Source organism: Populus alba, chromosome 3, assembly GCF_005239225.2.
Source record: "Populus alba chromosome 3, ASM523922v2, whole genome shotgun sequence".
NCBI lineage: Eukaryota > Viridiplantae > Streptophyta > Magnoliopsida > Malpighiales > Salicaceae > Populus > Populus alba.
The window spans coordinates 11,823,616-11,929,921 of record NC_133286.1 but is presented as its reverse complement, the minus strand read 5'-3'; the positions used below and the strand labels follow the sequence as shown (position 1 = coordinate 11,929,921).

Below are 106,306 nucleotides of genomic sequence, written 5' to 3'. Positions count from 1 at the left end.
TTATTGCGTTCCATGAGAAATTTCATCAATGTTCGTCTTTTATGGTCTACCCCACTAGAGCAAACAATGCCATTATAGGAGCCTAGCTAGTCCATCCTATGATTCTTTAAATTTGTAAACTGTAATTGTCATCTGATCTTGAACTAGACAAGCAATATCATTTCCAATCTGAAAAATACGAGGGATACTATTTTCAGAAAAAATAATCTCGATCTACATATATAGTTATGGTTGTTTTTCAAAGTGGTTTTTATTTATATTAAAATAATATATTTTTTATTTTTAAAAATCATTTTTGATATCAACGTATCAAAAATAATCTAAAAACATTAAAAAATATTAATTTTTAAAAAATAAAAATAAAATTTTATAAAATATTTATAAAATACAAAAACAAACAGGAATGGAGGGAACATGGATGGATGGCATTGAGCTTTGTCTCTTTTTAAAAATTGCTCAAAGATAAAATGAGATGAGAAACAAAAATGACAAAGTAAAAATGAAAATAGAAAACATAAAGCTAGGGTTCTATACCAAGCATAAAAAGGGAATAGAAAAATGTTTTGCCTCCAATGATTTTATTGAATAAAAATGGTGTCTATTTATACCAGATTATTTGGATTATATTATAACAATATTTACATAATTTAATTTTAAATTTTGCATGCGGTCAAGTTGACTTGTTGAACTAGATCAAAACCAAGTTTAATAACATTTCTAAAAAGAATTTATACTTGCGCTTATCTAAATGCAAAATACAAACCTTCAATGGACGGCCACACATTCTCAAACATGCAAGAACATGGTTATTAACATTTGTTTTGGATTTTTCTTCATTCGTGAAATACAGATTCCAGACAGTTTGTCCTAAACAATCGGGGGTTCGGTTGCTTTGCATACAAGAAAGAATGGAGGATTGTGACTCGTGAGTTCCTATCCAAGCTAGCAAACAGCTGACAGGCGAAATATGTTGCTGTAATTACTCTCACATCTCCATGTATGGACCATTATAGATGCAATGAATGCCGGTCCTAGGAAATTTATCAAATTTATATGTGAAGAAAATAATTATCAATTAAAAAAAATTATAATCTCATATTATAAAGAGTTACTCGTGTGCGAGACTCGGAGACGTGGCATCAACATTGACAGGCAGTCTTCTCCAATCAGAGTAAAATCCATAAAAGAAATTTTCTTATTATTTAACTGGTCACTGACAAAGAACAGGCTCGAACCTACCCAGAAAGGAAGAAAGCAAATCACAGTTCACGAGCCTCTGCGACTGTTTAGGCGTAGTCTTCAGAAACTGGGGCAGCGACATAAGACCCAATGAAAATACCGCCGTAAACAAGCCCAGCCAACCCACCTCCGACGAGTGGCCCCAGCCAGTAGATCCAGTTCTGTGAGAAGTCACCACTAACCACAGCTGGGCCAAACGAGCGAGCTGGGTTCATCGAACCACCACAGAACGGGCCAGCAGCAAGAATGTTAGCACCGACAATGAACCCTATAACAATGGGTGCTATAATTCCAAGGGAGCCCTTTTTGGGGTCTGCGGCTGAGTCATAGACAGTATAGACAAGTGCAAAGGTTATGACAATCTCCATCACCACTCCTTCGATAGCACTCATCCCTGAAGCAACTCCATGGGTTGGGATGCCCTATGAAGTCCATTAAAACAATTTTGAGCTTTGATACAATCAAAGATGATTAACTGGAGATTTATTAGAATTGCATGAACAGTTCAAAATACTGGTAAACGCAGATGGATTTCCTTGCATAAAGGGACATATATATCCATCAGCTGTGGCAGGGACTTTAAGTGGAGAAATGATTTAGTTTTCTCTTTTATAATTTAAATGATTAGTTCAGGATTTCTCTCTTGCTTTGCGTAAATGATAAAACGATCTGCCTTAATTATTGGATAAGCAGTGATTAGTCAAGCCGGAAATTAACTAATCCACTCGAAGAGAACTAAAAACAGAAGCAGCTGAAAAATTTGAAATCTTACCACCACAGTTTTGCCAAGTAAGATCTTACCAACATATTCTGTCATCCCGATGCTAATTAATTTCCCAAGTAACATCGCTTGTCAACTGAAAAAGTTCCGTTAGCAATGAAGGGGATTTTTACTGGTAATTTATTTATTCTCTTAGGGTTCAAGGTTTCAAACGGTTAATTACCACTAATTAACTAAAAACTAAGGTCAATATCTTTTTTCTTTTTTTATGCATATGGCTTTTCAGGATTGCATGTTATATAATTCTGGTGTTAATTTTACCTCAGTGCTAGTAACGACCTTGAGGAGGAGGCATGCGACGACGGAGCCGAGGCATTGAGCAATCCAGTATCTTAGCCGGCGCCGACCGTGGGACCCATATGAATGGAAGAGCCCTAAAAGAATGGAAGCCGACCAACCGCCTTTTATTTGATTAGTAATAACTAATATGTCATCACTAATTATGAGCGCAAGACAACTAATTTACTTGTTATTTTGTGTGTGTGTTAGGAAAGGAAACAAAAAGCATGTTTTGATGGGATATCAATATTAGGGCGTTTTATCATATATAAAATAATTAGCTTTGTTCAAAGAGTTGGTGTGTTTTCTTAAAAAAAATATATGGTACATGGTTGATAATTCCATCATGATTGTGATGGATAACTCTATTTCTAGAGCTAGCAATGTCATCCAAGTTAATGAGTTGTTTGGCATAATTTCTGATTTTGTTTGTAGATGTTTTTTAAAATGTTTTAAATTGCTTTATTTTAGTAATTTATGATTATGTTTTATATATTATGAGTCTTTGTGATCATGATGACTAATTACAACTTTTATTTAATTTTATTATTTTAGTAAGTGAAAATGAGGATATTGAAATTAAAATTATAGACCACTTCGTTATTAAAATTATTATATCATATTAAACTTGATAATAAGTTTATGATTCATTTAAAAAAAAAATACTATAGCACGTGACTTATTTTAATTTTATATATTAACTTTATATTAGTTATTTATTAATAAAAACTCTAGAACTCATGAGTTTTTCACTGTTGGAATCCACAATATATATAATTGTTTATTTGATTTTTTTTCTCCAGTTGTGTCCTTCTATGCCCAAATTCGTGGCTAATTTATATTGTTAATGAGAGACAAGATTATAACAAATGACATTTACTTGTAAAACAAGAAGGATACGGGTGGTTTTTTCAAAAAGGGATAAAAAGTAAACTTTGGCCCAGTTATTTTTTAAATGATAACTTCTCGGTTTCTAAATATTTTAAAAACTCAATTGTGGAACAAATTTAATTTTTTTTTTAATTTCTATTTTAAGATAGGAGAGAAACAAATCACTAGATTTTGATACTAAAAAAAAATATCAATTGAACAACAATTCAGATTATCAAAATAGTTAATATTAGTATTTATAAGTTTTATTTGTTCGTAAAGAGTTTCAATAATGTGTTTTTTTACCTTTAGTTTTCTTGAAAAAATAGATATGATCTTGAAAAAGTTTTTGATTTTAAGTTAATTTTTTATTTGTTTATCTTTTTTAGATTATTTAAAGATATAAATAAGTTCATTTAAGTTTTCAGGATGTTTTTCCAAGTGTTTTGAGATCAAAATTATGGTTTAAATAAATTGTTATGATGTTGAACACTCATAGCTCAAGTTTCCGGCAATTAAAATCTAGGCAGAATAGGTGAAACGTCACCTGCTATAGCCCCAAGCTTGCATGCATGGATCTTTTTTTTTTTTTTTTCATTTTGATTCTTCACTACTAGATCTTTATTAAGTTTTCTTGTTTAATTTTTTTTTAATTTTATTTTTTTAATATTTTTCTGATTTTTTTATTGTAAAATATAAATTGTTTCTATTTGATATTTATATATTTATCACAACATCAAATAAACACCCTGATATTTAATTAAGTTTTTATTTTGCAAGCATCTTTTTTATTATATAATCAAATAAAAAATTATATAAAAAAATTTATTCAACTCAATTTAGTTCATGATTTAGATAATATGTTTGATTGGTTAATCAATTTGCTAAAAATCAAGTTTCATAGTTTGTTACATAAAAAAAATTAATTTATTTAATTAAATACATATATCAACTTTTAAATTACAAGATTTTTTCATAAAAAAATGTTGGCATATTCATTTTTTTGTGTGGTAAAAAAACCATTATCCACCAAGAGCGAATCACAGGTTAGATAGCTGGTATTTACAAAGAATCGGGGAGCATAATAGAATCCTTTTGATTTATAGCCGTCTGACAGATAAACTTAGGAGAACCATTCAAGATAATTAATGGCGATAATGCACAATTTTCAAGGCATCAATCCGTCAATATATATAATGAGAAAGACCAGCATCAAGAACAGATCGAGTTTTCGTCGGCAATTATTTATTGATCATGATGTGGACGAGTTTCATCATACGTGTATGAAGCAATAGGGTTTGAGGATAGCATTAAAATAAATCGCGGTTGGTATTTGCAGTTCCACCAAGAAAAGAAAAGAAAAGCTCAGCAAAAGCACCTCCTCAGCTTGGAAGCAGTACTGGCGTGGCTGGTGTAAAAGCCAGCCATCGGCATCGCTATTTGCCTGCCATACTGCTTTCTGCGACGTGTAAGCGTTTAATGGAAGTTCTGTTCATGCATACAGCTTAAACAAATTCCCACTTCTTCTTCAACTCTTTCGAGAAACAAATTTGTTGTAGAGCTTTAACCTGTTTTCTCTTCTAACAAGCAGCCTGTTCTGTAGCCTTTCGGGGCTGGATCGATGATCAACTCACTACATGTTTTCTAGGAGGCTAGAAAGGATTATATATATATATATATATATATATTTCCTGCTCATGTTTGATTTATTTTTTAGAGGAGAGAAAGATTTAAAGGAAGAAGGTTAAATTGTTAACCTGCGTGTCTGGGAGAGTAAATAAATAGTTTTTTAATGGAGAAAAACTGTGAATTTTGTGTCTCCCCCTCTTTTTTTCTTTTGTTTTCATCATTTCTTTCCCATTTTGCTCTCATCTCAGATCTTTAACCACAAATATATATTATTTAATAATTTTCATGATTACATTTTATTTAAAATTTGACTTATTCAATTGAAACCCATTATTAGAGGATTATGGGAAAAAAAATCATGTGAATTTCATGCTATTACTTAATACTTTTTTGCTGCTTGAAAGCGAATGAAGTATCAGATTTGGGACTTTTATAAGGTTAATTTAGATAATATTTTACTTTTATTGTTACGTATGAGTGTAGATATGATTATTTTTTAAAATACTTTTCATACTGAAATGTATCAAAATAATATTTTTTTTTAATTTTTTCAAAAATTATTTTTAAAACTAGTGTATTAAAACGATCCAAAATATAAAAAATTAAAATTTTTAATAAAAATAAAATAATATTTTTTAAAATACAGGTATAACCATGTTTCCAAACACTTATTAAAAATAATTCAACTGCTATATATATGTTACATGGATACGGTCTATTTTTGCCTTACTCCAACCCTTATAAGTAAGGTACAAGCGAATAAATTATACAAAATTTTCATAAGAACATTTATGGCAAATACAGTTTTTATACTCGCATGATCATGAAATTTTAAAAGCCTAGGAAATTAATATCAAGATAAATCCAATAGAAAAAAGCTTAGAAATAATTAAACATGTATCTGATCTTGAAAGGCATGTGCACCGAGGAAAGAAAAGTGAAAGGGATGATGTGCATCATAAACTACTTTGTGCACCCCTTTCCATATAACGTGCGTTTTTCTTCCTCCCATTTCTATATATATATATATATATATATATATATATATATATATATATATATATATATTCTCGAAGCAGTCTCATAAATCCAGCAAAACCTCTTCGGGACAAATTTAAAACATCGAAGTAACAAGAAAAAATAATTTATCATGGACGTCTAGATACAAATCCCAAATTAAGATGAAAAAAATAAATTTTTGTAACTCAATAAATTATTTTACAGTAAATTCAACATATAAGGGTTTAAGCCTAAAACTTATTTTGTTTAAATCTTCTTCATTCTAAAAATCTAGGCGTTTTTTCGTTGAATTTTAACTTTTTATATTCTTATTAAATAAATTAAAAGAAAAGTTTTTTTTCTTTTTTATATAAGAAAGAATTTTTAGCAGGTTTTAGGTTTCTTTAAAATATGATGACGTCTAATTAATGATTTTTTGAAATTAATTTTTTATAATTCATAATTTATTTAAATTATATTAATGTTTTATATTAAAAACTTAAATTAGATATTAAATTTCTAAAAACAAATTGACCCCAAAACAAATAGATTTCACTTTTAATATGACTTCAAATATATTTTTTAAATAAATTTTTCAATAATAATAAGTACTTGTCATCTCTCGTGGTCAAACACATATGAATATTGAGTTATTAAGCTAGTTGTATGTCTGGGATGATTTTCAAAATTTATTTTAATTAAATTTCTTGTTAATCGGAATAAGTATTTTTAAAAATTAAAATGATTTAAATTATAGAGAAAAAAGGTGCTCCTTCTTTAAAGCCTTGCCTTTTTTTTTTAATCCATAGGATGTAGATCATTTGTCTACGATTTGTCGTCGCCTAGTTCAAGCTCCGGTCATCTCTCGTGGTCAAACAATCAAGTTCCAACATATTTGAACCCCCAAAACTCTATTTTTCATTCATTTTCATCTAAAATTCAGGGTTCAAGTTAACACTTAGCATAAATTGTAAACAATCCCCAAATTAATCCTTAAAATTAACACTTATTTTGTTTTTGGAATTATTTTTTGCTTGATTAATTTTTTTTAGATTTTTTAAAATTTTTGATATGATAATATTAAAAAATATATATATTTAATGTATTTTTATTAAAAAAATAGTTTTAATAACCAATAAAGTCGCATTACCGACCATTTAGTTATTCAAAAAGCTAATGTGTTGCTATCACAATCACATGCCACCCAACAACACATTTGAATTGCTTTAATTAGTTGTTTAAAATCCCGAAAAACCACGAAATATAAAAAGCCAAACCAATAATATTTTTTTAAAAAAAAAGGGATAAATTTTTGGTTTGGAGGAAACAAAAAACTTTGAAACGTGTCACAGATTTTTCTTGCTGGAATTGGATGCACATGGCTGAGCAATGATACTCCTCACACACCCATTAAAGAGCCTGCGGAAACAAATTATATTAAACACCACCAGCTTGTTAAGGCCCAATATCAAAAAGTCCTTATCTTCACGCTTTTCAAATTTCAATCAAAACCAGAGCATTTATGCAATGATAGCCGTTGTAATCCACATGATAGATATTGAGAGTCCAAAGCAATGCACTCATCATCATTATCTTCATGGCCCCTTTCAAAACCCTAAATTTGGACTATTTTGGATAGCAAATGGACTGTAAGTTGGCATTTGGTATGAAGGTAAAAAAAAAAAAAAAAAAGGGGTGAATTGTGGCAGAAATAATTATTTCAAGAGCATGAGCAAGTTTAAAGGGTATAAAAATTGATGTTCAAGAATGTTTGGTGTATTATAAATTAAAGGGTTAAATGTTAATGAAAATAAAAAGGAAATAATTTAATTATTAGGAATGATTGATGATAAAAAAAAATAAATACTGTCTTGTATTTAAAGGAAAAGAAAAGTGATCAGAAAGACAAAAAAAAAAAATTTGCTTGGTGCATGGAGGGTAAAATTTACCATTCAAAGCCATTAATTTGAGATACAATGTCTCTACTAATTAATCCTCGACAAAACTTGTTTAACTTGTATAAGGATAAAATTAACTCCCATTGTATAACATAGTTTTTAGTTACTATAATGGGACAAAAAGGACAAAAATAGTTCATATAAAAATATATTTGATTAAAAAATAAAGATACAAAAATAAATTTATCTCCAATATAATTTTGAAGTGAATCTTTATACTTTCAAAATAGAGGTATAAAGAAGACATGTTTTCAGAAATAATAATTTTTTATTTTTTAGGCAGTATAAAGAAGATATGCCGAGTTTAAGCAGCATATGAGGTATATCCTGCTGCAAAACATTGGCTTCCCTGATGGCTTTAGAAGCATCTCATTGTGAGCTTCCTGGCGATCAAGATTGTGTCAAGGGAGGTGCGATTGTTAGGCTGTGATAATTTTTTTTTCTTCTCCTTTTTATCTCTTTTTCTTCGAGAAAAAAATGATTTTTTTTTCAATTTTACCCTTTAATATTACGTATTTATATATATATAATTGAGCTTCATAATTTTATTTAATTTTCTTTATTCATGTTTGTCCTAGGCTCACGACCAGGTTATGGATTTGATATGCTAACTCATGTGGATTTAGATAAATTTTTACTTGCTTTTTTTTTCAACATTTAATTTGATAAGAAATAAGCTTTGAATTATTTTATTTTATTTTCTATGGGATTTTCAAGTTATCATGGAGACCTTCATGGAACATTAGGAGGATAAGAACAAAAAATATATATACTTAACAACCAAAATTAACCTTAAATAAAATAAAACTTTTTATTTTAGTCGTATTCATAACTCTTTTATGATCAATCATTTTATATATTTTTCAATTATTTTATTAAACTCGAACATTATTTTTACATTTTTCAATTAAAAAACACTATAACACTGAAAAACACATCCATGATACTAGCTTTGTTTTTTATATCATAAGTGAACTTAGAATTTTACTAGCCGGTACCCATTAATAACCTGCTACGGGACAAGGCCAGAACAATCCTCCATCCCTAGTCAAATCACATCCCAGAAAGATTCGTACTTACTATATCTGTAATAATAAATTAGGTCATCACAGATGACTTTTTGTTTATTTGATTTGACATGTACATTTTGGTGTGATCATTTCATAATGATTTGAGGAGAGGCACATTCGCTGCTCCCTCCATCTGCAATGATCATTGGAATGTGAAGATGGAGCTCTTAATGATGAGTGATTCTGCATCTTCTTAGATTGTGCGCAGTGTCCATGATTGGCTCCCCCCACCCCGATTCATGCATTTTTTGATACATCACATGTAAGAACTCTTGGACTATATGCGATTTCCATAAATTAACGCCATTAAAATACTTTGATTGAAGAATAATAGTTAACATGGGATCTGAGAGAACGTGCTGACCATTTTTATTTTATTTTTTTCCCATTTTCTTATTGCTGTATTCTTCTATTATCCATCCTGTCGTTTGAATTCAGTGTCTGGTTTTTGGACGTGGCTATATGACAGAAACTCAAGAATTTCCCTTCATTTTTATCCTCTCCAGGTTTCGATTTGATGGTTTGATTGATTTTCACTAACTTAGTTGGTAATAATTTTTTTTTAAAAAAACAAACCTGGTGGGTAATTAATGTTTATTGAGGAGCCAGTAAGATTTTTATGAAATTATAAGCGGGCCCATTCGGTAGAGGAGGACATATGAGAAAAACCTGAAGATGGTGCGGGTAAATTCAGTGAAGGAGAATGGGCATGCTGTCCTATATATATAAACTGCTGGCTGCAAAAAGAGGAAGGAAGACGACATCGACCAACATAAGTCATCAAGAGAGAAGGAATTCATATATCTACCCTCTCACGTAATCTCTCTAGCTCCTTAATTTCCTCAATCACCTTCAAATTTTCTTTTTAAATCCTTGGCAGCATGGATCCATCTTCATCGAAAAGCAAAAGGAAGCAACCACAACAAGTACAGCAGGAACCGGGTACTGGATTAAGGTTTCTTGGTGTTAGGAGAAGGCCATGGGGAAGATATGCAGCAGAGATAAGAGACCCTTCAACAAAAGAAAGGCACTGGCTAGGCACCTTTGACACTGCCGAGGAAGCTGCCTTGGCCTACGACAGAGCCGCTCGCTCCATGCGCGGTGCTCGTGCTCGCACAAACTTTGTTTACTCTGACATGCCTGCTGGTTCATCCGTTACCTCCATTATCTCCCCTGATGACCAGCAATCTCTACAGCAGCAGCAACAGCAGCAACTCCAACAAAATAGTGACCATAATAACAACCTGTCCTCATTATTCTTCAATGGCCGGCCTCCCTCACATGATCTTCAGCCGGACTCGACTCCCATTTTCAACCAGGATTTTACCTCTCAATGCCATTTGTCAGACGGGTTTTCTTCAATGACTTCTGGTGGAGATTCTTGGTGCTGCTCCAGCACCAGAACTGATAATCAACAGCTACAACATGTTAATGATTACAATGTGCTTCCTCATGAGTTTCCTTCTGATATATCTCACGACTCGGGTTATAGTACGGGTCAGTGTGGTTTGACCGATTCATCATCTTCAAGTCTGATGGGTTTTGAGGACCAGACAGCAATGACTACAGGATTTGACTCAGTCGGGGGTGGTAGTGGTTCTTATTTCTGGTTTGATTCTGGCGAATACGTTCACAGTCCACTTTTTAGCAGGATGCCGCCAGTTTCAGATATGGCACCAGATCGTTTTGATTTGAGCTCCTCTGATTATTTCTTCTAACTAGCATCGAGCTGATTTGGCTTGCTTTCTTGATCCTGCTCACTGGTTACTGATAAGAAAGAGTCAAAGCAGTTGAATCTTTCACTCTCACTATTTCGGTTTCTGGCTTCTGGGTTTTGCAGGTGCATTGGCTTCTTCTTCTCATGGTTTGGCATGACATGGATCCTTTCTTGATCGATCAATGCCAGAGACTTGGCAATGAAGAAAGGATCGATAGCGACAGCACGAAGATTGTTTCTCCATTAATCCTGAAACAAAGAAACAATCAATTATCGGGTCTAGGAGTTCCTATATGGTGTGTATATGTAAGGATTAAAGAAATCACTTTGCGTTGCAGATTAAAAATTAAGGACTGCTTGTGGTCCAGAAATCAGTGATGAAGTAGGGCTTGGATTTAATGTGTTTCTCGTATTTTAATTAAATTTTGGAGTTGAGTTAATCCGTCCCAGGACCCTTTGTTTTTCGTTTCGGCATTAAAAAATCCACTGCCACGAAACTGTAGCATTTCCTCTCTTTTTTTTCAATATACAGAGAATTTTAAAGGCTGGCCATTTGAGATTTTTTTTTTTTTTTAAATTGCTTTAAAAGTAATTGCAATAACTAAACTTCATATTTACGAAATGCAGAATAGCTTTTTCTCGATTCGAACTGGCTAAATAATGGAAACATTTTTATAAAACTCAACATGAATATGGGTATGAAAAATAAGCTTTCTGCAATCCATTTGGGCCTAAAAAAGTTTGCCCTCTTTGGTCCTGGGCTTTTTATAGCCCGGCTGCTGTATTCAGGCCTTGTGCCGTTTTTCCACTAGTCTTGCGGCCCAATATACTATTCAATTATTTAATACGAGTTTGATTTTATAATACTCCAAGACAAATATTTTTCAATTCAGTCCAATTTCTAAACCCTAATGAAAAATATATTCCCAATTCAAAATGTGATCATATTGAACATGTCAATTCTTAGGTTTTGATTATAATCATATTCAACCCATCTATAAATTGTAAAATTAAAAACAAGTGTTGATGTTCTTGTCATGAGAGAATATGAGACATAACATTTGGCACGACCATGTTTCATTTTTTATTATGTTCCATCCTCTCTGTTGCTTTTTCTAAGCAGATATTTTGGAACAAAATGTTCCTTGATTTGCAGACACAAAAGTGGTTGTGTTTGCACCCTTCTGCTTCTTCTTGTTTTTTCAAGACTTGTAAGATAATCTTTACATGTAAAGAATGGCAAGAGTAATGAGTCAAATCTCTTACCCTAGTATAGCTCATCAATTGGCGATAATAATTAGGTGAAGCTCAAATAAAATCATGACAATCGAATTCAATAGAGCAATAATTGAATGGGGAATTTCTTCTATTAGGCTTTTGAAATTCTTATAGTTAATGGGTTGAAATAAAAAAAAAAGGAGTTTTTGAAAAAAGAAAATTGCGCATATAGAAGAGAAAAAAAATTATTATAGCAATAATTGAATTAAAAAACTCTCTTTTCTCTCATTCATAGTCTTAAGACGTCACACACCCAAAGACAATAACTAAACCATAAACAATATCTCACTAGTCAATAATCATATTCCAATCAAACTAAAAGCATCATTAAATAAACTTGATCCAATAACCATGACTTTACCTTCTTTTTGAAACAACATCTCCCCTCAAAATCAAACCTTGTTCTAGATTTTTTCTAAGACCAAGACCCATAAAAAAAGATTGAGAAACACCTATAAAAAACCTAAAATATACTTCAACAACAACCCCTACATGAAACTCCCCTCTCACCTAAGAATTTTATAATTGTTTCTATAATTTTTGATACTGTCTTTTTTAGATGTCATCATCTCATATAATTTATTTTATGTTTGCATATGATTTGGATGCTTTTCCATTGTTTTCTATAGTCGAGTCAGTTATAGCAATTTTATAACTAATCAGAACAATTATCAAATGTCAACTTTAAAATCCTAAACATTATTTTTTAGCCTTTTTGGCATGTATTTAGATTTGATGAGTATGAGATTTGATATATTTTAAACAAACTTTAATATGTCATTATGAATAATATTTGGTTATGTTATTGATAGGGTGATTAGATTGATGGTTTAGGGTTCAAAATAGTTTCAAAGTATTATAATTTTATTCATATTTGTCTTATATACATATATTATAATAAAAATCCTAAGAATTTGGATTCGTATGCTTAGGGTCCCACTAATAATACCCTTTTAAATTACTTTTTTGATCATTCATTCAATTTCTTTTAAAGAATAGAGTCACCTATAATGACAATATTATTTTCAAAATTATATATATAAATATCTCAATCATTGTTTTAGGTCATTATAGTCCTTTACTAGGCAAACTCTTATCATAAAAGTACATTAGGGTTCTTACTTTAGGTATGATGCATAAGATGATTGTTATATTCTCTATTACATAACCAACCCTTTATCTATAACATATGAATACTAGTTAGGATTTCTAGTTATAGACTATCCACGAGAGTTTGGTGGTTTCATAAGCATTACCTGAATCATAAAGCACTAAGGCACTACTACTTCACCTCCTAACCTAAAACAATATGTGTATGAAAGAAAATGTTATATTGTATATACATGGGTACAACTCCATATAAGATTTCAAATATTTGTTAAAAAACTTATCAACATTAGTTTTATACATATCAATCAGTCATGTACAAATATAAGGATATATATTAAAGTTTTTTAAAAAAGTATATATAGGTGCTTATTGGCTTGTTTTTATGGGGCTTGGTCTTAGGGAAAATATAGAAAAAATGTTTGATTTTAGAGAAATATTTGGTTTTGGATATAAAAAGAGACAGAATCGTGATTGCTAGACTGAGTTTATTTAGTGATGCTACTGGTTCGATTAGGGTTTGGTTATTAATTGGTGAGCTGTAGCTTGTGGTAGACTTAGAGGTGATGATGGTGTTGGGATGTCTTAGGGTTGTTGTCAGCTAGGATTGTGAATGGAGGAGACGAGAGATAAGGGTCGCCAAGTTTTTTTTAATACTTTTTTACCTAATTTCTTTCTCTTCCCATATCTTTTCTCCCACTATATTGTTCACTTCTTTGTTTATATTATCCCTAAAATTCCTTTATTCTTCCCTAAATTCTTTATTCTTGTACCTTCAAAAACATTCAACTCCCTTTCTCTTATGTTGTTTTTGTTTTTTTAACTATTATTATTTATATTTTACTTTTTTGACTTGTTTAAAGATGGGGTTTTCAATGTTCAAATTGATTATCATCCTTTTCTCAATTATAATGTGCTCACTAATAAAAATTCCCATCCCCATCAGTATTGGTTTTTTTGATTGATTAATTAAAAAAAAAAAGTTTAAGCCAGAGTTTTTTTATTTTAAAAAGATTTTTCCATAAAAACAAAAGGGTAAAAAATTATGAATCACTAGAGGTTGGCCAAATCACATCTAAAATGTGTTTTTGAGAATTTTTAGATTTTTTTGAATTTCTAAAAAGACATCAACATATGAGTCAAAATCAAGTTATAACAGCCATAACATGACACAATTTACTTGTGAGGTTCAAAAGCAAGTCAGATGACTAGTAAAAAAATGGTGTGGGTTTAAACATAAATTTTTTAAGATGACATAATTTTTTAAATAATATTGAGATGGCGATCTATTGGATCAATTCAGGTTTCTCAGCTAGCTAAATATCAGACATTTATTTGAGATCACGATAAATCTACAAATATCAAACTAAAACAAATTGTGTTACCAATTAAAAGTCAATAAAATATTAAAGGTTGAAATTGAGGGGAAAAAAACATCAATAAGAAAAATCAATAAAGATACAATTGGGAAGGATAAAATTGGGAAAAAGATTAATTAAGAAAAAAATTAAAGGAAAAAAAGTTTACGCGCATAAGCTTAGGGCAGTCAACGTGTTTGGTCTTGCTTAATCTTTTTCTCTTTCTTATAGGGGGACATGTTGCCTTGTATTCCAGATCCTGACCACCGCAAGTGGAAAACAAATAAAAATTATACAAAATGGTGAAGAAAAAAAAAGTAGAAATAAAAAAAAACAAGGAGCAAATTGAAAAAAATAACATATCATAAATTGGGATTAAATGATGAAATTAAAAATAAATAAGATTTTTTACAAAATAATTAATAATAAAAATTAAAAGTTGAAAGAATATGAATCAAAGCTGAAATATCAATAACTACGAGGACAACTCTAAATTTTTAAATGGCCAATGTGATTTTCAAGGGGAGAAGAGAGGAAAAAAAATAGGAAAAGAAAGCTCCATCAATGACAATTTATCCTGCAACCATGTGTTGCCCTACAAAGAAAAAGATATTGCGATGATTCCAAAGATATGGCAGCAAAGCCTTTTTAGCCACTTAGAGGCATCATAAGAGTCGTTAGAAGGTTGCGAGCGTATCTCACCCATTATAGGTTGCAAATATTTCATGTTTATTAAAATACCAAATTGCCCTTAACCAACTTGATAATAACAAAAAAAAAAAAGGTTGAAAAGACACAAAAAAAAAAGCTTATTGACATAAGCTTTGAAAATTTTGCTTTTAAGAGCAATCGAATCATTTTACAATGCTTAAAAAAGTGAAAAGATAAAAAAGCCCCTAGATGCTAGTTTTAAAATTTTTGCTTCTAAGGGTAAATTATTAATAAAATTTTCTTTTAAAAATGAAAAAAAGATAATTTTATCCCTAGTCAATTTGGTAGTTACCAATAGACGTTATGAAAAGACCAAAATACCCCAACACTAAGACCTTCAATTCATTTAGAATGAAATATGGTAATTACACTATTGTAGTGAATAATGAAATATGTATAGGTGTACAATGAATTTTCCTTCAGATTTAGCCTTTTTTTAATGATAAAAGTTCACATTGCTTATCCTAAAACAAGAAAAAAGAAAAAGGCTATTATGATTTGTCTAATATGATTTTTCACAACTGTATGAAATTGAATAAGCAATAATAATGATAAAATAGAGTGTTGAATCCATAAAATAGAGGTGATTATTTTTTGTTTGGTTTGATTTTGAGTTAAAATATCACCCGATCATTTTTTTTAAAAAAAATAGGACCGAACTAGAAACTAGTTCAAACCAACTTGTTTTAGTTTGATTCATGGTTATGTTAAACTAATAAAACCTATATGTCATGGTTATGTTAAACTAGTAAAACCTATATGTCATAACCTGTTTTTTACCCCTAATTTTTCTATATATATCTTCAGTCAAAATTTAACTTTTGGTATTTTTTATCATGATGATGAAAAAGACTAGGCTTGAGTGGAGATTTGATTGTGCTAGACTAGGCTGACATTACATCACTTAAAATAGTAATATAAAAGATCCGACTGTTAAATCATACTTAAAATTTTCCAAGTGATTTTGCAGGTAGTTTTTTTTGCAGGGAGTCATTATGTTGCTCATCAAACCATTGAATTTCTTAAAATTAGACCTAAATGTTGTTGTTTAGGTTTTTTATTTTTATTTTTCTTAGTTATTTTTTCATTTTATTGTTTTAACTTGCATTTTAATTTAATTTCCCTTATGCTTTCATGTTTTTAGGATTTTCCTTCTAGAATAAGATTTTCTAGCCTATTTAAAAGTCTTGTAAATCTCTAAAGAGTAAGACTTCATTAACCTTATTTTCAGATAAATAAATTACAAATTTAGGGTTCACATTTACAATTTTTTTTGCTTATCAGATTTTATGTGTTTTTGGTGCTGTTCTTGTCCTTATAGTTTTCGTCTGCATCACTCGCCCTGTTTTACCTCATTACAATAGTTATTTATAGGCCTTGATCATGCTAACTTGCCTTGTGGATTGTGGAGAATGATATTGCATATACATGGTGAGTGAAGTTTCAGGTACCTTATAGTAAGTGAAGTAATGATAAAGAGTGGTCTCATGGTGAGTGGAGAAAAATAAATGTCTTTGGTGGAGAGGTTGGTGCTCGTCATTGGTTTGCGATGCTTATTATGTCATTGGTAAAGATAAGGGTGAAGTTAGGATAATGTTTTAAGGGGGAACTAATATAACAAGATATTTGTTTTTTCTAATCTATCATACATGAACTGCAAACATAAAAACATTGCATGATTTAGTTTCATACAAAGAAAAATGTAAAATGATACAAAATTTACTACATATAAGATAAGTAATGTAAAAACTTACCACGAACATAGAATAACCTTTATACGGGCTAAGAGCAACACCAAATTGAATTAAAGCTATAAAATTAACTTCTTCTTCATAATGGATTCACCACTTTAATTTTGTTGGTCTTCGTACCTATCAAATATGTTAGACAAAGTTTATTAGAAACATTAGCTAGAACAAAACATTATTTTTGTTTGGTAAATTTTTTGAAATAAAGTACAATAAAAATAAAATAATAAATAAAGTTTCTTACATGTTTATTTTAATTATGTTCATTATTTTTTCATAGAATAGAAATCATTGAGAATCTTTCAACAATGTCTTTTTTTACATAAACAATAAAATAATCTACAAGAAAATCATCATTCATTCGATAGTGAAATCTTGTTTTAACAATCTTCATTGTTGAAAAAGCTCGTTCAATAATTGTCGTCAAAACAAGAAGAGTCAAAATAAGTCAAATCAATCTATTAATTAATGGATAAATTGTTGATTTTCCAGTTTTTACCAATCCTTGGCAAATCAACAATCAATGATGAATTTTTTAACTTTAGATGATTGGGCATATCAAGCTCATAATGTTACAATTGGAATCTTAACTAATTTTTTTCTTGGATGGAAAAATCTTCAGGATAAGACTTATCAACAAGCAACATATATCTTCAACATTGAATAATATATATGTATTGTTTTATCCAAAGTTGCGCCAAACATAAAAAGCTCGGTTGACTACTCACTAAATCTATTATTTAGCTCTTGTAATTATTGATTAATGGTAGCTGTAAATATATCTACTTGGTAGTGTTGCTAAACTATTGTTGATTTTTTTTTTTTTCGGTGAGATTATCCCACATTAAAAAAAAAAAAAAAAGCTTTCATGTTAGGAACTTCAATGTCTTGATGCTTATAAAATGATGAAACTTCTTCTAAAAGAGTTTCTTAATTATCATCTCTTAACTTTTGAATCAATGTCTTTATGGTAGACACCAAATGCATAACATTTAAAATACTTGAGATTTTTGTTGCAAGTCTTAACAAGGCATATCAATAATTCCCATAACATTCTTCATTATATGTAAGATGAATGCAAAATCAAATGCCATTAACAACTTAACTACAAAAGCTGTATCGCCATGTTGACAATAAGTAAATCCACATAAAGTAATTTTCTCAAGAACCAAGCAAGTTACCCTATATAATTTTATCAAATTGGAAATTGATTTGAAATGTGAACTCTATCTACTATCTCTTGGTCGCTGCAAACCACTTGCTTAATTAGCTCATTTACTCGTTTCAATCTCACCAATAGCAATTAAATGTTAAATTTGAGCTACTTGAAAAGCCTCCAATTCATTATTATGTTTGCAAAAGGCACTAATAATATTGATAATAAAAATCAAATTTTGAAAAAAAAAGTATAAACATCATATACTTCTCTACCTGCAGCAATTAGAGCCAATTGTAATTGATGGACTAAGCAATGTACATAATATGTATAAGAGCAATATTTAATGAATAAAGCTTGCAATCTATTCCACTCACCACATATTTTACTGGCACCGTTAAATCCTTGACCTCTAATAATTTGAATATGAAGATTATAATGAGATAAAATAAAGGAAATATTTTCCTTAAGATTTAAAATAATTGTATCTTTAACATGCATTATATCTAAAAAATATTATCGTATAAATTCATTTCTATCAACAAACCTAATAACAATAGTTATTTGCTCTCTTATAAACTTATTTAGAGTTTCATCAACAATCAAATAAAATTTTGCATCACCAGTCTCACAATGAATTGAAGGTTGAACATTTCTACCAAAGACACGTAAAATTTCATTTTGAATTTGATATGATGTGTATTTAGCATTTTATGGAGCATTATCCAAAATAAAAGCATCTACTTGTTCATCGTATAATTCTAAAAGTTCCATCATTTTAAGAAAATTGCCTCAATTTTTTTTTTGGTTGTTCATCATGTCCTCTAAATGTACATGTTTAAAGTGTGAGTCAACAAATAATATCTATCGAGGCTTTAAATTTGTTGAAAAGTTTGCCTCCCAATCACCTTCTCCATATGACATAAATGATTTTTCAAATTCTCTAAGCATCTAATAGCAAATCTACAAGCTGAATTTGAATATTTTCCCATATGAGTAAAAAAAGGCACATTATTCCCTATCATTAGCTTTCTTTCAACAATTAAAAACCCTAGATCATGAGTGGAATCTCTAGACAACACTAACTTTAAAATGGCAAGTTAGTGGTGTAATTATAGTTTTTAGATTCAGTTCGGTTTAAGGTTTGGGTTTTGAATTTTGACTGGATCACTGGGTTTTTTAGGTTAATTTTTTTTTTTTAAAATCGAAATGACGTCATTATAGTAAAAAAAAAAAAAAGTCTACGGGTTGCAATTGGGTTTTTGATTGGGTCTTGCCAGATCAACCTGCCAGGACATATCAAATTTTTTTTCTCCTATTTTTTTTAAACCTGGCCTAGTTTTATCCTGGGGCGAATCGTCAGACCGGGCCGGGTTTCAAAAGTATGAGTTTAACACTAAAACTATAATTGTTATAAGAACTCACGTGTAGTTTTGTCTTCCAGGGCTGGGCTGGTTTATGTTTATAGAACCCCCAGACAGACACCCAGTAAAGAAGTATTCTTATCCAACGGCCCAGCATGATAAACCCAAAATCTCCCAACTCCTAACTAAGAGCCATAGACTCCTATGACCCTACCTAACCCTCTATCTCTCTCTTCTTCCACGTGTTCCTCCTCTCCAGTACAACTAGTACTCCGAAATCCACACTCAACCGATTCTAATCATTCCACCTGTTACCCTTTCTTTCTCACAGCCCTAATCACCACCGTTAAACCAAGATACCGCTCACAAATCCAACGGTATGCCGATCTCACAATTTTACTGCGCACTTTAATTTCACCCTTCAGTTATCATCATACGTATGTAAACTATCCACGTGTCCAATGCCCCACGTTTTCAAATTCCATCACCATCACTCATTTCTTGTGTGTGTCTCTCTCTGACATCAAACGAGTAAAAAAGCATATGTTTTCATTTCCTCATGTCAGAAAACTCAAAAAATAAAAAAAATATCACTCACTCTCTTTCTCTCACTCAGACCTATCGTCTTTCAATTAACCGGAACCCTAACTCGATCCACCGGCAAATTAGAGATCCCGGTGAGTTATAAAGTCTCCGGCAACTATTAATTTTCTGTTTCTCTTACTTTACTTAAGTTTAATTAGGTTTTTGAAGAGTGGAAGAGGAAGTTAATTATTTTTCTTGGAGGTCTTGTTGGAAAATAGATGAGCGTACGATTGGGGAAGAGTTAACGGCAAGGATTTCGTCTCCGAATGGAGGGAGGTAGCGTCTCTAGACTTACTTATTCTGGTACTGTTCATTTCCTACTTTTTTTTACTAGTAATAATACAAGCAGATAAGGTTAGAGACTATTTTTTTCTTTAATTTAGTTGCTAATAGTTTTGAAAGCTTGAAAGACCAAGTCTTTTTGTTTTTGGCTTATGAATAATTGGTAATTAGTGCAAAGAAGTTGTTAACATATACTGTTAAAGTAATTAAAGGCTTGAACTAGGGTTTTGTGGAATTCAGTTGCATTCATAAGTTCAGCTGGATTGATTTAGAGAAGAAAAGAAGTTTCTTTTAGATGTTGACGTGGAGTGGAGATTTAACTTGTTTTAAATTCGTAAGATTTTTTTTAGGGCTTAATTGGTGCAGCCTGTTATGAAAGTTCAGGTGACATGCGCGCGCGCACACACATATATAACAAAAAAAAGGAGCAGCAGTTACCCCAAATTACAACACCTATAATACAACTGGCATGGCTATCGGCTAGACAAGTAGAAGATAAAATTTTTTCTTGAAGTTTATTCGAATCTAATATAAATCAAATTTTTTATGCTTACTGAGTCATATAAGTCAAAAATTTTCCATGAAAATCTGCCCAAGTTTTTATTTCTAAGCAAGAAAATTGCGTCTTTGAAGAATGGGAAAAAAAAAATCCATCTTTGTTGTTTTTTAATGTAAGAACATTTTCTCTCGAAAGTATCTTGTCTCTGTAAATTCCAAATTTATATGTATTTAAACTTGGAGATCTGTTTTATTAATAAAGTAAATATGGTCACCCTGTGCTCTTTTGTTTTTTTTCCTGTTGAAGGGTGATGGTGATATGATATTGAATGGCATGTTTCTGATATTGTTTTCACTTGTAATTTATTTTTTTTCAGTTTCATGGGATTCAGGTGGTAAGAACACCTAGTATGACAGAAGGCAAAAAACCCCCTCTGTTTCCTAGTGATTTAAGCTGTTAAAATAGTACTTTCATCGTCCATATGCTCATCTTACAAGATACTGTGAACTATAATGCTTCTTCCTAGGCCACTTGCATCAACTATCTACTTCTATTGTATAACCATGACAATGCATTGGCTGTAAGGTGCCACACAGGATATCTATGAGGCATGCTAGAGGAATCACTCCACATAAGTAGCGCAATTAATGGAAAGGTTGGAGAAATAGAATGGTGATGTTGTAGTGGCGGGTGTTGTTATTTCACACTTTCTGCTAAAAGGTTGTAGAGCAACATGCCATGTTGGGTTAACTTAAGTCATAACTATTAATTATAAAAATTCTGAGCTTGTGTGTCCTGCTTTTAAACCCTGTAAGATGACATTTTGAATTTGTTCTCCTTTGATTGTTGTATTTCTTGTTGTGTTGATATACAGCACGGTGTTTTTCTAATGTGGATATGTGGCCTTTGTACATCTGTAACTGCAATTGACTGGTTTCTTCTCTGTCTCATTGTTCTAGGGATACACCCATGGATTATGATGACAATGATTTTCAAAGCCACAATCTTCATTTAGCGGGTGAAGGAAGCAACAAATTTCCTCCTGTTTTACAGCCATATGCTTTGCCCAAATTTGATTTTGATGACAGTCTTCATGGATCGTTAAGGTTTGATAGTTTGGTTGAGACTGAGGTTTTTCTTGGCATTGAAAATAACGAGGACAACCAGTGGATTGAAGATTACTCTCGTGGTACCAGTGGGATACGGTTTAGTTCAAGTGCGGCAGAGTCTTGCTCTATATCAAGGTGCAACAATGTTTGGTCTGAAGCTACTTCCTCAGAATCTGTGGAAATGTTATTAAAATCTGTTGGCCAGGAAGATAATACTCCTGTACAAACTAATTCTAGGGAATCAGATGCCTGTGATGAACTGGGTTGCATACTAAAGCACATGGAGCCCAGCTTGAAACAGGAAAACAATACACCACCTAAAGTGGAAGTTACAGCAAATTTACAGGTTAAATTTCTGCCAGGTGAGAATGTGGAAGATTTTTCTGTGTTAGATAATGATGCCGGAGGGCAGCAGCCTCTTGATGGTAGTTCTCAGGATCTTAAAGGTGACGTATCTGCTGATAGTGGTTTGGGACCTTCAGTTGACCCATCTGCCATTAGTATAGAGGCCAGACAACCTGTTATCGAAGAGAGTTTGTCAATTGATGGTGATTTTAATAATGTTAATCACAGGGGAGATGATGATTTGGTGAATGGATCTTTGGATGACAGGCTTCAAAAAGGTCCTGCTTCAGGGATGCAGGATGGTGCCTCTGTGCAAATAATTGCTACAGGAAATGATGAGTCAAATATAAAAGATGGTCCAGATAATGTAAATGACACTAATGATGATAGTAAAGTTGTTCTGAAAACTGACACTGCTGAGAATCAGAAAAGGAAACCCATATTAAGTCGAGAGGGCCAAATGGAGGATGAGAATCCTCACTCAAGCGCAGTGGAATCTATGGAAGAAGTGAACATCATTGAAATTAACTCGATTAATTTGGGGGAACCTTCTTGCATAATAGCAAAGGAGCATTCTTGCCTGCCAGAAGACCTAGTGACTTGTGATCAGTCCAAAGTGGATACAGTTGGGGGATCACTGATGGCTGTTGAAGATAATATGATTTTTGAGAGGCGTGAAATTGAGGACTCAAATGGTTCTCAATTGGATAACAAGAACTTAGCTAGCAAGTGTGAGGGATCTCATCTATCTGTTGAAGGCATTGAGCCTTGTGAAGTGAAAGTTGGTGGAACAAGCATTAGCGATATAGGTGGTTTTTCTAGTTTGGCAGCAGGGTGTTCTTCAACTGAAGTTGTTGGAGAAACACATGCTGAGGGCCATGTTTCATCCTCCATGCTTGCTGAATCATTGCAAATATGTGGGGGAAATATGGTTCCTGCTGATGGAAAGGACACCATAGAGCTTCCTTCTAGTAATGCTAGCCCTGAAAACGACTTGATAGCTTCAAGATTACAGTCAGATGCTGCTTCTGACAACAAATCAGGTATATGGTGAAATATTATCCATGGAATATTACATTAAGCCTACAGAATTTATTTATTGCTAAAATCTTTGCTTCTCTTTCTGTTGCATTATCAGACGGCTGCAGAAATGCCAACATGGTAACCTGTGAAGCAATGGATGATGTTTCAGCACCTTCTGGAGATGTCACTAGCACGGATGCAGTTATTGGTCACAAAGATGTCAAAATGTCACCTTTAAGCGGGATAAGTTCAAGTCCATTAGATAAAGAGAAAGAAATTGCAGACAAAATTTCTGTGGAGGCGAGTTTATCTGATCTGAAGACCTCTTCTCAAGTGATAGCTGGATTAGATCCTGTTTCTGTATCTGAAGAAGATGCTTCTTCTGGTGCTGGTAGACAGATGTTATGTGAGTCAGCTGAACAATCTCCATTAATGGTGGATGCTAGTAAAACAGAAGGACCTCAATCAGAAGTAAGTAACAAAGTCAGCATGAATTGCACAAAGGTTATGGAAGTGTGTCCAGTTCTTGGTGACTCAACTGCAAACAAAGGAAATGATGCTGAAGTGCCAGAAAAAGAAAATGATGAAAAGGGATCATCCAAAGTTTTAGGTGAGCAATTGTAATTTAGATAATATGCATGTGAGAATTAAAGTATTTGGTTCTGTTTTATTCTTACCTTGCTGCACTCCCCAAATTGTTTGTGAGGATATGCAAATTCTGATCGTATAGTTTGCTATATCATTTGGATATTTCTGAAGCTAGATGCCATCCACCAATTTTCTGTATTTCTACCTTTATGACCCCATGCTTTTAAACAAAAAAATATCGTATATGGCGGTCTAATTATTTCTGAAGACACTCTGTTTCCGTGAATGGTTATCAATAACTGGTACCTAGAAGTGTTATTTATACTTTGTTTCCTTCCCCCTTTTCTCGTGGTCTTGATATAGATATCCTGATTTGATTAATCCAACTATCTTATTCTGATAAGAACTCCTATGATTATGGCCATCCTTGCTGTAATATTTTTTTTTATTATGCAGAACCAACCTTAAATAATAGTGAGATGCTGGGACCTATCTCCTCAGAAAGGGAAGAGTGTCAGGTGGATACTAGTCTGAAAGGCCAGAAAGAAAATGAAGCTGCCATGATGTGTAGAGATAAAAGTGATGGGAAGATAGCTGTCCCGAGCACAAATGGTTGGCTGTTTATTTATTTCTTGTTATTTTAGTAATTTTTCATTCCTGCTTGCCAGCCTTTGTATTTTATTTAATGGAAAAAAATCATGGATGTCCCAGTATTTTTATACCTTTCAAACTTCGTTTTACCTGTTTTGCTAGATTGTGGAAGTTGTGCTGATGTTGGCAAGCCAACCAGTGGATCCCCTGTTGTCATCAGAGCCGCTGGGGAATTTCAGAGTGAAGGGGACAAAGATGGAGTCAAATGCTCACTGGAGCAGACTTCTGTTGTTGATAGCAATGCCGGCAAAGCTTTGTCCTGTTCTCAGGATCCGAAACAAAATGATGCATCCAAAGATGAGAGGAGCTTCACTTTTGAGGTCAGTCCACTAGCGAATATGCCTCTGAAATCATCTGACAATAAATGGCAGCCATTTTTCAACATACCAGCCACTAAAGTGTCACCGGTAAACTTTCAACATGCACATTCTTTACTACCTTCCCATTATAATCTGACATTAAATCAACATTACCTTTTATGATCCTTATCAATTTGTTCTTTCTTTCTTTTCCTTTTTTTTTTGGCTCCTTTTGAAGATTGTGAATGCTTCTCCATCGGCATCTGGTGTAGTCCAGATAGATCCCAAGATTGCTCAAGACCCTTCTCATGGAAGTCCAAAGGTGTCTGATGTTGCCACTGTGCGTACTGGTTCTAAAGGTACTTCTGAGCGTAAAACAAGACGATCATCTGGTAAGGCCTCGGGAAAGGAAAGTGCCAGAAAAGGAAATCCCACTAAGGAAACTGCTTCTGTGAGACTAGAGAAAGGGGAAAAAATGAGCAATGTCACCCCGGGCCCTTCTGGGATATCACAACATGTGCAATCGAATGAGATGCAGGGCTATGGTCATGTGGATTCCAGTACTATGAAACCATTTGTTCTTGCATCATCCTCATCAAACCTTCCAGATTTGAATTCTTCTGTTTCTCCATCTTTGATGTTTCAACAACCCTTCACAGACTTGCAACAAGTGCAATTGCGTGCCCAGATCTTTGTTTATGGTGCTTTGATGTATGTCTTGCTATTTTTTTCTTATAATATTGTTAGTACCAATTTTCTGTCGTATGTATGGTCAGAGGTGGAAAAATTAATTTAACGGATGTGATTAAGGTGCTTCTGGATGTCTTGGGTGGCATTCATCAACTCCCAGCTCCTCCCATACCATAAGTGAGGAAAGAAATAGGAATAAAAAGTGAAATGAAAATACATTTACTGAACTGATTTTCATTTGTTTATTGGATGTAATGGGTGGCTTTTGAATTTACAGGATTCTTCTGCATGTTACAAAAAACTTCCTGTTTGATGATTATGATTTACCTAAATCTCACTTTAATTTTGTTTGAAATAATTCTTACAGTCAAGGAACAGCTCCAGATGAAGCATATATGATATCAGCATTTGGAGGATCTGGTTAGTGGCACTTTCCCTTGTTTTGCTGTACTTCTTGACTCTAAAAGAGAAAACACGTTTACCTTGACAATGTTCTTGTAGATGGTGGTAAAAGCATCTGGGAGAATGCTTTACGCTTGTCTATAGAACGGCTTCATGGTCAAAAACCTCATCTCACTACTCTGGAGACCCCTTTGCTGTCACGTCCTGGTATCCCTCTGATTTCAAGCTGTTTAATCTTGCTTTAGATTTGGTTGAGTTCTAAGCGTGGCAGAAATGAGATATGTAGGTGCCAGAGCTCCTGATCAAGCAATTAAACAGAGTAATGTTCAAAGTAAAGTAATCTCTTCACCAATTGGTCGAACCAGCATGGGCACTCCTACGATTGTGAACCCCATGGTGCCCCTTTCTTCACCGCTCTGGAGTGTACCTAATCCCTCCAGTGACACATTTCAATCAAGCAGCATGCCAAGGGGTCCATTTATGGATCATCAGCGGGCTCTTTCTCCTTTGCATCTTCATCAAACTCCACAGATAAGAAATTTTGCTGGTAACCCGTGGATATCTCAATCACCCTTTTGTGGTCCCTGGGTTACTTCTCCGCAGACACTTGCACTTGATACAAGTGGTCGTTTTTCTCCACAATTGCCTATTACAGAACCAGTTCAATTGACACCTGTGAAAGACTTAGCCAAGCCAATTACCTCTGGTGCAAAACATGTTTCCCCTGGTCCTGTGGTTCAGAGTGGGACTTCTGCCAGTGTTTTCACTGGGAATTTTCCTGTTCCAGATGCAAAAAAGGTTACAGCATCATCCAGTCAACCTCTTACTGATCCAAAGCCTAGAAAAAGAAAAAAGGCTTCAGTTTCTGAGAGTCCTAGCCAGAATATTTTGCATATTCACCCCCAAACAGAATCAGTTCCTGGTCCTGTTACGAGTTATCCATCAACTTCTATAGCCATGACAACCCCTATTGTCTTTGTTTCTAAATCTCCTACAGAGAAATTTGTTTCTTCTGTATCTCCAACTCCTACTGATATTAGAAAAGGGGATCAAAATGCAGAACAAAGGAATATTTTGTCAGAGGAGACCCTTGATAAAGTAAAGGCTGCAAGGGTGCAGGCAGAGGACGCCGCTAATCTTGCTGCTGCTGCTGTTACTCAAAGACAGGAAATATGGAATCAGTTAGATAAGCATAGAAATTCTGGGTTATCACCAGATGTTGAAACCAAACTAGCTTCTGCAGCTGTTGCAATAGCAGCAGCAGCTGCTGTTGCGAAAGCAGCAGCTGCAGCTGCCAATGTTGCATCTAATGCTGCACTGCAAGCAAAACTGATGGCTGATGAAGCAGTAGTTTCTGGTGGTTACACCAATCCCAGTCAAGACAATGCAATTTCTGTTTCTGAAGGCATGGAGAGTTTGGGGAGGACTACTCCTGATTTTGTCCTGAAGGGTGATGATGGGACAAACAGTTCCAGTTCAATCCTTGTTGCTGCAAGGGAGGCTGCTAGACGAAGAGTTGAAGCAGCTTCTGCTGCTGCAATAAGAGCTGAGAATATGGATGCTATTGTTAAGGCTGCTGAGCTGGCTGCAGAAGCTGTGTCCCAAGCTGGGAAGATAGTTTCTATGGGCGATCCTCTGTCACTGAATGAGCTAGTAGCTGCAGGTCCAGAGGGCTATTGGGAAGTGGCCCAAATAAACAATGAGCTGGGCTCTAAATCAAATGATATAGGTAGAAAAACTATCAACATAAATACTGTTGGAGAAGGACCAGACACTTCTCCTGTGCTGGGTAAGAAAGAGACACAGGTCAATAACTATGGGAAACCACCTGTTCCAACAGAGGGGTCCACTGTGGACCATGCAAGATTGGTAGATGCTTTCTCAAATTCTGGTGCAGCCACTTTGAAGGATGCTAAAGGACGAAAGGGCTACAAGGTGTCTGAATCTGAGGATGGTTCGAGATCTTTGGGAACTACAGTAGACTATAATTGTATCAAGGAAGGGTCCCATGTAGAGGTTTGAAATTGCCATCTTTCCTTGAGTTCTATTAGTAGAAGTGTAAAGCTTTAATTTATACAGCTTGTTTATGTTTTCACCTTTCCTTTGTAGTCTATTGTTGAGCCTGTTCTGATATTGATGTTTGCTTGTGTTAGATGGTTTTGTGTTCCTTGTTATGTTTCTTTGAGGTTTGTTTGCCTTGGGTCTTTGTTAACATGCCGTATTGTTTGCTTTCCCAGGTTTTCAAAGATGGGAATGGATATAAAGCAGCCTGGTTCTCAGCCAAAGTGATGGATTTAAAAGATGGGAAAGCATATGTGAGTTATACTGACCTTTCATCAGCTGAAGGTGAGTCAATTGTTTTTATTATCAATCTATGGATTAGGAATTGGTAGATTGTTGATGCTTCTGAATCCAGAAAACTTGGTGAAGCTTAGTGCTCATTTTCCATTTGCTGCATGTGCCTTTTGGCTTATGTATGATAGCTTGAAGAATGAAAGATGTGGCCTGTATGTATGTGTTGCCACAACTTCTGATGGGTGCACAGTTGCCTTAATATTTTTGGCCATGGAGCTAATTTTGTGAATGTTCTTACCTCTGGTTATTTTAATGTGTAAAGATCTGTATGAAACTATGATGAACATACCAGGAGTTATAGGACAACTGAAATGGGGGTTAATTTGATGCACAAGATAGGATCTATAGTAGTGTCGTGTTCAACAGTGTCAAGCAGGTGTTGTTAATCCCCTGTGCATGCTTAACCAAGTGATCTGAGAGAATTTTCTTGTTGAATTCTATTGTTGGCTTCCTGCTCATCACAGCCACTGGAAAGTAACTTGTTGGAAGAAGAGAATAATTGAAGCATTGGTATTTTTGCACCCATGCATTGATGTCAATTTATCAAACTTTATTTTTTTGAATATGTCCTGCAGGCTCAGAGAAGCTAAAGGAGTGGGTGGCACTTAAAGGTGAAGGAAATGAAGCACCAAAAATACGAATTGCTCGCCCTGTAACTGCCATGCCATTTGAAGGAACAAGGAAGAGACGGCGAGCTGCCATGGTGGACTATATTTGGTCTGTTGGTGACAAAGTAGATGCATGGATACAAGATAGGTATGTTTATATGCATGGATACAAGAGGGTGGTACTGACATTTGACAGGAAATTTCAAAACACATATATAAAGCCAAATATGTTTGATGTAGAAAAGATGAACAAAATCACCAAATAAAAAAAGTTGATGTAGAATAGAAATCAAAATCTCCAACAAGGGAGACTCAATCTTGCAGGGATTTAATCAAGAAAGACTCAATCTTGGAGAAAATTCAACTCTTTTTTGAATCAATAATAATTCATAAAAAATGAATGTCTGCAGCACCCAATAAAAATAGGAAACATAAAGAAACTAGAATGTTAGAATTAAACTTAACTTTTTCTAAAAGTAGACTAAAAAAATCTACTGCATGGGCCTGTGTGAATGTTTCTGATACAAAATTGCAGGAGAAAAACATAGAGAATATCTCACAACTGGATGCAATTCTGATTGGTGAATAACTAAGTTTTAGCCCTATGCATGTCCAGGTGCTATTGTATCATGCAATTAATCTCTTCAATCAATTTTAATTAAAATTTTTATGTATGTTTTCCTTATGCTAAACTTCTATTTTTTTATGTATTATAAATAGCAAAAACTGAAAGACATTTTAGCTTGAAACATCTCCCTCAGTGGGAAAAAAGAAAAAAGAAAAAAAAAACGCTTTTCAGCAAGATTATATTAGGATAGCAAGTTCTCCTGTTAACTTTGGAAGAGAATATCAGTGTATAAAAGGTGGAGTCCATGCCATGTCTTATGTAAGGGTTGTGAATGACGAATCATCATTCCCTCTGTTAACTTAACTGAAAGCTTCACTTCTATTCTCATGGTCTTCCCTCTATTGTCCTCTAATGAATATATTTCCCATCTTTTGTGCTGTGAGGGCATACTGGTGTTGTTCTGATGATTGTGCCATTTTTCAGTCCGCCCATATAGTTTATACTGTTGCAACTGTGGTTTGGCTCTTTTTAGATCATGCTACTCGTATTTTCTGTTTTGATATGTGAGATATTCTTCAGCTTTCTCTATTTTATTTTTCAGCTGGTGGGAAGGAGTGGTCACTGAAAGGAGCAAGAAAGATGAAACCATGCTAACAGTCAATTTTCCAGGTATGGACGATTGGTGGTGTAGTTGAATGAATAAACCACATGTTTGTATGCTTTCTGCTATTGGATGTAGAGTTAGCATTTCACATGAATCTGTGTCACTCTGCTTCCAGTTCAAGGAGAAACATCAGTGGTTAAAGCATGGCATCTACGCCCTTCTCTCCTTTGGGAAGATGAGAAATGGGTTGAATGGTCTGGTTCAAGAGTAGGCACTCACTCTACCAATGGGGTACATTCATTTGATATCTCACTGAGTATTGACCTGAAGATTTTCATTTCTTGCTTGCACTGACACAAATTTGATGTTTCAGGGTGATACACCACAAGAAAAACGACCAAGGGTGCGGGGCCCTGTGGTGGATGCCAAAGGGAAGGATAAGTTGCCGAAAGGTTTGGATTCTGTGGAAACTGATAAACCTGCTGAACCTACTTTACTGGATTTAGCTGCTCATGAAAAATCGTTCAATATTGGGAAGAGTATGAAAGATGGGAATAGACCGGATGCACTCAGAATTGCACGGACTGGGTTGCAGAAGGAAGGATCAAGAGTGATCTTTGGTGTACCGAAGCCTGGGAAAAAAAGAAAGTTTATGGAAGTGAGCAAGCATTATGTTGCAGATCGGAGCAGCAAAAACAATGAAGTAAATGATCCAGATAAGTTTGCTAAATATTTGATGCCTCAGGGATCTGGATCCCGTGGATGGAAGAATACTTTAAAAACTGAATCACTTGAAAAACGAACAGCTGCATTAAAGCCCAAGGTTCTCAAGTCAGGAAAGCCACAGAATGTTTCTGGTAGAACAATTGCACAGAAGGACAACTCATTGACTACTGCAGTTTCTGCTTCTGATGGTGCTGCTACAGATCATGTTGCAAAGAACAAGCCTTCTACAAGCCATGTTGAAAATATGTCCGAAAAACATGCCTTGACTGACTTTCAGCCCTTATCTATCTCTGTGGGAGGAGCAGAGGGTCAAATATTTTCATCCTCTTCTCTTTCTTCAGATACACTTTCCTCTAAGAAAATGTCCACAACCACAACAAATGCTAAACCTCCACGGGGAAGTAAAGGAAAACTTGCTCCTGCTGATGGAAAGTTTGGCAGAATTGAGGAGGACAAAGTTCTCATTGGCAGTTCTTCAAAATCAACCTCTGATGTTGCTGAGCCCCGGAGGTCTAACCGCAGAATTCAGCCTACGTCAAGAGTAAGTTTTAGAGCTCTTACTTCATATCCTATGTCTTTATTCTCCTCCCTGGACCTGCATCTGCGAGGGTAGTACTGGGTAATGGCCTTCATTGATTTTGAACCATTTGATGTAGTAGTATGCACCTCAGTTTGTTGCATCAAATCAATTTTCATGTGGTTGTTAACATTCTCCCATCCATACAAAGCAACCTGGTTTCTTCCTCACCCCCTTTCCCTGGGGCCAATAGCCATGTGGAAAATGTAGCTTCCTTTTGACAATCCCATGTTGATAAGAGGATTTCTACTCACCCTTGCATATTATAGCAAGTCCACAATGTCCAGAGGCTCTTGGTGCATCTCCTTCTGGAAGATGTGTTTCTCTACTTTGTATTTGTTCAGTGAACACTTTACAGTCCTAAAAAGAGGTGTAACAAATTAAAATTGAGGAGTTGTGGATAGAATTCAAAGATGTTCTTTATCTCATTACAAATTTCCCTTGAGTTGTGCTTATTGCTGGTGGAAGTGGAACCATGTGCTTATTCCAGTTAGTTTTATAAATGGTCCTTGAATGGTGAATTTCAAGATGAGAAATTTGAAGAAAGTTCTTTAAGATTGTTGGGTTTCATCTATTGCCATTTTCTTAGGATATTCTCTGTAACAGTTCCACGTGGTATCAGTCATGGCTTTTCAACATGGAGAACTTTTCTGCTCTTATTATCCTTTTTGCGGCACTTGTTTCTCAAGTAGATTAACGTCTTAATGCCTTTGAATTCATGTACTGACAGGCTTATTTATCAATCTTCTTGTTCACAGCTATTAGAAGGGCTACAAAGCTCCTTGATGGTCACAAAAATTCCATCTGTATCACATGACAGAAGTCAGAAAAATAGGACTGCTGCTAGAGGTAACATCTCCTTGCAGAATTCACTGGGTATTTTAGGCTTCTATGTGCATTTGTACGTGATTGAAAAATCATAAATTGTTGCAGGGAATAACCATGGTTGAGAGAACTCTTGCAATGATGAGATCCAGTGCAAAGAAGCTCAATGGTCGCCGGACAACACACCAAGAGTAGTTGTTGTGTATATTTATAATAGAGGAGTTAGCTAGGAATGGAAATTCTGCTTCCTTGGGTATAATGACATGTAGTTGGTAGGTGTTCATATTAATTCTAGTTTATTTGCAATGATGATTTGATCTCCTAGCATTTGCCTTAAGGGTTGTATATGGAAAATCTCCATGTAGTTTGGCTTGAAATTGCGGGAAACTTTACTAATCAATCTCATGTATACCTTTTGAATTCCCTTTTTAGGTGATCAGTGTTTTGTGGGGATGGTCATTTTCACAATCAATAAGCTTTAGTTTCCTGTATGGAATTTACTATTAAATTTTAGTGAGGGAGACTGATTGAACTGCTAGGGGTCCCTAGTAACTAGTTGACTCTATTACATCGATCGATGGCGACTTAAGCTGCCACATTCCTTGTAAAAGATCATGGTTATCGACCTCATACATCCATCCATCCATCCATCCATGCATTAAGTGGATTCTACTCCTATTGATTCTCCAACTTCGGGAAATTTTCCTTAAAGCTCTTTAACTTCCAAGAGCTGGTGATTACTTGCAGATCTATTGTATGATCTCATCTCCATAACCTGTTTCTCGGTGTAAGTAAGCTTTGCTTGTAAACTTGCAGAATCAATGATATGCTGCGAGTCTATAGGTTAACATTCTGCAGGAAGGCATCAAAACCTTGGTGTAGAAAGTCTTGTGAGAGATGGGTTCACTATATAGGAATTTACTAGATCAACTTTTTTATTGGTATGTTTGCTTTCTCTTCAAGTGGTCACATGGGTTTTAACTTCTTCCTTGAAACATAACTAATCGTAGACCCACCCATTTAACGGGTGGTTAGTTGTGATATGGTATTTATTTTAAAATGTCTCTGAAGTAATTTACTAATATATTATTAATTTCACAATCAAACTTACTGAATGCATGTTGTGTATTTGTATTTCTTTCTTGATTTTTACAAGGTGAGAAATTAATTGATTGCACCGGCAGCAAAAATAAAATTATTGCAATAACATCGCTCCTTGTAGATTTTCCATTTTTTTTTATGGCAACTGTGTAATGTGCACTTGAAACAGAGGCGGCCTGTGTGGATAAAAATCAACAATCGGATGGCAAAAGAGTGCCATGTTATTGCAATAAAAAAAATACTTGCAAGTCCTTGAGCTTTTCCTTTCGCATTGCAAAAATACTGCAGTGGCAAACAATTTCACAGCATCCCGCTGCCAGTTTCATCTAAAACGGGTGTGGAGAAACTAAGAACATGATGACACAATAAAGTCAGACTTGGTTGATGCAACCAAACAAGTTCCATTGACTTCGACATGCCTACAAACAGGTTTCCCTAGCAAAACTATCTATGAACAATTGCAGCTCATTGAAGTTCCCTGTCTCCTGTACATAAACCCAGTTCATTCGCTGATCCAATCACCGTTACTGAACAGAAAAGGAAAGCAGATACTAAATTCAAGAAGGCTTAAATTATGATGCCGCAATGATTTTTTTTTTTGTGCCAGCATGAAATAGTGACATGCTCGGAAGATGAAATGTAGGAGGCATAAATTTGTGCCTGCTATTAACCAGGAGTTGCCTTCATTTGTACCTTTAGTCAGGAAAATTTTCAATGTCCTTGTTCTCTCTTGAAAGATATTGGTTCTTCTATGCTTCTCTTCTTCAATCTCTGGAGGCTTTTGTCACCTTGATTCTCCCCAACATACTTGGAATCAACATTTTCCTTCAAGTTCATATGAATTCTATCTGACAGTAGATCTTCGCCCTTTCTGTTTTCATCATCCGTAAATGGCTTCTCACAGATACAAGATGGATATTCATGAAAGTCACCTCGTCCAGGCCTCACCTCATCGGGTTCTCCCATAAATCCTCTCTGGCTTGCTTTCACCTTTTTGGCAAATGTATCCCAGTCCATCCGATCCCTTGCCTTGAACAATGCACTGAGCTTCTTTGCATTTGGTCTGATGGTCCTCTTATGCCCAGCATATCTCCTAGGATCCATTATATAAGAGAAACAAAAATTAGTGCAGAGAAAAGGTATGTTAAAACGAGAATAGTGAATTATATAAGAGTAACTTCTACAAAAAATAATGTAATAAATGAAATGGCATGGATTATTACAAGCAAGATTTTTCACATTTTGGAATTGGATTTCTATCATGTTGGGGAATAATAATTATGGAAGGAATAATTAATAATGCACGAATCATAAAAGGTGCATCATATAGTAAACAACTATTAGTAAATGTTTAAGCATCCCTTAAATTACTCGGGTATATAATGTCTAGAATCTTTTATTCTTTTATTTTTATTATTTTTGCAAAACATCCCTAGAACCACTCATTATACAAGGTCTGGAATGCCTTATATCACCATACATTTGATTATAATGACAATAAAAATCAGGTATTCACAAAAACAAATCTTCATGAGAAAATATTATACTATGATCCAAAAATTCAAGCTCATTCAACACATCACTCTCATGATAGACAATGTAGAAAATAGAGGCACTAATATTTTCTCAAAATTAACTTTCTTGACAATTCAAATTTAAATCACTAATTCCTTCCTCATCGTCATATCAAATTGAAAACCACAAACTAATTTTAAGCTTGAGCATATTCAAGAAAAATGAATAAATACAAGGACTAGTATTCTCACCTTCGACCAGCAAGAATCTTGGCCATGTTCCCGTTGTTATTTGTGACAAAGACATCACTCTCATCACAGACAATGTAGTCAATGGCTGCCATGCGAGAGGAAAATGGAAAAAAAGATTTCAGCTCTTTGATTGCAAGCATCTCCTTCGTATAGAAGTTTGGGAAGAGTTCTCTAAGGGGTCTCAAAGTCTCTTCCCCACCGTATATTTCTCCAGATGCAACATAGAGGTATGTGTCGTTAGCAAAACCAAGGGCACGCAGCATTAATCCCACTTCATGAGGAGTGAGTGGACATTTTCCTCTCTCACGCTCTCCATCAGGGCTTAAATCCTAAAACATTGCAAGCATATATCTGGGGTAAATAAAACAAATAAAGAATCATCTGAATCCATCTTAAAAAAGGCAGTCCTCATTTCTCCAGGTAATTACAAGAGCATGACTCAATGGGTTGAGAATCTTTATATAAATACAAAATTGGAGGTTACAAACGAATAGCATTCTTTTCTTACAGGTAATGTTGCCCATCTTTTTCTTATTTCACCAAGCTCAAATCTCTCCTTTTCACCCCCACCAAAGTAACACCCAGAAAACGCAAGCATGTCAGGTTCAAACCTGTAATTTTAAACAGTTGGGCCATGAACATATAAATCCAAATATACACAGAGCTCACCACCTGTCTATAAAGTGTCAACATGTAAAGACCTATGCTCATAAAACTCAAACATATGGATATGATAGTAATGCAGCTGAAATCCTTGCTAGAAAGCTAGAAAAAAGAGAGTGAGATGCAGAAAGCAGTTCTTCTATACAAGTGGTCTGTTCATGCTCCTTTAGCATTCATTAGTTGCATAGAAAATTTGATAAGCATCTCTACCACAGCCTAGAATAAAATACACACAATAAAATCCAAGTGTTTTCTTTCCTATTATCTTCTCACACGTGCACACGCACATGTGTGCGTGTGACGAGGGTGAGAAGGGGGTGTCATGTATCAAATAGTTGTGCATTACATGAAAGTTAGTAAATGGTCTAGAATCTAGAGGAGACTCTAGCCAAGATAGGATCCCAAAATCATAATTTTTAGCACCTGTCCCCCACAGCTGCCTTGACCGTTAATTGGGGAAGAGATAGACATATTATGCAACCATGTTATTGACATTAAAGCAGCAGAATAGTCTATTTTCCCTCAGATTAGACATGTCAATTAAATTTTGAAGTAAAGGATACAAACCTCAAATGAATTGCAATATAACGTTTTGCCATCTTTTGCATTTTTTTCACGAGTCTCTCTCCAATTTCTTGTATGGGTTTTGTAAATCTTAAAGCATGATAATTAGCCCGGCAGCGCAACTTTTGCAGCTCTTCGTCAAGGTTACTTGCAAGCCTATAGTCAAACTTCGTCAACTGCACAGCCTGCAAAAATTCATATCCTATTGCCTCACTAGAACATATCAATAAAATACTTCACGCCACACTAGAACATATCAATAAAATACTTCACACCACGAAGAAAGAGACCTGGATTTCCAAAACTTTAAAGAGAAACACAAGGGCATGTAAAGGCGGTGATAACTAACTGGAAACTATCATATTAAAAAGAATAATTACAAACTGCGGAGAGTGCCTTACACGTCTCCTTAATAATATTGGCAGAACTTGATCCAGATAATACTCAGGAGGGGATTTTCTTGGGACACGCATGGTATATGGGGGTTTTTCCATTGACCTCATGACTTTGTCAGGAACTCTTTTCACAATGGTGACATCTTTTGCAAGGTAAGAAATGAACCAATCAACGTCAAAAATGTTGACAAAGTCACTGCATACAAAGGGACATATTTGATTAGGCAACGGGTGTAAAGTTTAATATAAAGAACGCAAATATGAGAAAGAAAGAAATGATCTTCCAGATTAAATACGAGGCAAATAGAATAACAAATCCCAACTTACCTATCATCCTTCCAATAGGAGTGATGATCTAGCTCAGGCACAACTAATGTAGCATTAAGAATCCGTGCAACAACCACAGCATCTGTTATCTAAGCATTGTCATTTTCAAAAACACAACACATTAACATTCGGGCAAGAAAAATATATAACCCTATTTGATAAAACACTCTGAACCAAAAGATAACCCTCACTTACTCCTGTTCTTTGTTGGTTCAACCCTCCGCTTGCAGCAATAAGCAAATAGCCATTTGATGCCCGCTCACGTACGGCAGCTACACATAGACTTAGCTTTGTTAGAAAGTTTGAACTCAAGTAGAATGTCTCAGTATCTTGTTCAGACTTGAAAGGAAATAACAGAACTAATAAAATCTACTCTAACAACCACTGATTCTGTGATTCAATCCAGACAGAGCGAAATTGAACTTGTATTGTTACCAGAAGCAAACATTCCAGTAAAAGCAACTTAAAAAGAAATTTTGAACATACGAGGAAAATTACGCCCTCTTTCGCTACATCCATAGAAGAGATTCGAGTATTTTGATTTCCAAATATCAATTGCTTCACGTCGCCTTCCCTCCTGCAACACCATCCATTGCCACTTTACATTAACCCAATCTCTAAAAACATTCACACTTCCTATTTTCACTAAAAAATTCTACTTTTTTTTATATAAAAAAAAACAACATTGCAATTCAGAAAATAAGAAAATGGGGAAACTTGTGATTAATTAATACAGTACCAGCCTAGAGTAGAAGAGGCTGCGCTTGACTAATCGTTGAGAGTACCACTCAAGATCAGAAGCTACGTGTCCAGTGAAGAGAGAAACCAATCCCAAACCAAACAGCATCAAACCGCAAACAAGTGACCACGGTACCTTCCTCCGGTGCTGCTGGGTCGCCGAAGATCTCCACCACCGCCAGTCATTGTAAATATTTTGATTATATTGATAATGTTTTCCGTTTGATTGGTTAGAAAGCGCCAGGTTCGGTTTTTCCGATAACAAGCTAAGCCTCCAAGCCTTGTTGGCCACTCCCATTCACTCCTATTTCCGGTTCCGCCCCTGTTTTCATCCTTTAATTTACTCAATTTTCCGCCGCCGCCGCCGCCATGCTGCTGATCATGAAAAATGAGAGCAGAAGAGGCAGGGTATAACAGTCAAACAATAAAGCGAATTGTGTAGAGATAATGGAAATCCTAAAAAATGAGGTTTGTTCAAAGATCAGACTAATAGACTACTGCTAATGTTTATGGATTTCTTTTTCAATTTTTCGAAATGTGGAACACTGTAGAAGAGCTTTTCTTCTTTGGCTCCAGAGAGATAGAGAGGGCCTGTCTGTGTTGGAAAGTGAAGCTTCGTGATTTTAGGTTTTCAAAATGGAGAGATTAATTAATTAATTGTAGTATTTGTTTCTTTCAATGAAAAAGCAAAAACAGGAAAGTGAAAGAAAGCGGCTTTTTAAAGAAGGGAGAAACTAACAGAATACTCCGTTAACGAGAAAAGAACGTTAGTTAGATTAGATGGTTATATTTAACGGGGTTGAGGGGTATAAGTGGAACTATGCCATAAATAAGCGGTTGCTCTTGTTATAAACCATCACATAACATGCCATGCTATAGATATGATAGATAGATAAATAATACACTAGTTGCAGTTCATACTTCATAGATTTACTTTTATTATTATTGTTACCCGTAGATTCATTATTATTTCACTTCAACCCTAAAATACTCAGTTTTACCATTATAGTTTTGGAGATTCTCAATTTCACCCTTCATTTTTTAATAACCGATCAAATATAATGACGGGCCCACTTTTATATTTATTTACTTGTTTAGGTTCTTAAATATTTCTATGATGTATTATCACATATTTGGGAATTTGAGATGACAAACTAATAAAAAAACTGAGGTATTCTAGCTACCTATAAAAAATTTAGAAAAATATGGGAGCAAAAGTGGGAAAATTTAAGCTTTTAGCAGTAAAGGTAAGATATTGGCTAATCTGCAGATATAAACCTGAAGTTTACCTTTTATTTCTGTATCTGTGTATAACTAGGGTATTTGAAAATACGTTAGTAATTGCTTGTAGATTTTGAAACACAATACCAAACGAGAGCTAGATGTCTACCATATTATCATGTAGATTTTCTTAAACATAAAAAAAAATGTTGAAGTGTTGGGAAACTCTTTGTAATTATTATTAAATCTAGCTTAGTGAGTGAACCTTAAATAAGAATATATTAGATTATTTTTTTTATATTTGGTTCCTATAATTTTAGGTATTTATGTTGAATTGGCAGAAAACTCTTTGTAATTATTATTAATTTTTTATATTTGGTTCCTATAAATAATTTTTTACAAGAAAATATTATTAAATCTAGTTTAGTGAATTAAATTTTATTTTCTTATATTCCAGTCTCTATAAGTAGAGAGGAGTGGGAAGTTGACAAAAGAGTATAAGAGATAAAGCTTAGGAATAATCACATTCTAATCACATAAAAAAAAATCAATATTGATGTCGATGGATTTATGAGAAGAGAATTTGATGAAAATAGTTTTGTTCTTTAACCATGCAAGAAAAAAGTAGAATGGAATCTAGGAAGGGTTTTTTTTTATTATTTGGTTTAATTTTGAGTTTTTAGACTAATTAAATGGTGTTTTGGGATTGTAAATGGTATTATTTAGGTTTCTACAATGTTTTTGATGTTTTTAAGCAAAAATATGTTGAGATTGGATTTTAAAGGTCTAAATGCTTGAACTATGGTTTTTCAATCATCTTGTTCCAATGAAGGACATGTCGTCTATATGTTTAAAAACACCTTGAGCTAATTTTTTTGGCCTATATGTGCGTTGGCTTTTTTCTTTGAGGTAAGGCACACGGGCTAGTCCTTCTAGTCCCAAGCATCCTAACCTTTTTGATAAAATTCCTTTAATTTTTTTTAATTATTGAATAAAACTATCTTAAAATTAAATTATTAAAATAATATTTCATAAACTATCCGATTATGCTATATTTTTCAAATAAGACTAGAGTTTTTTTTTATGATAATACTAGTAGGATCTTCTAAACAAAATTACTCACAAATATTCAATAAGAATAAAATATTTATTTTATTATTATTAGTTTTTTATATAATTTCATTAAAATTAATTATTTTTTTTTTTTGTGAGATTACATATTATCGAGTCATGATTTTGTTTTTGTTCTTTAATTGAAATTTTCTTTTCAGATAGTGATATATATTTATTTTAAAAACAAAGCTTCTAATTAAAAAATAATTTCTTTTAAAAAATTAGAAATACATCAATTAAGAAATGAAGTTTTGGTTAAAGAGATACATTTTTTTTCTCTCCTTAATTCAAATCATTGGAAATTTTTATGAGTTTTTATTTTAACTAACTTTAGTTTTTATTCAAAAAACCATACTACTAATAAAAAAAGTTTTTCGTTAAAAGAAAAGGAATGCATGAATAAATAAATGAATTTTTGGCTGAAAATTACATTTTCTTTCCTCTATAATTTTAAATTTTTTGAATTATTTTAATTATCTCGTAATTAAATAAAAATATATTCCTAAATGTATCCTGCAGCAACATTACATGGCCAGTCAAATATCTATGACAAATCAATTAGTTATTGATTAAAAGTAAAGATTTATAAAAATTATAAACTCATACGTGACTTTAGATAGATGACACTAAATAGGTGGTTTGTGTTGTAATGGGGATCGACTCAATTTTTTCTTAGCTTAAAAAAAAGATACTAAGGCTGTAATACCCTGAAAAATTGAATGACATGGGACAACATTATCCTTTCATGAATAATTATAGGTGATAATGGTTGAGGGGCAATTAAGACATTTCATATAATTTGGTAAATATATAAGTATGGGGAAAATAGTAATAGTATATAATATAATATAATTAATTAGGTTCCTATTATGCTCTTTTTATTTTTAGAATATTATAAGTAATTATGGGTATATCAGTAATTACATAATAATTTAGAGTATAAAAAGAAAATAAAACCCTAGAGTAATTTGTATCTATTTTTATTAGACAATCAAAACCTATATCAATAAAAAGATGAAACAAGGAGATTCGATTTAGGGCCAAAATCTTGTTTTCTTTTATTAGTTTAAGATGTGTATTTTATATCTTTACTTTTTAGTTAAGTTCTTGCGTGTACATTAGCGTTATTAAAAAAGGTTTAGTAATTATAATTTTTATTGTATTTGATTTTTTTAATCAATTTTAAAGAGTGTATATTATATTAATGGAGTCTTAGATTAATAGGAATTCATGAAAGTGATTTTATATGTTTTTTTTATGTTAATTTAAAATAATAGTGAAATTAAAAAAATTGAAAATGATGATGAATTAATAACTTCATGCCATTGTAATCTAGCATTCCGATGAGTGTTTTGATTAAAATTTGGTACCTAGTTATAGTATTCCATAATTTCTTCAATTTAATGGGTTATTTTATAAATAAGAGGTGTGGATTAGGAGTTATTATTATTGAAAATAGACCACTTGAATATGTAATTTCTAAATTTATAAGAGCTTCAATTTTTTTAAGTATACTCTTAGTTAACTGAAGAGTGCAATTCACCTCAAATGTTTTATAGCCCTAAAAAAATTGTTTTTTTTTTAATATATCACTAAAGAGTTTTAGTGTGTTTTTAAGAATTTTCATGAATTTATGATAAATTATTAATAGTTATCCAAATTTAATAATTAATTATTAGAATTTGTATTGGAGAGTGAATAACTTTTATAGTTCAGCTTTAAATTTTTTAATATAATAGAATTAATTGATTTTTATATAGATTTTGAATACGTGAATGTTTTATAAAGAACTTGATTTCTATATAAATTAGTTTATTTACTTATCAAACGATTTTCTAAAACTATATGCAATTAATAATCTTTGACACCTCCATTTTAATCATGCTCATAATACTTCTTTGCTTGAAATAAAATATTTCTTAGCCTTTTTGGATTAAATTTCTATAAAGTTTTTATTTTTTTAATATAATAATTGCCATATATTTTACATAATTAGTTTTGGTATTTAATTATTAAAAATAGATACCATATAAGTAAAATAGGGTGACTATGATAACATGGTTCTAGTATTGGGTAATTTTTTTACAGGAATTTCAAGGTCATTTAAACTAGTTATATATTTAAACTTTGATTCAACTATGAATTAGAAATAGACTCATATATTGCATTGGATTCTTGGCGAAAATATAATTTAAGGTGATTGTTATTTTTAGGTTGTTAGGAGTGTTTGGTTGTCTCTAAGATTAATATTGGATTTGCATATTAAGGAAATGTTCATATCTTTGATTAGTTATTTTGAGTTAGAAAAATATATATTTATGTGCTCAATAAGTTTTTTTTATTAAAATCTTTTTTTTATATATAAATTATATGGATCAAGCATGATAAATAATTTACAAATAATATTAAGTGTTTTGTGAAAGTATGTTTATGATTGCAAAAGTGTTTTGAATATATTTTGTTTTTGTGAACTTATTTGTGGATTGAATATGAATATGAATTTGGTTGACTACACTTTAAACCCCATCTTATGGGTTATACATTGACACTTATAGACATATTTATTTAGAATTTGATGTCTAGTCATAGGAAAAAATATGATCCATTATTAATGTGGTTAGAGTAATTGTAGTCTTTTGATTCTAAATTTGACTTTGAATATGAATGTGCAATTCATATGTGTTTAAAATGATTGATTTGAATTATTTAAGTTTGTGAATGATTTATAAATGTGCTTTTAGATTTTTGAATTTTTAAAAGTACTAATATTTTGATATAATAAATGAATTGATTGTAAGTTATAAGTATTAGTAAGTTGTGGCATACTTGGTCCAACTATGAAGATGAGTTTTTATTCACTTAGTTTATGGCACTAACCCTCTATTTATTTATTTCAGATGGTTTGGAAGAGATTTAGAATGCTAAATGGTTGTTTTTAAAGCTTATAGTTGTTTTATAAAATTCAATATTTCAATAATTATATCAATTTATGACATTAGCCTTGTAATACATTTGGTTTTATTTGACTTTAAATATAAGTTATTTGATATGAGATGATTTATATTTGGTTTAGTTAATTTATTATTCAAGGTATTTTTTTTTCTTTTAATAAAGTATTATTTTGAATATAATTTATTAATTGAGATTTAGATGCCTTGCATGCCCATGAGGCATACCATTGTCACGTAAAAAGAGTATTTTCATGATTTATTTTTGGATTGGAGTGTGATAAAAGCGATGCAAATATTTATAAAAAAACAAAAAAATAATAACAAAATAAAATGAAACTCAGGTTATTAACTCGATTATATTTAATAAACTGGATTAATTTAATAATACAAATAAAAAATATATAACAACAATAAATAAAATAAAATAACTAACAACAAAAGAAAAAAAAGGTCAAAAAACCCTTAACTGAATCCATTTGGATTATCACGTAAAAAATATGACTTAGTAGTGACACCAGTATAACATTGAAAATAAATAGAATAAAATCATGAGTCTTTATCAAACAACCGAAAGAATAAAATTAAAAAAAAAAACTAAAAAAAAAAAAAAAACACTCAAGCCCAACAAGCTATCAATAAATATCGTTTTTAAACTTTTCGAGAAGAAAAACAAGAAGCCTGGGGATAATATCGTAGGGCAAACATGAGCAGGAAAGGACGACAAACAGCAAACACAAACCAGGCATGATCGGTATATATATATCCAAGCCGTCGTTCTTCGTCTAGTCGATTGGTGGTGGAGAAGATCGTTTTGTTTGGATCCCCGTGCGGAAGATGACCAGTGCCTTGTTGTTTTCAGTCCACACCATCCACATCCCTGCTGCTCAGGAAGAAGGTGGTCCTCCGTTTTCTGTTCTTCTCTTGTTTACTGTCTCCGGCCGATTTCTCTTTTTCCCCGCTCTTTTTGAGCATTGCATTGGTTGGGGTTGTATAATGAAGGTTTTTTTTTATTTTTTTTAATCAAAAAGGGAAAATGGCTGGTACAAGAATTAAATTCCTTGTGTAGAAAAAGATAAATATCTATTCGATACGTGAGCATGCTATGGCCCACTGGTATTGAAAACTGCAACGACATTTTCTGAATTGCTGCCCCAATCTCAGAATCCCTGACAAGTGACAAGAAATAAGAAAAAAAATTATTGGTGGATTTACAACTTTGGTTGTTATTTTGGGTTTAAATTCAAAGTAACGGCTATGGAATACTATTCAGGATTTCAGAGAAATTAACTTTATATTTTATCTGATAGGATTTTTATAAATTTATTCAAATTATTTTTTAATCATAATAACTTCTAATTTTAATACAAAATATTTGCTATATAATTTAACTAAAAATTCAATTTACTTAAAAAAATAAGATTTTTAACGTTTAACCTATGATTCCAACTTCATTGCATATCTTATTGACAGTAATTTTTTGGAGTCAACTGAAACAAATATATTTTTAACTAAAATCATTTTAACTTTGTTTTTTTTATATATATAAATTATTTATGAAAAATAACTTTAAAATTATAAATATAATTAAAATGTTAAATTTATAAAATAATATATATATCAATTTGTCAACCTGGTGATCTAGGATATGAACTCCACTAACTTGAATTACTTTTTTATTTTATAATAAAAAAATATAAAAATTAATTTACTATCAATTAAATACCGAATAATAAAATTAAATAAAAATCTAACACTAAACAATGGAATTTGAAAAAAAAAAACAAAAAAGACCAAAAAAACCTGTTTGACTCTTTAATTAATATTTAGTTTGTTCGTCAAACTTATAACTTAAGTTATGAGTTTCGATCAATCAGTTTTATTTTATGATAAAAATTCAAAAATTATTTTATCACTAATGATAAAATTCAATAAAAACATGCCACTAATGGATAGAATTGAAAAAAGAAAGCCAAATAATATTAAAAAAAAAAGCTAAAAAATCTCAACCCAACTTTTTAATTACTATTTAGTCAACTTGTAATCCGGGTCATAGAGTCCACTAATTCATTTATTTTATTTTATTATATAATAAAATACATAAAAAAATAATTTATCATCAATTCAATATTAAAAAATAAAACTGAATAAAAAATATAAGCTAAATAATAAAACTAGAAAAAAAAAAAACCACACAAAACTACATGGGAGATTTGTTTTTCAACCCCCAGCAATATTTATAGTTTTAGCCCAAAAAATAGAAAAATATTTTTCCTATTTTGGCCCCTTTTAATTTCATTATTTATATAAAAAAATAAAACCGAATTTTATGGTTTTCGTGAGAGAGTGATTGCAGCCGTGTATATGGTAAACGGAAACATCTTGACGAAGGTGGTCCACGAAACCAACGACTTGAAAAGGCTGTCTTCGAGTACTTGGAATATCGAAAAAGAAAGGGGAAGTGCCATTGGGGAGATGCATGTTACTTAGAACATTAACGCCGTTAAGTTAGCGGTACTCGTCGGGACAGTGAGTCAACGGTAAGTTATTTGCCATCAATCAATTAGCACAATCTTGTTGAGGTTGATCCCTTTTATTAATGTTTTCAAGAAATAAATCCTTTTATTTAAAGATAAAATAACATGTCTTAATTTTTGTTGAAGGGTTTGGAAGAAGCTGGGCATGGACCCCGTGCGGACGTGGGAAGATTACCTGCAGATGCTAATTAAGACAAGCTTGTAATAGAAATTGATTGATCGCAAAAATATATAATTGGAAAACATTTAACTAAATTATAGAAAACGATGTATTATTACTTCTATTTATTATTGGTTTTGATAGCTTTTAAGTTCAATCATTCAATGTGTTCAGTAACCCCAAAGTTGCCGTGCCTTTTTTTTATTTCACCGGCATGCTAAAATTTTGAGGCGGGCTTGAGAAAAGTCATGGAAGATTGTGTTTATTAAAAAAGAGACGACAATTACTGTTATATTCTATTATTATTATTATTATTATTATTAACAGAATGGTATAGAATTCAAATCCAACATTAATGATTTTTTTAAACTCAGCCTTGTACTATTCCAGCCGACTTAGATTTTAATCATGTCAAAATTCTAATCAATTTAATTATTATATGATCCAAATTAGATTTTGAATTGTCAAAATTTTAAATTAACCCGTAAAATTATGTCAATCACTATCATAGAAACAACAATCATCTAAAAGTGACAAAAAATTATGATGTATACTATTAAATATGAAACTCTTAAAATAATTTCCATTCAATTTACTGATTTTTTTTTTGTATTTAGGAAAATAATGTAGTATGAAGGAAAACAAATGTTGTATATATATATATATGCGTGTGAATTTATGTAATATAAATTAGTTATACATATAATGTAAATATTATGAATACAAATATACTATTAAATATGAAACTCTTAAAATAATTTCCGTCCAAGATACTAATCTTTCTGTATTAATCAACAATTATTGTCGACTAATATTTTCGGTGATCAGTACAAGCAAATAGAATCTCCGATTAAATTCAAAGTTGAACATTCACTCATTAACAATTTTTTTAAATCTTGATTTTTTTAAATTCTCATCCACCATAACTATTAAGAATTGAGAAGATTGTAAGGAAAGATTAATAATATTAATATAATGTGTGCATCAAAACGAGGGGACGGGCGAAAAATCTTAAATAATGAAGTAATCAAAGGAAATCAAAGTAGATAAAGATGCAGTTTCGTAAATTGAGCAGTGTTTTTTTTTAAAAAAAAATTAATATGAGTATTTTGATAAATTTATGTATACCTCAATTAATCTCATGAATCCTAAAATAAATAACCATAAAAACTTTCAATAACTTTAAAGTTTGTAAAATTCAAAACTAATAACCTCTAAAAAATAAAATCATTACAGAGAAAGTGTTTTAGAGTTTGTTAATGTGGGCATGAGAAATTATTAAATTTGTGTTTTTTTTAAATTTTTTAAATAATTTTAATGTATTAATATTAAAAATAAAAAAAAAATATTTTAATATATTTTTAAGAATAAAATATTATTTTAAAAAATATTCTCCATTATAAATAAAATGAGAAGAGCTCAAGAGCAGCTTGAAGATATTGGAGAAGAAAAGGAGAGCAGAGGGGGTACTCGGTCAAGCTAGAAAATTCATGATTACGACTAGTTGATCTAACTTTATGTTTTAATTAGTAGCGTCTTGATTTGTTGGAGGTTAGCACGTAGGCTTGTTGAATTTTCCAATTTGATTTTTTCTTTTCTTTTCGTCCACAAGCGCCAGGCCGAAAGAGGAAGGATTTAATGCACCTCGAGTGATCGGATTTAAGATGGGCCTGAGTCTCAGAGTTTGATAATAACAGAGACAAAAAAAAATATAAAGTTTTTGTTTTCCGGTGAACAGATTGACAGGGGTCTCTCTGGCACCCAACAGCCTATTCAATTCATGCTATGGCTACAGTTTCTTTTGTCTAATTCACACTGCTAACTGAAATAATTGAACTCTATTCTTTCTCCAATAATTAACTCAATTTAATATCTTAAAAAATAAATGTACTAATAAGAGCTATTTAAATTTAAAATTTATATATATTCAAATTATATTTTGTTTTTAATTTTTGTTAATTAGAATGAGATGATAAATTTTAAATTCATGACTACTTGATTATTAAAACTCCGAGATTATATTGAAAAATCATATTATTCAATAATTTAAATTATTAGATAAAGATCTAATATATTATAGTGTATTATTGATATAATTCTTTCTTTTACACAAATGGTTTTAAAATTGGATAGTTCTCAAGGAGTGTGGAATAATAGCAAAGGGTTTAAAATCTACATAGCAGGTCTTAAATTCAAGTTAGGGTATACATCTTTTATAAGAATTTAGGATAGTCAGGGTTTTACTCGCTCACCTGGACCCACAAAAAACACCAAAAAGAAAAAAACCCTTAAAAATTGGACAGTTTCAGTCTACAATTTACTTGATTTTTATCTAGTGAAATTATATAATTCTGTCTAGCATTCATACCATTGTTCAATTGATTGATTGAAGGTGTCTAACTAGTTCTAACATTCTGCCAGGACTGGGCTCGAACATTAACTCATGGTTGTTTTTTCTACCTACCGATGTATCACCGAAGAAAATGACGACAAACAAATAATGGTAAATTGGAAAATGATGAAAAACAAATAATGGTAAATTGGACCATTGACAAGCAAACTGGGTTAGTTGTCAAGATTTCTCAGGACCTGGCGCCATCCTATTAAACATTCCTCCCCTGGCTCGCCGGCTCTCCCCTCTCTCCTCCCTGAAAGAAAGGGAAGATGGAGTTCAAAGCCCATAGGCCTGTTTACCACTTGGGCCACGTTGCAAGTTTTAAGGGACTGAAAATACTGTCGAGATTTTGAAGATGTTGTTAAAGAAAATGTAATATAGGCCGATGACACCAAGAATTTTGACCTTGACAGAGTTCCGGTGAACTGATATTCGAATCCAAATTCAGGCTAACTACCGGTTCTCTCCTTCTGATCAATGATGCCAAGAGATAGCAAGAGACGGTTTCAGAAAAATCAATTTCCATTATTCCTTTGATCATAAGTTGAGTTTTTCTACCCATAACAAATCAAATCTCCAGACCTTTGTAACTTAAAAATACAAAAAAAAAAAATATAAAAAACTACTAGCAATTTCTTTCTATAAAAAATACTAGCAATTCCTTTGATCATATGTTTTTTTTGTTGAATGGCCTTTTATAGGTGGGTGTTAACAATCATCGTCTTTATGAGTATATTAATTCTTGCAAATCTATTGAGGAATTTATATAAAATGAAACTACACACGTACTTATAGAGAGAGAGAGAGAGAGAGAGAGAGAGAGAGAGACAAAAACTTCCCATCTATATCCTGATCATGTTTGTGTTTGTTCCTCCGATTTTTATTGTTATTGCTCAAAATGAATATTTGAAAAGTACATAAAATGAGCTATCTTCACCAATACCAATAATTGGATATACTTTCATTTTTAGCTTTCGCACATATGTAGTGATTATCAATAACTTCGTAGAAATGGTTCAAGAAATAAACCAATTAAAAAGAAGGGTTATTGGTGTAGCTTAACTGATTAAGTTCTAGATTTACTCTATAAAAATCACCAGTTCGAGTTCCACAAACCTCGGGATCATTAAAGACTTATATAGTCATTAATTTCAGGATCCGTGAAATTAGTCAAGATACATGCAAATTAATCCGGACATCTATGTTAATTAAAAAAAAATTTATTAGGATGGACCCCCTGATAATTATAGTGACAAAGAAATACATTACTCATGATGAAATTGCACTTCTAGTTGTGTCCACTAGACAACCCAATTGCGCTTTTAAAGCGAAACCAAACAAGACTTCTTTAACCATTCATTTTAAACTTATTTTTGCACAACTGAATCAAGCAGCCATAATTTCCCCTCTCTACATGATATTTCGCAATAATTATGGAAAAATTAAAACACGAGAGAAATAGGGTTTATATATATATATATATATAACTCAATTAAAAAATATATAAAAAAACAAATCAATTTAACTCGGGCTGACCTATTAAACCTATAATCTAGATCATAAATCGGGATAATTTTATAAAATATATATATATATATAAAGTTTCTTTGCTAATAAATTCAATATTGAAGGTTCTAATTGAGAAAAAATAAATAAATTCATAAGACCAGAAGAACTTCACATAAAACAAATTGAAAAAGAAATTATGAAGTCCAATTCTCAAATAACATGATATTAAAAAAAAAAACTAAATAAAAAAATATTAAATTATTAGAGGGTAAAATTGAAAACATGTATTCAATTAAAAAGGAACAAAAAAAAAATAAACAAAGTCAACGCGAGTCAACTTGTTAAATTTATGAATTGGATTATGAAATCGAGATAACTCTATAAAAAGCAAATAAAAAAAATTATGAAGCCCGATCCCGACTAACCCAATATTTAAAAATAAAATAAAACAATCAATTAGAAAAAGTAGCTCAAAGAAATAATTCAAGTCAACTCGAGTTAACCTGTTAAACCTATAATCTAGGTTATAAGATTAAAATAAATTTATAAAAAGAAAATAGAAAAAACTATGAAACTCTACTTCCAACAAATCCAATGGTAAAGATTGAAATTAAAAGAAACAAATCTAATGGTAAAGATTGAAATTAAAAGAAAAAAAAACTTAATCTATAAGGCCAATATATAACTAAAAAAAAAAATACTACGAAACTTTCTTAGCTAACAATTTCTCAAAACAACATATAGTATTGAACAATGAAAACAAAAAATAAAATTAGTGAAAGATAAAATTAAAATAAAATAAACATTATTTTTTAGTAAATAATGTTTTGTGGACATGTATCCTTTAGAGAGAGAAAGAGTGTTAAGCCGGTCAAACATATATATGGTATGATATGGGGTAAAAAAACAAGCGATTATCATGCGATACAAGTTAATACACATGAGAAGGAAATGACTTCAAATTTAATTTGTTCAACAAACAGAAAACCACAAACTAAACTCAGACCAATCAAATTATTACAATTATTCTTATCCTCAATTAAAAATACATTAAAATGCCAAATCTCAGTCTCTGATAATTAATTAATAAAAAAGCTTAAATTAAAATAAATAGATAATCAGCAAAATATAGACAGTGGCTTGCACCCACACCCACCAAAGTCAGGATCTCTTGTGAAAAAGGAACACAAGGCCACGGCAGGATCTTCCCACCTTTCCTCTCTTTTTATGCAAAAATGATTTACTGCTCTCAAATCCAAACTCCCTTCCGATCCCCTGCGATAAAAGAGGTCCGAATCCCAATACAACTAGCAGTACCCCACAGATTAAAACAGCCAACCGCTATGATTCAGTTTTTCAGTTATTACAGTTTCCTAATCTCCTTCTCCTTCCTCTGCCTTTCCCGCCCTTCATTTCCCGCCAGAATCAAACCAGACCCCTCATCGACTGTCACAACCGTCGATTCCTATAACGCCACCACGTGGCATGATTTCACTCGCTTCCTTGACGTCGGGAAGGGCAGTCAAGCCAGTGGCATGTCGGAGCTGAAGAAATACTTCAACCGTTTCGGTTACCTCCCGATTCCCGACACGAACAGTTTCACCGATACCTTCGACACGCAATTCGAATCGGCTGTTCTTGCATATCAAACAAATCTAGGATTGCCTGAAACAGGTAAACTGGACTTTGATACCATATCAATGATCGTGTTGCCCAGATGTGGTGTTAGTGACACAAAGACACACGACACAAGGTTTCAGGCGAGAAAACGTTTTGCATATTTTTATGGGAAGCCACGGTGGACGCGTCAGGCACCAGTGATACTAACCTATGCGTTTTCGCAGAATAATATGATTGATTACATAAGTATAAAAGACACAAGGAAAGTTTTCAAGCGTGCCTTTTCAAGGTGGGCACAGGTGATTCCAGTGAGTTTTAAGGAAATTGAAGAATATCCATCAGCAGATATCCGAATTGGGTTTTATCATAGGGATCATGGCGATGGAAAACCGTTTGATGGGGTTCTGGGTATTTTGGCTCATGCATATTCACCGGAGAATGGGAGGTTTCATCTCGATGCAAGTGAAACGTGGGCCCTTGATTTTGAGAAAATTAAGTCAAGGGTGGCGGTTGATTTGGAATCAGTTGCCACGCATGAGATTGGGCATGTGCTTGGATTGGCTCACTCTTCGGTTAAGGAAGCTGTGATGTATCCGAGTTTGAGTCCTAGGACTAAGAAAGTGGACCTAAAGATTGACGATGTAGATGGTGTTCAAGCTCTTTATGGGTCAAATCCTAATTTCAAGTTTAGCTCCTTGTTGGTGTCGGATAATTCGTTTAACAAGGGAATTGGTCTCGGAAATTCTAGATCATCAAAGTGGACAATTTCTTTAGTGGTGGGTGTTTTGACACTGTTTCTATGTACATAATAACACCAATGTTGTAAAAAATTAGTAAAACTTAGTCAAATTCGTTCAAACTCGCAAAACTACCAATAAAAATGATCTGTACTTTAATATTTTTATTATTTTAAATTTATATCTCACAAAACTTGTGTATTTTGATAATCAAGGGCTTGATTTTGACTATAATTATTATAATTTTTTTAATGACACGAGTTATTTATGGATTTCATTTCCGTAAAATTAAAATACATATTCATTACTTTGTTTTAGCTAGCAAATATATAGAATAAAAGTTGTAAATTGACATGCCTAACCCTTGAAGTAATTAATGTTAAATGGTCTATTAAAATTTGAAGAGACTCATTTATTGTAAATAACAAAGTAAGTGGGTTGATTTGTCCAAGAAGTAAAGGAATCAATATGAATAAAATGAAAGTGTTTGGATTTTTCTATTATTTATTTTATTTTTATTGTGTTATATTGTTAATTACTACTTGATTGAAATTATTAATATTTAATTAATTAAAATATTTTACTGATGATTTTACTAACAATTTTACAATTCGAGTTTATATTATATATTCTATGTCATGTCAAAAAAATATTTTTGACAATTTTTAATGACACCTCTTTTTTTTTAGTGTCATTTTCAGGAATTTTATTTTTATTTTTATTTTCAGTTTCAGGTGCAGCAAAATCACACATGTATTATTCAAATGAAGAAAAATAAATTCCTGTTTTTTTTTTTTTTTTTTTTTTGTACCTCTTACAGATTTTTTTACGAGATAAATATTCGTGTGAAACCGATTCTATCTCCTCTCTTGTTACAATTTATTTTTTGACGAGTCTTACGGCTAAAGATGATACATGTTCGCCCAAGAAAATGAAAGTGTCCAGTGAGGAGCAAAATACTTTTCTTCCTGTGTAGAGAAGCTTGTTCCGGTCCAGCTATGGGTAACTTTGTACGGGGCTTTAAGTGTGAAGACAGGGAAGGAAGACAACCTTCAAAAGGAAACGGCAAGCCAGAAATCCAGTTCATGTAAGACACGCGCTTACTGTCCAATTCCCTTCCAAAGAATATACCTCAACTCAAAACAGGTAACTATCCAAGGCATTACTTTGCATCCAATCCAATCTTCACGAATGAAGGCTTCCAGACCGGGGAAAGAAACTTGCGAAAGCTTCTTTGATGTTGTTTGGTAGTGTGGTTAAGATTGTTTTTTAAATAACTTTTCGTGTTAAAATATATGTTAATGATTTTTTTTATTTTTTAAAAATTATTTTTAACATCAGGATATCAAAATGATTTGAAAATATAAAAAATATATTAATTTGAAGTGAATAAAAAAATAAAAAAAAATTAAATTTTTTTAAAAATGTTTTTTGAAACGCAGAAATAAATAAGTTCAAATCATAAATTTAAAAGGTTTGTGAAGGAACCAAAATTTTACCTTTTTTTATCTGTGCAATATTATGATGTAAAATATTTTTTAATTTTTAATATCACAACATTAACCATAAAAAAATATATTTTTAATGTTTTTCAAATTAAATACATTTTAAAATTATATCAAAATGCATATTCAAACACAAAATCAATTAAACAAACGAAGCCGAAGAAGTGTATCCATGGAAAGCGTGCCGGTAATGATGGCACAATCTCATGTTAAAATTATATTTTTACTTAAACTTAATTAGCTTCAAATTATTTCAGATAACCACATATAAATAATAATAGATTTTATATATTATTAAAGTTTGCCTAGAGCACAATAAATTGTGGGGGTCATTAATTGTTTTCGGATAAGCTCTAATATCCGCACAGTATTATTAGGACTTGAATTTCCAGTCGATTAGTCCTGTCTCTGTACCAGAAGGAATGACGTACAAAATCTAGCACACATGGAATTATATAAAAAAAGAAATTGTATCTCAGACCACAAATAAAACATTTGAAAAGATTAACATGTAACTCATAGAAGAGACTTGTCCCTTTAATTTTTTTGAACTGGAGAAGCGAAAAAAGAAAAGGTAGAGATTTTGCTATCATCCACTTTTTCAGCCTTGGCAGTTCCTTTTGCAGATATTCCATATAAATCTTCTCTCTCGGCTTGGTGTAAAGCACATAATGTTTATAATGATGGATGAAGCTGTGAAAACTTCAGATTAGAGCGAGCATTCCACGAGCTACGTCTTTAGCTGTGGCGATTGAGTTTGAATGTGAGATTTTTTTTCTCTAGGTTTGGTGTTTTTCATAACCCAAGTTCTTCGTCAAAACATGGAATTTCTAACACTTAAGTTTGTCGACAATTTAAAAGGAAAAAATAATATAAAATATGGAAAAAAAAAAAAAACATGTAAAGAAGAGCAGGAGTGTTAATGGCTTTTGCGTTCCTAGCTTGACTTCCTCATTTTACCCACAATTAAAGTATTTATAGACGTTGATCATATTACCGGAAAGTGGTGTTGCAGTATATATCTAGATGTGGGGAGAGGTTAGTGCTTCCATTAGTTGTGTGGTGCTTGTTGTGTCACTAATGGATAATTATGAGGAATAATATATTAAGGTGCGTGCCTTATATACTGCATGAGAGAGAGGGAAAGAGAGTGCGTGAGAGAGAAGGCATGCTTGAGAGAGAACGTGTAGGGAGAAAGAGAGAAGAAAAGGAGAGAGGTTGGTTGCCTAGCCGTTTATACCATGCCTGGCCAAATTATAAGGAGATTTGGCTGTTGAGACCCTATGCTTAACAATAAAACTCCAAAAATAGGGAGATATATTTTGTTGGGAAAATTTAGAAAAAGGAAAAAAGAGAACCGTTGGAGATAAGGGAGGTAAGAATGGCTAGGAAAGGACAATAGACGCTCACTCTATGATGCGCGAAGGACAGGGAAAGAAGACCGGTAGAGAAGCATTCATGAAGGTTGGCTAGACACAAAAACAAGATAAACACAAACAACAGAAATCCATTTGGAACTACAAAACCACGAAAACTCCCAAACAACAATAGCCCATGAAAGAGAGCTAATTCCAAACTAGTTTTGTCGCATTGCCAAAGGTTTAGAAGGAAGAAGGCGAGATGCCCTTTCTCTTTCTCTTTCAATGTTAATTGTAACTAATCATGTTAGAGAAATTAGTGCAAATTATAAAGGGCCGGAGAGACAAAAAAAATTTGTTGGCATCCTCCACCATATATATACGGTGGCCACTTGAGTTTTTTAATTTGTTTGGAGATCATCGGTGAAGAACCAATAAAGGGAGAATAATTAAAGAACGTCGTTCCATTTGGGTGCTTTTCTCTGCTTGGAGGGGACATTCGTTTTGCTGGGAGGATAGATAGATATTTCAAAATGGTTTGGAACAAGAAGAAACAGACTCTCGAGGATTTGGTGATTATAGTAGGGCTGATAACGGTGCAATTTGTCTACGCAGGGAACTCGGTTTTGTTGAGCTATCTCATGTCTCTTGGCATTAACCCTCTAACCATTGTTATCTTCTCAACTTTTGCTACCTTCCTTATACTCTCTCCCATTGCTGTTCATTTTGAAAGGTCTCTCTCCCTCTCTAATTAAGTCTCATCTCTCTCTCTATATATATATATTTATGGGAAGTAAATTATGTTCATGTTGCAGGAGCAAATGGCCAAAGGAATTCAGATTGAAGTTGATGATTCAGCTGGTTTTAATTTCTTTTGGAGGGTAAGGCAAAAATTAAAAATCTTTAAGATGATTTTTGATATTTCAATGTCAATAACTGCAATACTTACGAGCAATGAATGTCAAAGTTAGAGAGCTAGCTATATGCATATATATATATATATATATATATATATATATATATATATATATATATATATATATATATATTGCCTGCAAAATCCAGTTTTGTAATTAGTACTTTATTTTGTCAGTAATGCTCTCTTCAAGGAAATCAAAGCTGGTAGGTCTTGTAATCAATAATTAGCAAACTGTTGTTTTCTTTGAACAAAACCAAGCTCTAAGATGATGAAGGTGCAAATAAATCCTCAAGAGAACTCCAAAGTTACCATTAGTTATTGTTCTCTTGTACAGGAAAATCACAATACAGCAGCACCAGTTTAGGTTCTGTTTGGGGTGTAATTTTCTCGAAGGGCTCTCTGATGGCTCTCCAATATCAATTGAGGAGAAATGTGTCCATTTGTAAAGCAAGTCATATAGTGATTCATTATTATGTGTGGCATAAGCAAGTCCTTATTTCTATTTTAATCGACATATAGTCGATAGGCACGTCTACACGCTGCAAGCCTGTGGTGCTACAGCATCTGCACAGGACATGTTGGATGCCCCTGTCACCAGCAGATTTGTTGACATGCATGAAGATCAACATATCCACTCATGCGTCACTCATTACCAACTAGTACATTAAACATCATTTTGGGGTCTACCACTTCGGATGATGTTAGAGATATTGATCTTTCGAGAGCTATGGGTGCCTGAATCCTAGCATGTTTTTTCTTTTTAGTTTCTGTAAGTTTCATGTTGGACATTCTATTGTCATTTTGTCCATGGATGTATCTATTAATGTTTGTAGAGGTTTTTACTTTTTTTGAGCGAGGAGAGAGCAGACCGAGAAACAAACTAAGGAGAAAAGCCTGGACACTGATTCATTGAGCATGGCACTCAAATGGTTTTCTTTCTTTCCTATTTCATTTTCAGGGTTACTCTGTTTCAGTCCTTATTCCTTAAGGGGATTAAGTTGACTTCACCAGCAATGGCAACAGCCATGCCGAACCTTGCTCCAGGGCTTATTTTCATTATTGCTTGGACATTAAGGTATCATTTCCAAATTTCTTTTGTAGCATTTCAAAATGTAAATTTCCTTTCAACAAAACATAATAGCCCGCAGAAATTTAGTTTCACTCCAATCTAGTTGAGTAATGACAGTTACTTTGTCTAGTGATTGTTTATCTGATTACTAGCTAAAACAAATAGAGAAAATAACAAATATATATATTAAGCATCTGGTGCCCCTTCCTCTCAATTCGTTTCTGCTATTCTCTAGTGATTGTTTATCTGATCACTAGCTACGTGCAGGTTAGAGAAAGTTAAGCTATGTTGCGTATACAGCAAAGTCAAGATCGTAGGCACCATTTTGTGTGTTGTAGGTGCCCTCATGATGAGTCTAATGAGCAGCACTGAATCAGCAAGAGGGTCGAAGTCCTCGGAAAGTACTCCCCCGGGAGATATGAGCTTCGACAAACAAAAGATTAACGGTTGCTTATACCTCATAGCGGCGGTTTTTGTTCTATCAAGCAATGTTGTATTGCAGGTAATGTTTTAGATCAACAGTGAAGGAATTAATTATGCACAAAGTATTTCTCTGCATTATTTTAATCTCCCAATTGAGTTTGCAATGTGTTCCGTACAGGCTACAACTTTGGGTGATTTTCCTGCTCCTATATCCCTGTGCGCCATAACATCATTGATTGGAGTAATTATAACTGCGATTGTAGAATTGGTTCTAAACCACAGAGTGGACGTTGGCTGGCCCCTGATGAGACTCGGGACCCTCATTTGCTATTCTATACTGGTAATCTCACATCATTTTCCCTCTTCTAACATGTCAAGATTATTTGTTAAATTTTCTCACAAGAATGGAAATTTCCGTTTCATTAATTAGAGCCACTTTCTTCTACTTTAATTTGCTTGTGCTTCTTGAAACCATTAATGAGTAATGGAGGAGTTAAATCATTTCAATAATTCCCTTTAATTTTATGTTGTCTCTTCAACACTTTCTGCAGTCTATCAATCTTTTTTACAAGCTTCTAATCATTTGGATGCACAGGGAGGTGCTGTTGGTGGAGCATGTGTGAGCTTCAATGGATGGGCAATGAAGAAGAGGGGTCCAGTTCATGTGGCCGTGTTTAACCCCATTGGAACAGTTATCTCAGTTGTTTTTTCTGTTATTACCTTAGGCGACAGATTTAACCTTGCAAGGTAAGCTAGCGAGAATCACAAAGTAATTATATCTGACAAGAGCACACATAACTTCGTCACCTTTCAGTATCCTGATTTTTATTTTTCTCATTTGCAGCCTTGCTGGTATGTTCCTCATGTTCATCGGTCTATACTTGGTGCTATGGGCTAAAGGCAAAGAAGGTTTCCGTGATGGTGATCACCTGGAAAGTGAGTTTGATCCACAGAAGCGTCTCCTGGCTTAATAATTAGCGTCAATATTCAGATAGTTTGCCCTAATTTGTTCAGTCAGCAAACCCTGTATTGGAAAGAGCTGGTGCACAGAGGAAACGCTAGCTTTATTGTATTGACAGGTTCACTTTAAAAACCTCCTGTGTGTAAATATTGTTTAAGATACTCACCCCTTCTGGGACCATAGAATGATCAGACTACATGTGTTTCTTGAAAGCTCGAACATATTTTGGGCTATGTGAAGAAACCTGAGAGATTCTTGGAAAAATGTTTCCGTGGCTAATATAATTGTACTTGTATAAAGCGGTTTGATTTTGTTGTAGCCAAGCAATGTTGGAACCAAATTTTTGTAGTTACCATGATCTAGTTTCTGCAAAATATAAAAAATGCATATTAACTTAAATTAAAAAAAAATAATTTTCAGTATTTGTTGAAATAAAATAAATTTAAGGAAGTAGAGTGAGGCAAAGATCAATTATCTGTACTTAAAACAATTTATTAATTGCTCTTTATTGATAGTAGTGTGCTTGCAATACTGTTTCTTATAATTACTCAATTTTTTATTCTTGTCAGCACAACCGAGAATTAACAGCGAACCCAAGATTTATACGTTACTCTTTGTAAAAAAGAAGTAGAGGGATTTTATATGGACGATTTCTGATAGTTAAATTAACGTTACTTTTACTTAAAATAAACCTACATATCTTTACAATGGTATAGTTAAATTGACATTACTCTGTTTTAGAAGAACACAAATGAATGAAAATCCTCCATATGAATGAAAATTGTTTGATTAAAATAAAATACAAAGTTAACACATGAATTTGAGAGTAAAAACAAAAAAATATATATATCAAACAAGGTAGCTTTTATCCTTAAATCTTCCCTAGTGAAAAACTATTGGATTCACTTGGCTAACCAATGAATATGAAGTTTTGAACTATTCAATCTTTTATGCAAACCCAAATAATAGAAATCACACAATTCATTTTCTTACAATTTTAATTCCCACAGTTGTGTTTATTTTAGCCCCAAACACATAATGGTTTTAGAGAGTATTTTGAAAAATTTAACCTTTTTTTAATTCTTATAGAAGTGGCGTTTTACACTCACATAGATAACTCTTATTAAAAGTATTCTGCAATACTCCTACTTGAATTTCTGAGGCTATAAGAATCATTAAAAGCTTAGTTTATCTTAGTTTTTGCTATAGATAACACTTTTCTTCATAGGAATAAGTAAAATTGAAACTACTAGACTAAAACATGATTTAGTTGTCCCTTTAAACCCAGATCTTGAGATCTCTAGTCAACTAGGTTAGGTTTTCATCATTGCAATTCTTTGAATATATGCTTTAACCCTATTCTTCTTGATGATTTATCGACTTGTTATCTTGTTAAGTCTTTTGTAAACGAATTTGCAATGTTATCATTTAACTTTACATATTCAATAAAGATAATCTAATTTAAAAGGAATTGTCTTACAATGTTGTGTCTTCAATGTATATGTCGAGACTTGCTATTATATATACTATTTTTTGTCTTACCAATTGCAGGTCAGCTATCACATTGCATATAACTAGCACAAGTTCTGGCCAGCTTGGAACATCCTCTAAAAAGTTCTGAAGCCACCCTGCCTCTTCATTAGCTTTGTCTAAAGCTATAAACTCATACTTTATAGCAGATCTCGCTATATAAGTTTGTTTAAAAGATTTACAAGAGACTGTAGCTTCTTTAATAGTATAGATAAACATACTTGTTGGTTTTGAGTCTTTTGTATCAAATATCCAGTTACCATCGCTATACCTTTCAAGTATAACTGAATACATTGTGTAGTGTAGTCCATATGTTAAGGTGTATCTCAAATATTTGAGAACCCTTATAATGGTCTTACAATGATCCTTACTAGGATTACTTGTTTAAATACTCATTTTGTTAACTGCATATGTTATGTCTGGTTTAGGGCAGTTCATAAAAAAAATATAAAACTTTCAATGATTCGTGAAAGTTCTATTTAAGATATTACATCACTAATATTTTTGGATAGATATAGATTTACATCAATCAGTGTCTTGGCTATATTGTTCTTATTCTTATCAAATTTATCAAGAATCTTCTCAATGTAATGACATTGAAATAATATTAAGTCATCATGTGCTTTAAAAATTTTCATTCTTACAATCACATCCGCTTCACTCATATCTTTCAAGTTAAATTTATTGGTCAATATTTTCTTGGTGATCTTAAAAATATTTGTATTACTGCCATGTATCAACATATCGTCTACATATAGATAAATTATGACACGTTGTATTTGTGGTTTTCATATAAACACATTTATCACATTCAATGATTTTAAAATCATTTGACAGCATTACGTTGTCAAATTTCTCATGTTATAATCTTGGTGCTTGTTTCAAACCATATAAAGATTTAAAAAACTACACACCTTTCTTTCATGTCGTAAAACCTCAAATCCTTCAGGTTGTTTAATATAGATTTATTCATCTAAGTACCCATTTAGAAAAGCAATTTTAACATCCATTGGTGTGTCTCAAGATTGTTAAGGACAACTATAACAATTAAAACATGAATAAATGTTATTCTTGTAATTGGTGAATGTGTATCAAAGTATTCAAAATCTTCCTTTTGCATATACTTTTTACTATGAGTCTGGTTTTAATTTATCAATAAATTCATCAACCTTCATCTTCCTTTTGAATATCCATTTGTATCCTAATGGTTTATTCCCAAAAGGAAGATCTATTGATTCTCACGTATGATTTTGCATGATGGATTCTATCTCATTATTTTTTGCCTTTTTCTAAAATGGTGCTTTCGGAGTTAATATTGCTTTTTTTAAAGCTTTGAGGTTGGTTTTATAACAAATAAGTTAGAAATTAAAGACCAAAAGTTTTAGATATTTTAGCCTTATGCTTTTTTCTAAATTCCTCTTCCTTTTCAATATCCTAAGGGTCACTGCCAATAAACTCATTTGCTCTCTTAATAGTCTTTTCTTCTTGTGTTTTCTTGCAAGGAAACACATTCTTAAAAAATAATGCATTCCTAGAATCAATAATTATACTAATTTGGATATTAAGAATATTTGACTTATGCATAAAAAAATGGTAAGTGGTACTGTTAGTAGCATATCCTATGAATATACAATCAATAGTTTTAGGTTCTGTTTTGACATTTTTCGGTGGAGGAACCATAACTTTAGTTAGACACCTTTATACTTTTATGTATTTATAGAATAGTGTTTGACCCTTTTATAATTCATAAGGTGTCTTGTCCAAATTTTTATGAGATATTTTATTCAGAATATAATTTGCTAATAAAAAAAACCTCCTCCACAAGTTCTAGGATAATTTTAAACTTATCAACATGGCATTCATCATTTTTTTTAATGTTTGGTTCTTATGTTTAGCAATGTCATTCTATTGTGGTGAATAATGAGTTATTGTTTGATGGATTATACTATGCTCAGTACAGAATTCATCTAAAGGTGAATTATATTTTCCACCTCTATTGCTTCTTATCACCTTGATCTTTTTATTAAGTTAATTAAATTTAGTTTATTCAATTCAGTCAAGTGAGTCGTGTGTTTTTCTTTTTTTAAAAAAATACACTTCCAACAGCTGAATATAATTTTTTACTTCAAAAAATTAGTCTAGTCCTGAAAAACCCAATTCTAGTAACAATTAAAATTGAAAGTTGAACTTTCATTGAAACACACACACACACACATATATATATATATATATATATAACTAGTTTATTAACTATAAATCATGAGAAGCGTATGTGTTAGGCCGTCGACCTAAATCTTGCTCAAGAAAATGTTGGTGTGACAACTTAGCCTCATAACCAATTTTGTATGTATCATCTCATCTCCCTTGCACATATTATTAATTTTAACTTGGTAATTAGTACCGTGGTTGAAATAATATTTTTTTATTTAAAATTAATTTTATATATTTTAAATTGTTTTGATGTATTAATGTTCAAAATAATTTTAATTTTTTTAAAAAAATTTATTTTAATATAGTTTTAAATAAAAAAACCATCTTAAACCTTATACATTAATATAATCGCCACCTCTTAGCAACGAAAGACGTTTTCCACCGAGAAATCAAGAAAACATAAACAAAATAAGGGTTTGTTTGTTTCTGCGTTTTAAAAGTACTTTTGAAAAAATCTGAAATTTTTTTATTTTTTATTAACTTTAAATTAATATGTTTTTAATGTTTTTAAATTATTTTAATATGCTGATATTAAAAATAATTTTTAAAAAATAAAAAAAATATTATTAATATATATTTTAATACAAAAAATTATTTAAAAAATAATTATATTCATAACTACAATGACAAACAATCTCTAAATGGTCAGGTTATCCTTTCATTGTTATTTCATATCATCGTGGCAAGTGAAACCAGAAATTCAGGGACGTACCAGTCAATGTATACGCCATATGGTACAGACCACAGGGTACGGTTCACACCTGGTATTCTTGATTTGGCATTGCCCAAATATCGAGGCCTGAGGGTATGGACTTTTCTTCTCCTTTTTTTTGACAGAAAAATGAAAACGTGAAAGATACCGACTTCTGGCAAAGAGTTTTTATACGCTGCTGCATTCGTACTAAATAACACTGGTTATGCTTATTTATTACCAAATGTACCATTCATAGGCTGCTCTGCTTATAAGCGGACCTTTCCTATTATTTTGGCTGCCGCTACTAAACCATTTTAACATCACGCGCCCTATCAGTTTTGTTTGTTGGCCGAGAGCTCTCGTTGCGGTTTGGAGATAGAAAAAAATTAAATGTAAGAAAATAATATCAAAATTGTTAAACTTGTAGCAGTATTATAAATCTCAGGTATAATGGTTTAAATTTTAGAAATTTCAATTTGATTATTTTGTTAATATAAGTTTTAAATTAAATATTAAGAAAATTTTCTCGTTGTTACCATGTTTATTGGATAAATCTAAAGAAAAAAATCAATTTAATATTAAAAAAAAAAAAATTATATATTAAAAACATAATTAGATTAAAAAAAAAAAAAGATAACCAAAACCCCAAAGAAATTAAGAAACTCGTATTAAAAGATTGAAGTTGACAAATTTTGATTTATTATCAACCCAATATTGATGATAAAGTTAAATAAAAAACTTTATATTAAGTGATAGAATTAAAAAATAAATAAAAAGAGGGAAAAAAATGTAACTATATGATAAAAAAAACTAACTTATCATCAACTCAATATTAAAAAATAAAATTAAATAAAACCTTATATTAAAAACAAAAAAAAAAAAAAATAAAAATCTCAAATAACCAATAAAAAAGTCATGGGCTTTTTAAAAAAACCCCAAACATGTGGGGCCTAAAGGAAGCTTGCAAGCCTAGATATCATCCATTTTTTTAAAAAAAAAAAAATAGTAGATGATATATCATTTACCTTATACTCGGTTTGTTTTTGTGTTTTTAAAAAATTTTAATTTTTTTTTTACTTTAATATATTATTTTTTGATGTTTTTAAATTATTTTGGTGTGTTAATGTTAAAAATAATTTTAAAAAATAAAAAAAATATTATTTTAATACCTTTATAAATAAAAAATAATTTACAAAATAATAATAATTATACTTTCAAACATCCTCTAAAACATGCTCGTTAACCACATACCCACAAGCACATATTTGTTAACCACATGGTTAAAATAATACATTAACATGCAATCACCCGTCTGTTGAATGAAAATTATTTTGCTCTAAATATGAAACGAACCCATGATCTCTTTTTAAGCCACGTGTAATGACCAACAAGCTACAATGACCAAATAGTTAAAATAATACACTAACATGTTTGACTGTTCATGTAAACAGTAAAATCCGAACTCTTTTAATGTAGTTGTTTTGATAATGTCAAAGGGAGGGGAAGGTAAGAGAAAATGGTATTTCTTTAGTTTTGTGTCTTAATCACGAGAAGGAAAAAAGAAAATAGTTCTATGGGTCACATAAGGTGGTTGGTCAATCTCCCATTTTAGACCGGAGATGATGGCTTGTGGCTAAACGTGGGACACACCAACGGCGGGCAATGGCTGGTTTTTTTACGCTTTCATGTGGTCAAGACTCGTTGGCCTAATTGGTTATTGTCCAAGTTAACATGGAAGGTACATTGTTTTTTATTTCCCCTCGTTGAAAAAAAAAATCAATATTTTAGGATTTCCATTGAGTGTTTTCTAAACATACACTAGCTTTTATTTCTGTTGGATTTTACTATAAATGGAAGAAAAATAATTTTAATTAAAAAACTAATTAAATCTATTCTTAATGAATTTATATATATATATATATATATATATATATAAAGCATGTTTTGAAGAGTAGTTGCGCTTGCTTTTTAAAGTATTTTTCACTTATAAATACATTAAAATAATATATTTTTTTAAAATTATTATTGACATCAACACATTCAAAATAATTAAAAAGCATTAACAAAATATTAACTTAAAAAAATTAAATTTTTTTTAAAAATATTTTTAAAATATAAATATTATTCGCTCCAAAGCAAAAGATTCTCTTTTCCTTGTTTCTACCGAAACATGAACACCTTTTATCCTTTCTCCTTTACTCACAAGAGAGAAAAAAAAAAAAAAGTAATGCTAGAAATAATGATATTTCTTCATTCATTCGTGTTATTACCTGACGTGGCATGTTTATTGTAAAAATGTTTTTAAGATCATAATAGGATAGGTTTTCACTTTCTTTTTTTCATTAAAAGGTTTGTTAAGTCCGTAATTATATAATGAAGGCACCTTTCTCTTACTAATTTATTTACGCCTATCATTTATTGCCACTTCATTTAGTAAGAAAATCTAGTTATTTCTAGCATTACTCAACGAATATATATATATAAAAAATATTTTAAAAACAAATATTATTATTATAATAATAGAAGCGGAAATTGAGGGGAGAAAAAAGCGCCTTAGTTGTCACTTGTAGCATGTAGATTGGAACTGCATTTAATTTAAAGAAACAGAAAAAAAAAAAAAAAAAAAAAAAAAAAAGAAACTAGCGACAAACATCAAATACACCGCAAACTTGTGTCACGCGAAGAAGACGAGAGTGGATAAAGTATACAGCATAAAAAGCACCTGCCGGCATGCGAGACCTCTTACTGTTACAGTTGGCACAAATACCACCCTCACAAAGTGGCGGAATCTTATGGATTTTCTCATTTAAATTACGACGTAGTTATTACTTATTAGTGCATTTAAATACTTTTAACTAATTTTTTTCCTTATTAAAAATTAATAAATACACTAACAAGAGGTGCAGCTTAAGCTCATTTCTTTTGTGAGATGTTAATTTTCTAATATAAAATAAAAGGCATTTACTCGAAAATGAGAAAATAGAAAGAAAAAAAAGATGGCACGTGGTTTGATCACCAGTGGCCCACCTCGGAGGCTCGTAGCTAACAATAAACGAACCAGTTCTTGTTTCTTTGTACGGATGAGCCACGTATTTATTCAGTTCAGCTGCTTCAATCTCGCTCATTATTACCACGCTTAATAGTTGAGTCTGAAATGATGCCAATCTAATAATAAAAAAACAATTAAAAGGAAGTAGAAGCATTCTAGGTTACTGTCCGTGATATTTTAAAAGTCGGATACAAAATAAAAAAAAAAATTTTAAAAAATTATTAAGATAATGATGCATTAAATATGATTTCATTTGTGAAATTTATGACTAGAATGATGAACTTTTTTTTTTTTGAACTCCTAAAATTAAGCACTCGCAAAATATTTGATTTTTTATTTTAAACCATAATAACTAAAAAAAATTAAAATAAATCATAAAAATTAGTTTAAAAAATAAAAAACAACCTAAAATGCAATAATCAAATTGAGCTGCTTGGCTTTTCTATTTTTATTTTTTAAGTATTATTAACTCTTTTTAATAATCAAATTGTACGGTACTATAGTATTATCAAACACTCTTGAAAATTAAAAGAAAAAAAACTTAAAAACTAAGAAACTATGTTATTAATCTGAAATTATAAGGAGAAAAAAAAGGGACCATGAAGATATTGAAAAAATAAAATAAAATGAGATGGCCAAATAAAAAGAATGAACCACGCTCTTGTTAGGTCTGTTCCCTTTACCACTTGACTGTAACATTTCTTTATATACAATGCATGTTAAGAATACATTACACGGCGTGATACAGTAAAAGAAAGAAAAAATAAACAGTGTGATAGCAGGTGAAAAGATCAAAACTGGGGAGGCAAGAACAGTGAAGCTGCATAAACTTTCACAAATGATTTAAATGTATTTAGGTAATTATATTAGTATTAATTCCAGACACAGACATGGCATTGATGGATAGCTCCTGTCCATAGATTATGAAATTGTTGAGTCCACTCAATTCATTCATGATGAAAACAAGAGATGGGTCATGAAATGCAGCTTACATTTTCTTTTTGGAGGGGGGAAAGGGCACAGCTTTGGGAGACTTTTCAAACGAGGCAAGCAGGTCATGCATATTATATTCCAAGAACAGTGCCAGTGCTTCGTATCATAAAAATAAGATTCTTGCACACTCCATAAATCAAGTCACGGAGCTTGGCATGGTAAAGTTCAGCGATGGGACCAAACAAAATCCGCTTCATGTTTTCAAATTGCAACGAACCCATGTTACAGAATCAATTTAAACTTGGTGGAGAAATAAAAAGATGGGAGGTGGTGTGGAAGCAATTGAGTGTCACTGCTTCCCTTGAAAATATGTAGAGAAAAATAAAGTTATTAAAGACTAAAAAGAAGGCTCGTACACCATAATTGTCTAACTGGCATTATATTCTATATATATATATATATATATATATATATATATGGAATTCTACAAAGTGGTAAAATGAAGAGTTTACCACCTGAATGGGCAAGGTTTGCATGTTACTGGTCCCTCTTTCTCCATTCATGATCACAATTTTTATTTTTTATTTTTTTTAGCTATTCTAAAATACCATCTACGTTATTATTACTATATTGTTGTTGTTGTTGTTATACAAGTTTACAACTGTTTTTTTTTTTTTTTTTGATTCTCAAAATTATAATTTTTGGGTTGTGTGTGTCTTTTGGTGGAGGAATGCTTGTCACCTACTCCTTTTAAGTTCCCCCAATTCTGTATGCTTCTCTTATTGCCTTCTACGAAACATTATAGAAAGAGGTTAGAGAGAGAGGGGGGTGAAAAAAGCTTTGATCTGTGCTTGCTAACTGCTTCAATGGAGAGGCATAAATGCAAGCTCTGTGTTAGAACTTTTCCAAATGGAAGAGCTTTGGGTGGTCACATGAAGGCCCACTTGGCAGCAACTCGGCAGCAACTCGGCGGGCTTGATCGTAATGAGTCATTTTCATCCTCGTATTCTTCTTCCTCTGGTGAAGAAGAAGTAAAAGAAGAGCAAGAAATCGTCAAGAACAGAGAGATGGTTGAAGAGAAGTCTCTGGCTTATGGATTGAGAGAGAATCCCAAGAAAAGTTTCAGGCTTGCAGATCCTGAGTTCTCCTTTACTGTTGATGCTGGGTCTGTTGTCGTGCAAGATAGGGAGAGTGAGACCGAGTCAAGAAACCCAACTCGAAGACGATCCAAGAGGATCCGTAAATCGTGTGGCTTTGGAGATAATCAGAAGCAGGATATTGATGTCGACAAAGTAGCAGACTTGAAGAACCCGAGTTGGGTCGAGTCATCATCACCAGCTGAGCCAGAACCGGTGAGTTCTGTTTCTGATACCTCCCCTGAAGAAGATGTTGCTAGGTGCCTTATGATGCTGTCAAGAGACGTTTGGATGAGAAATATTGAAGAGGAGTATGAAGAACAAGGCGGTAAAGATGGGGAAAGGTCAGGTGAGATGTTGGAGGAAGCAGAGGAGATCAAAGTCAGCAAGATTCGCGGGAAGTTCAGGTGTGAGAAATGCATGAAGCTGTTTCGATCTTCAAGGGCATTGTCTGGTCATAAGAGGATTTGCTCGTTAAATGCAACAGAAGTAAGAAGATTTGCTGGCAGTGCTGATGCCAATGACAGAATTTTTGAGTGCCCATATTGTTTCAAGGTGTTTGGGTCTGGACAAGCACTAGGTGGACACAAAAGATCACATCTTATAGGCTCTTCAACTAGTACTAGTGGTGTTGTCGAAGCATCTACTAAACTTGAGAACAATTTGATAGATCTTAACTTGCCTGCTCCAGTGGAAGATGATGAGTTTAGTGTGGTCTCTGATGCATGATCCATTGACACTCAATTAGCACGACGAAGAAGTTCATTGTGGGATCTGAGGTTATAATGCCTTGTCTTTTGCAATCCAATCAAGTGGGTTGGTTATTTGTAGTTATTATAGACATATTACTTTTATCTTCTTTCATTGGTAGATCAATGCTTATTTGATCTTTGGGAATTCTTGATTCCCTGCAGCCGACTACTGTTTATTTCTTTGAGTTCTCCGCAAGTGCCTTGTCATTGATTTGATAGTTTGATTAGGTAAATAGGGATTAATGTGGCGTAGTGGTAGCTTCTCCATTACCATTATAATTGTGCTGAAAATTCATTTCTTTTTGAATTCTAATTACCAACTCAATTAATGCTAAAATCCATTGCTTCAACTTTCCACAACTTACTCTTTTTCTTATTGGTTTGGTGAGTGATTTGTTCAAAAGTTCTCGTGTGTGTGGCCGCAAAAATTAAAGTGTTTGTTGTCCAGTGTGTACGAAGTGTTTTAGTGAAGCAAGCTGCTCTACACCAGCAGTGGTGTACTCTGTACAAGACGAGTACACCGCATATATTACTTGTTCCAATTCACTTCATGTGTCTCCCATTTCATTGATAAAAGCATGTTTCTTTATGTTTGCTTGTGGACCTGGAACATGGTGATCTCTGCAAAGCACCAGAAACTCTGAAAGGGTTACGGTTCTGCTAACATGCCCTATTATCTAGTTTCCAGCTGTTCCTGTAAACTGTCTACTCCCTTGCATTGATAATTGTTATTGTTTTTATTATAGTTTTATTTCATATTTATTATAGTTTTTTTCCTGTCTTATGATGATGGGCTTTGTCTAGTCGGGAAATGGTTGGTGCTTCCCCTTCTCTTTTGTAAGAGTTTGTGATTTAGCTTTGAAGTATAAAATCAATGATTTGAAACAGTTAATATGAAAGAACATAAACAACCTCTCTGCGGTATGGAGTGATTTTCCCTGGGATGGGATGTCTTTTAACGCGACTGGGGAGAAAGATCCAAATCGCTTCATTTTCTGAACATAAAAATACTGCTACTATCTGCCTTGAAATGAACAATATATATATATATATATAGAGAGAGAGAGAGAGAGAGAGAGAGAGAGAGAGAGAGAGAAGGTGCCATTGCAATCCTGTTCTTATCGAAGAAACGGTCAGATTTATTATATATGTGAAATGCTTTTTATGAATGGAATTGACTATAGGGACAATTTAATTAAAGGAAAGAATGGTCTTTACCCTTAGGTTCCTTTCTTGGATGCATGTGATTTCTTGTTTCATAAGAATTCTGATTAAAATTACGGACAAAAACCTTTACGTATCTACGAGTCTACGGCGAATCTGGAAATGTAATAATTTTTTTTATTAAAATATTTTTTATTTTAAAATATATTTTTATATTAAAATAATCTAAAAAACATTAAAAATATTATTTATTTTTTCGAAAACAACGCCATTTCTAACTGTCTCTGCGACTGCGACCGCGACCCTGAGGACCCCCTGCCCTTCCGCCACCCTCTTTTTCTTTCTTAATTTGTTGTTTTTGCTTAGACCAGAAAAAAATGAAGGAAAGGAAATAAAAATTGAAGCTTAGGTGAGGGGGTGGGGGGGACCGTTGCTTCCTTCACAATCTTACTGTGTTCAGTTGTTCAGCCTTGATGTCTTGTCAAAAAGAAATCATTTCTTTCTTCTTTTTTTTCTTTGGATTTGATATATCTTTGATTAATTTTGTACAGTGTGTAATAACACGTTTTTTTTATATATATATATTACATTTAAGCATATTCATAAACATTTTTTAATCTTTCCATGTAGCATGGTTGGACCGAATCACCATATTTTTCTAAAAACTATATAATATCAAGGACATCCTCAAGCTGGGAAAACGCTCTCTCTTTCAAATTATCTATATCTTATCATTGTATAATAATAATAATATTTAATAAAAAGTGTACCTTAATTAGCCAGACTCTAAATTTGCTTTTTAAAAGTTACATGTTTGTGTCTAATAAATTTCAGGGTTACTGGAAGCTTACATGATTGTTAGTTTCAGGGCTCATAAAATTAGTCAAGATACGTATAAACTTGTTCGAACATTCATATTAATAAAAAAAATAAAAAAAAAACTATTTAACACTGAAATACATATTTAATTAGTTTAGAGGGTCATTACATATTCCCTGATATGTCTATGCATTTTATGGTGTAAAAGCCAAGATTATTGCAGAATTCTTGAAATAATATCCACCTCGCTCACGCTTTCAATGCTTAGAGGCTATATCACTACTCACTAGTAGTACTAGCAAAACAATACGCAAGTGTTATTTGTTGATGCTCCACAAGTTTCTCATCTTTTATCCATAGCTATGGTAACCGGCGGCTGTTTAACCTGAAATCCTGGTTAAGTTTAAAGAAAAAGAAATTTAGGGTTATGGTCGGCTTAGGAAAATTCAGGCGACCTGTGTAACCCGCCGCAGCCGACAAAGACCTTTTTTAATAAATAAAAAAATAATTTTCAAATACATATTTGTTAAGAGATGAACAAATTCTTTTTTGTGATTATTTACAAATATCAAGACTAACATCTTTATCTAAATCATAGATAAGGATTAAAAACAAATTACTGTAGAAGACAAAAGGTAGATGTTGCCTCACGCTGTCACGCATGGAGGGCAATCTTTTCACTTGCTCAACTCAATTTTCGGTGTGCAAACTTATCACTATTTTTTTATTAATTACTAACTCGTATTAAAAATTACTTTTAAACACTAAAAAAAAATTATTTTTTAATGTGAAATTAAAAGTCCATTAATATATATATATTCTATATTTATAAGAAGAAAGTTGTGTTTTTTTAATATGGAATAATAATTTTTTAATTTAAATACTTCAATTTTAAATGAAAATATAACATCTTTCTAATATGATATAAAAAAATATTTTGAAAAAATAGTTTAAATTTTATTGTTTATAATATATATAACTTAAATTCATGTGAATTGTTTCTTAGTTTTTTTGTATAAAATATCAAAATCACAAATATATTTTTAATTGACTCGGGTTAACTTGCATGATCCACGGGACCCGGTGTAGCTCGATTAAAACTTATTTTTTTTACTAAATAAAAAATTAATTTTCAAATACTTATTTATTAAAAGGTGAAACAAATTCTTTTGGGTGATTATTTGCAAATACCAAGACCAACATATTTATCTACATCAATGGACAAGGGTTTGAAAACAAATTACTACAGAAGGTAAGCGTTGCCTTGTACATGGGGTGGAAATTTAGATGTTTTTTTTTTTTTACTCGGCTCAACCTTCTATATGTAAACCTACCACTTTTTTATATTTGTTATTAATTCATATCAAAATTTACTTTTAAACATTAAAAAAAAATATTTTTTTAATGTGAAATTAAAAATTTATTAGTATACATATTATATGTTCATAAAAAGAAAATTGTGTTTTTTCAATGTGAGATAATATCTTTTTTTATTTAAATATTTCAATTTAAAATGAAAAAATAGTATCTTTTCAATGTAATATAAAAAATTATTTTGAAATAATCTTTTAAACTTCATTGTTTAAAATATATATAACTTATACTTATATGAATTGTTTCTTAATTTTTTTATATAAAATATTAAAATTTTAAATATTTTTTAATTAAATCAGATCAACTTCTATAACTTGAAACCAGCCCTGACCAGGATTAATAAAAATACTTTTATCAAACGTGACTCTTCCCCCTTTCCCCCTATGACAAGCTTGTGACTTTAAGCAGGTCGACCCCGCATTTATTCCAATTTTTAGCATTTTTTGATTTTAGAGGATGCTTTTATATAATTGCACCATCTTTATCATGCTCATGGTAAAAGCAGGAGATCGAATATAAAAATCTTTATCAAAATATCACGAATCCTGAAGAGAAGGCATGCTTCTAATCTCTTCAATGATTAATCATACGAGAAATTGTTACTTTTGGAACACCAAACCATCATTTTTGCCTCTCTTTTTTACTCTTAAAACAGGCACCACCTGGATGAAACTAATATATGAATGATCTAACTTAGAGTATAGATGAAGATGGAAGAAGGAAAGGCAATCTAAAGGCTTGATCTCATTCCTGTAAATTTATTCATCATAATTTCCCTTCACTCTATTTGTTTTAAGATTTTAAAAAATAAATTGTGCATCAATTTAAATATATATTAAAAAAAAACACTAAACAAATGGGAATAAAAAAGACTGGGGGTGGCTAATATGATGGTCACTGAAAACTTACATAGTCATTAATTTCATGACCTGTAAAATTAATCAAAGTATATGTAAATTAACCTGAATAACCCGTTTAATAATTAAAAAAAAAAAAATGGTGGGTGGCCTGAAAAAATCCTGGCCGTTGAAAGAAAAGAAAAGGAAATGGGGAGCTCTACCATTACAATTTACAGGGTCGAATAAGGATAGGAAAGTAAATTGACATTACAGATTTGGTCAGCATGAGTTGTGCCACGCTTTATGAAAATGGGACCAGAAATGAAATACCTGAACTGGATACGAAGAAGATGAGGTGGCAGGCATTATGGTCAACCCTTTCGTACATCCTTTACTCGGATAAATTCCGGCGGGCCCCTCTGTCCCACCGATTAAATTGCAATTTTTCTAAAAGGATAAATGTATAGTTTATTTCAAAAATAAAAATAGAAATGCATAGTTTTAATAGCGGCTAGGTTTGCCTACAACCTAATTGATTTAAGGCTTGAATAAGTTTGGGTTTAAGCAAAATAGAGAAAGCAATTTACCTGATTAAAAACCTGAACGGACTTGTGATGTGAACGAATTGGGTAAATTCTAGTAAAAATTTTGTTGATTTTTTCTTATTTTTTCATTAAAATAATATTTTTTGCTTTTTAAAAAAAAATTAAAACTAAATCATTTTAATTTTTTTAAAAAAATTTGAGTTAACTTTTTTTAATCCATCTTGTTCTAGATCAATTCTAAATTAATTTTTAAAATTATAATTAAATATTTATTTTTCTATTTATTTTTTCTTTTCCTTGCAAAATAGATCTTGATTACACTTATTTTTTAGAGACTAGGCAAGCTATTTTTTTTTTCAAGTCAACTTTAAAAATATCATTTCAAATGAATACTTTCTTTTTTTTAACATTGAGTCAAGATTTTTGAACCAAATTACATATTTTTAAGCTAGATTTATATTACTTTAAAATATTCAAGAGACAAATTGTTATAAATGTTCTTGTAAGGCTTGGATTTTATTTTTTTTAAGTAAACGAACTGAGCTTCTCCTTTCGAATTTTATTTAAGAGATGTAAATATAATGAGTATTTTTTATGAGATTGTATATCAATTAATATTATATTAATTGAGTATATATTTACTGTGTGGATACAATAGTTATTAAATCATGCTCAGGGTTGATTTGGTTAAAAAGTAGGATTCTAATTTACATAGCTTGATATAGGTTAACTTGTAAAATTAAAAAAAAATATGTTTGAGGTTTTAATATTCTACTTATAAATTTTTTGAAATAATACACATGAATATAGACTATAAAAAATATAAAGTATAATATAGTTTTTTCACGTTGAAAAATTAAGAAATAATTTGTATGAATGTAGCTATATAAAAAAAAAAGTGCAGTATAGTTGTTCCACATCAAAAACTTAAGAAAACAATCCATGTAAATATAGGTTATATATAGTTCTTTCACAATAAGAAATTAAAAAACAATTCATGTGGATATAAACTATATATAAAAAATAAAGTGCAATATAGTTATCGTACATCAAAAAATTAAGAAACAATTAATATGGAAGTAGCTATATATAGTTATTTTACATAAAAAAATTAAGAAACAATACATGTAAATATAAATAAAATAAAAAAAAATACAAGTAGATGTAGACTATCAAAAAGGAAATGTGAAGTTTAATATAGCTATTCCATATTAAAAAAGTCAGGAAATATAATTGACATGAAAATATATTATATATAGTAATTTTATATTGAAAAGTTAAGAAAAAAATTCATATGGATATAAATTATAAAATATACATGTCATGCTAAGTATTCATAAGTTAATTTTATATTTTTATTTACCCCTAGTCATTTAAATTACAAATCTAAATTTTTATTATTTAAAATCTAGAATTTAAATCCGACCAGCTCGTATTTCCATAACAATGGTGGATGCTTGGTGCAGAATTAGATGGCCTACTCTTGTTTTTACAGCTGGATTGATGAAAAAAAAATAGAAAAAGGAATCCTCTTTCACATGCCCATTTTGGCCATTTCCTAACAATTCAATTCTTGATTCGCTTTGTTTGAGCAGTGGTGGGAAGCAAAAATTACACGAAACTAATCGTGCAGCAGATCAGGAGCTGCCAAGTAGAGGTCGCCATAAAATATTTATTGCCAAATCCACTATCCTTCAAAATATTTTATTTTATTTCATATTCATGATTTTACAGTAGACTTTGTTTTAAAAAATCATTTCTAAAAAACACATGATACCTTAAACTTAAAATTATCAAATTGACACAAATATCATACGTTGACAAGAAGTCACTAGTTATATGATCCACTCTCTGTCATGGATCAGATTTTTCTCTCCTAAAAAATAAATATTCGAGCCTTTTCAAAGTGTTTTTATAATATAAAAACATTAAAAAAAATTGAAAATACTTATGTATATATTTAATAAAATAAATTGAGAATTATATGGGTTAATAAATAAACAAAAATTTATTAATGATAAATAAAGATGAAAATTAAAAAAATTAAAAGTCAGATATACACCAAGATATTTGGTTTCACAACTTGTATTTTTGATACGATTGTATTTAATGATTTTGTTAAAAAAACTAATTTTTTATTTAATTAAATGATAATAAAATGGACACAAATTGTAACAGCCTCGACTTGTAAACCCAATATATATATATATATATATATATATATATTATTTTCCTAAAATTTCAGCAGAGTTTTTTTTGTATTCTTTAGATATTAAGTTATCGACTCAATCATTTCTCAACATGTAACATCAATCACAATATTTCATCTTATCATTTGGACTTCCAAAACTCGAACATATTTCAATATCTTAAATCTATTTTCTATAGAATACTATGATAAAAGCTAATAAATTCATAACATGCATTGTCTCTTTACCCCATTTTTTTTTTTAAGTATTTGTGCTCAAAATATATATACAATCGGCCATAATTCAACTTAATAATAATAACATTATAAATTATATCATACACAAGATAATAAAGTTAAACATTATAAGTTTTAGATGTGGAAGTATATTACAACAAAATATTAGTTCTTCCAATTATATTAATCACATAACAAAATTATTTATCCAAGCATCTACTTTTCAGATCAAGGGTGCGATGTATCTAAAAGCATAATCACATAAAACATGATTAAAAAATTGCACCTTTCAATAAGTAATTGATCAAGGACTAATTATTTATATACATTAAAGTGACTTTCACATATCATCGAATAAATTATCTTTTTTTTTTAATTTCTAATTTCATAGATTCTCTTCTAGACATATAGATAAATCTACTAAAATAAAAATATCAAGAGTATCTCCCACAAACCAGCATATTTAATTTCAAAGTTTTACAATTAATCTATTTTACATCGAGTGATTATCCCATTACTTCGTAAATTGATTTCTTAATATGGTCATTCAAACTAGGCATAAATTCCAGTAATCATGAAATAATCCTCAAGACTTGCCCATTCATCAGGGTATTATTTCCAGTAATTGAGAAATAATTTTCCAAGACTTGCCCATTCACTAGGATATTATTTCCAGTAACCAGCACTAGACTTTACAATCTATAAAATTCCTTCTACAATAAAAAAAAAATGAATGAATTAATTATTTAAAAGTGTTGAACACCTACATGGTATTGGTGTGCGTGAAGAGGTCCCTTGTTACTGGTTAGGTCCCACAACCTCCTTTGTACCAACACAAATTACTACGTTATTTTTATTTATTGGTAATGGTAAAATTTCTAATACCAATTATATATTTGTTGAATATACTCAACACTCTTAATTAAGTTTAACTAAAACATTTATTTACAAAAGTTATTATTCAATTTAACTTATCAACATCAATTATCTTCAATAAGGCAAGATCCCTCAATAATATTATCAAAACTCAATTTTTTTTTTTTTCTGATTTTCTTCTTTTAATCGAAATCAACCTATGAAAGTAAGTAGAGATTTTTTTTTTTCTTTTCTCTTTGAAAAATTCTTACTCCTTTCATAATAATAACACTTATAAACCTATTTCTTTCCACATTTTCCAAACAATTGTGTTAAAACCTCAAATCCCCTAATTATTTTCTCTTTTGGTTGAAAGTTCAATAAAAAAAGGAAGGAAATAATTTTTGTTTCTTTTATTTAAAATTAAACACTTACCCAATCTTAATGCATGCATTCTAATATGGTTCAATCATAATTTGCATCTAATCTATAACATAATCCCACAATTTCACATAATTTCAATTTTACATAATCCTTCATCAAACATAAAATTAGAGGAATAAATTGTTTTGAGCTTGTTATTTACCTCATTTTGATAAGGATTTAAGGAAATAATGCAAGAAAAATCAATTTTTCTTCTCCTCACTCTTCAAACCTTAACTTCAATTTCTTTTTCCAAAGCACTTACAACCTTAAAATCACCCCCTCTTGATATTTAATTAATTTAATCACTCTAATTGCTCACTTTAATTGGTGAAATTAACTATAATTTATGTAGACAAATCACACAATTTATCCCCCTCTCTTGGTTTCACACTCTTGGCTAAAAGAGAGAAAAATTAGAGTATTTATAGTATAGGTTTTATCTATTTACATATTGGCCCTCATTACTTTTTATTTATATTTTTGTCACTTAATTCCTCTTTTTACTTAATTACACCACAACACCTTACCGTTTATTCAATTGTGTCCATTTACAATGCCTGGAATCCTTTTATTTAATCTATTTGATATTTTATTTGTTCATATTATAATTTATCAGGTTTTCACATAAATAAAATTGATTAAATAAAATAAAAGGTAAAAAAATATTATGCAATGTTACACATATTAAAAATATTATTTGAACATAAATATCGTGAACATGCAGCCTTTTTCAAGATTTTTTTTTTATACAAAAAATATAAAGTGTAAATAAAAAGCTTATGAGTACATCTAATTAAATAAATCGATAATAATTTGTGTCAATAAATGAAAAAAAAACATTAACAATAATTAAATATGTATTTAGAAAAATAGAGAGAGAAATGTAAATTAAGATATTTGATTCAATAACATTGGTCATTTATCCAATTGTGCTTGATAACTATGTTTATTAAAATTAACTTTTTATTTAATAAAATGATAGTGAAAATAAACACACACATAAAATTGATTAATTAAAATTAAAGGGGAAAATATCTCGCAATATTGTACTTATCAAAAAAATACTATAAAAAATAATTTTTAATTATATATAATATAAAAAAAATTACAGATGAATTAGAATAATCTCATCAAAAATTAAAATACGTGCAAAATAAATAAATAAACCATTATTAAAAAGGCTAAATACAAAAAATAAAAAAATAAAAAGAATGGATATTATTTGAAATATAATTAAAAAAAATTATTAAAAAAGCATATAAAAAGCAAGATTTTTTTTTAAAGGAAAAATTACAAAAAGAAAGAAATAACTAAAGAAATATGCTAGACATTGCTAGGCATGATAAGCGGGGTCAATGCCTGTACCATAAAAGGAAGGTCTCGCACATGGGTCTTTTTTTTAATGTAATTGGGGTGGACAACTTGTCATACACCCTAATATTTTTCGAGAAAAAAATATCTCAGACGACCTATCGTCTAGGATTCCGTAGATTCCAACCATTATGGTAACTGGAAAAACATGGTATATTGTTTTGACCCCAAAGCCAATTTTTAATCTATTTTTGACCCAACACTTAGAAAAGAGGATGCACACACCTTTACAAACCCATAAATCAAAATCAACCCGAAATAAAAAAAATCTTCTCAAGCTTAGATTTGGTTTTTTAGGTCATTTCAAGGTTAAAAACACATAAATGGAATTCCCTTCACCAGATAGACTCATTTAAAATTAGCATCGGCCATTTTGGTAGCTAAAATTAGTGAAAGCACTGATTTTCTCTCTCTATTACTAGATTTTGACGACCTCCCTCTCTCCTTTGTCAAACTAGAGACTAAAAAATAACAAAAATGAGCTTTTTTACCAAATCAAATTGAAAAAATATTGAGGGACTAAATATATATCTGTTGCAAAGTTCGAGGACTAAAGTAAACATTTTGTGTGAACTTTGAAACCATCACCCATTTATGGTGTATTTTCTATTTTGGTCCCCTATCTTTTACTTTTGTTTTTTTTTCCCCAACAAATTTGATTTAATTGTCTTGAATTTGACCAAAAAGGGATGAAATCGTGCAAAAAAAATTGAGGATAAAATTAAAAAAATATATATAAAAATTTAAACAATATGTCGATTGTAAAATATGAGAGAGTGAACAATGTCATGTGTGCATAATGCGTTAGCCCACATGTTTTAGATTGTAGGTAATAATTTATAGACGACATTAATAATAATGTTAGCAAAATCTGTTGTTGATTCCTTAAATTATTTTTTTGAGAAATGATACAGTTTGATAAAAATCTTAGGAGAATGACATATGTTGGGAAAATATTTGGGAAATAGCAGACTTTCAACACAACCATATTTCTAAATATTGATTTTGTACACAACTATTATTTTGAATAACGGTTGTTTAGTCATATTTCAATTAACCTCAACAAAAATCAACTCAAAATTCTATGAAGATCTAATGAATAAAATATAAGATTCAAGATCCAATATCTAAGAAAAAAAAAAGGAGATAAGGTGATGTGGCAGGAAAGATGATTAGCCCTGAACAAAACCCTTAACCAATTACAACCTCATTTGATGGTCTTTCATGTTGTGATTAAAATCGTCTCATCGAGATTCTTTTTATGCTACTAGATGTGTTTAAAATAGAGTCCCAATAACCCATTTTTTCTTTCTCTTTTTTCTTTTATCTATCTCTCTCATGCCATATCAACTTCTCTCTTAAGCAATTGGATCTTAAATTTCATATCTTGGCTATTAGATTTTTGTAAACTTTTAGGTTGACTTTTGTATATTTTAATTAATTTAAAGAGGACATGAGTTTTGAAACAACCGTTATTCCTAACCTTTATCAAGGTTATAATTTGAAAACTTTGAGGACCAAAGTGAACTTTTCATCACAAGTTTGAAACAACCACCCTTATTTGATGTCCTTTTCACTTTAGTCCTCTATCTATGAATCTTACCATTCCTCGATAAACTTACTTTAATTGGCAATCAAATCAAACCTATAAGGGTGTCATTGGAAAAAAAGTATAGAGACAAACATAAAACAAAACACTGTAGCAATCTATAGAGACTTTTATCTATGCGAACAATAACGTTATGAAAATCATTCACGAGTTGAGATTTACCATCTCATGTAAGTTTAAGGAAAAAATACTTAGGCTAAACTCTTATCATCGAACTAAACCCACTGACATAAAAATCTACCATTTTTTGGCCAAAACTAGTGTCAACTAAAACCCTTTCCATCACCGAAATTCATCTATTTTCTCTCTCCTATCTCAAACTAAAAACCAAAAAATAAGAAAAATAAAGTTTGGCACTAAAATTGATTTTTAAAAAAAATTAAAAGGGACATCAAGTTTATAATTTGAAAAGTTTGAGGACCAAAGTGAACTTTTTTTCATAAGTTTGAACACAACTACCCATTTTTCCACCTTTTTCACTTTGATCATTTGTCTTTGAATCTTGCCATTTCTCAATAAATTTGCTTTAGGTGGAAATTGATTTAGGTTAATAAAGCTCTAATTAAAAAAAAAGTTCAAGGATAGAAAAAAACAAATCATTATATCAATTTATAATGATTTGTTACTGTGTGAACAATGACATGGTGAGAAGCAATTTCACCATGTCTTTTAAATTATAGTCAATAACTAGATTGATGATCCGTGTTATGTTGTGAGTTGATTAAGAATTTTTGAACACACTAAAAGGATACTTAGACGATGATAATATTTTCAAATAAGCAAGAAAAACCTAATACTCGAGTCATTAACTCAACTAGATCCAAAGATCGGGTAGTTTAATAATATGATTTAAACTGTAAGCAACAATTATAGATAAAGTGTAAGAAAAAATATTTGTCAATAATCAACTAAAAAAAGATCGTTGAAAACTCACTATCACTCGATTGTGGACATCACTCATCATAAAAAGAGCTTGCTAGGAGGGTTCAAACTTGATTATAGAATTCTGGACAACGAAATAAAAAGAAGTCATATAACTCATCAAAACAACGTTTCGGAAAAGCAAATCGAACAAAACAAAATGAAGGGAGCCTTCGTCTATATTCAATAAATCAATTCTATTTAATTCAAGAATAAAATTTATTTACAAAATAAATTTAACAAAAAATAACATATAAAATGCATGAGCTAACCCAATTAAATAAAAAAGTGATGAAACCAAGGTCATAAAAAGCATGAGAAAAAAAAACATAGCTCAATCTTCAATAAAATAAAATAAAATATTGAAGGATAAAATCAAACAAATATTGGTTTTAAAAATGTTAAAAATAACCAATGCAATCCTAGGCAAACCTCGCGAAGCTGGGTTAATTTTCAAAGCTTGCAACCCGTGAAATCTTAGACATAAGATTAAGTAAGAAGATCAAATCCAAACCAATTAAATGTTGAAGAATTAAATTAGGTAAAAAAATACCAAATTTGAAAATTAGCAAAGCAAGAAAAAAAACAACAATAAAAAAAATGAGGATGAAATGTATTAGAAAAAAAAAATTATGGAGGGTGGAATCGAAAAAAAAATGCAACTCTAAAAATTTATCTTATATTACAAAAAATAGCATAAAAAAAAAGATCAGATTTGATATAAAAAAAGTTTAATGAGGATGAAATAAAAAAAAACATATAATTCAAGGAATTATTTCAAAAAAATCATGATCAATTAAACAAGGACTGAATATAAAAGATATAGAAGTTTAGGGGCTTCCTTGATAAATCAAGCGGCAGGGTACAAATATTGAGGAAGAGAGAGGAAAGAAAAAAAAAAAAAAATAACCGCTGGAAACAACCTAAAGCTTATTCATGCACGTACCACATGTCTATTGAGAAGAGATAAAGATGAAGCTAAAACCACTTTGAAATGACTTTTTTGGTTGTTGGAACTTGAAACAAGCTGTATGTATCATTTAAAGATGACAGAGTGGCTAACACATGCTTAATATGTTCCAATGATTGTTATATATATATTTTTATTTTTTAAAAGATCAAACTGCCCTGCTCCACTCAAAAAAAAACAAAAAAACTAATTATGAAATAACCAAAATTCCCTTATAGGCTTAAGAAAAGAAGCCTTTGTTGTTATTTTTTTTTTTTATCAAATTACAAGAGTAATTTGATAATTTCACTGTATATAATATAACAAAAGAATAAAAACACCCCTATATGGAAAGCAAACATATTTTCTATTCTAAGAGCATCAATGTAATTCAACCTATGCCAAAAAAAAATGATATTTTTTTGTCTTGTCTCTAATCAATTTCAAAATGCTAAAATGGTTTTATTACAAAGACGACCCGCCCCATGCATTAGCTTACACCTCTTTTTTTTTTAAGGATAAGATGGTAAATATATTATTTCCGTCAACAATGCAATGTGTTTAGGTGAATAATAAATTCACCATCCCTTTTATTTTTATTCTTAATTTTAATTTATTAACTTGCATTCAACTAAAAGCACACATCCATATATATATTGCTGATGCTGAATACTTTACGTGGATTAGAAATGCAAACATTCCAATCCATTTTAGAGGCTGTTTGGAAGTTTTAAATGGTGTTTTCTAAATTTTTTTTTTTTTATGTTTTGAATTATTTTGAAATATTGATATTAAAAATAAATAAAATATTTTTTAAAATAATTTTAAAAATAAAAATTGCTATCTTACACACAAACACACCCTTCAGGAACGTGCTATTTGTTTCCATCCACCGGTCATTAGCTCATAAGGGATTCAAATGTGCGCACACACACATACACGCGGTAAAATTAAAGCACCACGACCCCACCTACGCTAATTTTTGTTCTTTTTCTTTATTTTTGCAAATAAAAAAAAGAAAAACGTAAATAATAACGAATTAAAATAAAAGGGAAAAGGAAAAGAAAGGAAAAACAAAACAAAGACGAAGCTCCTCTTGCTGGGTATGTGGTGCCAAATCGAGCGCTTTCCCTTTCTGGCTCTCGATTCTCTCTTCAAATCCCTAATTCGATCTGTAAGTTAACTTCTATCCTTTTCCTTTCTCCTAATCCGATGCGTGCAATTCAGTCCCCAAATTCCTGATTTTTTTTATTATTATCATTTGATCTTAAGTTATGCCTCTCTAATTACAGAGAGATCTCCTAACTTCTGGATCTCTCTGTTTTTTTTCCTTTTAGATCGTTTTATTTTTTGGATCTCGAGGTTTTCATTGCATCACAGCTCATTTAGGGAAAACTGGAGGGTTCAATTGGTCTGTAAATTTTTTGTAGATCGTTAGAGTTAGATCATCGGTTTTTTAGATGGCTACGAATCCTCCATTTAATGTGATGGAGGATCAGACGGATGAGGATTTCTTTGATAATTTAGTTGATGATGATGATTTTAGACCCACTAATTCGGATTCAGCCCCTAAGTTCACTGAGGGAAGCGATTCCGATGAGGCGAAAGCCTTTGCCAATCTCAGTATTGAGGATGCAAAAGGTGGATTCGAAGGGAAGGGTGAAATCAATTCGGGTGATGATGCTGCAGGATTGGATGATGTGAAGGCGGAAGAGAGTAATGCGTTGGAGTCGGTGAATCCGCTGGGCTTGTCTGATGGGTTGGTCGAGTCTAATAATGATGGGATTGGATCTGCGGTTGTGCCTGAGGCTATAGTTAGTCAAAGTAGTGAATCCATGAAATCAGGGGTTAAGGAAGTGGGCTGGGGTTCATTTTATGCAGATTCTGCAGAGAATGGGTTTGGTTCATCCGCTGATTTCTTTAATGATTTTGGAGGCATTTCAGAGGATTTTCCTGTGAAAACAGTTGAAAGTGTTGGTAATTTAAAGAACACGGATGGTGGAGGATTGGATGATTCGGTCTGTTACCAGAAATATCAAGATGGTGCACACGTTTATGCAGGATTGGTGGAGAATGTGAATGAGCAGGACTTGAATAGCAGTCAGCATTGGGAAAACATGTACCCTGGATGGAAGTATGACGCAAACACTGGACAATGGTATCAAGTGGATGCTTTTGATGCTACGGCAAGTGTGCAAGGAATTGTTGATGGTGCTTTGGGGGGTGAATGGGCTTCAGCTTCTGCCTCTGATGGGAAAACAGAGGTTAATTATTTGCAGCAGACTTCACAGTCTGTGGTGGGAACTGTGGCTGAGACTAGTACAATCGAGAGTGTGTCTAGCTGGAATCAGGTTTCCAAAGGGAATAATAATGGTTACCCTGAACACATGGTTTTTGACCCACAATATCCTGGTTGGTATTACGACACAATGGTAGGGGAATGGTGCTCTCTGGAAAGTTACACATCATCAGCAAAATCAACAACTGTTCAAACTAACGGTCAGCAGAATCAAAATGGATTTGCATTTAGTGATCCGTATTTGCAAAATAGTAGTAGCACATATGCTGAGTATGGGCAAGCTGGCAAGTACGGTTCACAAGGCTATAATAGCCAAGGCCAACATGGCAGCTGGGATGAGTCTTATGGTAACAATCAGCAGAATTTGAATATGTGGCAACCTCAGACTACTGCTAAGATAGATGCTGTTTCGAATTTTGGTGGAAACCTGCAATTAGATAAATCATATGGTTCAAACTTTTCCATGAACAACCACGTGGATCAGCAGAAAGCTATCAATTCTCTGGGGACGGTTCCATCATATGACAAAGCTGGTCAAAGTAATGCTGAGGCTAATGAGCTTGTTGGGTTGCAAAATTTTGTACCTGGTGGGAGCTTCAGTCAGCAGTATAATCAGGGAACTGTAAAGCAGAATGAACAAGCAAACTTTTCAAATGATTACAGTTTCAGTCAGGAACAAGTAAGTGTCACCCATCAATCATTTCAGAGTAACCAGCAGTTTTCTTATGCTCCCAACACAGGGAGATCCTCTGCTGGCCGTCCTCCACATGCATTGGTTACTTTTGGATTTGGTGGGAAGCTCATAGTAATGAAAGATGGCAGTTCTCTCAGGAACACATACTTTGGCAACCAGGTGAGGCTCTGAAATAATCTCTTTGGTTGCTCTTTTCCATACTTTTTGCATCATATTATGAGTGTTAACCAATCAATCTGGTAGCAAAAGTCTTAGTAATTTGTGTCAGTTTTCTCACAAATTAAAAGAAACTCATTTATTTTTCTTTAATTTTGTTGAATTCTTGTATTGCTTGTGGGCTGATAATGTGTGTTTATTTCATGTAAAGGATCATGTAGGAGGCTCAATCTCTGTAATGAACTTGATGGAGGTTTTGTCAGGAAGTAGTGATAATTCTTCAAGTGTTGGAGGGAGTACTTGCTGTTATTTTGATGCTCTCTGCCAACAGTCCTTTCCAGGTCCGTTGGTGGGTGGCAATGTTGGAAATAAAGAGTTGAATAAGTGGATTGATGAGAGGATTGCACACTGTGAATTGCCTGATTTGAATCATAAAAAAGGAAAAGCATTGAGGTTGCTTCTTTCTTTGCTTAAATTAGCTTGTCAACATTATGGAAAACTTCGATCATCTTTTGGAACTGACAATTTATTAAAGGTAAAATACAAATTTCTATTTCAATAATTTTTGTCATATTTAAATTGCACTTTATCCGGTAACCATCTTAATTTCCACTCTTCTTGCCCCTGTTTTTTTGCATTCAGGGAAGCCATTCTGAAATAGGAAATAGACATTGCTGTATTTTGCATCTCATGTTAAAAAATTCTTTTCATGTGACCATTGCCAATTTATGCTCTGTCACCCATTCAGGTTTATAATAGCTAATTCTAATCCCTCTAATGAAGAAAGTTGCATGCCTCTATTTTGTAATTTGGTGTAAGTACTCGTATACCTTTGCTGTTTGCTTTGCAATGAGTTAGCAAGAAAAAAAACATGTTGCAATATATCTTTAGTTTGATAGGTCAGGTCAGTCTTTAGAAGTATAAGGCTATGAAATGCCTCTCCCTTTCCCTTTCCCCAACCAAAGAGCTGGAAATAAAAATTCTCTCCACTTAGAACCCCATTTTTCTTCTTCATCTTGTGTGATGTTTTTCTAAACTATGTAATGTCTCAAAAGGGAAAACTGTTTCAAGCCCATTTGGAGTTAATTGGCATTGCTTGCTTGAAAGAGAGTTGGCTGGACATGAGTGAGAAGGCATGCTGCATGGGGTGTCTAATCTCTAAACTAGAAAAGAGTTGGTGATCCAGCCCACTTATGAAAGCACATGGGCTACCTGAAGCATTTAGGCAACTTGCATGGAGTATCGCTATTATCTACTTCATTTAATTAATACTGCAACAAGTGTGTTGTGGGTTTATTTTTCGTTTCATGATGTAGTTCCTAATATTTGCTTTCTTGCTATTCTATTTTACATCATTGAGTTTCACATCATCACCTTACACTTTATGCTTATTATGCTTAATTGAGTTCATAATTTTACCACTGCGATCATTTCTGAAGAGCCACATTTAGAAATGACTAACCTGGCCTGGCATTTTTAATATCATTTGTATTTTTGTAGGAGAGCGATGCTCCAGAATCAGCAGTTGCAGAACTTTTTGGATCTGTCAAGAGGAATGGCACCCAATTCAGTGAGTTTGGTGCCCTTGACCACTGCTTGCAGAATGTGCCGTCTGAAGGACAAATTAGGGTATCTCATATACTACTTCGTTAATTCTTGCTACTGTATGGACACTTATCAATCTTCTTAAAGATTCTGATGTATGTTCTAGGCAACTGCTTCTGAGGTACAACATCTTCTGGTTTCTGGTAGAAAAAAAGAGGCCCTACAGTCTGCACAAGAAGGCCAGTTGTGGGGACCTGCACTTGTTCTTGCATCACAGCTGGGTGATCAGGTATTTTTGTCTGTCACTCTGACATCTTTGATTTTTTTTCAGATAATTTCACTTACAAGGAAGATTGTCAGATATTTACCCGATTCTCACTCTTTCTTTTTGTGCTTTTTTGTGGCTGGGGTGATACAGTACTATGTCGATACTGTCAAGCTAATGGCACTTCGCCAGCTGGTTGCTGGATCTCCTTTGCGGACATTATGCTTGCTAATAGCAGGGCAACCAGCTGAGGTATTTTCCACAAATGCTACTGGACATGGTGGCCTTCATGGTGATTTTGGTACACCTCAACAACCTGTACAGGTAAGATATTGATGCATGAATTGTCATCCTACCATGTCAAGGGTTGAATGCCTGTGATATGTTGATTCTTTTTGTTAAAAAACACATTTATGGGATCAAGAACTTGAGAGAGAATTCTTTGTGTTGATGGAGAATTTTTTGAGATTGAAGCCAAAGTAAAAAAGAATCGTATTTTGGATTATGTTGACTAGACTACTAACCTGCTATGCCATCTGTGTTGTTTCCACGGAATGGCCATATTGCTAGATCTCAAGCTATAGAATAACTAAGCTTTCTCCCCAATCCTGTTTATTAGGATACTGAATGCTTATGGACTTTGATATATCTATCGTTTCATTGCCTTCTTTTCAAATTTTAAATTTTTGTTCTGGTAATCTACCCTTGCATTGATAGTCTCCTTTCTTGTTCTTTCAAAAATTGAAATTTCTTACCAGTTTTTATTGGTGTATAAATTTGTTTCTCTATGTTTTGCTGTCAACTACAGCTTGGGACAAATGGAATGCTTGATGATTGGGAAGAGAATTTGGCTGTAATAACTGCAAACAGAACAAAAGATGATGAACTTGTGCTCATACATCTTGGAGATTGCCTATGGAAGGATAGAAGTGAGGTATCTTTTTTTCTTTGGTCCTTTGTTTGGTGGTTTCATTTGAAAACCTTGTATCCTGAAACTTACATGAGATGGGCTACTCAGATTACTGCTGCACACATCTGCTATTTAGTAGCGGAAGCAAACTTTGAGTCGTATTCAGACACTGCAAGGCTATGCCTGATTGGAGCAGATCACTGGAAGCATCCTCGAACATATGCTAGTCCAGAGGCTATTCAGGTGCTCAGTAATTTTGTTTGACTCTTGCACATTTTACTTATGATTTATTTGTGGTATGTTATCATGCGATGGTTGCTTCTAATAAAAATGAACAATTTGTTCTGGACCTCTAGGTTGGGTAGATAGGTTGTTTGGTTAATTATATAAATCATTGATCACAATACAATCTTATGAACAAAGTTGAGAATGGTGAAATTTTGAAGTGTTTCTTTTGATTTCAAACTCGACCTTTCTCTCTAATATGATTCCACACCCAGACTGTCTTTCAATGGAATCTTATTTGATTTTTTTAATGGGGTGTATTGTCAGAGAACTGAGTTGTATGAATACTCAAAGGTGCTTGGTAACTCCCAGTTTATCCTGCTGCCATTTCAGCCATATAAGCTCATATATGCATACATGCTGGCTGAAGTGGGCAAGGTCTCTGATTCACTCAAGTAAGTGGATAGGAATTTTTAACTAGTTCTTTATGTAATTGTCTTTCATTTGCCTTAATCTGGTGAATTTATTCAGGTATTGTCAGGTTGTTTTAAAAGCCCTAAAAACTGGTCGAGCTCCGGAAGTAGAAACATGGAAACAGTTAGCGCTGTCCCTTGAGGAAAGATGCAGAGCTCATCAGCAGGCAATGATTTAGCATGAACTCCTTGCTTCTTTCTTATTCTTTCTTTATTTTTTTTTTCCTTATGTTTTCTGACTATAATGAAATACTCTATTTTCAGGGTGGATACACCACAAATTTGGCTCCTGCAAAGTTAGTTGGCAAGTTGCTCAACTTTTTTGATAGCACTGCACATCGTGTTGTCGGGGGCCTACCACCACCGGTACCATCAGCATCACAAGGAAGTGTGCAAGATAGCCATCACCAACTGGTGGCTCCCAGAGTCTCAGGCAGTCAGTCAACAATGGCCATGTCATCACTAATGCCTTCTGCTTCGATGGAGCCCATAAGTGAATGGGCAGCTGATGGAAATAGAATGACAATGCATAACAGAAGTGTTTCAGAGCCAGACTTTGGTAGAAGTCCAAGACAGGTTTGTTATCATCTGCAAGTTGAAACACTATCCTTAACTACTTGATGTTCATGTTAATTATATCACATCTTCTTAATGCCTTGTGGGAGGATCAGGTTGATTCATCAACAGAAGGAACTTCATCCAGCGCACAAAGCAAGGCATCAGGCCCAGCAGTGTCATCTCGGTTTGGTCGTTTTGGTTTTGGTTCACAACTTTTGCAGAAGACTGTGGGGCTAGTCTTAAGACCTCGGTCAGATAAACAGGTAGATTGATGTTATATGATTTCTGTATACTTTTTCAGGGACAAACTATTGATAATCTCTTGGAACTCGTGTTAATTATCATTTGTGTTGTGACTTAAGGCTAAACTAGGTGAAAAGAACAAATTTTATTACGATGAAAAGCTCAAGAGATGGGTGGAGGAAGGTGCTGAACCCCCAGCTGAAGAACCAGCCTTGGCTCCCCCTCCAACAACTCTAGGCTTCCAGAATGGAGGGTCTGACTACAACTTGAAATCCTCATTGAAGAGTGATGTATCTTCAACAGATGGGAGCCCACCGTTTAAGAGTCCCACTCCAATGGACCATACCTCAGGGATTCCACCTATTCCAATCGGTTCAAATCAATTCTCAGCTCGCGGGCGCGTGGGTGTACGAGCAAGGTAACTTAGAAGCCTTTTGTTTTCTTCTCTGCAAAATGAATATCATGAAAGTAAGAATACTTGTCAAAAAAGAATTGATGATAAACAAATAAAGTGAAGGTTGGACATAAAAGTTTGTTATATTTTACTAGGAATCTATTGGTATATGGGGGAGAGGGAATAAGGGAAAAACACATGAAGGTTCTATCATGTAGTTTTGGAATGGCCAGAAATATGACTAATTCTGCAAATTGAACTGTCTCATGGGGTTTAAATCATTACATCATCCATCACGATCAACCTTTTCTGTTTCATGTCGTAATGGAGCAGTGTTTGGTACATGGAATTGGATTGGGCTGGGCTGGGCTGGGCTGGACAGGACATGACAACTTAACTTGTATTGGTGTTGAGTGTCCACATGGGTAGGATTTGTACCGTCCCATAACCAAATTTCTGTCCACGCCTATGGAACAGTCTTGTCCAGTCCTATCTGCTCACCAAACACATCTGATAAGTCTCCATCTTTTGGAACTACGGGCACCTGGTTTGGACATCAGTGATCAAGTTGCAAGTCTCTGCTCAATCATTGGTAAATTTTGTTGATAAGAAAACTTCGCAGAACTACTGGGCTTTTATCTTTTTGGAAATTCAACTGAATGAGAGGTTATATTTTCAGCTTTTATAGTAAAAACTTGGTTTGAAATTGCATCACTAGCTCACTTTTTAAAAGTTTGAGCCCAGCTTTCACATATGTTGGAACTTGAGTATATATCGAGTTCCTAAATCCTAATTTATCTTGTTATCCAGTTGAAATGTGTGGCTGATTTGATGATGAGTTTAGAAGAAGATTTATTCTTCTAGGTTAAAGACTTGTGCTTGATTTCTCTATTCTTAGTTATTTAATGAATACAAACTATTCTCAATATAATTTTCTTGGGTGTTTGACAGGTATGTTGACACCTTTAACCAAGGGGGTGGAAGCCCAGCAAATCTGTTCCAGTCCCCGTCTGTTCCATCTGTCAAACCTGCTGTTGCTGCAAATGCAAAGTTTTTTGTTCCCACACCTGCACCACCACATGAATACTCTATGGAAGCTATAGCAGAAAACATACAAGAAGACAGTGCAACTACTGAAAACCCTTCAACATCTAATATGAACAAGAATGGCCCTTCACATCCTTCAACATCTTCAGCACCAACTATGCCAAGGTTTTCAAGCATGGATAACATTACAAGGAAGGGGGCCATGATAAATGGCAATGGCCCTGTTTCATCCCACTCGCGACGAACAGCATCTTGGAGTGGGAGCTTCAGTGATTCATTTAGTCCTCCCAAGGCGGTAGAATCCAAATCACAAGGGGAGATGTTGAGCATGTCCCCTTCATCATTTATGCCTAGCAACCATTCCATGACTCGTATGTCAAGTAGTGGCAGTTTTGGTGATGACCTTCATGAGGTGGAGCTTTGATTTGAGTACTGGAGATGTGCATACCAAGTTTTGTTCCTTGTGGTCGATGCAATACTCGGATGGGAACCATCCAGCACGTCTTGGAAGATGTTTGGTGGTGCTGCATCAGAATGGGGTCATGGAGAAGCAGAACATGTTTTCTATCAAACCTTGCACAATCCATGCCCCTCTTAAATTTATGTTCAAATGCAGATGGCTAATGTATTACTATAATCTTAAGCCTAGATTTTGTTTGAATATCACAGGAGTTGCTACCATCTGAAGTTTGAGGAGCTGGTTTCTTAAACATAAATCAAAGAAAGCCTGCAATGGCACAATTGTACAGCTAGTTCATTTGTTCATTTGTTGGGCAGAGGAAATGTCAATTGAAGTAGATAGTAGAAAGCCCCCAGAGGTCATTTCAAGGGGATCATAGTGTACTCATTTTCTCAGAAAAAAGAAAAATAAAACGTTTTGATTGTTCAAATGCATTCCCATTTGTGCCTTTTGAAGCTTAATTATTGGTATAATGAAACATGGAGGGCATCTTTTGGCTAATATGGTGTCTATTCTTCAAGTCGCCAGTGCGAGTGAATGCACGCCTGTTTGATTACTGATGTCGTTGTCCTTGCAGTGACAATCGTAGATTTCGATTCATTTGATCATGATTCTAATTCTAACATGGGATTCAAGTATGCTAATCTAATGTTCAAATTTTTTTGTTGATATTCTTTTTTCCTTGATATTTAGCATTACTTTTCACCCATCTGTCATTTTGTAGTAATACTAATAATAAAAATAAAAAAAATATTTGTTGGATTGCATCATTTATCATTTAATTTCAAGTTGGGATGTATCGACATCATTTGTAAATAATTAAATTTTTTTTAAAAAAAAAACTAAAAGGAAGAGTGGTTTTACTATAGTATTTTTACTATAACTCTAGATTCATTGACACTCTTGAATTATATTAGTAAGATTACACTTTTGCCCTTGCCAACAAAACACAATTGGCTTTGACAATAAGGGTATAGTTGTCTTTTTGTTATTTTTTGGCACATTAACATGATTAATATACTCTTATTAGAAGCAAAAACCAATACACCGGAAGGCAAGGACTTTTTCGAGTTTTTCATTTTGAAAACATATTAAAATGACTGCATTGCCATTGAATTTAAATTATCTTTAACTTAGGTCAAATGGTTTTTTTGATCTTTTTCTTATATATTTTTTTTTATTATTGAGTTTGATCAAGCATGGTAAAATATTATTTGATGTTAAAAGATGGGTTGCCTGTGCAAATCAAGCGGATGTCAGTGGAAAGGCATTGCATATGACTTTGTCCTTTGACCAAACTCTGGCTTTCACAATTGTGTTTAAATCCTTGCGGCATATCCTCCATTACTCGATGGTGTGTGTGGCTAAAATATATCGAATTTTGCATTGGCAAATTTTTTTTTCTTTCTTTTTTTCTTTGTTCTCCTTGATTTCGGCGTCTTTTCCTGTACATTTTCAAAGTAACCCTTGATTTGTTTTTCTTTTAGATTTGATTTCATTTTTTTAATTATTATTTATTTTATTTTAAATAATCCATGGAATTGAAACTTTCTTTCAATTTAACTCTCATTTGATTTTTTTTACCTTTTAGATTTGGTCCATATTCTTTTGATTACATTTCTTTTTTGTTTTTAATCATTCTCTTATTGAATTATTTTTTCAATTGCATCCCTCAATATTTTATTTTATGTTAAATTTGATCTTTATTCTTTTAATTGCCTTTTGTTTTGTTTTTAATCCTTTTTATTGGAAATTTTTTTTTTCAAATTTATTCCTCAATATTTTATTGATAAGGATTTTGTTGATTCAAAATTTGACTTTATGATTTTTTCAAGTTTGCTCTCTATTGAATGATTTTGGTCTCGGGACCCGAGTCACAGGTTTGAAAGATTGACTTGAGTTGGTTTAGGTTTTTTTTTTTTTTTTTCTAGATCCTTTCTTACAAATTATTTTTTACGATTCCATCATTTTATGAGATTATCCCGATCTCATACAATAAGTTATGGGTTTCATAAGTTAACCTAAGTTGATTCAAACCAATTTTTTTTTTATCCTTTTGTTTTTTTTAATTTATATGTTGTTGTTATTTATTTTTTATGATTATATTAAATTATCCGAAATTATCTAACCCAATAAAAGCAATAACCCAACTCTTGGATTTCTTTTGCTTCTTGAAAATCAAGTCCTTTTAGAAACCAATTTAATTCTTGTGAGAAAATCTTCTTACTTGATATATACTTGGATCCAAAACCTCTTTATTTTCACATCTAAACTAGTTAGAGCTGTTATTACTGTGAATATTATTTCTATTGGATTTTGTTTGAAAGAGAAGGGTACATTTGTTCTTAAACCCATCTTTAAATTTAGAATCTACTCCAAAACAAGCTGTGTATTTGGAAACTAGACACAAGACAATTAGCTATGAATATTTGTATACTTGATGACTTTTGCTGTCCCCTCAGATTTGTCTTGTATTTCACTTTAAACGACACGTTTTTGGCTCCTGGATATCATCGAAGGATAACTCCCACTTCATTACCACCTAATGCAATCCTAATCTTATTAACAAAAAAGCTAAAATAAAATGGTTACTGTTCACTCTCTCTCTGCAGATATTTTTGAACAAATGCTCTTACACCCATCTTAAATCACTTGGATTTGGCGAGAGCTTTGGATAAAACTTGTGAGTAAATATTTGATTCTTGAGTGCTGAAAAAAAAATCGATTGTAAAAGGTGAGGTTTCTTATTTTAGAAGAAGATCGTTAGTGGTAGCAGAAGTCTAAGCTTATTATTTGTAAATAATCTTGTAAGTGATTTAATGATAAAAATTTGAGATTAAAACTTTTTATTTATTTATTTCAAGTTTGAGCCTTGTAGTTGTTAATATGATAATTATTAAAGGTTTACATGATTGTTAAATTTAAAAGCTCATGAAATTAATCAAAATATACACAAAATGGATTCAAATATCAACATTAATTCAAATATATATATAAAAAAAGAGTAGAAGATTATTGCCGAACCATTATAAAAATTGTATTTATCTCTTTTCCCTTATCTCTTTGTTTTTTTTTATGCTTTATATTGTGATTGTATAGTTAAATTGAATTTGGTTAGAAAAGGTTGGTTGGTGTTTGATTTTATGTTTGGTTGAAAATAATTAAAAATTGAACAAATTAAACTTAGTCTCCGTGAGCACCTAATTCAAATAATTAAATTTTGAATCTGACTTTTGATTTGAATTTAAGATCTTATTAATTATAAGAAAAATATTACCTTATGAAAAAAAGTAATATTTATTTACATTTCCTTTTTATATCCCTCTACAAATAAGGTAAAAAAAACTCCTTTTATAGTTTCTTATTTCTTTCATCTTTCAAATATAAAGATAGAAATTATCTTTCATCTATTATCTTTTTTTTATATAAATTTTTTTAATGACATATCATTAAAATTATTTCGTAAATTACTTGAAGGTTAAATTGACTTAACCTGATTTTAGATTATTTTTTGTTCCAGTTAATTTTAATTTTTTTGTCAATTGTTCTTAATTTAACAAAATCAAGTCGGATCTATAATTACAATTTTCACATCTAAGCAAATAGAAATATGGGTTTTTTTTTCTTTTGATATGTCATATTGCTATATTACTACAAACATCAACAAAGATGCCTTCATTCTAGCAATTTGGTAGTCAAATACAGAAGTAAACCTAGACCTTACTTATTAATTGAAGTTATTTAATTTTGTATTCTAAAAAATAGGATAAAATGTTTAACTAGTTTAGCATGAATTAAGATTACCTTTTAATTTAAATAAAAATAAAAATAAAAAGTTATAACTTCTTCTCAGTTATTGGACTCAAAATCAACTGTATAAAATAAAAAAAAAAAAAATCAGTTAAACAGATATGTTTTACATTGTTATTAAATATATTTTGAATTTGACTTAACAATAAATTAGGAAAATTAATTTATTATTTATGATTTGAAGTGGTATTTCTTAATAGCAAGTAATTTTGGTGATTATTTTTTTTACTGGGAGAAAGATTTTGGTATTGATTAACGGAGGTGGATCTTTCACTAATGGAGCTTGGGGGTTTGACCTGTTTGTTCAGTCCTTGATGCCAAACTCATCTGTGAACATTGTTGCCGTCAACTCATATGTGCAATGACATTCTAAATTTGAGAGTTTCAAAGAATTTTATTTTCCGTTTAAATTAATGATCAATTCTCATGCTTGTTATTTTTTTATATGATTATTACGTAAAAATAATGGTATAGTTATGCCTCTTTTAATATTAATTTTTTTATTATAAAAAATAATAAGTAATTTTTTAACCACAAATATTCAAGGAGATACAAAATTAAATGAAAAGAGTGTGTTTGATAGTAATTATTGTTTTTTAAAATATTTATTTTTAAAATGTATTAAAATATTCTTTTTATATTTTTTAAAATTTATTTTTGATTAATATATTCAAATATTTTAAAAAATAAAATATAAATTTAATTTGATAAAAAACACCTTTTCTTCTTAAAAAAAAAATAATTCTCTGAATTATTAAACTTAGCAAAAGATTAAAAAAAAAAAAAGCAAAAGAAATATCAGTAAAAAGTATCCCACAGTAAATGGACTCTTCTCTGCTGTCACCACTCACAAGAAGGGATAAAAAGAGAGTCGAAAGACTCTTCTCAAGTAAGAAGCGTTGGATCTGGTGAGTGAATCGGTCGCTTCCACCGCCTTTCCCCTCCCTTACCTTCAAACAGAAGAGAAAAACGTCACCCTATTTTCTCTTCTTCAACATAGAGAGAAGAGAAAGAAAATCCCTTTACTCGAAAGCACAATTCACTCAACAGACAAATAATAGTTTACTGTCTCAGCTAACTGACACTTAGAGTTAGAGATTATTAGTTCAATCATGGCGGACCAACACGATGACTTAGAACAACTGCTTGACAGTAATCTCTCTGTAAAACCCATGTTTTGATTTTATGTATAGAGAGAATGTTATAATAATATTTATATTTCAATCTCTTTTACAGGTGCTCTTGATGATTTCCAGAATCTCAATCTTGCTCCTGCTTCTCAAAGGTCTTTTGACAATTCTTCTTTTTTTTCTTTACGTCTTTTTTTTGGTAATAGATAATAGTGATTCTTGAGCTATGGCTTGATTTATAGGAGTGGAAATGATAATGGAGAGAACAGGAATCAGAAGGAGAAACAGACTTTTCTTCCTTCATTGCCAACTGGGGTTCAAGGGTTGGGAATGGGATTGCCTGACTTAAACAGCAAGAAGAAAGGCAAGCAAAAGGTTTCTAAAGAATCCCATGTTGAGGAGGCTCTTGATAAGCTTAGAGAACAGACCAGGGAGGCTGTTAAAGGATTGGAGTCTGTCACTGCTGCCTCTAAACCTGATGATTCTAGCCAAGATGCATTTATGGATGATTGGGTTAAGCAGTTTGAGGAGCTAGCTGGTTCTCAGGTATGCCATTTTGCTTTCTTATTCCTTTTCTCTTTGTTTCGTGAACTGGTTTGTTTGCTTTCAATTGTGTTTCTTCTGTGGTTTACGAGTTATTGTTGACATTTAGGTTAGTTAAAAAATGAGGTATGATTTTTTATGATTTGTATTCCATGAGCTTATTTTCCCATCAGGAGTTTTGGATCACTTTTGAGTTTTGGGTTGGAAATTTGTGGTTTTGAATATCAGGTGAGATTGTGTATGTTAATTGGGTATTGATTTAGTGCATTCTGTCTTAAATTCTGGGTCACGGGATTTACAATCTGATCATCTGCTTAACAATTATTATATCGTAAGAATCATTCATGGTCAAGAGTTCTTAAGAAATTTAGATGCCAATGTCTTCCGCTATCCTTCTTTCTAAAATAGCTAGGTTGATTAGGTTGTGGTTTGATATATTTGAAGATGGCTGATCATCACTGAGATGCACTGCCTTGCCTGATTCTGTATTTGTTAAGTGTATGTTGATGGAAAACCATGTTCTACTGAACGAGTTAGACTATGTTTCTGTCAGAAACTTGTGGTAATTTGCTTGCAGGGAGTTTGATGTAGCTGTGCTTTGTCATTGCACATGTAGGTGACGCCCTTTTGGCTGAGCCTATAGATGTTATTGTTGACCTTAGCGAAAAGTGACAAACAAAGAGGATGTACAAGTTCTGTAGATTCAGAATTTGTCAAGGATCACTAGGCATTCATGTGACACAAAGTAATTACACTGACTTTGCACCATTACCCTTGAGCGCTTTCTCCAGAAGCTTTCCAAAATATGCATCATATGGCCTCCTTTTGGTGAAAGTGTCTGAACATGTACCTATTTCTTATATAGCTTGATTTTGTCATGAAAAACATCTAAACAGTCCTAGGAATGCATGCATGGATCTGATTTGCTACATGTAGTGTGATATTCAAGTTTGGACTATGTTATTTGTATTTCGCAAATATCTTATTGCAGTATTATTTTGCTATGCTTATCGATATCTTCTCCTGGAATATTGACTTTTATTTTATACATATGAATAAACAAGTGAATAAGATTCTCTTTTACCTGTGATGTGCTCAACACATGATTTTGAATTGATCATGAGCCCCTTCTGTGTTGCATATTGAATGTGGTGCAGTTGAGCACAGGGCTGGCTGAGCTTTGTGTAATAAAGGGCTAATTGCCTCAATCAATGATTTGAAATTGATAATGTGATAAAAAGATAAGTTACTGAAGTGTCTAAAGGTAAAGTTGAGTTGTTATCACTTTTAGACACGAGCCAAATATTATTCAAGTATGGAGCTTGATTATCAAATTCAGCTTTCATTCCTACCCCTGCCTTTATCATATTGCAGACCAAATTATTGAGGGCATTTTCATTTCATGTTGACTAGGGTCATCGCAGAACTGGAATTCAATGTCATGTTTGCTGCATGCCTACATCAAGTATTATGCGTCAGTAGCATGAGCATACGTTAATGGCTGCATGAGTTGCTAAGACTACTTTGAGATGCCATTTGTTTGAAAACCATGATAGGTTTACTTTTTGGAGTGACTCTGTCACTTTGACATGTTTCTCCGAGGAGGAGATTAGGCAAGCACTATTGGTTTACATGGTTTAAAATGCATGTGGAAATTAATTTGGCACTGCAAGCTTCAGTTGGCTCTTCTTCATAGTTTTCTTTTCTTTCTCTGGACATCTACTGACCTTCAGTCTCCTTAATTCTTATTGTTCCTTGTCTCCCCCCCTGACAAAAATTGTGGATTTAGACTAGAGAGCATTTGAAACTGCAATGCTTTTCTTGTATTTTATGCTAACTTGCTTCCTCTTCTGTAAATAGTGCGTGTACTTATTTTTGGAGGTTTTACTATAATATCTTGTATTTTTATTTTTATTTTTGCTTTAATTTTCTTCTCCAGGACATGGAATCAATTGTGGAGACCATGATGCAACAACTTCTATCCAAGGAGATTCTTCATGAACCCATGAAGGAAATTGGAGAAAGATATCCAAAGTGGTTGGAGGAACACAAAGCCAGTCTGTCCAAAGAAGACCATGAGCGTTACTCTCATCAATATGAACTCATAAAAGATCTTAATGATGTTTATGAAAATGATCCTAATAACCATACCAAGATATTTGAACTCATGCAGAAAATGCAAGAATGTGGCCAACCACCAAATGATATTGTCCAAGAGCTTGCTCCCGATATTGATTTTGCTAATCTTGGTCAACTGTAAGTTCCGTATCTCAACTTTTGGCATTCATGGATGAATGTATCTCTACTTGAGCCATCACTCGCTTTGTCTTTGAAACATCTCTGGAACGGATTGGGTTTGGGTGCCAAAGGTTGGGGTTAGAACAGGATTTTAGGTTCAGTCTTGTGTTTTTATTTTTATTTTTTAAAGGCATTAGAAGGAGAAGAAGTGAGAGCCCTTGATTTTCACTAGAATATTATTTGACTCAAATCTTAAAAAAAAAAGAACAACCAGGTCAGATGGCCAACAGAGATGTCATCCCCACTTTTATGGCCTGTCTGAAAGTTTTGTTGCTCTTGAGAATTCGACTACAATTGCTATTAGAAGAAGTAAACTTAGTAAAGAATGACCCATATTCTTTAGGAAAGGAAATAATGGCCATTGGCAATTGTCGTCTTGATCTTTATATCAGATTGCTGACTGATGTCTCTCTGTTGCAGATCTCCAGAAATGCTCGAGTCCCAGGGGAATTGTTGCATAATGTGAAGCCATTTCTCTCGTCTTGTTTCCCATCCACTTGCAGTTTTCCTCTATCAGATAGGCATTCCTCATGATATATATCTGCAAAATAAAACTAGCTTGCTTAAATTGTATGTATCTTAACAATTAAAAGTGTTCAATTACTAGGGCTTTTGATTCATGTTAAACTTGTAAGTTGTGTCTGATTTGAGGGTTTCCTCGAACATAAATTTGTGGAGAAAGGCAATTTCAACAGTAAATGGCTTGGTCATTCTTTGAAGTAACCTTGTGTATAAACAACAATAAATGTGATTGGTGAACCATTTGGAAATGATCTTCAGGTATCACTTGCCCTTTTCAAACTCCAGTTCTAAGACTAAGCATAGGAAGGCACCGCCTTTGAAACATGTTTCATTTCATCCTGTCTTTATCAAAAACCCCCCTTACTAGAATGCTTCGTTTCCTGTTGGGGTTTGGGGAGAGAAAAATGAGGACTGATTGACAAACAGTTTGGTCAATTTGGATGATTTGAATATGAATGTTGGAGTAAAACATCTCTTTAGGTCTTTCCTATGTCAATGCAAATGGATTGGAGCATTTACGGTTTTGGATTTGGATTCCTTTCTGGTGTTTGAATAATAAAGGATGGCCACTACAGAAGATCCCTGTGTTGTTTCAAGTGAGCTCTATAAGCGTAAAAATTTACATGTTATCTTAACCAGGGGGAGGGTTGGGGAGACGAGAGGTTTTAGTACCACTCTCTCTGCGCGTTTGAATTTGTCAGGGTCTCTGTTTAGGCAACCCAAATGAGTTTGACAGGGAAAATGCCTCCCTCCATACCCACTAACATTGGTTCGGACACAAACAAGAAATGTGACAAAGCATATATACTAAATCCAGCCTTCGAACACAGCTTCCAACATTTTACTTGACAAATCAAAGAATAAGCGTCGGAATTTTACAAGTATGCAAAGGAATAATTGTGCGAGGTTTTAACTAGAATTTGAATGTATGTATACGTATGTATGTTTTTTTCTTTTATTACAAATGAATGGATTTTGTAAGGGCAAGAAATCAAAGAGAAGAATGTTTGCTGTTTACAAAAAGAATGGGTTAAGGGCAGAATCGCTGTAGCAACGCCATGGCTAAGCATCAGAAGGGGCTATCCAATGCCTTCCGTTGACAAAACTCTTAGCGAGGAACTTGTGGGCGGATTCGTAGTCTAGCTCTCTTGCCCATGAAACACCCTGTACTGCTGCAGCTCCTGGCCCCCAGCATTTATACACTCCGAAGAACACTGTCCTGTTATGAAACCCAACAGATACGTTGAAAAACAAATATAATCATCAGATTTCTGAGTTAACCCGTCACTGAATTTAAAGAAAAGGTTTAATTAGAGGTGTGAGATATACTTCTTCTTGTTGCTGGCATGGTCCCAGTCATCCCAGCCACCGTGAGCCACAACGTTGTCAAAATATGTGTAGGAATAGACTATCCTTGAGTACTGGCCCATGGCTCGACCCACATACAGGGGTCCGGTGCCTGTTACCCTGCAGTTAAGGAAAGCAAAGCCTGTTTTCTCGTCGGGAGAGTTTCTATCTTGGGCTGCAATCGATCCAAACCTGGTGGCTATTGAGTGGAGCTCACAGTCCTGCACCAACCAACAGTTCTTCCTGACTGTAAGTTTTTTTAGATAAAAAAGCATAATATTGCATTTTTCTTTCGTAGTTTTGGAGGAAAGATTCAAACGTGAAATCACCCTTTTACTTTATAGGAGAAATGTGACTATATTCTTTCATAATTAGGGCTTACATGTGGCTTCAAAGAAAATCCTCACCATCTTTGAATCCGACCAATTTCTTTATATAATTGATCTTAGGCACTTTATAGAACCTAAAGAACAGTAGTTACCCTCAATCACGAACAATAATTCCGCTCACGATCTACCGTCTATGAGAAAAGAATAGGTTCTCACATCAAATTTAACACTTGAATGTAAAAGTGGTTAATTTGCCTGTATTTAAAATAGCATCTTGAAGTGTTTTCTGAGGAAAAAAAAAATTAAAAACCTAAAACGTTGATAAGGGAGAACGTTGCTTGGTTTAACCATGGATTAATGGATTTGTTACTCTTCTTCGAGGACAGCTGCAAGTCCAGTCAGGCTATTTTTGAAGACAAAAACTATTTACAAGATTCAAATTATATACAGTATTTTGAATAGTATAATTTAATTTTTTTATGCAGTGCTTCAATAGAAAAAAAGAAGTATTTTAATAATTCAATTTATATTTACATAGAATGAGAGAAAAAATTAGTCTTTTATTTTATGATTTTAAAAAACATATAAAAATTACTCTTTATTTTAACATTTCATATAGTTGTTTCTTTAAAGACCCAATACCAATAAATAAAAAGTCATTTTATTTTTTATTTTTTATTTTTTATTTCCTTCTCCTCGTCTAAGGGCGGGCGCTTTAGTCAATGCCAGCTCTGCCTGTCATCTTCTTTCCTTAAAACTCTAATCATACTGGTTGTTTAATTTTATTGAAAGCTTGCAATAAAGCAAAAAAGCTAATTATTCTCCAGTAATTAGAGGCCAGATCAATGGAGGAATAGCAAGTGCAGGTATGTCTTACTTTGTACATGGAGCGGCCATTCCCAAAAATAAAATCTATGGAGCCCTCAATGTAGCACTCCTTGAAGTAATGCCTCCCTGCGTCGTCCAACAGAGTATCTTGGGCACCGTAGAATCCACAGCCTCCGAAGTAAGCCTTGTCGCCGGATATGCGAAATGCCGCAGCTTGCCATCCCTGCATTCCTGGCATTGGTGCTGGTGCTGTGTTCTATATACAAGGTGACCAGAAGAACATAAAAATGAAAATATGTAGAGAGGATACCAAACATCCCTGAAATTATTTACTATTGGATGTAGAAGATTTATTGTTACCGACTTGAGATTCACCATCTCATGGACTGTAACTTTGAATTCATTTTGTTGATAATAATTTATTTTCCATTTAGAGTTGAGATTCTCAAGAAAGAGAAAAGGTAATTGCATGCAGCTTGGACCACATGCATATCTAGGCTGAGAAGAGATTCAAGAGACGGTTTCGAGGAGTCATTAATTAGCTTTTGTTGTGTATACCTTGAAGCTTATGTTTCTAGCTGAGAAATAATTAGCAAAAACAGAAACAGAAGCAGTCCTGTATGTACGCAGCTGTTGGCCATTGGCACCACGATCGCATGCTCTATCGTGCCATTCGATGATTGTCACGTCTCTCCCTTCTCCCTGAAACGTTATGTACGGTTTGCTCGCCGGCACTGTCACCTTTTCACTGCACCACCACGACAGAAATCTTGAGTAACAAGGGGCGGTGCAAATAACTTCAAAAAAAAAAGAAAAGTCTATCGCCAACAACCCTAAATAGGACTTGGTTTGTGACTAAAACCAGAATATATACATGTAATATCCGGCGCTAATTTGTATCATCACATTCTCCCCATTGTTCGCCGGGACAGCATCAACAGCAGCTTGGACCGATAAGAACTCGCCGGCCCCGTTAACATCCACGGTGATCACACGGTAACCCACGGGTCCAACCCACTTGTGATGGTGCTTGGTAGAGTTGGTAGGGGCAGTCCGGTTGATTGAAGATGACTCGACCTTGTACCTGTAAGTAGAGCTTGTAACTAACAATGGTGCATGCAATAAAAACAAAGTAAGAATGAAGTAAGAACAGAAGAGCAGGAAACTATAACCAAGAGAAGCCATTAAAGAAGCATTAATTAATGTCAGAGAATAAAATGATAGTAATGCAGAGAAGAGGGATATAGATATGATCAAGAATGTCCTGTTGAGTGAATTTCTTGGACTTGGTAGAGATCCTTGAATTGAAGAGCTTCAGAGGAATGTTTATATACATGGTTAATTTAATTTCTAGGAGGAATTTTATACTTTCTTCAGCATCTTGCTAATAACGTTGCAACGGTCATTTTTCATGTTCCCTCGCTTTTAGGGGACAACATACCCACGGCTGTAAAGCAGTATATCTTTGGCTGTGTTCTACTTTAGTCAGATACCCTACGACCCTCAGCTGGCTTTGAATTATGGGGACAAATGGAAAAACTTATTGCTGACCTAATTATTAATTAATAAGTCCCGGTACTGTAATCTCGATGATGATTAGTTAGATGCATGCCGAATAGTATGTGCTAGTTTTTTTATGTTTATCCTTCAGTTTTCTTTTTCTTTTTTTTGTGAAATTTGGGTTGCACAGCCCAATTAAACGAGTAATATAATAGACCCGATAAAATCATGATACAAAATTAGAAAAAGACCCGGAGAAGGGTTTATTTTTCTGTTAATTGTTTTTAGAGATACATCAAGGGAATGCAAGTCACTAATAATGATTTCAATCCTTTACTCTTTAAAAACATTCATATCATATCAAGCATGATCACTAAGATTTATCTTTCTTCAAGGGCTTGTTTGAAAAGAAAAAAAAGCATTACAATCAATGTAAAACTCATCCATGAGACTATACGAGGAGATATTAACTTACAAAGAAAAGAAAAGAAAATGTTTAAACGGGAAATGTTTTAACAGTCTTAACTAAACAAATGATGAGATGATTTTTTAGGATGAGTTTTTTACACTAATCATGATAATTTAAAAGTATGTTTGTTTTTGTGGTTAAGGTTGATATTGAGATTAGGTACAACCTAATTATACACAAAAATTAACTATAAAAACTAGTTTTTTCTAGTTTTTTTTTTCTGAATTTCATACACAAAACTCAAATTTAACTATATAAACAAACACACCCTTAGGGCATAGTTAACGGCAGAAAAAATAAAAAGGATTGCATTGCGTGTATTCAATGTTATCTTGTGATTGTATTCAACGTTATCTTGTGATTGTATTCAACGTCATCTTGTGATTAGTAGTGGTAGAGGGCACCCACTTGGTAGCTGAAAGCCTGGAACGGTCACCTTACCACAGTTATGGTCGAGGCATGGCTAAATAGTATTTTGTATTGATGTATCCCTTACCTCCTCACCTGTATATTCTTGCCCTGGTCCCCATCGAATATTGTAGTGGAGCCCACTTGTTTTGAAAAGCCATTTTTTTCGAACGTTGGGACTCGCCATGGAGTCTCGCGTCTCCTTCAATTGGGGCATCGGACAAAAACTATCCAAACTCATACACAGATCGCCTTTTGTGGGCCAAAAAAAAAAAAAACAATCAGCCAAAAGTCGCTGATGATGATTGGATTTGAGTGTACGTTCGGACCCCCATAAGATGCTTTCTTACTGTTTTGGGTTTTTGTACGGTGGGGCCCTGGCGTTATTGGCATGGATAGGGACTGTCTGATGGCAGACAACTCAGGTCTGACTCTTTTTGTCTGTTTTTATTTATCCATCGGGAGACTTGTGGTCGAGACTTGAGAGAGGATTAATAAGGTTCAAAACAAGAATACAACAGTTTTTTACATGATACAAAACGTTATATTTACAGCTTCTTGCTATTGAAAAAAATAAATTAAATGGTCTCTAGAAGAGAATAGAGGAAGAAAAAACTCTGGAGATATTCTGAAGTTTCATCATAAAAATTTTGATGACATTAAAAAAATTACTAGCAATAATTTAATTGCGTCATAGTTGCCACTTAAAAAAGATATCAGTAATATCATAATTGAAACTTCAATATATTTTTAGAGTATTTTTTCTCTTTCTTCTTTCTTGTTTATTTAATATTTTATATGGATATTGCTATTTTGAATAGCGACAGGCTATAAATATCATGTTTTTTAATCATGACATGTACAAATTCTATTATTTTATCAAATCTTTTTTTAACTATGTAAATCCACAAATATTTTTAATTTGTTGTGATAATTTTTCCTAAAAAAATCTAAATATTTATGGGATTCAAAAATTGTTTTTGTTTGGATTTAAATTAAATATAAAAAAAATATGTTAATACATATGTGTGTGTGTTTTAGAGTACAAGTATTCTCATGCGTTTTCTCGCATGTTATTTTGCTCTATTTCTTTAAAAAATTAGAATTGTTGTTGTGCAATTAGTGGGGCATGTAATAAAGCTAGGTGTTATGTTTCCTGTTAAAGGAGTGAAAAACTATGATATTATTTTCATATAGCTACAACAACATCGTTAAGCACTTTTAATTAATGGATAATTTGTTAGAAATTTGGAGGAGTTGAAGCACCTATAATAGAAGATTGGTTGCTCTTTCTTAACCTAGCATTTTTAAACTTTTAGGTAAGGTGTGAAATGAAAATAAACTAGTTTTTTTGGATCCCTACAATTAACGCCCCTAATAAAGTCATAAAAACTTCATGTTATATATGGTCTTTTTGCCTCTACGCCTTAGACTAAGGTGTGTGGGCTTGGCCATTCCAAATTTTTTTTTTTTTTTTTGCAAAATTAAATCCTTTATTAGGAATAGGAGATCCTATAATGCTTAAATTATTGAATTATATAAGAGAAATAATATATATATATAAGGGTAATATTGTATGTAGATGGGAATAATTTATTAGAAAGAGTATGAGAATGAAAAGGTGTACTGGAGTATATATTATGATTATGGTGTATTGTGCTATTATGTGATCTTGTGTTCTCTATGTTTACTTGGTAACCCAAAATATTTATACATCTTAGTTATATGAAATTACCTTGTGTATCTAGGAATTGCAATGGGGGTAATCATGGATAACAATTACTTTTCCTCGCTAGTAACGTATAAAATAAGATATTAGGTGTTGCGTCTCATTGTGCTATTAGTAGGAAAGTTTGTCTCTCACAAGTGATTAACATGAAAGGTTGGTATTGTATTGACCAAGTGTGCATTGTACTTGTCGTTGTTGGTAGTTATCATAGAGAAAATTAAGTATTGCATTGACATCTTAGAGGTGTCGGTACTGTATTGACCAGGTGTGCATTGTACTTGTCATTGTTGGTAGTTATAAGAGAAAAACCTAAGTATTGCATTGACATCTTAGAGGCCGTAGCACTACATTATTATGTGTCAATAGCTTGGCTTCCTAGGAACTTACATGGGATTAAGATTCGATCTTAAGGTTATTAAGATAAGGCTTAAATATGATTTGTTGGTAAGAGCCTAAAGGACAAAGTTGTCCTAAACAAACAGGCTATCTTGAA

The 106,306-nt window shown here is 32.4% G+C and overlaps 10 protein-coding genes across 18 annotated transcripts; 7 read left to right on the top strand and 3 right to left on the bottom strand.

Moving 5' to 3' along the window:
* Positions 1–1,286: 1,286 nt before the first annotated feature.
* LOC118062850 (probable aquaporin TIP2-2) lies at positions 1,287–4,603 on the bottom strand. Its single transcript, XM_035076712.1, has 3 exons — positions 4,570–4,603; positions 2,282–2,394; positions 1,287–1,661 (listed from the first exon to the last, which is right to left on the bottom strand). Exons 1-3 carry the CDS (start codon positions 4,601–4,603, stop codon positions 1,287–1,289), a joined length of 522 nt encoding a protein of 173 aa, XP_034932603.1.
* Positions 4,604–9,598: 4,995 nt separating this feature from the next.
* Positions 9,599–11,084, top strand: LOC118062849 (ethylene-responsive transcription factor LEP). Its single transcript, XM_035076711.2, has one exon. The coding sequence runs from the start codon at positions 9,707–9,709 to the stop codon at positions 10,541–10,543; it is 837 nt and encodes a 278-aa protein (XP_034932602.1). The 5' UTR covers positions 9,599–9,706; the 3' UTR covers positions 10,544–11,084.
* Positions 11,085–19,782: 8,698 nt separating this feature from the next.
* Positions 19,783–32,431, top strand: LOC118062963 (protein SWOLLEN 1). Of its 9 annotated transcripts, none has more exons than XM_073407840.1 (17): positions 19,783–19,941; positions 20,068–20,125; positions 21,590–23,127; positions 23,277–23,717; positions 24,152–24,307; positions 24,449–24,753; positions 24,884–25,356; positions 25,703–25,755; positions 25,837–25,944; positions 26,024–27,753; positions 27,975–28,083; positions 28,668–28,848; positions 29,870–29,937; positions 30,048–30,163; positions 30,246–31,139; positions 31,934–32,024; positions 32,109–32,431. In XM_073407840.1, the coding sequence occupies exons 1-17, from the start codon at positions 19,824–19,826 to the stop codon at positions 32,123–32,125; spliced, it is 6,456 nt and encodes a 2,151-aa protein (XP_073263941.1). In that variant the 5' UTR covers positions 19,783–19,823; the 3' UTR covers positions 32,126–32,431. The 9 variants fall into 9 exon arrangements, with proteins under 9 accessions (XP_073263941.1, XP_073263942.1, XP_034932751.1 ...); XM_073407841.1 differs by having other exon boundaries at positions 23,223–23,717; positions 24,449–24,666; XM_035076860.2 differs by having other exon boundaries at positions 23,223–23,717.
* Positions 32,432–33,340: 909 nt separating this feature from the next.
* LOC118062965 (O-fucosyltransferase 29) lies at positions 33,341–38,227 on the bottom strand. Its single transcript, XM_035076867.2, has 9 exons — positions 37,556–38,227; positions 37,303–37,393; positions 37,012–37,088; positions 36,817–36,905; positions 36,496–36,685; positions 36,098–36,279; positions 35,376–35,478; positions 34,868–35,196; positions 33,341–34,194 (listed from the first exon to the last, which is right to left on the bottom strand). Exons 1-9 carry the CDS (start codon positions 37,850–37,852, stop codon positions 33,813–33,815), a joined length of 1,740 nt encoding a protein of 579 aa, XP_034932758.1. The 5' UTR covers positions 37,853–38,227; the 3' UTR covers positions 33,341–33,812.
* A 12,250-nt stretch (positions 38,228–50,477) lies between these two features.
* LOC118062859 (metalloendoproteinase 4-MMP) lies at positions 50,478–51,923 on the top strand. Its single transcript, XM_035076721.2, has one exon. It carries the CDS (start codon positions 50,673–50,675, stop codon positions 51,864–51,866), a length of 1,194 nt encoding a protein of 397 aa, XP_034932612.1. The 5' UTR covers positions 50,478–50,672; the 3' UTR covers positions 51,867–51,923.
* Positions 51,924–54,504: 2,581 nt separating this feature from the next.
* LOC118062962 (WAT1-related protein At5g47470) lies at positions 54,505–58,347 on the top strand. Its single transcript, XM_035076858.2, has 7 exons — positions 54,505–55,390; positions 55,473–55,538; positions 56,535–56,651; positions 56,913–57,147; positions 57,247–57,408; positions 57,664–57,815; positions 57,913–58,347. The coding sequence occupies exons 1-7, from the start codon at positions 55,191–55,193 to the stop codon at positions 58,037–58,039; spliced, it is 1,059 nt and encodes a 352-aa protein (XP_034932749.1). The 5' UTR covers positions 54,505–55,190; the 3' UTR covers positions 58,040–58,347.
* An 8,845-nt stretch (positions 58,348–67,192) lies between these two features.
* Positions 67,193–68,684, top strand: LOC118062889 (zinc finger protein ZAT9). Its single transcript, XM_035076759.2, has one exon. It carries the CDS (start codon positions 67,217–67,219, stop codon positions 68,309–68,311), a length of 1,095 nt encoding a protein of 364 aa, XP_034932650.1. The 5' UTR covers positions 67,193–67,216; the 3' UTR covers positions 68,312–68,684.
* Positions 68,685–82,647: 13,963 nt separating this feature from the next.
* On the top strand, positions 82,648–91,330 carry LOC118062940 (protein transport protein SEC16B homolog). The gene is made up of 14 exons (XM_035076831.2): positions 82,648–82,805; positions 82,969–84,783; positions 84,992–85,315; positions 86,281–86,409; positions 86,492–86,614; positions 86,744–86,914; positions 87,399–87,524; positions 87,609–87,743; positions 88,053–88,180; positions 88,257–88,365; positions 88,463–88,774; positions 88,870–89,019; positions 89,119–89,417; positions 90,345–91,330. Exons 2-14 carry the CDS (start codon positions 83,092–83,094, stop codon positions 90,862–90,864), a joined length of 4,218 nt encoding a protein of 1,405 aa, XP_034932722.1. The 5' UTR covers positions 82,648–82,805; positions 82,969–83,091; the 3' UTR covers positions 90,865–91,330.
* Positions 91,331–95,569: 4,239 nt separating this feature from the next.
* On the top strand, positions 95,570–99,400 carry LOC118062939 (peroxisome biogenesis protein 19-2). Its single transcript, XM_035076830.2, has 5 exons — positions 95,570–95,862; positions 95,947–95,995; positions 96,083–96,386; positions 98,323–98,639; positions 99,102–99,400. Exons 1-5 carry the CDS (start codon positions 95,823–95,825, stop codon positions 99,145–99,147), a joined length of 756 nt encoding a protein of 251 aa, XP_034932721.1. The 5' UTR covers positions 95,570–95,822; the 3' UTR covers positions 99,148–99,400.
* Positions 99,401–100,008: 608 nt separating this feature from the next.
* LOC118062938 (probable pectinesterase 68) lies at positions 100,009–103,083 on the bottom strand. The gene is made up of 5 exons (XM_035076828.2): positions 102,582–103,083; positions 102,266–102,455; positions 101,757–101,963; positions 100,533–100,771; positions 100,009–100,422 (listed from the first exon to the last, which is right to left on the bottom strand). The coding sequence occupies exons 1-5, from the start codon at positions 102,890–102,892 to the stop codon at positions 100,266–100,268; spliced, it is 1,104 nt and encodes a 367-aa protein (XP_034932719.1). The 5' UTR covers positions 102,893–103,083; the 3' UTR covers positions 100,009–100,265.
* Between the last annotated feature and the right edge of the window lie 3,223 nt (positions 103,084–106,306).

What these genes read in the sequence shown, in the direction of transcription:
- LOC118062850 (XM_035076712.1), bottom strand. Translation starts at nt 4,603, where the DNA reads ATGCCGATGGCTGGCTTTTACACCAGCCACGCCA. An exon ending in CTTTTACACCAGCCACGCCA is followed by an intron (nt 2,395 to 4,569) that starts GTACTGCTTCCA and finishes CCATTCTTTTAG; the next exon opens with GGCTCTTCCATTCATATGGG. An exon ending in AGGTCGTTACTAGCACTGAG is followed by an intron (nt 1,662 to 2,281) that starts GTAAAATTAACA and finishes TGGACTTCATAG; the next exon opens with GGCATCCCAACCCATGGAGT.
- LOC118062849 (XM_035076711.2), top strand. Translation starts at nt 9,707, where the DNA reads ATGGATCCATCTTCATCGAAAAGCAAAAGGAAGCAACCACAACAAGTA.
- LOC118062963 (XM_035076860.2), top strand. Translation starts at nt 19,824, where the DNA reads ATGTCAGAAAACTCAAAAAATAAAAAAAATATCACTCACTCTCTTTCT. An exon ending in ATCAGCATTTGGAGGATCTG is followed by an intron (nt 25,756 to 25,836) that starts GTTAGTGGCACT and finishes ATGTTCTTGTAG; the next exon opens with ATGGTGGTAAAAGCATCTGG. An exon ending in GCACTCACTCTACCAATGGG is followed by an intron (nt 30,164 to 30,245) that starts GTACATTCATTT and finishes TTGATGTTTCAG; the next exon opens with GGTGATACACCACAAGAAAA.
- LOC118062965 (XM_035076867.2), bottom strand. Translation starts at nt 37,852, where the DNA reads ATGGGAGTGGCCAACAAGGCTTGGAGGCTTAGCTTGTTATCGGAAAAA. An exon ending in TATATTGCAATTCATTTGAG is followed by an intron (nt 35,479 to 36,097) that starts GTTTGTATCCTT and finishes TTAAAATTACAG; the next exon opens with GTTTGAACCTGACATGCTTG. An exon ending in AAAGATGGGCAACATTACCT is followed by an intron (nt 35,197 to 35,375) that starts GTAAGAAAAGAA and finishes GCAATGTTTTAG; the next exon opens with GATTTAAGCCCTGATGGAGA.
- LOC118062859 (XM_035076721.2), top strand. Translation starts at nt 50,673, where the DNA reads ATGATTTACTGCTCTCAAATCCAAACTCCCTTCCGATCCCCTGCGATA.
- LOC118062962 (XM_035076858.2), top strand. Translation starts at nt 55,191, where the DNA reads ATGGTTTGGAACAAGAAGAAACAGACTCTCGAGGATTTGGTGATTATA. An exon ending in ATTATTGCTTGGACATTAAG is followed by an intron (nt 56,652 to 56,912) that starts GTATCATTTCCA and finishes AGCTACGTGCAG; the next exon opens with GTTAGAGAAAGTTAAGCTAT. An exon ending in TCATTTGCTATTCTATACTG is followed by an intron (nt 57,409 to 57,663) that starts GTAATCTCACAT and finishes TTGGATGCACAG; the next exon opens with GGAGGTGCTGTTGGTGGAGC.
- LOC118062889 (XM_035076759.2), top strand. Translation starts at nt 67,217, where the DNA reads ATGCTTCTCTTATTGCCTTCTACGAAACATTATAGAAAGAGGTTAGAG.
- LOC118062940 (XM_035076831.2), top strand. Translation starts at nt 83,092, where the DNA reads ATGGCTACGAATCCTCCATTTAATGTGATGGAGGATCAGACGGATGAG. An exon ending in GAACTGACAATTTATTAAAG is followed by an intron (nt 85,316 to 86,280) that starts GTAAAATACAAA and finishes GTATTTTTGTAG; the next exon opens with GAGAGCGATGCTCCAGAATC. An exon ending in GACCTCGGTCAGATAAACAG is followed by an intron (nt 89,020 to 89,118) that starts GTAGATTGATGT and finishes TTGTGACTTAAG; the next exon opens with GCTAAACTAGGTGAAAAGAA.
- LOC118062939 (XM_035076830.2), top strand. Translation starts at nt 95,823, where the DNA reads ATGGCGGACCAACACGATGACTTAGAACAACTGCTTGACA. An exon ending in AGGAGCTAGCTGGTTCTCAG is followed by an intron (nt 96,387 to 98,322) that starts GTATGCCATTTT and finishes TTTCTTCTCCAG; the next exon opens with GACATGGAATCAATTGTGGA. An exon ending in TTTGCTAATCTTGGTCAACT is followed by an intron (nt 98,640 to 99,101) that starts GTAAGTTCCGTA and finishes TCTCTGTTGCAG; the next exon opens with ATCTCCAGAAATGCTCGAGT.
- LOC118062938 (XM_035076828.2), bottom strand. Translation starts at nt 102,892, where the DNA reads ATGGCTTCTCTTGGTTATAGTTTCCTGCTCTTCTGTTCTTACTTCATT. An exon ending in ATTAGCGCCGGATATTACAT is followed by an intron (nt 102,456 to 102,581) that starts GTATATATTCTG and finishes GTGGTGGTGCAG; the next exon opens with TGAAAAGGTGACAGTGCCGG. An exon ending in ATGGCCGCTCCATGTACAAA is followed by an intron (nt 100,772 to 101,756) that starts GTAAGACATACC and finishes TGGTTGGTGCAG; the next exon opens with GACTGTGAGCTCCACTCAAT.